Genomic DNA, 121896 nt, shown 5'->3' with positions numbered 1-121896 from the left:
CGTCCCAGAGGAAGAGTTCACAGCCGTGTTCCTGGCAAACTCAGCCCAAGGCAGGAGGTCAACCCAATTGTCCTGGTGATCGGAGACATAGCAACGAAGGAATTGCTCCAAGGCCTGATTGGATCGTTCTGCGGCCCCATTGGACTGAGGGTGGTAGGCCGAGGAGAAGGAGAGATGAATCCCCAACTGGGAGCAAAAGGCGCGCCAGAACCTGGACACAAACTGACTCCCCCGATCCGACACTATCTCCTTGGGCAAACCGTGCAACCGGAAGACCTCCCGGGCAAAAATCGTGGCCAACTCTTGTGCAGAGGGTAACTTCTTGAGAGGAACACAGTGGCACATTTTGGAAAACCGATCCACAATCATGAGAATGACCGTATGGCCTCGTGATGCAGGGAGGTCCACAATGAAATCCATCCCCAGGTGTGACCATGGGCGCTCCCCGGTGGCTATGGGTTGCAGCAGGCCCAACGGAAGGTGCCGAGGGGACTTACTTTGGGCACAAACAGAGCATGCCGCTACATATGCGGCGATGTCGGAACGTAGGGAAGGCCACCAGAACAGACGTGAAACAGCCCAGGACAGCTGATTCTTACCAGGATGCCCCGCGGTCTTGGAGTTATGGTAGGTTCGCAACAACCGAGTGCGCAACTCCTCAGGCACAAAACATCTGCCGTTGGGTGTCCCAGAGGGAGCACCAGACTGAGCCGCCAAAATCTGCTCACCAAGAGGAGAGGTCAGGCTGGTGCGAATGGCGGCCAGGATCTGATTCGGAGGTATGACCGAAGTCGGTATAGATTCCTCCCTGGACAGCTCGGAGTACTGCCGTGATAAGGCATCCGCCCTGATTTTCTTGGAACCAGGTAGGTAGGAGACCACGTAATTAAAACGTGACAAGAACAGAGCCCATCTGGCCTGACGTGGTGTCAATCTCTTGGCCTCAGAAAGGTAGGTCAGATTCTTGTGGTCCGTCAGGATGAGAACCGGAACCACCGAGCCCTCGAGCAAGTGCCTCCACTCTTTGAGAGCCTGCACTATGGCCAATAACTCCCTGTCACCAATCTGATAGTTGCACTCCGCGGGTGACAGTTTCCGGGAGTAAAACCCACAAGGAAGCAGCGGACCCTCTGGTGTCCTACGCTGAGACAGAAGGGCGCCTACTCCCGTCTCGGACGCGTCCACCTCGAGGACAAAGGGCAACCCAGGGTTGGGATGAGACAGAATCAGAGCTGACACAAAGGCGGATTTTAGGGCCTCAAAAGCCCGGATGGCCTCGAGCGGCCAGACCTGGGAATTACTGCCCTTCCTGGTCAGATCCGTGAGAGGCTTGGCCAGCATGGAGAAGTCCCTGATGAACTTCCGATAATAATTGGCGAAGCCCAAAAAGCGCTGCAGGGAACGAAGACCACTGGGCTGGGGCCACTGTAAGACAGCCGAGACCTTCTCAGGATCCATGGAGAACCCCTCAGCAGAAATGATGTAACCTAGGAAGGTTACCTGGGATCGGTGAAATTCGCATTTCTCAAGCTTACCGAACAGCTTGTTCTCTCGTAACCGTTGCAACACTCGTTTGACATCCAGAATGTGGGCCTCCATGGATTCAGAATATACCAAGATGTCATCCAAATAGACCACCACACACTGCTGCAACAGGTCACGGAAAACATCGTTGATGAATTCCTGAAAGACTGCGGGCGCATTGCACAACCCAAAGGGCATAACCAAGGATTCATAATGACCGGTCCTGGTGTTAAACGCGGTCTTCCACTCATCGCCCGCCTTGATCCTTACCAGGTTATATGCCGCCCTCAGGTCGAGTTTGGTAAAGACCGTGGCCCCTTTCAGGCGATCGAACAGCTCAGAAATCAAGGGTATCGGGTAAGCGTTCTTGATCGTGATGCGATTGAGACCCCTGTAATCGATGCAAGGCCTCAACTCACCGCCCTTCTTTTTCACAAAGAAAAATCCAGCCCCTGCCGGGGACGAGGATTTGCGAATGTGACCACGGGACAGCGCCTCCATCACGTACTCCTCCATGGCCTCATTCTCCGCAACCGACAGTGGATAGACCCTGCCGCGAGGAGGAACGGCACCAGGTTGTAACTCTATGGCACAATCATAGGGGCGGTGCGGAGGTAGGGCAACTGCGCGTACCTTATCGAATACATCCCGGTACTCCTCGTATTCAGGAGGCAACAGAGAGTCCGAGGAAGTACACAGCAACTTGACAGGCCCATGGATGCACTTAGCCCCACACTGTGGTGACCATGAGAGGATCTCGGCCGATCTCCAGTCGAAAGTCGGATTATGCTTCTGGAGCCAGGGGTACCCCAAGACCACCGAGTAGTGTGGAGACGAAATAACTTGGAAGCAGACCGACTCTCTGTGAGCGACACCAATGGCTATCCCCACTGGAAGGGTCTCATGAGTCACGTGTGACGGCTGGAGGGGTCTGCCGTCTATCGCCTCTAGAGCCAGCGGGGAACCTCGAGCCTGTAGAGGAATGGAATTGGCGGCAGCGAACTCACTATCAATGAAAAAACCACCAGCACCAGAGTCCACCAACGCCTGGGTCGTCACCGAGCCCCCGACCCAGGAGAGGACAACAGTGATCAGTGGTTTATCAACACGGGAAACCGGGGACGAGGAGACTCCACCCAAGATCTGCCCCCGACAGGATCTCAGGTGCGAGCGTTTCCCGGACGGTTCGGACATGCCAACCGAAAATGCCCACCGAGACCACAGTACATGCATCGGCCCTCGCGTCTCCGGAGTACCCTCTCCCCCTCGGACAGGCGAGCAAACCCCAGCTGCATGGGTTCACCCCCAGACAAGTCAACACCAGGAGGCGTGGGAGGAGAGGGAGGCACGGGTGGGACAGCAAAAGTAGGCGCCAAACTGTTAGGAGGCCTCCGCAGGCGCTCCTTAAAGGAAGGTCTCTCCCTGAGTCTGGTGTCAATCAAAATCAAGAAAGAAATAAGAGCCTCGAGCTCCACTGGTAGGTCCTTAGCTGCAACCTCATCTTTCAAGGCATCCGAGAGACCATGAGAGAAAGCAGCGACCAGAGCCTCATTATTCCAACCTACCTCTGCTGCCAGGGTACGAAACTCAATGGCGTATTCGGCTACGGATCGTGAACCCTGTCTGACGGACATAAGGAGCTTCGCAGCAGAGGCGGCGCGAGCCGGCACATCGAATACCTTCCGAAGAGAAGCAACAAAACCGGAAAACTCGGCAACCACCGGATTGTTGTTCTCCCATAAAGGGCTGGCCCAGGCCAAGGCCTTGTCCGAGAGCAGCGAGATCAAGAAGCCCACCTTTGATCTCTCAGTGGGAAAGGCATGTGGCAACAACTCGAAATAAATGCCCACTTGGTTAAGGAAACCTCGGCACTGAGTTGGCTCTCCCCCAAATCGTTGTGGAAGGGGGGCAGAACCGGACATACCCCGAAACACCGCAGGCGCAACATCAGGTGTCGGGGTAGACTCTGGCGCAACAACCGGAGCGGCAGTAGGAGCGGGCCCAGGAGCGACAACCGACCCATCGGCAACGGGAGCGACATGAGCCGTGCGTTCAAGCAGGGTTTGCAACGCCACGGCGAACTGACCCAACAGGGACTCCAGCTGATCAAGTCTGGCAACCAGCGTGGGTAGCGAGGATGGCTCTGTACCGTCAAAATTCATGGCTTGGTCCTAATGTTACGGAACCATGAACCAGACGTACAACAAGAGATAAGTGAAAATAAGAAGGCTTTATTGAAAATCAAGCTGTAAAGCAAAAGTCCAACGGATGGTGAAACCAGAGGTCAGGAACCAGAAGGGTAGTCAGACGAAGCCAGGATCAGGAACCAGAAGGGAAGTCAGACGAAGCCAGGATCAGGAACCAGCAGGGAAGTCAGACGAAGCCAGGATCAGGAACCAGCAGGGAAGTCAGACGAAGCCAGGATCAGGAACCAGCAGGGAAGTCAGACGAAGCCAGGATCAGAACCAGAAGCAGCAGCAGTCTTAGAAGCATGTGCACACAGGAGGACCAAGCAAGGAACTGAAGTCACAGACCTCCTATATATGTGAGCCAGGCATCCAGCTCCTCCCAGTGGGAAGGAGGAGCCGCAGGGTGGGAGGCTACAAGAGACCTAGAAACCAAGATGGCCGCCAGCACATGTCAAACGAAGGAGACAGGAGAGAGGTAAGACCATGACACCCAGGCTGTGCAGGCCAATACCCGGGCTGTGCAGGCCAATACGGCTGACATAACTTCCTGTCTGACAAGGATAGCCGTTGCCTTGGAGGGAAGGCCAGCAGGAGGACAGACACCAGGGGAGGCTGCTTCCTCCCCTGTACAGTCCCCCCGCCCTGAAAATACTCCCTCCCCTGCACAGTCCCCCCCCCTGAAAATACTCCCTCCCCTGCACAGTCGTCCCCCCCCTGAAAATACTCCCTCCCCTGCACAGACCCCCCCCCCCGTGAAGATCCCCCAGTCGGCCGTGGCCGTCCCCGTGGCCGTCCCCGTGCCCGTCCCCGTGACCGTGCCCATGCCCGTGGGCAGCCCAGAAGGAGCACTCGGCAACATCCCTAATTTGCAGGGGTACTTTTTTTTTTTTTTTTTACACTGTACTTATGATTTGGAATATGTGTGTGAATGATGTGTGAATGTGGGGGGATGGCATTCCTGAAAACATAAGGGTGTCACCCTCAGTTTTGGTGGAGTAGGGATCCCCAGGACCAGGGAGAAGTCATCCTAGGTTCATGAATGGTGTATGAATGCACAGTGACATAATTGGAGCCGTGGCGGGGCGTTACTGCTCCCAAGTACCAAAGGGGGGGGGGTACTTGGATCTAATCCAATTCAATGTGCATGTGATGTGTCTGTGCTAGGGACCACAGTGACGTGCATTCATGCATTCTCATTGTGAGATAATTAATGTGCGTTTTGTAAATAAAAATAAACATTCTCTTTGGCATATAAGTAATGTGCATTTATTTACCAAAATAAAGATTTAAACGTCACATAATCTCTGTGATTTGGTCTTGGCAAATCAAAAACAAAAATAGTATTAGGATGCATTTACTGGGCAAAGATGCCTTCAGACAGTTGTCTCCTGATTGCCTGGCCCTCAGCAGACCGGGTAGAGGGGTTTGGGGGGGGGGGGTTGCCTGGGTGGGGGGTTAGGTCAGGAGATATCTCCACATGCATGCCCCTTCTTAATGCAAAATTGTGCAGTATGCAACATGCACCAATAATTTTGCATACAAAGTCTGGGGAATACAATAGTGTACCCCCAGTCTTGTCCAGGCATCTGAATCGTGACTTTAGCATGCCAAAAGTCCGCTCTACTATAGCCCGGGTCTGGCTGTGCACCTCATTGTATTTTCGTTCTCCGGGTGTTTGGGGGTTCCTAAAGGGGGTCATCAGGTGGGGTCCCAATGCATATCCTGAGTCACCTGTAAGGGAAAAGACAGGAGGATATTAGTCATGCATGTGCCCCTTGTGATGTCTCCATCATGGGGGGGGCATACCTGACACCAATGTCACTCACCAATCAGCCAGCTGTCTCCATACACGTTCATCTCAAAGTCTCTGTAGATCTTGGTCTGCCTTAGTATGAAACTATCATGGCACGAGCCGGGAAACTTGGCACAAACGTGCCAGATGAGGCCATGTGCATCTACGATCATCTGGACATTGATCGAATGCCAGCCTTTCCTGTTTCTGAACAGGTGTTCAGTATCATGGGGGGGCTGGAGTGCCACATGGGTGCAGTCAATCGCCCCGATGATCTTAGGAAAGCCAGCAATATTGTAAAAGTCTGTCATTGCTTGCACACGCTGGTCCTGCTGGGTGGGCATGACAAACTGGTGGCTCATGCGCCGCAATATGGCAGGGACCACCTGATGTAGGCATTTACTCATGGTTGACTGCACCATGCCAGCCACACCTCCAGATGCTCGCTGGAATGAGCCACTCGCTAAAAAATGGAGGGTTGCCATAACTTTTTCAAGAGGTGTCAGGGCATGGGAACGTAGGGTTGGGGCGATTAGATCCTCATGAAGGAGTTGGGTGATCTCCAGGATGGCCTCCCTATCAAATCGGTAGTTGCCGATGACCTCATAAACTGGCATTTGCCAAATATCACGGCGTGGCCGATAAACACGCGCCTGTGCCCTCATCCTCCTCCTCTGTGCCCTCCTCCTCCTTTGTGCCTGTAAGGCAGCAAGTGCCGTCAAAATCATTGCTGGTCCTGGCATTTTTCAACAACAACCTTCACAACTAGAGCTGTAACTCCCTTCTGCAAACCCTTCCACAGCATGTGTAAAATTAGGGCTGGTTTTATAATGTGGAAATTTAGTCAGAAAAACTAACAGGTGCGCACAGGGCGGAAAATACGGCACACACACTTAATTCTGAGAATCGCCCTAACTCCCTCATTTGCATCTTTGCCTATCAAAAACAGCGGCGAGCCTAGCGTAATTTGCGCCCGGGAATGCGCAGGCGTAACTAATTTAAGTACGGCTGAAAATACGGAAATCTTTGCTTAAGTCGTTTTGACGATCGCGCGCAAATATACGCGCCGTGTAAAATTAGAAAAATGGAGTTAAGTCTGCGTATCTCTTTTGAGAATTTGGCCCGTGATTTCTGAATACAACAAACTCTTTGGTTTTTGAAATGTGCCATTAAAATGTATTAGCTCAATAAGTGCAAAAAAAATACCCATTGATCGTTTCAGGAATTCAAAGTGGTCCTATGGCCTCGTACACACGACCGTTTTCCTCGACAGAATCCATCAAGAAACTTGGTGGCAGAGCTTTTTTGCCGAGGAAAACGGTCGTGTGTATGTTTTTTCGTCGAGAAAACTGATGTGGAACTCGACGAGAAAAAAAGAGAACATGTTCTCTTTTTCCTCGTCGGGAGTCTCAATTTCCTCGTCGTGTTCCTCGTCGGGCTGGTTTTCGACGAGAAACACGTTTGTGTGTATGCTTAGAAACTCGCGCATGCTCAGAATAAAGTATGAGACGGGAGCGCACCTTCGGTAAAAGTAGCATTCGTAATGGAGATAGCACATTCGTCACGCAGCAAAAATTACTGCATCATTTAAATGCTGTGCATTTAACCACTTAACCCCCGGACCATATTGCTGGTCAAAGACCAGAGTACTTTTTGCGATTCGGCACTGCGTCGCTTTAACTGACAATTGCGCGGTCGTGCGACGTGGCTCTCAAACAAAATTGGCGTCCTTTTTTTCCCACAAATAGAGCGTTCTTTTGGTGGTATTTGATCACCTCTGCAGTTTTTAGTTTTTGCGCTATAAACAAAAATAGAGCGACAATTTTGAAAAAAAATAATATTTCTTACTTTTTGCTGTAATAAATATCCCCCAAAAATATATAAAAAAACTATTTTTTTCCTCAGTTTAGGCCGATACGTATTCTTCTACATATTTTTCATAAAAAAAAAATCGCAATAAGCGTTTATTGATTGGTTTGCGCAAAAGTTATAGCGTTTACAAAATAGGGGGTATTTTTATGGCATTTTTATTAATATTTTTTTTTTACTAGTAATGGCGGTGATCAGCGATTTTTACTGCAACATTATGGCGGACACTTCGGACACTTTTGACACATTTTTGGGACCATTGGCATTTTTATAGCGATCAGTGCTATAAAAATGCATTGGATTACTATAAAAATGCCACTGGCAGTGAAGGGGTTAACACTAGGGGGCAGGGAATGGGTTAAGTATGTCCCTTGTGTGTTCTTACTGTGGGGGGGGGGGGGGTGGCCTCACTAGGGGAAATCACTGATCTTCTGTTCATACATTGTATGAACAGAGGATTAGCATTTCCCCGCCTGACAGGACCGGGAGCTGTGTGTTTAAACACACAGCTCCCGATTCCCGCTCTGTAACGAGCGATCGTGTGTGCCCGGCGGCGATCGCGCAGGAGAGTCAACCTGCCGCCGTAGAATGACGGCAGCAGGTCGGCAAGTAGTTAAATCATCTTTAGAATGGTCCAAAGATGAACAATAATGATTTGTTTTTGCTGCTGATATTCACACAGAGTTCTGACTAACTTTTTGTAACATTTTTCATGCTGATCTCATGAATATTTTAGAATAATTTATATAGCCCGAAATTTATTTTTTTTCAAATACAGATCTTCATTTTTAATTATTAGTTAATTTCTAGTCATCTCCGTGAGTTATCTTTTAATTTTGTTGTGTCAAGGTACCACCATTGTAACATTATTGTTTGGTCTTATCTGATCTGTCCCTTTATAATTAGATCTTTTGTAGTTTTTTTTTAAAGTTAACCTGCCTACTCAAAAGCTAAATTGTTGGGTTGATTAAAAACACATAGGCAAGTATGAACTGTAAAAAAAAAATGACCATTTATTCGGGTAAAGAATATAAATAAAATAAATACAAGGCAGCACTGAAGAACCTGCTGCCATTTGTGCAACTCTGTGTGGACGCTACAATTGGGACATTGAGAGGCACATACAGGAGGGAGCCCAATCTGGTTGTGGTACTACAGCAGGCTGCCTTCTGTCAGATCACCTTGAAGCAAGGCCATCACTTCTTGGTCTTCCTGGTAGCCTTCCCTGCAGGCTTCCTTGTTGCCTTCTCTGCAGCCTTCTCTGCAGCCTTCCTCCTCTGCTTGGCTGGAGGCTGTGCCTCTGGAGGTGTACTCGTGCCAGGAGGAGGAGAAGAAGGTGGTGGAGGTGGAGGAGGAGGAGGTGGAGGAGAAGAAGGTGGAGGAGATGAAGGTGGAGGAGAAGAAGGTGGAGGAGAAGAAGGTGGAGGAGATGAAGGTGGAGGAGATGAAGGTGGAGGAGAAGAAGGTGGAGGAGAAGAAGGTGGAGGAGAAGAAGGTGGAGGAAATGAAGGTGGAGGAGGTTGAGAAGAAGAAGGTGGAGGAGGTTGAGAAGAAGAAGGTGGAGGAGGTTGAGAAGAAGCAGGTGGAAGAGGAGGTTGAGAGAAAGAAGGTGGAGGAGGAGGATGAGGTTCAGAATAAGCAGGTGGGGGAGGATGGCCATGGCTACAAATGACTGTGTCCTCAGTAAGTAGCCCTCTCACCCCCTTATTCAGCAAACTTATGAGTAGTGGCTCAAATATGAGGCGTTGGTCCTCGGTCATTTGGCCATTACGAGGGTGCCATAGCCCTCTTCAGGGGTGGTAAACTGCTGGAGGGTGGCCTGTGCCTCTCTAATTAGGGCCAGTGCTGCCTCGCTCACCCTCATGGCCCTTCTTGTAGGAAGGCGGATGGGAGGCACCTGGCACCTTGTGCTGCCACTTGGCCCTGTCACCTCCTCTGTGCCACTCACTCCTGCCAGGAGTGCGCAGGACCATGTTATGCGCAGTCCTGTATGTGCCTCTCAAGGTCCCAATTTTAGTCTCCAGCTGTTCAGCTGTTACATGGGGCATCTTTGTGTGCACAAATGGGAGCAGGCTATTCAGTGCTGCTGTCCTTAGTTCTTTATTCCTGTGGATGGGGTCTTTTGTCGCCCAAAGAACGGGCAGCTCCCTTAGTCTATCAATAAATTCACCCAGGAACTCCCTCTGATGAAATGGATTCAGGACAAAACCAAAGACAAATATACTAATGTCAATCACAGTCTATAAACTCTAGTAATCTTTATCCCCATATAGCCCTTAAATCTCTTTGCAGTATAGGCCACTGATGTCCCAAGTTCAAATCATACCTTCGTTCACACGTTCGTCGCTCTAACGTTTTCCTCTGCACACCGAACGTACGTACGACACATGTGTGTTAAGCTTTATATACACTACGCATGCGTGACACTCCTGGGCCCTATACCCACCCTAATTTAAGGAAGGTCAAAATTATGGATAAAGTGCAAAGAAGTCTGGATCATCATTTTGGGGTGAAACGATCGAAAGAGCAGCTCAGAAAGAGTCGGTCAGACCTCAAACTCAGGGAGCCGGAACAGTTAAGGAGCATTAAGAGAATGCTTGAAAAAAGTAAGTACTTCTCCTGTGTCCCTATTATTATTGTTTTTCTGAACTTGCATGTTGCTCCATGTTGATGCTTTTGCATATATGACCTTAGAAAATAACGGTCGTTTCAGACACATCCGTTCGTCCACTACATACAATGTTTTCTGAAGATACAGGGTTAACTAAATTCATATAGGCTTGATTATATTCCAGAAATATGTTTAAATAGGTGTCTAGCTGATGTGTTTGTAAATAGAATTCAAATCCAAATTACATCAGTCTAAAGGAGAGGGCACTCAACAGCTGTTTATACATCTGCACTCAAGAGCACTGGTGTGTGCCACCAGAACAACCTTTTTAGGATGACCTTTACAGGTGCTCCTGTGCATTTTTGGGGTGTCTACATGTGTGAAACGTGTCCCAAAAAGGTGAGTATTCAAGAATATTGTTTGCCAAAAAAACATGTCTTTTACTTGTAACTGCCCAAACAGACACTTGTACCCCACTTCCAAGCAATGTTTAATATTCCTAGTTTTGCCCTCAAATATGTGTGTGCTAAGTGTACTTTTTGTTTTATTCTCATAGGGGACAGAAGACTGGGAGGATACCACTCCTCAGAGCCAGGAAAACACAGACCTCGCCAGGACCCCTCACCTCAGCACTCACCTCGCAAGGAGCCGACACCTCACTGCCCACCTCGCAAGGAGCCCTCACCTCAGCACCCACCCAGACCTCAGGATGTGGAGGAATGAGAAGTGGTTGAAATTACTACAACAGGTCAGTATCTGTCACCACAGCTTCAGGTAATACGAGATGTAGGCCTGCAGATTTCCTAATACCCTTTTTTTTTTTTTTTTTTAGGGGATGATCATGCGGCAGAAGAAAGGCCTCGATCCTCCCATTCCAAGACCCAAAATCTACTCCTCCAAATAAAGGCGTGCAGTAGGGAGATGTATGTAATCAAACAAAAATGGCCTTTATTGAGAAAAGCTTGAAGGACATAATTGAGGACTTGGGGGGAAACTAAAAAAAAAAATTTTTTTGTTCCCAGTTTTACTCTAATTTTTTTTAACTTTTTCTAACAAGCCAAAATTTGAAGATGCACACAGTGGGTCAACATGTGCTATCTGCCGGGATATCTATGTCCGTGTTTTGTGGGTACAACTCAAGTAGGCGAAAGGAAGAAGGGGTTGCACCCACAAAACACGTCCATTGATCACCCATGATGGCAGATAGCACATGTTGACAATAGGGATCAGGAGGGAAATAACCATTTTTAACCCTAAAAAGACTGTGTGCATCTTCAAATTTTGGCTTGTCCAGGGGTGACAACACCCCATCTTACAATGGGCAGGTAGACAATTAAAAAATTATTATGAGTTATTGCCTAGACGTTTACATTGTTATATTTTGTGCTATGTAATATTGTTTTTATTTTTGTTAAAAAAAAAAAAAAAACTGTTTATGGCAAATAATAAAAACCTAATTTAAAAAATATATATACAGCGAAAAAAAAAAAAAAAAGGTCAGTGTAATTTTATTTGCAGAACTGGGCTGGATGTAGTGTTAGAAATTTTTTATAGGGTGAACCCCCGCTTTAAATACCCTAGAAATTATGATGTGTTTAGTTTTGGTGTTACCAGTGAAATGGTTGTTAGTTCAACACTTGTAGTGTCAAGAAAATACACTTGACACTACAAGTAGTACACTAGGAAATACTAGGAGACAGTAAAATAAACACAAGCGAGACATCAAAAATTTAATTTTAAACGTTTTTTTTAGGATTTGGCTCAAAATAATAAATTACAGATTGGCTGGCATAGGAATGGCCCCCCTACCCGTGAAATATTCAACGTACTTATCCCGGACAGCATGGGCACTTTGGGGGGGCAAGCCAGTACGGGCATGTTCTAGGCCCGGCAAGGCAATTGCACCTGAGGTAAGGCCGGCCTCGGGGACCCAACTGTGGCCATATAGGTAGGAGACTGTCTCCTTAGGAAATTATGGAGAATACAGCAACAAAAAATAATATAGTTCCATTTATATTCCGCCATATGCATTGAGGTTAAAAACAGGCGGAACCGGCTGGCCATTATCCCAAAGGTGTTCTCCACAACTCTTCGGGCTCTGGCCAGCCGGTAGTTGAACACCCTCCTTTCTGGGGTGAGGGTCCACTGGGGGAATGGCCTCATTAGATGCGGTCCCAGGCCAAAGGCTTCATCAGCCAGAAATACAATGGGGAGTCCTTCAACATTCTCTGCATCCGGTGGCAATGCAAGGTCATCACTCTGGAAAAGAAGCGCAAACTCTGTCTGCCTGAAGGCTCCCCCATCCAACATCCGGCCGTTCTTCCCCACATCCACATAGAGGAATTCATATTGTGCTGACACCACCGCCATCAGCACAATGCTATTATACCCCTTGTAATTGTAGAATTGGGAACCAGAACGGGGTGGTGACACGATGCGGACGTGCTTCCCGTCAATGGCTCCACCGCAGTTGGGGAAGTTCCACCGCGTAGCAAACTCCGATGCCACAGTCTGCCATTCCTGTGGCGTGGATGGAAGCTGTGGAATCAAACAAGAAAAACAAAATTTTTTACTTTTGCACATAACATTGCAAGCAGATTATATAAAAACATTATTGGCCAACATCATTCTAACATTTATTTTAAGGAGCATTTAAACACAAAAATATAATGCCCAATTATCACAATCCTCACCCCCTCTGATGAACCATTGTAAAATTTTTAGGGGGGGGCCTAGATGAGTTTGGGACCTCTAAAAAAAAAAAAAGGTGAAGCTATACTTTAACACACATTTATGGGGGGGGGGGGGGGCTAGATGAGTTTGGGACCTCTAAAAAAAAAGGTGAAGCTCTACTTTAAAACACATTTTAGGGGGGGGGCCTAAATGAGTTTGGGACCTCAAAAAAAAAAGGGTGAAGCTATACTGTGAAACACATTTTACAGGGGGGGGGGATAAAGCATTACAATGGATCTTACAAAATACATTGGGAAGTTACTAGGCTAGGTGTGTTTGGCCCAGAATAGCATGCTGGGGAGGTAAGTAAAGGAAAATATGCGTGTAGGCCAAAAAAGGGGCATTAAAAGCTTACAGCATGCATGGGGCAAAGGGGACATTCACAGCATATTACAATCAAGATAATTAGGGAAGGAGGAAATAAATACAATAAATTAGCATACATTAAATACATTAAATGTGATATTAAAGGAGAAAACGTACCCTCATATAGTCATCCTGCAGAACCTTTATTATAGCAGAACAGGTATCTAGGATTATGAGGCCCAGAGCCTGGGGGGAGATGCCCGTCGTGAACTTCAAGTCCTGCAGGCTTCTCCCAGTTGCCAGATAGCGTAACGTGGCAACTAGCCTCTGCTCAGCGATGATGGCTTCCCGCATAACGGTGTCCTGCCTGGTGATATATGGCGACACCAAAGACAAGAGGTGCTGGAAAACGGGGTCAGACATCCTAAGGAAATTCCTGTAATCATCAGGATTATTCTCCTGGATCTCCCGCAGCAGAGGCATATGAGAAAATTCGTTCCTACGGAGAAACCAATTCTTGGTCCATGAACGCCTCCTCACCCTGTTCATGGACTCATCTAGGTCTAAAACAAGAAGACCACAATACACACTGACTGCATAACACGAACTCGACGACGAGCAGGTGCCTGCAACATGGCTAGAAACGAACGACTAATCAGAACGAACGCACTAAACAGAAAGCACTGAAGAACAGCAAGTCCTATGAAGAACAACCTGAAAACCAGAAACGAGCGGACAGGAACGCACTGTAAAACAAATACGACCTGACCACACACCCTGAAAGACAAGATACGAACCCACAAGCACAAACTGAACCGCATAAAATGATCTGAAAGCACGAAGACTAAAAAGCGCGAATCGTCACTCACCAAACCTTTACTAACACGAGATTAGCAAAAGCAGCCCCAATGGAATCGAACTTCCCCTTTATAGTGCCATTGTACGTCACCGCGTTTGAGAACGACGAGATTTTGTCTTGACAGTGTGTACGCAAAGAAAGCTTGTCAAGATTCTCGAGAAGCCTGACAAGGAACTCGTCGAGGAAAACGATGTTTCATTTACGACAAGTTCCTCGGTCGTGTGTACGAGGCCTATGTCTTTTACAGAGTAAATGGCCAAATGTCAGGAGACAATGGGCGGTTAAAAAAATAAAATAATGGCCAACATTCGACCCGTGTGTATGTCAATCTGTCCAACAGAAGCTGGCTAGTTTGAGCTTCTGTTGGATGTGAATTCTGGAAAACCAGCATCCGATCGACTCCCGAACAGTGCTCTTAGCCAATGGCAGAGAGCATTGATCGGAATGTTGTGGTGGTGGGGCCATCCCCCTGTCAGAACACAACAGCTCAGCGGGGGAGGTCGCTGAACTAATCTTGCATAGTTAGTACAGTGGTTTTTTAAAAGGAGAGTAATTTTGCCCTCCAGTCTTAATCATGGGACAACACTCTCATGCCTCGTACACACGATCAGTTTTCCCGACAGGAATACTGCCATGTTTGTTTTTGGTCGGGAAAACCGGCCGTGTGTATGCTCCATAGCAGTTTTCCTGATGGGAAAACTGCGAACAAAAAAATGAGAACTTGTTCTCATTTTTCCCACTGCGATTCTCTGCGTTTTTTTGTTCAGATGTTTTCCCATGGGAAACACTGCAGTGGAGCATACAACCGGCCGCGTGTACACGGGGAAAATCAACCGAGCAGGTTCTCGGTCACCGATCGTGTGTACGAGGCATCAGTTATTACCTTTTGTATCACTTTCCCCACCCTTTTAGATTTTAATCTTTTATAGGCAGTGTCCGCTTAACCCTTGCTGTATTGTATTGTAACTGTACTGTCTACCTTTATATTGTAAAACGCTGTGCAAACTATTGGCGCTATATAAATCCTGTATTATAATATTCAGAATAAATATGATAATAATATTAATACGGAATGATTAACCTGTAGGTTATGGAGATTGGAAAGTAGGTGGGTCTGATTAGTTCGGCTAGAGAAAACTGGGCAGGGGTGGCACCAATCCACAAAAATAGTGGGTGTAAACACATCAATACATGGGTGACAAAGGCCGAGATGACTACCCCCTTTAGCTATGATACATGACTATGGGATCTAACGTGGTCTATGTTCCATTTCTGGCCACATGCTTGCTAGTTATTTATGGTTATGTTTGTGAATGGACTCTGCTACAGTTTGCATTTGTATTGTGCCTACATATATTCTAAAACTTGCCAATAAAAAATTATTGGAAAAATGGTGGGTGTTGTCAGTACAAAACAGGACTTGAGCTGGGAAAACACTGTTAGAATTTTTAACGAAAGGAAATGGACAATGGGTGACCTTGCTTAAAGAGGAGGGCTGCCCACCCCTGCAAAAATTAAAAGCAAACAGCTACACATACTGCATTCTGACTTTTAATAATAGGACACTTACCTGTCCTGGAGTCCAGCGATGTGGGCACCGCAGCTGATGTTTCCATAGAATGCCGCCGCCGCCATTAAGGGAAGCCAGTAGTGAAGCATTACGGCTTCATGCCGGGTCCCTACTAAGCATGCTTGGGGCACCGCTGCGCTCCCCTACTGGCCCAGCAGCAGAGGCAGTCGAGCTGTTGATGTAATTCTCTGTGGGCCCGGTCTCCCGGAAGTGGGGATAGGCTACCTGGCACTGGGAGGGGGGGAGATGAAATGAAGTTCCACTTTTGGGTGGGACTCCGCTTTAGGTTGCTTTGACACTGAGGCACTTTTCAGGCGTTATAGCGCTAAAAATAGTTCCTGCAAAGCGCCCTAAAAGAGCCTCTCCTTTCACTCTAGTGTGAAAGCCCGATGGCTTTCACATTGGAGCTGTGCGCTGGCAGAATGGTAAAAATAAGACCTGCTAGCCGCATCCTTGAGGCGATGTAGGAGCGGTGTACCGCTCCTAAAGCAGCCCAGCCCATTGAAATCAAAGGGCAGTGCCGCCGAACTGCTGGCAAAGTGGCGCTGCAGCGGGCGGTTTTAACCCTTTTTTGGCCACTACGGGGGTTAAAAGCGCCCTGCTAGCAGCCGAATAGTGCCTCAAAAACAACGGTAAAGTGCCGCTAAAAATAGCGGGGCTTTACCGCCGACGCCTCAGTGTGAAAGCGGCCTTAAGATTAATTGGCGTTAAACATTGATGTTGATTTACTAAAGGCGAACAATCTATTCACTTTGCAAGGAATTTTGCCCCGGAGTTTAGTGAATGCGGCGATGTTTCACTTTGCAACGAATACCCAATCACGTGCAGGGAAAATAAAAAAAACATGGCATTTTTGCTTGCACTTGATTGGATGATGGAAATCAGTAGCACTACACCTCATTCACTAAGCCCTAGCAAAAAGTCTCTTGCAAAGTGCAACTTCCCTTGCAAAGTTAACAGCCTATTAGCCTTTAGTAAATCAACTCCATTGCTTCAACGCGTCTGTCAGAGCCAGTGTAGGTAATAAACTACATAAGGAAATGACTGCATGACCATCTGGTCCAAGTTATCAGTGGACTCAGAGTGAATAGACAAACACGCCAGCATTTAATCACAGTGCATCATAACTGATAAGGTGAGGTAAAATTGTAGCATCAGTGTAAGGTGAGGTAAAATTGTAGCATCAGTGTAAGGTGAGGTAAAATTGTAGTATCATTGTAAGGTGAGGTAAAATTGTAGCATCAGTGTGCTCTTACATGGGCAGACCATTTGTGAAGTGCCATGTAGTACAGTGCCGACAGATCATAGTGACCTTTCCCCAAGAAACCTAACCCCCTACCACTTCTGTGTCTCTAAAAAGTGACATTCCTCTTTGTAAGTAGAGGACTTGTGTGTGCAAGCATCCAAAAGAGCCTGACCTAAATAACTGAAAGGAAGAAACCAGCTGTTATGGGCAACACACACAGCTCTTTCAGACATAAGGGCCATTGTGAAGTTTCACACCATCCATTTACCACAGACACAAGCCTTCTTTTACGAGAATACAAAGTGTAAAACTATATTGGTGAAAGACTGCTAAGGTTAAAGTACACAGTACATGATAAAGCATTAAATACCAACACCAGGCAGGATTCTTTTTTTTTTTTCCAGCCGTGAATAGATTGTGGACAGATAAGAGCCTCTGTAGGGGTATTTTTTTTTCCTACTGCTATTTTCCTATAATGGGGATTTAGCCTCACTTCCTTTTCTGTCAGTCAGTAAGTGAGCGTAATCTTCGCAAGCGGGACAAGGACAGCAATTAAAATGTCACTCAAAGCATAAAACAAGATTACCAGACCAATCTTGGTTCAAACAAAACAGCCCACAGGTTCTGGGGGCAAAACAGTTTCCCATAATTAGGGCTTATCCCTTTTCAAGCCTTTTTCTGACACTTCTTACTTACTAATTAAAATCAATAATTTTTGCTAGAAATTTACTTAGAACCCCCAAACATTATATATGTTTTTTTTAGAAGAGACCATAAAGAATAAAATGCCAATCGATACAATATTTTATGTCACACTTTATTTGCGTAGTAGTTATTTGAATGCATTTTTTTTGGAAGAAATTCACTTTCATGAATTAAAAATAAATAAATAGTAAGGTAAGCCTGATTTATTTGTATAATCTGAAAGATGATGTTATGCCGAGTAAATACATGTTATGCTTCAAAATTGCGCACGCTCGTAGGATGGCGACAAATTATGGTACTTAAAAATCTCCATAGGCGACTCTTTAAAAATGTCTACAGGCTACCAGCTTAGAGTCACAGAAAAGGTCTTGTGCTAGAATTATTGCTCTCACTCTAATGATCACGGCGATACCCCACACATGTTGTTTGAACACATTTACGCTTGTGTTTGCTTTAGCGCACGAGCACATAGGGATGGGGCGCTTTCTTTTTTTCTACATTGTCCTTTTAAAAAAAAAAAACTCAAATTTCTGATAATTGTTATTGCTGTCAACAGCGGTGACCCAAAATCCCTCCTTTGCACTTAAAAGCATTCAAATGCCTAATGACTAAGCGCTAACATTTGCGCGAAATGCGTCTACCTTTGTCCCCTGCTCCATCTGTCAACCACTTGTCATATGAAGCTTCAATAAAAAGATTTTTGGAAGTACATCCGTCCGGACTTATTTCTTCATGTTACACAGCATGTGAGCTGGGCTAGCACTTGACTAGTGTGTGTGGGGATTAATCAGAGACTCACTCACCTGGAGCGGCTTTTCTTGTTTCATTCAAATGCCAGGTTTGGCTGTTTTCAATGCTGTTGTTTTTAAAATATGGGCGCCTCCAATTCTTTCATAAACCGGAAGTGATGTCATGGCATCGAGACCTGATCAAAGTTGATTCTGGCTTTGTTCAGGTCTCCGGCCAGCCGGCGGACGTGCCGTCTGTTCACTCGGACCGGGACTCCCGGGAATACTGCACAATTTTCTTAGTTTGTTTTAAAGTAAATCTTGCCAAAGAGACACATGGGGGCTGCCATTTCGCTGCCATTTCTGAAGGCACTCGTTGTCTGGCTATATATATATATATGCTAGATTGTGTAGGTCCACTATATGAAGAATAATACATACATATATATTTTACATTATGCATAACCTGGTGTTTATCCATGTGTATTCTTACAGGCACCAATGCTGAAAGATTAATGGTATAAAGGGGAGATTATTGCACTCAAGTGAAGGTGGTCAATATTGCTGCTAATGACATCAATGCTGATGCTTATTTTACTCCAACAATACAAACTATACACTGTGACTCACTTAATAGGCTACACCTCTTGGTGTCTGGGGCACCACATTTTTATTTTTGATACCTTTAAGGCATCCGTCCTATTTTAGAATACTGGAAACTATGCAGGAGATAGCATCTCTGAGTTTTTGCAAGTTGGCTGGATTAATATGCAAAATGTTGTATCTGTATAAAGTTACAACATAACCTATAGCTCCTGCTGTCCGCTCTCCACCGGTTAATGCTGCTCTTGGCCCTAACAGGCTAAGCATCTTTAGTTATCTAAAAACATGCAGGGGGGGTTGGAAAATATTAACACACAATCCAGGCTACTGGTAGTATGTATGTTGATTGGTACTTGAATAATGTTCTATAACAGGTTATTCCTTTAGAGGCTGAAGAACGGAGACAGAGCATGCTTAGAAAAGACCAGTCGCTGGCAGCTTTGATGTAAATGGAAAGAAATATAACAGACATTTTTAAGAAAGGATAGAAGACAGTTATAAAGAGTATTCATGAAACAGAAATTCAGGTAAGAAATAAGAATGGGATCTCACATTATGGACCTTTCTCAATCAGATGAAGTATATGTTGTTTGATATATATACACATGCTGAAGCGCTACCTGGTTTATATTTATATATGTGCTTATTTATATTGACCTTTTGATACAATTTTTGGACTGGGTTTGAGGATAAACCTGTGTTTTAAGGTAGCAGCTATAGCCAGTAATGGTGGCATTTCATTAGATCTGGTGCAGTACTCCATGAGCGCTTGTTTTTGGTCTTGAGATTAGGCGGTATTTTCAGATTCAATTTTTATTTTAAGAAATAAGGAAGGATCCAATAGCATTCACATAGGGGATTTGTGTATTTTAATATGTCTGTGCACAAATCTGGGTTACAGCTATTCAGGATTACAGAATATAGGCAGCATGAGGGCAGACCGGTAGGCAAATAAGTATTTTTTTAACTTTAGGCCCCAATAAATCCACAGGGTTAATAGGGCATTGTCCAACATGATCCTATCATCGAACTGAAAGCCCAGCCAGATTGCTGGTTCATGTGACTTTACATGAAGCTAAATTGTGCAATTGAATTTTTGGGGTCTTGTCTGAATTCATCCCAGTGTATAGGTCTACAAGATAATATGGCCAATATCGTATCCTGTTTTGTGACAAAGCTCTCTACCAATAGGGGTCAGGGGTCATGCAGCCTCATAGGACAGTCCAGAGGAGATTGAAAAGCTTTAACCAGTTTAAATGGACACTGATAGAAGACAAGACTGCTATATACTGCTGAGAAAATATATTTAGCAGTTTACATATACTAAAACAATTGCATTTCCATGTTCTGTGTACTGTGGGAGACCAGATATATAGTGAATGCAGGGTCCTGGGTTTAGTAACACTTTAAGGTTCCTTTTCCATGGGTGCTTTGCCATGGTGCAGATTCCAGAGACAAGAATATGCTGCTGGAATTGACTGCTACAAGCAGACAGCTGTGGCTGCCAAACCTGTACACTGTAATGATGGGCTGTCGGTGGCTGCTACCGAGATTTGCATTCTGGCAAAACGCTTGTGCAAATGGTGCCTTGCAATAAAGGTATTGTTCCTCTGTGGGTCACACCGAGTGTGGCGTGGGGAAGCTGCAAAGAACATCTTTACTGAAAGTCAAGTCTTATTAGGGATCACTTAAAGGGGTTGTAAAGGTACCTTTGTTCCCTAAATAGCTTCCTTTACCTTAGTGCAGTCCTCCTTCACTTACCTCATCCTTTGATTTTGCTTTTAAATGTCCTTATTTCTTCTGAGAAATCCTCACTTCCTGTTCTTCTTTCTGTAACTCCACACAGTAATGCAAGGCTTTCTTCCTGGTGTGGAGTGTCGTGCTCGCCCCCTCCCTTGGACTACAGGAGAGTCAGGACGCTCTCTACGGTGCAGTTAAAGAGCTGTGTGTTAGTGGGCGTCCTGACTCTCCTGTAGTCCAAGGGAGGGGGCGAGCACGACACTCCACACGAGGAAGAAAGCCTTGCATTACTGTACATTTACAACCCTATTAAGGGACTAGTAAAGAAGAACTCTAGCTGTGCCTTGCACATTAGTATAGGTCCTCTGCAGGCACCTTCAAACTTGCACAGGTTCTTCTCCTGTACTGAAATAGATTTCTCCAATTTCACTGTAGAAGCAGCAAGTCAGACCAGGCCTGCCTCATTTCTTGACTGAAGAACGCTCAGCATCAACTATACCCTTCTCCATCCTTTCATTCAATCATGAAGGTGCACGTGGGCAATTTCCTAGGGTGGTCTGCATGCAAATGCCGTTCTCCTAGCAATTCTCAACCATGAATGCATTTTAATAATTGCATAAATCCTCCCAAGAGCCAGCCAAGTGTTAGCATTGGGATTGATTGCTTTTGAGAGAAATACTGAGGCAGGGTGCCAAGATGTTTTCAGAAAGCTATGTACAGCACCCTGCCAGCTCCTCCTACAAGCCGTGATCTTACACGGAAAAGATCCAGATCTTACATCACTGACTAAAATAATGTATGTAATGAAAACAAAGGCTTAATTAAAAAATCCAATCGCAGGTTGACGAGGGAGGAATCCAGAGGCCTTGTACACGACAGTTTTCCTCGACAGAATCCATCAAGAAACATGGTGGCAGAGCTTTTTGCCAAGGAAAACGGTCGTGTGTGTTTTTCATCGAGGAAACTGTCGAGGAACTCGACGAGAAAAAAGAGAACAAGTTCTCTTTTTCCTCGACGGGAGTCTCAATTTCCTCGTCGGGCTGGTTTTCGACAAGAAACACGTTCGTGTGTCTGCTATGAAACCCGCTCATGCTCAGAATAAAGTATGAGACGGGAGCGCACCTTCGGTAAAAGTAGCGTTTGTAATGGAGATAGCACATTTGTCACGCTGTAACGCTGTCTGAAAAGTGCAAATTGTCTCTTACCAAAATTTTACTTAACACGCAGTAACATGAGATTAGCAAAAGCAGCCCCAAGGGTTGTGCCAGTGGAATCGAACTTCCCCTGCCGTTGTAGGTGTTGTACGTCACCACGTTTGAGAACGAGGAGATTTGGTCTTGACAGTGTGTACACAAAGAAAGCTTGTCGAGTTGTTCCAAAAGCCTGACAAAGAACTCGTTGAGGACGTGTACGAGGCCGATAGGTAAAACATAAGTAGATTAAACGTCAGCTTTAAGTGTTAGGACGGGTCCCTACAGAGAGGCATAGCGATCTTTATGCCGCATGGAGCGGAAAATGGGGTTCAAGGTGCTAAAAGCCAACACGTGTGTGGGTATATGCAAAAAAAAAAAATTGAAATGGCTGTGTGTATGGCCAACATTAGTCCAGGTTCCCTACATGTTACCATAGAGAGAAGTAAAACTTTAAAAACTCAACATTCAAATTGGGTGCCGTAGGTCTGTAAAAAAAGAAGTTTATTCATATCAGGCAGGATGTTCCAAAATAAACAAGTCAAGGGTTGATTTCTCCCATATATTTTCAATAAATAAATTTAGTATCACAGATCAAGCACATACAGATTTTAGGGTTGATTAAAATAAAAAATAATTTATACAGTCTTCACAGCGCAGGGAAGAAAACCACTTTAACCAGCAGTTTTACCAACAGCTGCTACCTATACAATATTGTACAGGCACAAGTACCACAGGGTTAACACTGTAATGAGAATTTTCTGGCAAGTCCATGGAGGAAGCCAAGGTATGGGAAGGGATAATTCTATTAAAAGCAGCTCTTTTTTTTCCAGAATTTTAGTGGTCAATAGAACAACTCCACCGCCGTACTGGTTTATCCTCCTTCCTTCATGTGCAATCAGTCTTTGTGCAAATCTCTTCAGCCCTTCTGGCTCCAGCCTGTGTGCTAGCTCATCCCCAGGGGGTGAGGCTACTGCTCCCAGGATCTTCACCCCCGGGCCCGGTGTTCTTTGCCAGTGATGAGAAAGAACGCTGGGGAATGTCCAAAGTCTAATGCAAGTGTCCGTGTCATGCCAGCCGTACAGCCTTACATAAGACAACAGCTCTTGGCCTTCTCTTTCTTGAAGGTTGAAGAAATAATTTCAGAGCGGCTGGGTATGTTTAACAGTCTCTTAGATAAGCTCCGGACGGGGCTTTTGCGATTCGGAGGAGAGGGTTTGGATAGACACACTGAAGACGCTGAACGAAATATGCTGTGTACGCTTTTTTCTGACGTGAAGGCTGAACACTCAAGATAGCTCTCTGCTCCTAATTGCTTGGCTGCAGCACAACCCTGGAATTAAAAAGAAAAGCTAAAATTAGACTTTGGGATGGCATATATAGCTAGTCATGCATTTATTATCCAACCTATATGCATAGCAAGTATCATCCTGGCATTAAGAAGGCTTAACAGCTTTAATAAGTTTACATTAAAGAGAAAATGCTGATAAAAATATGTAAAAATTCTGCACAGTGCCAACATCATGACTATGGATATGCATTGTATTTATCAGTGCTCATTTCAGATTAGACAGCCTTGTATATAGCCTACTGGATATAATACAATAGAATAGAGGGAGTCAAAGGATGAGGCTACATAAATGATCTTCATGTGCAGTCTATACAGACAATGAACCATAAAAAAAAAATCCAACCAATCATGTGTGAGCTGGAATGTCAATTATAAGCAGATTGATCACCGTTTGATTTTTCAGGTTCAACTAGCAAGTAGCAACATTTTCTGTTTCTATCTAGACTTCCCTATACTTTCTATTCCAATGGAATTATCACTCTAAGTGCCGATTCACACCAGCGAGATAGGGGAACCAGCGTGATTCCAGTGCCGAATCGCATAGAACTTGCAGGCAGTTAACAGTGCCCTATGCGAACCACTGCAGATGTCAATAGAAAGTTATTGACACCCTCAGATCGGTTCACATATAGCAATGGGAACTGTGAATTTGGACAGGAATCAGATAGCAATGGGAACTGTGAATTTGGACAGGAATCAGATCACATGGGTCTGAACACCCATGCGATACGATTCTGGTGCGGATGGAAAAAAGTAGGGTTGTCCCGATACCACTTTTTTAGGACTGAGTACAAGTACCGATACTTTTTTTTATGTACATCCAGCCATGTCCCCCGTATATCCAGCCATGTCCCCCGTATAACCAGCCATGTCCCCCGTATAACCAGCCATGTCCCCCGTATAACCAGCCATGTCCCCCGTATAACCAGCCATGTCCCCCGTATAACCAGCCATGTCCCCCGTATAACCAGCCATGTCCCCCGTATAACCAGCCATGTCCCCCGTATAACCAGCCATGTCCCCCGTATAACCAGCCATGTCCCCTGTATAACCAGCCATGTCCCCTGTACCTACTGTTAATCACTGCGGCGCGGGGAACATTACAGTCAGTGTTCGTTTGAACAGCCGTTTCCCCCCCCGCGCATAGACACTCCCCCTTGCTCGCGATTGGACAGATCCGTCCAAGGGGAAGTGTCTATGCGTGGCGGGGAAAACAGCTATTCAAACGAAAGCTGTCTGTAATGTTCCCCGCGCTGCGGTGATTAACGTGGCAGCGGCGGCGGCGTTGGTTGCGGCGGCGGGGGGGGGGGGGGTAAGTATTCTATTTTAGTATCGGCGGTATTAGCGGGAGTACGAGTACTCCCGCTAATACTCGGTATCGGTCCCGATACCGATACTGGTATCGGGACAACCCGAGAAAAAAGGGTCCTGCGCGATTTTGGTCCGAATGCGATGCAAATTCAGCCATACAGTCTGTATGGCTGAATTTGCATCACACAGACATAGTATGTGATCTGCACAGCAATGCGAGCCACATGCGATGTCTGACATCGCACAAGTGTGAACTGGCACCAACAGTCACTCATTGTATGATATGTGTAATTGCCTTTTGCTACTGCTTTTCATTGCTGTTTGCAATAATGTACATGTGAAAATGCAGTTGCTCCAGTGCTTAGTAAATAAGGGGAGGTTTCACTTTGCAAAGAATATCCAATCACATGCACAAAAAACAAACAAAAAAAACAGCATTTTGCTTGCACATGATTGGCTGGTAGAAGTGAGCAGAGCTTCTCATTTACTAAGCTATGGAGCAACTGCACTTACAAAGTGCACAGTCTATTTGCCTTTAGTAAATCAGCCCCTTAGTCTGTAGCTGTTATGCATGGTGGTGTATCTTATAGCTTTAGACTAGACAAATTATCCCTATTTGCCATAGCCGTTTGCATGTGTACACAAAAGGGCATTTTAAAGTGAAGCTATGAATATAAAAACAGTCGGCAAGTATTGCATTCTTAAAAGTACACTAACCTGTTCATAAGCCACAGGTGCCTGTTTCTGGTTTGACAACTCCATGATTGTGCTAAGGTCAGTTCGTAGATCAGTTTTGCAGCCAATCAGAAGTATTCTAGTGCTGGGGCAGTAGTCCACAACTTCCGTTTTCCACTGCAAGTAAGGAAAAGACATAATTAGTTAATTAGTCCAGACAAATAAAGTAATACTGTAGCATTTATGTCAAATATTTTGGCCTCATTTTAGACTACACAATACATAATATTGTACTAGCAATATTAATTTGTATGGTTTCCTAGCAGTTACATTTACCGTTTCCAAGTATTAAGGGGGGCGGGGGGGCAGCTTAAGCATTGCAAGGGAGACATTGAGTTGAGCCTCGGAGCAGGTTTTTAAAGAGCACAGGTCACCCGCTTCTGCCAGAGGCAGAGCTGGCATCAGCAACATAGGCCTGGGCCCTGGGGATGGATCTGACCCAACTCTTGAATGTCTTTTTGCTACTGAACCAGTGATAGAACTAGAATGATGTATTTATAAGCATCACAATCCTGCAGAGAAACCAATCAGTTTCTGACCTAAGCTTGTTTACTTAAAGCGGGGGTTCACCCTTAGAGGGCACTTTTCCCCCTTAGATTCCTGCTCGTTATTACTAGGGGAATCGGCTATTTATTTTAAAATATGTGCAGTACTTACCCGTTTACGAGACGCATCCTCTCCGTCGCTTCCGGGTATGGGCTTCGGGAATGGGCGTTCCTTCTTGATTGACAGGTTTCCGAGAGGCTTCCGACGGTCGCATCCATCGCGTCACGATTTTCCGAAAGAAGCCGAACGTCGGTGCGCAGGCGCAGTATAGAGCCGCACCGACGTTCGGCTTCTTTCGGCTACGAGTGACGCGATGGATGCGACCGTCGGAAGCCTCTCGGAAGAATGTCAATCAAGAAGGAACGCCCGCTCCCGAAGACCCATACCCGGAAGCGACGGAAGAAGATGCAGCTCGAAAACGGGTAAGTACTGCACATATTTTAATATAAATAGCCGATTCCCCTAGACCGAACGAGCAGGAAGCTAAGGGGAGATTTTTTTTTTTTTTTTTTTTAAATGGGTGAACTCCCGCTTTAAGTTTTAGCAATAAAATCTGGAAGCCGATTGGTTTCTCTGCAAAATTGTGACTAATTTTGCCCTCTCTAGCTTTAGTAAGTAAACCCCAGTGACTGGAAATCTAAACAAACTGATATTTTCTGCTACAATTTGTCACTATATTGATACATTACATATGACACTGAAATACTGGCATAGCCTGAAACATTGTAAATAAAACCTGTCTCTCATCCTCTGCATGCAATTTAAGATTGTGGCAGAGGCAAGCTCTGGGGTTTGACACAATTGGCACCATCCAGCTAACATACACAAACATTTGGGTCTTGATTTAGCGAAGCTGGCTACACACTATACCACTTTTATACAATTGCCTTGTACAACTTTTCTTTACATTTACCAAAATCATATACTATGGACTTCAAACCTAAACACTTTCAAATTGTATGCAATCAGGCAGGCCCTTGCTCTTCATAAGCTGGATACACACTATACAATTTTCTGTAAAAAAAATTCCTTCAGATTGACCAAAACCATATAATATGAGGTCAAACCTTGAGGCCTCCTACACACGACCAGTTTCCTCGGCAGAATCCATCAAGAAACTTGGTGGGAGAGTTTTTTTGCCAAGGAAACTGGTCGTGTGTAAATCTTTTATCGAGGAAACTGTCGAGGAACTTGTCGAGCATGTTCTCTTTTTCCTCGATGGGAATGGAGAAAATTGGCTCGTTCGAGTTCCTCGACAAGCCTAACAAGAACTCGACGAGGAAAACAATGTGTTTCGCCCGCCGAGTTCCTCGGTCGTGTGTACGAGGCCTGAGAGTTTCCATTTGTATGCAATCAGGCAGGACCTTGCACTACATGGTTTTGGTAAATCTTAGACACCTTTATCACTGGGGCGATATTCAGGTGCTTTAGCGCTGGAAATAGCATCTGTTAAGCGACTGAAACCGGCCTCCCATTCATTCTAGTGTGACTTTTCACACTGGAGAGGTGTGTTTGCAAGGTGTTCGGAAAAGTCCTGCAAGTAGGGTCTCTGAGCGCTGTATTTCATACTCCCAAAACGCCCTGCCCATTGGAATGAATAGGCAGCGCTTCCAAAGCACCTGAAAAGTGCGTTTTTAACCCGCTAGTGTCGGAAAAGCGCCGCTAAAACGAGCAGCGCTTTAGTGACATCGTGGCCGCGTCTCAGACCCCATACACACTATTGAATTTTCTGCAGATTTTTATCTTTAGATTTACCAAACCATGTAGTGCAAGGGCCTGCCTGATTGCATACAAACTGAAAGTCTAAGGCCTCGTACACACGATAGGTTAACCAGAGGACAACGGTCTGATGGACCATTTTCATCGGTCAAAACCGATCGTGTATTTGCCCCATAGGTTATTTAACCATCGCTTAAAAAAAGCCAACTTGCTTTAAATTTAACCGATGGATTCCTAACCAATGGGAAAAAAAACGATCGTTAGTAGGCACCACAATCGGTTAAAAATCCACGCATGCTCAGAATCAAGTTGACGCATGCTTAGAAGCATTGAACTTCGTTTTTTTCAGCATGTCGTTGTGTTTTACGTCACCGCGTTCTGACACGATCGTTTTTTTAACCGATGGTGTGTAGGCGCGACGGACCATCAGTCAGCTTCATCGGTTAACTGATGAAAACGATCCATCGGTCCGTTCTCATCGGATGGACTGATCGTGTGTACGCGGCTTTAAGGTTTGACCTCATTTTATATGTTTTTGGAGAATCTGAAGACCAAAATCTGCAGAAAATCTAATAGTCTCAGTGTGAAATGGGTCTAAAGAAAATCAGACAACAAAAGTTGTATAATGTGTATCCAGTTCTTGAAGGGTATGTAAACCTCAAATTCAGACCTTTGTGTCCTCTGCACATTTATTGGTACAGTAAAACCTTGGATTGTGAGCATAATTCGTTCCAGAAACATGTTTGTAATTCAAAGCACTTGTATATCAAAGCATTTTTTTTACAGGGTATAAAAGAGAAAAGAGGCACCTCTAAGGCCTCGTACACACAGCCGAGTTTCTCTGCAAAAACCAGCAAGAAGCTTGCTGGGGGTTTTTTTTGCAGAGGAAACCGGTCGTGTGTACACTTTTCAACGAGGAAACCGCTGAGGATCTCGTCGGGCCAAAAAGAAAGCATGTCTTCTTTTCCCCCCGACGGCAATGGGAAAAGTTGGCTCGCCGAGATCCTCGGCAGCTTCACGTAGAATTTGACGAGCAAAACGTTGTGTTTTGCCCGTCGAGTTTCTCGGCCGTGTGTAAGAGGCCTCAGTGTAGCAATAAGTTGCTAGATGTTGTACCTTCATTAAATGTAACCATATTGCTACACTTAGAGGCTCCTCTCTTATTTTTTATACTCAGTTGTGACATGACGCTACTCTTTTATCACTACTGTATCTCAAAGTCTATTTAAAGCGGTAGTTCACCCTCTCGTACTTGATTTTACCATCGAGACAGGCATTGTAGCGCGAGCTACAGTATGCCTGTCCCGATTTTTTTAACCCCGTACTCACCTCGTAGTCGTCCATCGTAGATTTCGGCTCCCGCGGGGAATGGGCGTGCCTATGGAGAGGGAGGATGATTGACGGCCGGCCCTGGCACGTCACTCTCCCCGAAGACAGCCGGAGTAGGTCTCGGCTCTTCACGGCGCGTGCGCACAGGCTATGCGCACGCGTCGTGAAGACCAAGCCTATTTCGGCTATTTCCGGAGAAGCGTGACGCGCCAGAGCCGGCCGTCAATCATCCTCCGTCTCCAGAGGCACGCCCATTCCCCGGTATCTTCGATGGACGACTACAAGGTGAGTATGGGGGGAAAAAATTCGGGACAGGCATACTGTAGCTCGCGCTACAATGCCTGATTTAAAGGTAAAAGAAAAAAAAATATTTTTTTTCCCGTCGATAGGGTGAACCCCCGCTTTAACCATCCCAGTTCCTTTCATAATACTACAAGCCAGTTAGTGCTTATGCTTTGAAGATGGGCACAGCAGGATGAATTTAGTGGCTTATCGACAGAAAACAGGGCAGGGCTGATACCATTTAACCCACAATAGTAAATTCGTAGCTAAGTGCCTTTTTGGAAGATCAAAAAGGTATTTTTTTTATGAACTTACATGCATTACTTAAATGCATTGAAAAGGAGCAGTGAATGTTTTTTTTTTTTTTTTCCCGTTTATATTTTATTAAGAAAGCCAAAATCTTTTTTTTATAATGAATCATTTACACAGATTCCACTTGGGAGATAAGAATGAACTTACCTTCTTCAAAGCACTATCTAGGCTCTCTGGCCGGCTGACGTCAAAGCAGAGCAATACTGCATCAGAGTCGCTGTAGCAGAGGGGCCGGACATTGTCGTAATATGGGGAACCTGTGAACAGATAAAAAAGACAGAAGGTCAACATTGTCGTAATATGGAGAACAGATAAAAGACAGAAGGTCAACAGGTGTGAAGGTCAGACAGATGCAAGCTTGCTACTATTCACGCCGAACACAGCCGAACACAGTGGGGAGAGATTAGAGGCGGGCAATTTAAAGATAATTAACCCAACGTGTTTTCTGCTAACTTTTGGAAGTCTCTGTGTGGTCTGAATATACGGAAGAATTCCACCGTATCACTTCCTAATGACATTGAGCAATAGATCCCAATGAATATTCTCAATTCTTCATTCAATGATCTGACTATAGAGGTTACATGATATGGGCTACTCTGCTTAACTCTTCATTGTGATTTGATGCCTTTCCAAATAAAATTTAATAATCACAAAAAGTGACAATAAAAACGAACTTTTGTCGTTAAAATGTGATAAAAGTCATAATTAGCGCGGTGATCAAAACCCTGGCTTTAAGTACTTTCATTTGTACAACTGCCACAGTACTTATTTTAGAAGCAACCTCATGTATGACAGACTGAGCTCATTATAGCATTGTCACAGCTACAATAAAAGATTAACACCAGCTTCAGGGCAGGCATACCAGCTCATCAGGGATCACACTGTTAATCGCCTCTTGCAAACACTTTGCCTGTTAGCTTTTTTGTTACATAATATTAACATTATCAGGCTTAATAAGGTAGTGAAATCAGCAGTATGCACCCCATAGGAACCAAAGACATATCACGTATCAGGCGTCATAACTGCCGAATGGTTGCTACGGGTTACTCTAGTGCAGTGATATGCAATTAGCAGACCTCCAGCCGTTGCAGAACTACAAATCCCATGAGGCATAGCAAGACTCTGACAGCCACATGCATGACACCTAGAGGCATGATGGTACTTGTAGTTGTGCAACAGCTGGAGGTCCGCTAATTGCAGATCCCTGCTCTAGTGGTTCTTTGCCATTATTCGAGAAACATAGTTATGCAACATTGGTGCACCCTAGAAAACCAATCAATGAGTTTCATTTATTAAAATGTTTGAAAGATATTCTGTATAGCAGCCAATTAGCTTATTTCCTTTCATTTTAGCAATGAAGTCTGGGAGGGCAAATAGGATTTCTCTGGATAAGAGTTTTCCTTAAAATGTATGGCCGAAACAACTACACGATTAATCGACAACTAATCGATTATGAAATTAATCGATTACAATTTTCGTACTCGATTAATCGGCCAGTAACATAATGGGGCTAAAACAACTAAAATTAGCCCTTTATAGTACAAAAAAGAAAATTCGCTACTGTAAATTTTACTTTCACTGTCCCACAGTAAAAAACAATTAACCCCTTACAGTAGCGATTATTTGCTCTTTTTGTGCTTATTTTTGTTTTTTTTTAACCCCATTATGTTACTAAACATCTCAGGCCGGGGTCACAGCTCTGTTTTTTGCAGAAACACTACAGTTCATTTACAGGTTTTCCTATGGGACACGTTCACATCCATGATTTTTTTTTAGCTGCTGCGTATTTGGAAAGGGCAAGGAGTTTTTAACGCAAAACTGTGCCATTTTGTTTTTTTCGGTTCAATATACTTCAATGGAGAAGCTGCAGAAAAGCATGTACTGTGTTTTTGCGGCAATTTGTGTTTTGTAATCTCCCCAACAACAAATTGGTCCAAAAAAATATAAACAATTTTTTTACGGCTATTATCCGATTAATCGAAACAATAATCGGCCAACTAATCGATTATGAAAATAATCGTTAGTTGCAGCCCTATTAAAATGTAATAAATAGGTTCACAACTACTATATAAACATAATGCTGCTGGTCTATTGCCACCATTAGTGTGTAAACTAATAATCATTAGTTAAATGATTACTTAAAAAACATTGGCCCACCATTGGTTTTCGAAAAAGATTTGTTGCTAAATAGAAGTCCTATCCCTGTTATTGCAAAGCTACATAGAAGCAAAGTACTAAAGACTGTAAAGGCTAGGTTATGGTAAAGGCTGGATATGAACTGAAGTCCCCAGTGATCAGCTCAACTTCAGGGACAAGTTGGCCACTCAAGCCCTGAACATGTGTTCTAGCACTGCAGCAATCTTTCCCTGAGGATGCCATTATCTGCTCTGTCCTTATGTGGACAACTCTTCTCTGTGCTAAAAGAGGTTTGGGACAACACATCAATTTAATGACTGCTCCTAGGAAGAAGCAATCACGAGTGTTCAAGCAGAACCTACCACTGGACCGTCAACATGCACACATGCCCTTTGAGTATTAAGGAGCCCCAGTGCAAAAGTGGGTTATAGAACAGAATATATAAATATATATAAATATATATATATATATATATATATATATATATATATATATATATAAAATTAAATTTTTATTTTATTAATAAATATATATATATATATATATATATATATATATATATATATATATATATATATATATATGAAATTATATTTTTTATTTTATTAATATGTATATATATGTATATATATATATATATATATATATATATATATATATATATATATATATATATATATATATATATATATAACCCAGACAGTGATGCAGTTCTTGGGTACGACGCCCGGACAGCACCCCGCAGGGCAAAGGAGCTGCAAGCCGTAAGCTTTCTCCACTTCACCCTCCCCTTCAGATTTCAGCACAGAAGCTTCGTGCTTAGAATAGCAAATACCCCCTCCCTGACTAGAAGAACAGTTTCCATGGCAACAAGGCCAGACCAATCATGTTAGGGGACAGGAGGCTGCAGAATATCAAGACATTCAACATAAAAATATGTACCAAAAGAAGGTAACGAGTTAAAGGTGTATCTATTGTGCACCGCATTGTTCCGTTTTCGTCCAGATTTAAAAACACGGCTCCAAAAGTGCCAACACTAGTTGTATGCGGAACAAGATTGCTTAAAGGTCTAAGAGCCAAATCATATTGCATACCCCAAGAGCTATAAATATAATTCCTAAAAAAGCTACAAATATAATTCCTGAATCAATTTTAAGAAACACAAAAGGGCTATCAGCGATTTACATAAAATGACCACAAGATCACGTAAGGACTTTTGAATAGTTTTTACAAACAATGGATGGGTACTTTACTATCAAAATGATAGCCATATGAACAAATGGTAGTACATTTATCAATCAAGGGTCCAGGCTGGCTACCTGGCATGGGTGGTGCACTGCTCAAGGACTGGCTGATGCCTGCTGCATCCCTTCCCCTGGGGCTTTTTAGAAAACTGCGTAGCTGAATGTACAAGTCTGAGCCACACACTGGCTTGGAGACTTGCACCAACAATCTGCAGCATCTAGTAGACTGGCTATGCATAGCAAGCAGCCAGAGTGATCAATGGTAGCTAGCGCTGCATCTCTGTAAAGGGCGACAATTTATTCCAATACATACAGAAATCCTTCAGCCAGGTATAGCAAGTCTATAAGAAAGGAATTAACAATGTGCAGAGAGATGTAACCCACAGCAACGAATTAGAAAGCCTTTCTCATTGTCTGTTAAAGTGCAGATAACTCTGATCTGATTGGCTGCTATTGTTAATAAATATGATTGATGAACATTACAGTGTCAGATATAGGGTGGAGTTCCTGTCCTTTGTGACAAAAAGAGATTATATATATATATATATATATATATATATATATATATATATATATATATATATATATATATATATATATATATATATATATATATACACACACACACACACACACACACACACACACACACACACACACAAACTGTAAATCCAATTACAGGCTTACTTAGAAAAATGTTGCACAAATAGCAAAGCTAAGAGTGTAGTAAACCATTGTTCCAAGGCAGTTGCTTTTATAGTGTCAAGTCAAGACTGTTAAACAAGAACTCTGTTGCTATTCAGTAAGCTTTACAGTTAATACAGTCAGGAATTTAATGATCATTAACTGGGGTTAACCACTGGGGTTGATTTACTAAAACCGGAGAGTGCAAAATATAGTGCAGCTGCGCATGGTAGCCAATCAGCTTCTAACTTCAAGGGGTTGTAAAGGTTTATTTTTTAAATAACAAACATGTCATACTTACCTCCACTGTGCAGCTAGTTTTGCACAGAGTTTCCCGGATCCTGGTCTTCTGGGGTCCCTCTGCGGCTGTCTCGGCTCCTCCCCGCAATAGATGACCCCCTCTGGGAAGCGTTCTCCCAAGGGGGTTAGATAGCGGGCGCGCTCCCGTGATACAGTTGGCCCCGCCCCCTGGCACGCCACGTCATTGATTTGATTAACAGCAGTGGGAGCCAATGGCTGCGCTGCTATCAATCATCCATTGAACAGCCGAGAAGCCAGCGTGTTCACAACGCGGGACTTTCGAGGGCTCAGGTAAGTAAAAGGGGGGCCTGTAAGCATCAGATTTGTTTTCCCCTTAATGCACAGGATGCATTTTTCAGCTTGTTTAATTAAGCTTTGACAAAAAATCTGGAAGCCGATTGGTTTCTATGCAGAGCGGCACCAGAGATTGCACTCTCTAGTTGAAGCCTGGGCCGAGAAGCCAGCACATTCACGACACAGGACTTTCGAGGGCTCAGGTAAGTAAACGTGGGCTGGGGCCTGTAAGCATCCGATTTTTTATATTTTAAAAGAAAAAAGCAGTTTTAATAAATTAATGACTATTCCATTTATATTTAGGACAAGTGATAGAATACGACATGTGAATAAATTTTAGGAAGGCTTTACTGGTCTATGAATGGATTTGGCTGGAGGTCTTTTTTGGTTCCTTTAGTCCCGTCTCACCATAACATCTATAGTTATACTGTCTTGTTAGGTGCCAAGTCCTACTCCAAAAAAAAGCCATAGTTTCCAAACAATGGAGTGAATATGGGCAAATAGGCTGAATCCCTCTCTATGCAGTTTGGAACAAAATGGCCCCCTGCTCTATAGTATTAGGCTGGCCATACATTATACAATTTTCCTTTAGATTTACCAAACCATATAATATGAGGCCAAACCTAAACACTTTCAATGTGTATTCAATCAGGCAGACTCTTGCACTACACAGTTGAAGGTAAATCTAAAGGAAATTGAATAAGACAATTGTATAATGTATGGCTAGCCTTAGGCTGCACTATACACCAGTGGATCTGGATGTGTATCTGGCATGAGATGTAAAGGATTTGCACGGCCCCACCCACGGTCCTGAAATTAGAAATAATCCTCTTATTTTTGGGATGTATTAGAATGAGACATGTGAATAACTTCAGGTCTGAGCAATCATTAAAGTATTATGTTAAGAAGGGAGCTTCACTAAAGTTTGAACTCCAGGTAAATGGTCAAATGTAAGAGATAACCACACAGTATATGGAGGTTGTTTTACCTGCCAAATAACTTGTATTTCTGTCCATCCAGTTCTGAAATTACACAGCTATACTACACATACTTCAAATGCATGTGTTCTGGTTTGGCCAGACATATAAATCAAATACTGTGGCCTTATTACTGCTTAGGCATGGGCTATGTTATACTTACATGCTCTGTGCAATGGTTATGCACAAAGCAGCCCTGAACCTCCACTTCTGGGGTCACCCACCAGCGGTCTGGGCTCCTCCTCCCTTCCGAGTGCCCCCATAGCAAGCCACTTGCTATAGGGGGCATTCGTTTAGGCTTGAACCCAAGACGGCCAGTGTGCGTCTGTTAACACAAACGGTGCACACAGCTCTGCCCCCTCCTCGCAGGATTTGATTGACAGGAGTGGGAGCCAATGGCTCCCACTCATGTCTGAGCCTGTGAAATGAGAAAGAGAGCAGCGCTGACGTTCTAAGGCACAGCGCTGCATCGGGATCAGGCTCAGTTAAGTATTTAGAGTGTCTGGGAGGAAGCTGAACATGCAAGGTTTTTTACCTTAATGCAGAGAATACATTAAATGCTAAAGTTCACCTTTTCTTCTAAATTCCAGCTCCCTTATGTACCAACATAGTATTAATGTACAAATTTTGCAAAAACAAAACAGCTTTCCATTTATTCTACACATGCTTACCTCACCGACTTCAAAGCTGTTTAAAAACACTGCTCCATTACTTCTGCCTTACTTCCTGGTCAGACTTTAGGGCCAGTTCACACCAGACACAGTTCCGTACAGTTTTGTGTGCATTTTTTCTGCACTAAAATTGCATGCACAGCGTTTTCCCATGTATTCCAATGGCTCTAGTTCACACCATGCAGTCCCTTTCCAGTCAGTTTTTGGTGCAGAAACTGACTGCATGGTGTGAACTAAAGCCATTGGAATACATTGAAAACACTGTGCATGCATTTTGTGCAGAAAAAAAAGCACACGGAACTGCGTCTGGTGTGAACTGGCCCTTAGGTCATGACACAGGAAGGAGTTGGCCAGCTGAAGGTAGATGATGCAGGATGTGTGCTAAGGAGATCAGCGGGTCAACTCCTTCCTGTGTCATGACCTAAAGTCTGTCCGGGAAGTAATCGAGCAGTGATTTTAAACAGCTATGAAGTCAGTGAGGTAGATGTGTGTAGAATAAATGGAAAGCAGTTGCAAAATAAGTACATTAAAGGGGTTTTCCACCCATTTTTTAAGTTTATTAAAAGTCAGCAGCTACAAAAAGTGTAGCTGCTGGCTTTTAATAAACAGACACTTACCTGCTCCACGGCTCCAGCGACGCGCCGGCCGGGGCTCCGCTCCTCGCCCCCCTTCGCCGGCCGGCGTCTTCATTTCTAGTGTGGGCACCTGGCAGAGACAGCTTTCGGCTTCACGGCCGGGCACCCACTGCGCATGCGTGAGCGGCACTGCGCATGCGCGAGCGGCGCTGTCCGATTGGACAGGCGCTCGCCTACAGGGAGGGGCTGTGAAAAGGCGATTAAGCTAATCGCCTTTCCAGCCCCTCGGCGGAAGGAGGAGGTGGGACAGGAAGTCCCCTTCTCCTGAAGCCCCCACTCCCCCCCCCCCAAAAAAATTACATGCCAAATGTGGCATGTAAGGGGGCGAGGAGTGGGTTAAGAGGAAATTCCATTTTTTGGTGGAACTCCTCTTTAATACTATATTGATACATAGGGGAGCTGGAATTTAGGGGAAAAAAAAGTGAACTTAGCCTTTAAGGTATAAACCTTTACAAATCCCTTTAAATTGCATAAGGCAAAAAGGTAAAACACCAGGATTTGTATTTTTTTTATTAAAAAAAAAAAAGTAGTTATATTTATTTCTAGCTAAATGAATTTTAAAAATGAGTCACATTGCTAAAAAATAAAGCTCATTATTCTTGTGATAGCGTTTAGAGAGTTCATTTTTTTTAGCTTTCTCATAGAAAAAAAGGAATTTTTAAAGTGGAAAAACATGAAGTCATTAGACATCTACCAGTGAGCCATAAAACAGGATGCGGGACTAAAGAGTAATTAGATTGGTGTTTTTAAAAGCAGCTTTGAGAAAGGAATGAGAGATTTACACTGCTAATTAATGGTTGTAACAACAAGTCCCTTTTAAGAGTGGAAATGTGTTTTAGGTGTTGACCACCAAAGTCTCATCTCACTTCTCCCTTAGGGCAGTTTCAGGCCTGAAAGACCAGCTAAGCAGCACCCAGCAGGAAACACAATAAACCTTTGATTACAACTTTTCTTCTGTTATTAAAACAATTGAAAGAGGAATGTTAAAAAGCTTTCAGTTTATCCCCAACCTACAATTGTCTAACAGCATTTTCCCACCCCTCGGTCTCTAACTGTGCTGGAAGCTTTGCATATGAACAGCACATATAACAGGAATAGAATACTTATGCAAGATTGCAAACATGTCTGGGCCAAACCCTCCTTACAAAAGGAAACAGTAACTGTTTTAAAAGGACTATTTAAAGCCAATTAGAGGCCTTCTATCAGTCAAGCCTCAATATTAAGCAGCATTTTTTTATATCTTACATTGTGTATGCGTAGCGAGTTCATCCTATTGTCTTACATGATCAGCAATTTGGGACCGAGATGCTTCAAATGGATTCATCAGCTGGGCTCGGTGAGTGCAGAAAGGCAAATTGTTTAATCGCAGATGTCTTCCCTTAATAGAACTCCTTCAATAATTTAATTAGTGTTTTGGGTGAAATGGTCATTAACGCTAAATGTATTAATTTACACCCTTTTAACATGAGATATATTAGTGCTATTCTATAAAGTCAAAGTGTGAACGGGCTAGGAGAATTACATTACTGTATTAGCATACCTGACGATCAATTAAGGGGCTACAGACTAATGAATGATACATTCCCAGGAATGGCTGAACAGCACTGGGCTATGGCCCCGTACACACGTCCGAGAAACTCGACGAGCAAAACACATCGTTTTGCTCGTCGAATTCCCCATGGACTAACGAGGAAATAGAGAACATGATCTCTATTTGGCTCGACGAGTTCCTCATCGGTTTCCTCTGCGAAAAGTGTACACACGACCGGTTTCCTCTGCAGAATACGGCTCCCATCTAGTTTCTGGCTGAATTCTGCCAAGAAACTCGGTCGTGTGTACGGGGCCTATGAATAGATTCGGTGCAGAACTAGGTATTTACCTACAAGTTTTCAAAAGATGTAGTTTAATGAGGACTGCGTGGTCTGTATAAAAAAAAAGTGGTCTGGGAGGACAAGCACATAAAATAGACCTAGCCTAGTCCATTTTATGTCAATTGTCAAACCTAAGTGGAGTCTAGTCTATGCTATATTCCAATACTTTACCATAAAAAAAAAAAAAAAGCAGTACACACCATTATTTTGGAGCAGGGGTCTCCAAACAGCAGCCCAAGGGCCATATTTGGCCCTTTGCTAGCCTTTATCTGGCCCTTGGGGCACTATTTCTCCCACTGACACCAACAAGGGGGCACTATTTCTTCTACTGATACCAATGATGGGATACTATTCCTCCCACTGATATGAGGCACTATTCCTCCCACTGATACAAGGCACTATTCCTCCCACTGATACAAGGCACTATTCCTCCCACTGATACAAGGCACTATTCCTCCCACTGATACGAGGCACTATTCCTCCCACTGATACGAGGCACTATTCCTCCCACTGATACGAGGCACTATTCCTCCCACTGATACGAGGCACTATTCCTCCCACTGATACGAGGCACTATTCCTCCCACTGATATGAAGCACTATTCCTCCCACTGACACCAACAAGGGGGCACTATTTCTTCTAACGATACCAACGATGGGATACTATTCCTCCTACTGATAGGGGCACTACTCTTCCTCCTACTGACCACCAACCCCAAGGCCATATTTATTCTCACTGATACTGGGCCATAGACATTTTCTGCCCCCCACTGGCCACAATCCGGCCCTCCTAAAGTCTGAAGGACAATAAACTGTCCCCCCAAGGCCCAAGGCTCACAGCCATTGACTGCAAGCGCTGTTTGGATGCCGGTCAGCTGCCGTTTTGCCAGCATGCCCGTTCAGACAGCCAGGCAGGCTTCTGTAAACACTGGCCGAATGTTGGCCGGTTTCTGTTGCAATGGTCGATATTCGGCCCATGTGTACAGGCTCAGGCCTACTTCAGGTTGCTAGAACAGGTGTATCCAAGCGACTAACTCCTGTGTAATGCCTTGTGAGCCTCATGAACACAGCCTGGAAAGTCTCTGCAAACCTCCATGTAATCAATGCAATAAAAAAGGAAGACAGGCTGATGCCATGGAAGTCGGCTAAAACATTGTTTTATTACAGCACAGTCAAAAAATGTTGCGCTTTGGGCATCAGGCCTTAATCATAGCCATGTTTAATGCCCGATGACGGTGCGGTTAGATGGCCTTTTAAAAGTTGTAACTTACTTAGGTTATAAATATTAATACCGCATTTACCCGAAAATAAGCCTGGGTCTTATATCAATTTTGGCAGTAAAAGACACAGTAGGGCTTATTTTTGGGGTAGGTCTTACCATGTAATGTGTCGTCTTCTCTCCCCCTGCCTGACAGGAATCCCCCGTGTGAACCGAGTTAAAATGCTTGTAAAATCCAATAATCCTCTCTATTACAGTAGTATATAATGTACAATGTATGTGTTTCTGTAATATAATTGTGCCAAATACCTTTGCTATAGTGCCGCTCTGCACTTCTGTGACCCGCCGGAGCTTTCTTCCCCGCAATTATATTACAGAAACACACACATTGTACATTATATTCTTCTGTAATAGAGTGGATATTAGAATTTTACAAGATTTTTTAACTAGGGCTTATTTTTGGGGTAGGGCTTATATCCCAGCCCTGCTGAAAAACAACTCTAGGTCGTATTTTCGGGGGGAAACACGGTAGCAAAAGGCATTTGTGCCAGGTAAGAGTTCTATTTTATAGACAGTCAAAGCATTCCAATATAATTCCTACCATTAGGACTTGGCCAGAGATGCCAGGAAGCCAGCCTAGGCCTGCCACTGTTCTTAATTATCAAGCAGAGACCCTTAAAGGGTCACTAAAGGAATTTTTTTTTTTAGCTGAAATGACTGTTTACAGGGTATAGAGACATAATAGTTAACTGATTCCTTTTAAAAATGATTAAAAATGGATAAAAAAACAATCATATAATGTTCCTGCAGTGTAGTTTCGTTTTTGCTGTTGTTTGCTGGTTCTCTGATGTACAGAGAGCCACTAGAGGGCAGTCAGCCAATAGAGAGCAGTGATACTTTGTCTAAAACTCCTCAGCACCAATCCAGTTTCGTTTTACACACAGTAATCACACCTCCTTGATTAGTGACCACCGTGAGAAATCTCCCAGTACTGTGGTTATCAGGAAACAGGCAACCAGGAAGTGTCCAAAACAGACAGGATTTACAGCAACATGAAAGCAAAAACGAACAATGAGGACATGAAACCAGGACTGCAGGACTGTAAAGGAAGCTATTTAGCTAAAAAAAAAAATTCCTTTAGTGACCCTTTAAAATAAATGTCTTAAGCTGCAACACAGTGACAATGAACATAATTCACGTGACTGTATGAATCTGCCGATAGCCGTGAATTAATTTTCAGCATTTTAGACCAACTTATGAGTCAGATGTAGTTTCAAAGTCTTTGGACCCATATAATTGAATTTTTTTTAAGAACACCTATTGTGTTTTTCCACCCAGAATGCAGCACAAAAGAAATTCTCCGACAGCCCTCCCCTTGAATGAGCAAATGGTTATTATTTAGACAGGATCACTTAAATGGCAATTTACAAGAGAAGGTTGTATTTAGTTGTAAAGTCAGCAATTTTATTGAAGTTTATCACAAGACGTCTTATTGATCCTTCCAAAATCCATACCTGATGTGTCCCAAAGGCTGAGCTCCACACGGTGTTCTTCTGTCTCCAGGCTAGCTGTGTAGTTTTCAAATACTGTAGGTACATAGGTCTAGAAACAAGAGACATACATATATAGCTTAGGACAACACTGCAGCCAACAGATGCTTTAATGCAACATTACATTGCTAGGACATTATTATAGCCAACACAAGCACAGGGGGAAGGGGGGGGGGGCTGACACCTACGCAACACACAGTGGAACTGCGGGCAACACGGCTCACTGACACCACTGCAGCCAACGCAAGCACACGTGTCTCGATGGCACCACTGCAACATACAGATATCGATACGCAAGGCAAATGCACCACACAATAAGACAATCCAGACAGGCAAGACAAAGGAGAAAAATCAGAGTCAGACTAAGGAAAGAAGAGCCCAGTCTTAGTACAGACAACAATATCATACACCATGCTATACTGCTGAACTATAATCGTGTCCCACCTAGAATATTCTGCCTTGATTGTATCCTGAGACTATCTACAGATCTCTGCAAACATTCCCAAGGAAGGGTGAACAATGCAACAAGGCTATAAACCACTAGAATGCAGTACAATGAAAATAAATAAATAAAAACCACTCTCTCTCTCTAAAAAAAAAAAAAAAAAAAAAAAAAAAGACAGAACAAGCCTAAAAATGTAGAAAAATTCTAAACTGGAAATTACAGGGCTACACCTAACAATAATACAAACAACCATGTATTTACTTTCACACCTTTTCTGTAAATATTTACTATATTGTAGTTTAACAATGAACAAAAAAATAATAAATACAGTGAACAGTCTTAATACTAAGGGAGAGAGATTATATATATATATATATATATATATATATATATATATATATATATATATATATATATATATATATATATATATATAATATGCCTTAGTATTAAAAATATTAAAGCTATATATAATATTTTTAACCAGTTTCAGACTACAGCCTGATACATTCTATGTACCTATTGTTGGCCATGTGACACTTCTTTGTGCACTTGGTCATGCTGGGATAAAAATCAATTCCTTTATATATAATAAATGCGGAGCGAGCACTAATGCTTCCTTTGCAGTGCCCAGGGTTAATGGTGTTTAATGTGCTGAGTACAGAACGTAGCCAGTGCCATGGCAGATGCCAGTCTAGGGTATTAGAGGTGTTCCAGGTTGGATCTGTAATAGATCACAAATTTCTTAGAATTATGCTGGGCAGGAAGGTGAGAATTAGACACTGAAACACCCCAAAAGATCGCCAATATCTTGGGATTGTACTGGGCAAGGAGGGGGGGATCAGGCACTGCAATAGATCAATATCCAAGGATCGTGTTATGAAGGGGTACCAGACACTGATACACCCAAGTAGATCACTAATATCCAGGGACCAGTCTGGGCAGGAGTATCAGACACTAATACAATACAATAGATCACCAATATCCTGGGATCAGGCTAGGGGGTCAGTGGTTTCCCCAGGGGGGACAGACAATGATACACCCCAAGAGATCACTAATATCCTGGGATCCCAGACACTGATATATGACAATCGATCACTAATATCTGGGATCCCAGTGTCCCCAGACACTGACACACCCCAAGAGATCACTAATATCCTGGGATCCCAGTGTCCCCAGACACTGATATATGACAATCGATCACTAATATCCTGGGATCCCAGTGTCCCCAGATGCTGATATATGACAATTGATCACTAATATCCTGGGATCGAAGTGTCCCCAGACACTGATATGACAATCGATCACTAATGATCCCAGTGTCCCCAGGTACATAACAATAGATCATTAATATCCCGACATGCCAGTGGAATCAGACACTAATACACCCCAATAGATCATTAAAATCTAGGGATCAGTAGTGTCCCCAGTGGGATCAGACACTGATATATGACAATCGATCACTAATGACCCCAGTGTTCCCAGGTACATAACAATAGATCATTAATATCCCGACATGCCAGTGGGATCAGACACTAATACACCCCAATAGATCATTAATATCCCGACATGCCAGTGGAATCAGACACTAATACACCCCAATAGATCATTAATATCCCGACATGCCAGTGGAATCAGACACTAATACACCCCAATAGATCATTAATATCCCGACATGCCAGTGGGATCAGACACTAATACACCCCAATAGATCATTAATATCCCGACATGCCAGTGGAATCAGACACTAATACACCCCAATAGATCATTAATATCCCGACATGCCAGTGGGATCAGACACTAATACACCCCAATAGATCATTAATATCCCGACATGCCAGTGGGATCAGACACTAATACACCCCAATAGATCATTAATATCCCGACATGCCAGTGGGATCAGACACTAATACACCCCAATAGATCATTAATATCCCGACATGCCAGTGGGATCAGACACTAATACACCCCAATAGATCATTAATATCCCGACATGCCAGTGGGATCAGACACTAATACACCCCAATAGATCATTAATATCCTGAGATGCCAGTGGGATCAGACACTAATACACCCCAATAGATCATTAATATCCCGACATGCCAGTGGGATCAGACACTAATACACCCCAATAGATCATTAATATCCCGACATGCCAGTGGGATCAGACACTAATACACCCCAATAGATCATTAATATCCCGACATGCCAGTGGGATCAGACACTAATACACCCCAATAGATCATTAATATCCCGACATGCCAGTGGGATCAGACACTAATACACCCCAATAGATCATTAATATCCTGAGATGCCAGTGGGATCAGACACTAATACACCCCAATAGATCATTAATATCCCGACATGCCAGTGGGATCAGACATTAATACACACCAATAGATCATTAAAATCTAGGGATCAATAGTGTCCCCAGTGGGATCAGACACTGATATCTGACAATCGATGACGAATGACCCCAGTGTCCCCAGACCCGGATATCTGACAATCGATGACTAATGACCCCAGTGTCCCTAGACCCGGATATCTGACAATCGATGATCCCAGTGTCCCCAGACCCGGATATATGACAATCGATGACTAATGACCCCAGTGTCCCCAGACCCGGATACACCCCAACCTCCTGGGAAGGAGTCACAGGCCAGTGCACAGGAATGTGGCCATACAAAGGCCATGCGGCGTGTCACTCACCTCGGGGTAACAATCCTTGGCCAGAACTTGTAACATCGCCGTCTTCCCACAGTGCACATCCCCCACCAGGACGAGCTTACACCGGACCACAGAGGGCTGAGGGCTCCTTCTCTCCTTCATAGTGATGGGATAAGATGTCCGTACACTGAGTGATTACACTGAGATCTCTTCTATTCTCCGCACACAAGACACTCCAATCACTCACAGCAACGACTACAACACAGCCGACAGTCTTCCTTCTATATAGCGCGCGCAGAGCCAATCACACAGCGGGAACTCAGTGGCTCCGGGCCAATAAGCTGCTGTTCCAGTGACACGCCCCGCCCCTTTTTCCCATGCCTGGAAGAGTGATAGGCTGCGGGGCAGAGTCCCTGGGAAAGCCATGTGTGTGTGTGTGTGTGTGTGTGTGTGTGTGTGTGTGTGTGATGTGCATTGTCATGGAATGTCTGCAGAGGTGGCAATCCCCCCTGTCCTCTGTGATCACCGAACTTTATTTACATGGCTGCTAAATGTGTTTATGAATGGAGGATACAGATAAGGCAATCAGCACAAGGACAGAGGTAGATTTTGTAATCAGCACAAGGAGACATCTAAACTAAAAGATTACACAAAGATATGGCATCTGGGCAAAAGTCAGTTCATTCCTACAAAGGCTGGAATATACACATCACTGCAGGTTATTATATTGCAGTTTAGATGTGTGATGGCTTCTACGCGTTCATTTTCTGTTTTTTAGGCTTTCATTTTTTTATCCAGCCAGCAAGTCTGTTGTTTTTCAAAAGAACAAGCTGTCCAGCATAATGTATCAGTTACAGAGATGAGACAAACCATTTACCACTGACAGGGGTGCTTACTATAACCACTTAAGCCCCGGACCAAAATGCAGGTAAAAGACCAGGCCCCTTTTTGCGATTCGGCGCTTTAACTGACAATTGCGCGGTCATGCGACGTGGCTCCCAAACAAAATTGGCGTCCTTTTTTTCCCCACAAATAGAGCTTTCTTTTGGTGGTATTTGATGACCTCTGCGGTTTTTATTTTTTGCGCTATAAACAAAAATAGAGCGACAATTTTCAAAAAAATGCAATATTTTTTACTTTTTGCTATAATAAATATCCCCCAAAAATATATAAAAAAACATTTTTTTTCCTCAGTTTAGGCCGATACGTATTCTTCTACCTATTTTTGGTATAAAAAAAAATCGCAATAAGCGTTTATCGGTTGGTTTGCGCAAAATTTATAGCGTTTACAAAATAGGGCAGGGATATGCAATTAGCGGACCTCCAGCTGTTCCAAAACTACAAATCCCATCATGCCTCTGCCTTTGGGTGTCATGCTTGTTGCTGTCAGAGTCTTGCTATGCCTCATGGGACTTGTAGTTCTGCAACAGCTAATTGCTTATCCCTGAAATAGGGGATAGTTTTATTGCATTTTTTTTTTTACTACTAATGGCGGCGATCAGCGATTTTTTTCGTGTCTGCGACATTATGGCGGACACTTCGGACAATTTTGACACATTTTTGGGACCATTGTCATTTTCACAGCAAAAAATGCATTTAAAATGCATTGTTTATTGTGAAAATGGCAATTGCAGTTTGGGAGTTAACCACAGGGGGCGCTGATGGGGTTATGTGTGACCTGAAGTGTGTTTACAACTGTAGGGGGGTGTGGCTGTAGGTGTGACGTCATCGATTGTGTCCCCCTATAAAAGGATCACACGATCGATGCAATGCCATAGTGAAGCACGGGAAGCTGTGTTTAAACACGGGTCTCCCCGTTCTTCAGCTCCGGGGACCGATCGCGGGACTCCAGCGGCGATCGGGTCCGTAAGTCCCGGTCCCGGAGCTTTGGACCGGTTCGCGGGCGCACGCCGCGACCCACGGCTGGGTACTAGTACAGGACGTACCTGTACGTGGATGTGCCCAGCCGTGCCATTCTGCCGATGTATATGTGCAGGAGGCGGTCCTTAAGTGGATAATCAGCTTTTAGGAAAACCTTTATCCCAAAAGTGTTTGCTGTAACTGATTATAACGTTTTAGGCCCCTTTCACACTTGTACGACCTGAAAGTCGCGTGATTTTTACGCAATTTGGACACTTGAAGCAGAGGCTGTGTAATCTTGAGGTCTATAGTCACATCAAAGTCAGAACCAAAGTAGTGCAGGGACTACTTTGGAATCGCACAGATATGAACAATACCCATTGGAAACCATGGCGTATGACTTGTCATGCATCTTTGCAGTCCCAAGTCGCAGGACAAGTTGCCCAAGTGTGAAAGGAGCCTTAGCTGGAGCTGTTCGGCTTCAGTTTGTTAGTGTATCTGAGACCCCCATACACACTATACAACTTTTGTTGTCTGATTTCCTCTAGATTTACCAAAACGAGAGCTGCCTGATTGCAAACAAATGAAGGTTTGACCTCATATTTTATGGTTTTGGTAAATCTGAAGGAAAAAATCTACAGAAGATTGGATAGTGTGTATCCAGCTTTCGGCCAGCCATACACGGTTCAAGATTCGAACCATTAATGGGCAGGCTGAATGTACCAATTTGATCGATTGATACAACCAGTCTACCGGATTCGCTTCCGATTATTACAAGTGGCTGCTATAGTCACTAGCGATAATCACTAAGGCTGCATTCACATCTAGGCGTTTTCACGCCAGGCGCCCGACGCTCGTGCCGCTGGAGGGGAGATTTCACATTGGTGTCTATGGAGATGGTTCACATCTCACGCCGAACGCCGAAACGCCGTACGCCGAAACGCCGTACGCCTGCCGCCTGAAAACAAGTCCCGGACCCTTTTTTTCAGGTGGCTTTCGGCATTCGGCATAGACAACAATGTGTTGCTAAAAAAAAAAAAGTTTAAAACGACCCGTTTTGTCGCGGCAAATCGCGGCACAATACGCCGCAATTTGTCGCAGCAAAATACGCCGCGTTGTAGTGTGAAGGCAGCCTAAGGCCCCTTTCTCACTGGAGCGTTTTTCAGGCGCTTTGGTGTTAAAAAAAGCATCTGAAAAGCCTCATCTGCAATCCCAATGTGAAAGCCCGGGTGCTTTCAGAGCCCTTTCACACTGCCAGCGCCCCAAAAAAAGCTGGTAAAGCTCAGCTTAGACCCCTTTCACACTGAGGCGTTTTTCAGGCTCTTTGGCTTTAAAAAAAGAGCCTCAATGGGAAGGGGCGCTTTATGAGCGGTGTTTTCAACGCTCCTAAAGCGCTGCAAAGAAGCTGCTTACAGGACTTTTTTTGACGCCCTGCCAGCGCAGCGCCTCAGTGTGAAAGCACTCAGGCTTTCACATTGGGATTGCAGATGAGGCTTCTTTCAGGCGTTTTACAGGCGCTTTTTTTTAACCTCTTTCACACTGGGGCGTTTTTACAGGCACTTTAGTGAGAAAGAACTCTGGCTTTCACTTGGGATTGCAGATGCAGCTTCTTTCAGGCGCTTTACAGGCGCTTTTTTAACGCTAAAGTGCCTGAAAAATGCCCCAGTGTGAAAGGGGTCTAACTGCTCTCGGCGGGACAGTTTCCTCTGCCCGGGAGAACACAATGGCTCAGCAGGAGGGATTCCCCTGTCAGCACTGATGCCACATCTAATGATTGCTAAACTGCAAAATAAGACTTTTGGAGGCCATACATATTATTACACAAGACCAGGGCCGGCCTTTGGTGTGTGCGAGCTGTGCGGCCGCACATGGCGCCATGGGCAAAAGGGGCGCCGTGCGGCCATCACAGCTTGCAGAATGTGAGTAGCAGTCAGTTACTCACATGATCATCACAGGAGTCCGACTCCTGTGAATCACAGCAGTAGGCACTGCCAGGTCCCTCTGCCCTGGGACAGGGTGAAGAGCAATGCATCGGCTGCGGCACCTGAAAAAAATGGCTGCTGCCGGCCCCGACAGGCACACTGCGCATGAGCCGCCGCTGCTCGGGAAAGCCCGAAAACGCTCGGCTATTCTCAGGCAGAGGGCGCATGCGCAGTGGCGTCTAAGCGCCGGGCGGCGCCATTTTTAAATGCAAAGCCGCACCGTCCACCGAAAGGTAAGTCACACTGAGCCCCTGGCCCTGCATGCATCTACTTTTTCAGATAAAAAGAAAAAATATTTACTTTTTATAGCCAGCCTACACACAGAAGGGGAGGAGGATATAAGGGACTTAAAATAATAAAAAATAAAAAAAGAAGTAAAATACAATTATTATTTGTTATAAATATTTTTTTCCTCTTTGTGTATGTTTAGGTGACCAGGGTGCGAGGAGGGGGCGCCACAGGATTAGCTTGCACAGGGCGCCTGAACACCTAAGGCCGGCCCTGCACAAGACGCTACAATTACAATACAAGAAAATAGAGGGGGTTAAGAGGGTTAAGAGGGCCCTGCTCATAAGAGCTTACAATCTAAGATATATATATATATATATATATATATATAAAACAATCTGATCTGTTCATTGCAGAATCAGAAAATAAAATAAATCCAATCTATGAGCCATATATAGACAAATACTGTGTCATTGATTGATTGTGGACAAAAGCAAACGATTTTTATCAAAATTGGAATGAAAATCGTTAGATAGACGATTAATATGATCATTAAATCGACAGAAAACTGTATTTTTTTATCAAATCATTTTTATTTTATTTTATTTCCAATTTACAACAAAAACTCAAAACGCACAGAACATTCCCACCAAACAACAACAACAATAAAAGCAACAATCAGCGCACAAATAATACAGTTAAACTAAAAATATTGCAAGCTGAACACAAAAAAGGGTAATCACGACCTCAAATGTAGCAAATGAAAAAAATATGTAAGTGCAGCGCAATGAAAGTCCATATAAAAACAACAACAACAACAACCTAAAAGAGAGATAAAAAAAAAGGAAAGGTAATTTCCCCTCCTACCTTGATTACTACTAGAAACCTTTTATCACATCAAACTCGAGTATGTATTCTTAAAGCAAAGTTCCACCCAAAAATGGAACTTCTGCTTTTCGGAATCCCCCCCCCCCACCCCTTCTGGTGTCGCATTTGGCACCTTTCAGGGGGGAGGAGGGAGCAGATATCTGTGTAATCCAGGTATTTGCTCCCACTTCCAGGCATTAGGTCGCCGCGGCGACCTACGCCATGTCCGGCGCCTACTTTGTCCCCCCCCCGCTGTCTTCTGGGAGACGCACAGATAACAGAAGACATCAGGGTCCAGTGGGAATGCGCAGTGCGACTTGTGCATGCACAGTAGGGAACCCGGAAGTTAAGCCGAAGATAATGGCGCCTCCACCCGAGAGAAGAGGGGCAAATCGGCTTCGGGTGCCGACATCGCAGGCGCCCTAGACAGGTAAGTGTCCTACTATAAAAAGTCAGCAGCTGCAGTATTTGTAGCTGCTGACTTAACTTTTTTTTTTTTTCGCGGAACTCCGCTTTAATTGAAAAGTATCTTCTATTGCTCTCAGACTCCACCAAATCTCCAAACTCCATGTTTTTGTTGCTGTGATCTGACGTCCTGTTAGAGGGTGGTTTATTTTATTTTATTTCAGGAACTTATAGAGCGCCATCAATTTTACGCAGAGCTTTACGTATATTATACATGCATACATGTTCATTCTCCCTTGTATGTAGGAATGTAGCCACCCTTTCTTGCTCCCTCCCGAGATGGACTGTGAACTACAGACTATGGGATTTGTAGTGTGCATAGAGCAGAGCACAAGACCACAACTAACATACACTGCTCATCAGGGATGGACTGGCCATAGGGACTACAGGGAGTTTCCCGGTGGGCCGATGGCTCAGTGGGCCGTTTTTTAAAACAGAGATGCTGCTTGGAGGACTTTTTCTAACGCCCTGGCAGCACCCCAGTGTGAAAGCACTCAGGCTTTCACACTGGGACTGCAGCAGAAGTGTTTTTCAGTCGCTTTACATGCGCTATTTTTAGCCCAAAAGTGCCTAAAAAACGCCTCAGTGTAAAAAGGAGTCCTACACTCACCCCCTCTCTTTTACACTCACTCTCTTTTTCTTACACTCACCCCCCTCTCTCACCCACCCCCTCTCACCCCCTTTCCCTCAACCCTCCCTCTCTCTCTCTCATTCCCCTCTCTCTCACCCTCTCATGATATACAATAATGGATGTAGGGGCCTTTTGGGGCCTTATCCAGGGGGGGGGGGGGGGTGGGGGCAGCATTTTATTGAATTAAAGTGGGCCGGTCTGGATGAAGTCCAGGGCCAAATTTTTGTTCCAGTCCAGCCCTGCTGCTCATTCCAAACAAATGAAAATGAGGGGGGAAAGGAGGATGTTACAAGGAAGCAGAAAAGCAAACAAGAAATCATTTCATGAAAAATGACAGAGTCATTAAGCAGTTGATGGGTTTGAATACTTTTTTGAAAATAAGGGTATTGTATAGTATCACTTTAAAGGGTCACTAAAGGCAGAAATATTTTTTTTTTTTAAATAACAAACATGTAATACTTACCTCCACTGTGCAGCTTGTTTTGCACAGAGTGTCCCCTAACCCTGTCTTCTGGGGTCCCTCGGCGGCTGTCTCGGCTCCTCCTCGCAAAAGCTTTCCACCTTCATGTGAGCGAGGTCGCATGGTGGAAAGCTTTTGCAAACGCGCTCCCGTGATACAGCGGCGGGCATAGCTGCCGACTGTATCACTCGGCCCCGCCCCCCGGCGCGCCGCGTCATCCGCTGTGATTGACAGCAGCGCCAGCCAATGGCAGCGCTGCTATAAATCCGTCCAGCCTAGCCAATCAACGGCCAGGCTGGGAACCGAAGACCATCACATGGACGCGCGCGGGACTTTCGTAGGATGCATTAAGGTGAAAAAACATTTACCTTTACAACCCCTTTAAGTGTATGGTGCATTAAACAGGCTTTTCTTTTCCAAACCCAATTATTTAACGATTGTTAATTTTATTAATTAATTTTTTTTTCTTTTTTTAAGACACATTTGAGAATTGTGTTTAGTAAACACAAGCAGCATTTAACAGGGTTTTTTTTAGCAATATTTTGTCTTAATATATATATATATATATATATATATATATATATAACATGTTTGTGAATTCCATAAAATATGTATTTGTACATAGAAATATATTTTCTAAACAACAAAAGAGAAATAAGAATGATAGCGGAAATGCCCTTTTTTTTATACCAAAAATGAAGTACTGGTGTATATGTACATCACTATATAGATACCCTTTTTTAGATTACAGAATATCACATAGAAGTACACTCCATAAGATTGGAATTGGTTGATAATCTGCTATTCAAAATGTGTTTTTAATCAATTTCAAGTATAGAGTCAGATCACATCAAGCTATTTTATTTAGTGCATTGGTGTCTGATCAATCTTCCGATCGTATTTTTTTTCCCAGACAATAAATTAACGGACAATACAATTATACTGTATACAAAATCGTTCCACGTATAGCCACCATTAAAGTATATTTCCATCTTTATTTTACGTTGAGACATACACCAGTAGAATCCCATTCAAAATGTTTGTTTTTTATACATTGGTTTGTTGTTTTATGGCCTAATGCCCACTGAACGTTTTTGAAGCTGCTGCTAAGAGCATCTGGTATTTTATTTTTCCCACCTCTAAACTCCTCTGCATGTTATCATATGTGTTTATGCACACATAGGGGTTTATTTACTAAAGGGAAAAAGACTGTGCACTTTGCAAAGTGTAGTTTCCTTCTGCAAGTGCACTTGCTCCAGAGCTTAGTAAATGAGGTAAGGCTTAATATTGCAAAGAGTACCCACACACATGCAAGAAAAATAAAAAGAAACAGCATTCTGCTCATTTACTACTAAGCTCTGAAGCAACTACACTTGTAGCCCCATGTATACTACTGCTGCTAAATGGACGTTCAGAGGCAGTTGGACACTTTTTTCAACTGCCCCTAAACTCATTCAATATTATCTTATGTGTACATGTACACAGGTTCTTTTACTGTGATTTTTAGGCAGTTGCATTTATAGGCCTTTTTTTAAGGCAAAAAAATGAGTTCAGACGCCAAATGCTTTCTAAATGCGGCTAAAAGCGGTAACCCGCATTTTGCAGCATTTCGTTTATAGGCGTTTTTCGTTTTTGCCCATTTAAAGAATAAAAATGTAATTTTTTTTAAATGCCTCTAAACGCAAACGTGGCAAACGCTACTAAACGCGGCATGTAAACGCAGCAAAACCTGTCGATCCATGTTGGATTTCTTACTTCATTTTTAGTTAATAAAATGCAATGCACTAAACTCAAACTATAAATGAAATATCAATGTTACGTAAATGGCTAAAGCCTTTAAATGAATACTGAAGATTTGGCTACCTACTTAGTTCTGCTGCTTCTGCATGAGGATTCCCATGACTTGGCGTGGTATCCCACAGGCTTATACAGGTATACATAACTAGCCAAAGTTCATAAACTGATTTTTTACAAAACAACTGTTTTGATCTTTTTTTGTTTTGTTTTTTGCACCTCAGTGCTGCAGATCTCCTCCAGCGTTCCTTAAAGTGGTTGTAAAGCCTTTAGTTTCTTTTAAATAACAAACATATCATACTTACCTCTACTGTGCAGCTCGTTTTGCACAGAGTGGCCCCCGATCCTCGACTTCTCGGGTCCCCCATCGTGTCTCGCGGCTCCTCCCTGCATCAAATAACCCCCTAGGAGAAGCGCTCTCCCGGGGGGTTACCTTTGCGGGCACACTCCCGAGTCCCGCATTGGCGTCCATAGACAAGAATGACGGACTTGGCCCCGCCCCCCGGGGCCTGCGTTATTGAATTTAATTGACAGCAGCAGGAGCCAATGGCTGCTAGCAATCTATCCAATCAAGAGCCAGGACCCCGTGGAGAGAGGGACAGTGTGTCCCAGCTGAGAGAAATTCGGGGCTCAGGTAAGTAAAATGGGGGTTCTAGGGGAAAGGGAGTCTCCGCTCCAGGTGGATGTTTAGCAGACAATTGGAGGAACCTCCCAGGAGTCCAAGGTGCTGGCAATGCACTAGGCAAACATGGAAAACATGGAAATCGATGGACAGCCGCACTCCGGATAAACTTGAGAAATTTGTCTTAATTGATAAAAGTAAGACATGTACATCCAAAGATACAGTCACATAAGGGGACAGCCGACGCATTTCGCACACAGTTAGTGCTTAGTCATGGCTGGGGCCGGTGACTGCCAGGTGTTTTTACACCTTAATGCATAGGATGCATTGAGGTGAAAAAACACGAGGGTTTACAAACCCTTTAACTACTTCATGTTTGCATATGTTCACTCCAGCATTGGCTGCGCATTATTGTTCTGGGTGGGCTTCCTGATGATGGCGAAAGTGGTGGACCGTGCCAGAAAAATGTGTGTTGGCCCGTACTCTCCAACAGGCATGCATGTGATTAGGTGACAACAGAGGAGCACATATAGGAGACAGTTGTCACCCAACAACACAAAGGGCCAGATTCACGTAGATGAGCGGTGGCGTAACGTATCGTAGATACGTTACACCGCCGCAATTTTTCATCGCAAGTGCCTAATTCACCAAGCACTTGCGATGAAAACCTATGCCGGCGGCCTCCGGCGCAAGGCGGGCCAATTCAAATGGGCGTGTGCCATTTAAATTAGGCACGCTCCCGCGCCGGACCTACCGCGCATGCTCCGTTTCCGAACTCCCGCCGTGCTTTGCGCGAAGTGACGTCATTTCTTCAAACGGCGACGTGCGTAGCGTAATTCTGTATTACCGGACGGCTTACGCAAACAACGTTATTTTTTAAATTTCGACGCGGGAACGACGGCTATACTTTATACAGCAATACGATTGCTGTGTAAAGTTAAGGCACCAAAAAAAACGACTAACTTTGCGACGGGAAACTAGACTAGCGGCGACGTAGCGAATGCGAAAAACCGTTGTGGATCGCCGTAACTCCTAATTTGCATACCCGACGCTGGTTTACGATGCGAACTCCCCCCAGTGGCGGCCGTGGTATTGCATCTTAAGATCCGACAGTGTAAAACAATTACACCTGTTGGATCTTATGGCTATCTATGCGTAACTGATTCTATGAATCAGTCGCATAGATAGAACAACAGATACGACGGCGTATCAGGAGATACGCCGTCGTATCTGCTCTGTGAATCTGGCCCATAGTGCCTAAACAAGGACCTTCATGGTAGGGTTGCCAGGCAATCTAATAATATAAGCTGCATAAATAAAAAAATGGAAGACAACTTTAAAAATGACATTACCATATTAAAACATCTATACAATTATACGAATTGGGGACTTTAAGGACTGGTCATTATGTGCAGATGAACATGCACACAATTGCTATTCAGAATTAAGTCTTGTATATATTGCACTGTTTTTTCAGGACTGAACAAGCAGGATAATTGGTTCAGAATTCTACACAGTGATATTTTAGACTCTTCTAGACCTGTTTTGGGCATGTCCATCACATTGAATTGCATTGGAGAAGCTGATTACCATGCATTCAATGGTTTTGTTGGGGACAGCCTGGTACTTTAGCTCTAAAGGTTTCTAACTACAGGACTAGTAAATGCATTATTGTTACCATTTATTCACAAGGGCGGTTACAATATAATTACATTATTACATTACAATAAACGATCATAGTTTATAAAGTATTTTATTATTACCATAACATAAGCCAATTGAACTATGAAAAGCTGCTTTGCTTTATAGAAGACAAATGAAACATTAACATTTTGCTCATGTGAGAAATCCTGCTTTATGTAGATGGACACTTTGGAATTGCAAAATAGTTGCTGCAAACAATGAACTCCTCTGTAGTTGTACGGGAGCTTTGGTGCTTTTTTGTTTTAGGGGAATGGGTGGAGTAGTTTGTATACAGACTATAAAGAAAAAGATATCCTTTATTTAAAAAAAAAAATATTTACTTTACTAAATAAACACAAAAATACTTAAAAAGAATACTTTCAATGAATAATAAAATAACAATAATAATGATTAAATAATATTTTCATGATGATGATTGCTATTCATATTATTATTTTAATCATATAAAATAACTTATTAATACATTAAAAAATGTACCGAAGAAAATCAGCAGTTTCGAAAAATCATTCGTATTTCCCCCATGATGAAAAGCAGCACGTATGCCACACGGTTGGAATTTCTGACAACAAATGTTAGATGGGAGCTTGTTGTCGGAAATTCCGACCGTCAGAGGCGTTGCTAGGGGGGTGCGGGGGGTGCGGTCTGCACCTGGGTGACACCCGCTAGAGGGGTGACACCATCCCGTTTTTTTTTTTTTTTTTTAGCTGACATGCCCAGCACTTGGCATTACAGATATATCACCTTTAAGTTTTAAGCGTACAAGAAAGTGTTCCAGTCAGCAATCATTGAACACTTGTGTGTCGACCGTGTGTAGGCTCCATCGGACACTTGCTGTCCGACAACAAAAATTTGAGAGCTGGTTCTCAAATTTTCCGACAACAAAATCCGTTCTCGGAAATTCCGATCGTGTGTGGACAATTCCGACGCACAAAATTCCACGCATGCTCTGAATCAAGTATGAGACGGAAGCGATCGATCTGGTAAAACTAGCGTTCGTAATGGAGATAGCACATTCGTCACGCTGTAACGGACTGAAAAGCACAAGGCTGAAAAGCGCGAATCGTCTCGCACCAAACTTCTACTAACACGACTGGTATTGAACTTCCCTTTAATAGTGCCGTCGTACGTCTTGTACGTCACCGCGTTCTTGGCGTTCGTAATTTCCGACAATATTTGTGCGATTGTGTGTATGCAAGACAAGTTTGAGCCAACATCCATCGTAAAAAAATCCACGGTTTTGTTGTCAGAATTTCCGATCGTCTGTACGCGGCAAAACAGATATTGGTGCACAATACAGTACACTGTGCAATAACCATTTTGTGTATGAACAAACATTGGTTTTGTATTTGCATCGCTATGTATTGGGTAGGCATGTGCAAAAGGAAAAAATTTGTTTCGTTTTAATTCGTTATTTAATTAATTTCGTTAAGTTAGATTCGTTACATGTGTTAAATTCGTTTTCGGAATTCGTTCGCTTTCGACCGAATTTAGAAAAATCCGGTCGGATTCAAAAATATTTCGACCGGATTCGTTAATATTTCAATCGGATTCGAAAACAAATTCTATTCGAATCGAATTCGAAAACAATTCGATTCGAATACAAATTTGAATGAAAATTGAAAGCAAATTTGAATCAAAATCTAAAAAATATAAATCGATTTCTAAAAAAGAATACGATAAAATAGAATATAAAATAATAAAACAATAGAATGAAAATCAAAGAATAGTAAAGAACCGAATGGAATTTAATAGAATGTAATCAAATATAATAGAATATGACCTGGCTTCTTCTATCTATCTTCCATTTTCTGAAATTCGAATTTCATATAGAATGAACTCAAATTCGAATAGAAAAATATTAGAAGAGTAGAATAATAAAATATATATTCGAATATATATACGAATTTGTTTTCAAATCTAATTGCTTTCGAATTCGATTTGAATAGAATTTGTTTTCGAATTCGAGTCGAATAGAATTTGTTTTCGAATTCGATCGAATTTCGTCCGCGGGTTTTCGATTTGAAAACGTTCGTTCGGATTCGGTTAATTCGTTAATATTACAATTCGGGAATTCGTATGCATACGAATGTCCGAATAATGAAAAATTTGTCCGAATTTCGATTCGGAACGAAACGAAATGCACATGCCTAGTATTGCGCAGGTTGGAATTTTTAAGTCGAACCTTCATTGACTCTTTTCCATCATACACAGACTTTATACAAGATTGTCTGGGAATCTGATCATTTGTTTCTGAAGGATCAAAATTCTGTAAATACGTTAATGCTGGCCATACACTGCTTGAAAATCTCATCTGATTCCTGCTGGGTTGGCCAAAATTCAAGCCCTGCTAGCAACACTTTAACATAAGTTGATTACGTAATCAATTTTTGTCTCGTTGGAAAACTGTCAGACAAACAGCGTTTTGGGAGCGCACTCCCTTCCTCAGAGCTAGGCTACCGGTAGTATAGCTCTGAGGAAGGGGGCGCGCCCTCAAAACGTGATACTGTATACCCCGTGAGGGTATATGGCACATGGTTCACACTATGGGGGTTAATTTACTAAAGGCAAATAGACTGTGCACTTTGCAAAGTGCAATTGCACTCTGCAAGTGTAGTTTCTCCAGAGCTTGTAAATGGGGTAATTGTTAACTTTGCAAAGAAAAATCACATGCAAGGAAAATTAAAAAAAATGCATTTTTACTTGCATTTGATTGGATGATGGAAGTCAGCAGAGCTTCTGCTCATTTAGTAAGCTCTGGAGCAACTGCACCTGCAGAGTGCAACTGCACTTTGCCTTTAGTAAATCAACCCCTGTTTGTTTTTATGGCTTATTTGGGTTGCTGTTTGTGAGTACCCACTTTTTAGGAATTTATTATTTATTAAATGTCATTGGTAATGCACTAAGTGTGCGCGCCTTCCATTTTTTGTCCTTTTTAGTATCTATCGGATGGATCACCCTATCTGAGGAAGGCAGCATCCACCCAGTCCTGGGATACTGATGTCCCTATTGCCCTTCACTTTAGAAAACAACTTAACGCTGGAAGTGACTGTCTTTCTTTAGGCTTAAAGGGGTTGTAAAGTCAGACGTTTTTTTTTTTTTATCTTAATGCATTCTATGCATCCTTCTGTGTGTAGAAGCCTTCTTCAGCCCCCCTAATACTTACCTGAGCCCCATCTCTGTCCAGCGCTGTTACACGAGACACTCGGCTGGCCGGGACTGCCCTCCTCATTGGCTGAGACAGCAGCGCAGCGCCATTGGCTCCCACTGCTGTCAATCAAAGTCGGCCAGCCAATTAGGAGAGAAAGGGGGCAGTCGGGCCACAGCTCCATGTCTGAATGGACACAGGGAGCTGTGACTCAACTTGGGTGACCCCATAGCAAGCTACTTGCTGTGGGGGCACTCAACAGGAGGGAGGGGCCAGGAGCACAAAGAGGCACCCGGGAAGAGGAGAAACCAGGCTGTTCTATGCAAAACCCCTGCAAGGGGCAGGTAAGTATAACATGTTTGTTATTTTTAGGGAAAGAAAAACAAGACTTTACAATGCGTGAATGACCAGCTTAGGGCTATCAAACGATTGTTAGTGAGCAAAGTCTCCAGTTTTGGATGGAGTGAGAAATGTCCCTATTGCAGAGATTTCCCCTCGCTGCCCTATCTAAAGACTGAAGCCTCGTACACACGACTGAGAAACTCGATGGGCGAAACACATCGTTTTCCTCGTCGAGTTCCTTGTTAGGCTGTCGAGGAACTCGACAAGCCAATTTTCTCCATTCCCGTCAAGGAAATAGAGAACATGCTCTCTTTTTGGCTCGTCAAGTTTCTTGACAGTTTCCTCGATGAAAATGTACACACGACCGGTTTCCTCGGCAAAAAAATATCTCCCAGCAAGTTTCTTGCTGGTTTTTGAAACTCGTGTGTACGAGAAACTCGTGTGTACGAGGCCTAACTAGGAAGTAAGAGAAAATCTTCCATAGTGAGTGGAAACACCACTTCTTACAAACAGCTGTACCCACTGGAAGACATCTCTACTCCTGTTCCAGTAAAATCTTATATCGTACCCCAGGTTCTGTCCCAGTGATGGTTGTCATCAGGATAAAAGTGAATTGCCTAAATGTTGATACCAACAGCAATAAAAATAAATCTAATCTTTCCACACTCCACTCAAAACCAGTAAAAAAGGCATGGGTAGAGGCCAAAACTTTTTTTGTTCTAGATTTATTATATACATTTGCCTTCCCAGAATTCATAGATTTTTTTAATTAAATTGTTTAATTTATATATTATATTTTGATTACGGTATATATTGACTAATGCAGTGTTGAAAAATAAAGGTCATTCAGAACTCATCCATATGGACGTAAATACAGACGTATTGGCGTACAGCATAAAATATGCCTGTATATGAGGAGCGACCAGGCCATTTTTGCGATACGCCACTGCGTTACTTTAACTGACAATTGTGCGGTCGTGCAATGCTGTACCTTAAAGCAGTTCTCCACCCTGAAGTGGAGTCCCGCTGATCGGAACCCGCCCCCCCTCCGGTGTCACATTTGACACCTTTCAGGGGGGAGGGGGGTGCAGATACCTGTCTAAAGACAGGTATTTGCACCCACTTCCGGCCACACGCTACGGGCGAAAGACGGGTTTTTCTGACTTCCCGTCTGTCGCCCGTTGTGTGCTGGGAACACTCGGCTCCCAGCACACAGCGTGTGAGCCAATCGGCGGGCGCAGCGCGACTCGCGCATGCGCCGTAGGGAACCGGGCAGTGAAGCCGCAGCGCTTCACTTCCTGGTTCCCTCAGCGTGGATGGAGGGGGGAGCAGCAGGGTGACGAGCGATCGCTCGTGCTCTGCTGCGATCAGCGCTGGACTCCAGGACAGGTAAGTGTCCTAATATTAAAAGTCAGCAGCTGCAGTATTTGTAGCTGCTGGCTTTTAATATTTTTTCCCCATGGCACATCCGCTTTAACAAAATTTGTGTCCTTTGTCCCACAAATAGAGCTTTCTTTTGGTGGTATTTGATCACCTCTGCGGTTTTTATTTCTTGTGCTATAAACAGAAAAAGACTGACAATTCTGCTATAAAACATATCCAATAAAAAGTTGAGAAAAATAGAATTTCTTCATCAATTTAGGCCAATGTGTATTCTGCTACATATTTCTGGTAAAATAAAATCCCAATAAGCGTATATTGATTGGTTTGCGCAAAAGTTATAGCATCTACAAACTATGGGATATTTCTATTCATTTTTTTTTTTCGCGATCAGCGACTCATAGCAGGACTGCAATATTGCAGCAGACAGTTGGGACACTATCTAACACTTTTGGGGATCAGTGACACTAGTATAGTGATCAGTGCTTAAAAATATGCACTGTCACTGGCAGGAAAGGGGTTAACATCAGGGGCGATCAAAGGGTTAAATGTGTGCCTGATCAGTGCGTTTCTACTGTGGGGGGTGCTTGTATTAGGAGAAGGCATGGATCGGTGCCCCTGCTTAGCAGAGACACAGGTAGCTAGATTCAGAAAGATTTACGCTGGCGTAACTCTGAATCTGCGCGGTCGTAAGTTTAAGTGTATCCTCAAACTGAGATACACTTAAACCTAGCTAAGATACGACAGCCTGCGCCGTCGTATCTTAGGGTGCAATATTTAGGCTGGCCGCTAGGTGGCGCTTCCGTTGAGTTCGGCATAGAATATGTAAATGACTAAATACGCCCTCTGAAGACGTGAGCCAATCACGAAACGCGTCAGGGCGTGACTACACGACAAGCTTTCTTGCACCGAGGCTGGTATTTACCCGGGACTTACAAAACAGGGGATAGAGATTTGTGAACATCCTCCCTGTGTGAGCTGATACCTAGTTTTGAGTGACAAGCCTTTTATGATTTTAAAGCGTGTAAGCATATGTGGGCAGCAGGGGTTTATTATTAACAATAAAAGGGTTTTACACTATCCAGTCTCCCTTTTTCTCCCTGCATGACCGTTGTGCTGCACCAATGTTCCAAGGAAACACCTCTTTACAACTGCAGAGAGATAAATTGTAGCAAGAGTGATTCCACACCAGGATCCCATCACAGCTGACATCCATCCAGAGTTTTGAGGAAACAAGCAGAGATCCAGGATTCATTATGCTGTCTTTCACCTAATATGTGGTGAGTACATTACCTATAGGGGGAGGATATCAGTGTGAAGCACACAGTCCTGTAGTGCTTGGAGAAGTTTTTATCTACAATTTCTGCTTTGGCAGCAATATGTGAATGGACACTTCATCACACATACAGTTTGGTTCTTTGACTGAGCTGTTTATATAAAGAGACTGATAGGAGCCGCCAAACAAATGTTTTGACCCTGAGAGCTTTTTTATCATCTCATTTAAGGTTATGAGATTCGTTTGAACTCATAAGTCACGCCAGTGACTTGAAAGCGCTGTTAATGTTTTATTAAGTTTTTTCCTCTGATAACACATATTTTTTAGTTTTGACTAAATACGCCTATTCACGAACGTACGTGCGCCCGTCGCAGTAAAGGTACGCCGTTTACGTAAGGCGTTTTCAGGCGTAAAGTTATTGCATCAAATATTGGACTAGTCAATGTTAAGTATGGCCGCGTTCCCGCGTTGAAATTTGAAAATGTTATGTTGTTTGCGTAAGTCGTCCGTGAATAGGGCTGGACGTAATTTACGTTCACGTCGAAACCAATACGTCCTTGCGGCGTACTTTGGAGCAATGCACACTGCGCATGCGCCGTTCGTAAAAAAACGTCAATCACGTCGGGTCACCCCCCATTAACATAAAACACGCCCCCTCATCCTAATTTGAATTAGGCGCGCTTACGCCGGCTCCATTTACGCTATGCCGCCGTAAGTTAGGAGGCAAGTACTTTGTGAATACAGTACTTGCCTCTCTGACTTAAGGCGGCGTAGCGTAAATACGATACGCCGCTCTAAAGTTGCGGCGCTCTCTCTGAATCCAGCTAAGGATCTATGTCTTCTGTAGTGACAGAACGGCGATCTGCCTTGTTTACATAGGCAGACCGCCTTTCTGCCTGTATACTGAAGTATCAGTGGGTACCAGCAAACATTGAGTCCGTCGTACCTGCCAATCAGCTCCCGCTGTGTCTAATCAGCGGACCGCGTCGGTGCACACGCGCGCATGTGCCAGCCCCGGATGTGCAGGATCACGTACTAGGCACGTGATTCTGCACAGATGAGCCGCTTTGCTGCTGTATATATGCAGTATAGGCGTGCGCAGGGGGTGTGCCAAGTGTGCCAACAGGGCTCTTAAAAATAACTTGTAAAAAATAAAATAATAAAAAACTACTGACAAGTCCACTGCTCTACTGACACCCTCCTCTCCCCTACTAACACCATCCATGTTTTAATACATTTGGGGTGCACCCCCTAATGTGATAGGCTGCGCACACCTATGATATACAGCATACGGTCGGCAAGTTGTAATTTCCCAAACAACACAATCCTAGGGACAAGATTACCCAACAGATGAGGTTCCTAGGTTCTGCAAATACAGACGTATTTTATGTTGTATGCCCATACACCTGTATTTGTGTCTGTGTGCATGAGCTAAACATGTCTAATCTGGAATTGTAAAGTATCTTACGTATGTGTGCAAAGGGAAAACACAAGAGATAGTCCGACCTTTCAGGTTTTCTCCACTATGAATGCTCTGTCATGTCCCTCCTCTTACTTACTAAATGAGTCAGTAAAGTTATGTAAGAAATGCCTTCAGTAAATGTATCAGTGCTGTAGATATTTATTTATGATCAGTGAATGCTGAAAAAATGATACTTCCCGTAACAAATTTTATGCCTATGCTATTTCTAATCACATGGAAAGAATTTTGCAGCTACACATCCAGTTTCCTCTCCGCATGCCACGTTTCAGTTGCCTTGGGCGTTCTGGCACTTGATATTCTACCTTCAGTTTAGTGAATCGTTCGAGTTTTTGACCTTTGTTATTGTCCTTTACACATTTACAAAGGTTATTTCATGTTAAAGTGATTGTAAACGATCACCTTGTAAAACAACCCATTCAATTTGAAATAGAAATAGAAAGGCAAAACATTTGGAAATAAAAAAAACATTATAAAATCTTTTTTTCCTTTATTTTTTATTTTTTATATAAATGATCAGCTGCATAAGAGCTGGGGGAGGAAAAGCAGCAGCACACTGAGCTTGCCAGTGAATGGCTGTGCAGCTGGGGCGTGTCAGGACAAGTCTGATCATTGGAGGAGAGCGTAGTGTGTTCCCAGCATAGCTAGAGAACTGACCACAGTTTGCTCCCCTGGTTAGTGTGGTCAGTTTTTTTACAAATCAATCCTTGAATTCCAAGCAAAAGACCTGTGCCTAAACTTAAAGCGGGGGTTCATCCAAATTTTTTTTTTTAATATTACACACATTAGAGCTAGCATAGTAAGGGCATTTACTTTCGGCGTTTTTTTTTTTTTTCTCTGTACATACCTTTATATTCTGTTTTTGTCCAGGGCTTCCGACAGCAGGACTGGGCTTCCCAATCTTTCCGTTGGATGATTGACGGCTTGTGAAACAGGTGACCTGTCGCACAACCCGCGTCACCAGATGTCGGGAAATAGCCGAGCTGCAAGTCGGCACTATACGGCGCCTGCGCAGTCAGCTCTACAGGCGCCGTATAGTGGTGACTCGCAGCTCGGCTATTTCCGAAAATCTGGTGACGCGCGTTGTGCGACAGGTCACCTGTTTCACAAGCCGTCAATCATCGAACCGAAGGATAGGAACGCCCAGTCCCGCAGTCATCAGAACCCTGAGGCAGGGATAGGAACGCCCAGTCCCGGAGTCATCAGAACCTTGAGGCAGGGATAGGAACGCCCAGTCCCGGAGTCATCAGAACCCTGAGGCAGGGATAGGAACGCCCAGTCCCGGAGTCATCAGAACCTTGAGGCAGGGATAGGAACGCCCAGTCCCGGAGTCATCAGAACCCTGAGGCAGGGATAGGAACGCCCAGTCCCGGAGTCATCAGAACCCTGAGGCAGGGATAGGAACGCCCAGTCCCGGAGTCATCAGAATCCTGAGGCAGGGATAGGAACGCCCAGTCCCGGAGTCATCAGAACCCTGAGGCAGGGATAGGAACGCCCAGTCCCGGAGTCATCAGAACCCTGAGGCAGGGATAGGAACGCCCAGTCCCGGAGTCATCAGAACCCTGAGGCAGGGATAGGAACGCCCAGTCCCGGAGTCATCAGAACCCTGAGGCAGGGATAGGAACGCCCAGTCCCGGAGTCATCAGAACCCTGAGGCAGGGATAGGAACGCCCAGTCCCGGAGTCATCAGAACGCGGAAGCCCTGCACCAAATCAGAATATAAAGGTAAGTACGGAGAAAAAAAAAAAAACTGCCGAAAGTATATGCCCTTACTATGCTGGCTCTAATGTTAAAAAATAGTTTTTAGGGTGAACCTCCACTTTAAAGAAGTAATCTGAGAGAATGACATCATCAGTCTGCTGCAGGGTGGATAAAGTATTTCTTCAGCCTCCCCTCCTCAGTTATCACTCAGACTGGGCACTGTAACTGCTGCAGCTCATACAATGAAAGAGAACAGCAAGGGGCTGAGCTGAGTGAGGCAATATATGTGCACAGAACCCAGAACATAATAACTATTGCATACACCCAGGCATTTACATCATTTTGTAACCTTTGGGCCAGTGCCTAGTCCAGGTAATAGATGACATGATAACTAAACAAAGACAATTTCAGAGTGAAAAGATATATAAATAGAAGTATAGAATGCCATCAGTGGTGCAGTACCTTTTATTTAGCAGTTTTATTAACCTGACAAGATCACATCACTCATGGGAAAACCTATATATCAAATGCTTTTCCTGACCTCTTAAAGCATATGTAAACCTAGGAAAAAAAAAAACCTGCAAGACAAAGGCATAATGTGCTAGTATGCATCGCATACTAGCACATTATGAAATGCTCACCTCAGAACGAAGCCCTCGCAGCGGCATCCGATCATTTTCTTCCAGGATCGTGCACTGTGAGTGGCCGGAGCCTCAATGACGACTTCAGGTTCCGACAAGAAGCTCTGAAGTTCTGGCACGATAAGCCAGACCTTCAAAGTGCATGCGCCGCCGATGTCAGCAGCTGCATGCAGGGTGAATATATCCTGAACCGTGCAGGTTGAGGAGGTATTAATTTTACTTGCTGTATGGGTATAAATCACAAAGTGGGGTTTACAACCACTTTAAACCTTGTACACTCTACTAATATCAGCTCACCAAGGGCTAGAAATGGCTCTGAGTCTTGTGGGTCATCTGTACCAGTGATATATGTTTTAAAGAATTACCGCAGCCAAAAAAAGCAAGATAAAAATAAATAGCCCATTAAGAGATAAAATAATAAAATCAGCATTTGTTACAATATTAACAATATACCTTCAATACAGAATTTTTTCCCTGCAGTACTTTTTCAGCCACTAAATACCCTCAGACGGCCAGCATTATTCAATCCACAGCCTCTGATCCCAAGTCACCCTGGACCCACTATATCCTTTGACTAGACAGTGAAAAGGAGTGGCGGCTGGTGCTCAAAATGTTAGGGGGGGCGCTAACTAACTGAAAAATTCTGATCACTGTGCCCGAACAAATGCAGCCACTGTGCCATCAAACGCAGCCACTGTGTCCATCAACTGCAGCCACTGTGCCCATCAATTGCAGCCACTGTGCCATCAAATGCAGCCACTGTGCCCATCAATTGCAGCCACTGTGCCCATCAATTGCAGCCACTGTGCCATCAAATGCAGCAACTGAGCCCATCAATTGCAGCCACTGTGCCCATCAAATGCAGCCACTGTGCCCATCGATAGCAGCCACTATGCCCACCAAACGCAGCCACTGTGCCCATCAATAGCAGCCACTATGCCCACCAAACGCAGTCATTGTGCCATCAAATGCTGCCACTATGCCCATAATTTGCAGCCACTGTGCCCATCAAATGCTGCCACTGTGCCCCATCAAATGCTGCCACTGTGCCCATCAAATGCTGCCACTGTGCCCATCAAATGCCACCACTGTGCAAATTAAATGCTGCCACTGTGCCCATCAAAAGTTACCACTGTGACCCCCCCTGTGCCCGCTCACCATCTGCCCGGCACTTACCCTATCACGGTGGGGCAGCTGGTGATGGCAGGGAGCTGTGTCCTCCATGCTTTTTCTCCCCATTCCTCTTGGTAAACACAAGGACTTGTTCATATATCTATTGTCTCCCACCCTTAAAAAATTAATGTAGATAGGTCTAGACAATACATAACATGGGACCATCCCCACACCTGCTGTACTCTCTATTCTCCTAGACCAGGGGTCTCCAAACTGCGGCCCGAGGGCCAGATGTCGCCCTTTGCTAGCCTTTATCCGGCCCTTGGGGCAGTATTCCTCCCACTTACACCAACAATGGGGCAACATTTCTTCCATCGATACCAATGATGGGATACTATTTCTCCTACTAATAGGGGCACTACTCCTCCTATTACTGACCACCAACCCTGAGGCCATATTTATTTTTACTGATGTCGGGCCCGGGACATTTCCTGCTCCCCGCTGGCCACAATCCGGGCCTCCTAAAGTCTGAAGGACAATAAACTGGCCCTTTGTTTGAAAACTATGGAGACCCCTGTCCTAGACTATAGGGACCCAACCTCTTTTCTATGCTGGGTCTTTTGTGTGCCGTTATCCCAATATGTTTATTTTCTTTACCATTCTGTAACATTCATGGGACTGTAGACGTCAGGCTAAACAACCTGCAAACCTTTACTAAACAAAAACGTGGTCATGCAACACTGTAACTAAATGAATTACATTTCCCCCCCACAAATAGAGCTTTCTTTTGGTGGTATTTGATCACCTCTGTGGTTTTTATTTCTTGCATTATAAACAAAACAAGTTTGAAAACTTTTTGCTACAATAAACATCCCAGTTTTTTTTTAAAACACATTTTTTCCTCAGTTTAGGCCGAAACGTATTCTTCTACACATTTTTGGTAAAAAATAAATTGCAAGAAGCGTATATTGATTGGTTTACCCAAAAGTTATAGCGTCTACAAAATAGGGGATAGATTTATGGCATTTTTATTATTATAGTGGGACCTTGAATTGCGAGTAACGCGGTTAACAAGTGTTGCGCAATACAAGCACTGCATTTAAAAAAATCCTAACTCGTTTTGCGAGTGTTGTCTCACAAAACGTGCAAGATTCAGGCCAAAGTGGTGTGCAGTACCGAGTTTGGCCTAAGGTGGGGGGGCGCCGGAGCCGAGCGGTGCCGAACGGCGCTGATCGGCTGCGATCGGCACTGTTCGGTAATGCTCTGAAAGACACAGAAATACTCAGTTCCCGAGCCTTTCCAAGGTTTGCCGAGGTCAGCGAGGTGTCCTCTGGCCTTTCCAAAAGTTTCCAGGGGTTTTCGGTGCCCCCCACCTCTGGCCGCATGCGGTATTGCATGCCATTGAAGTCAATGCGGAACTAATTATTTTCGTTTCCATTGACTTCAATGGGGAAACTCGCTTTGATATGCGAGTACTTTGGATTACGAGCATTCTCCTGGAACGGATTATGGTCGTAATCCGAGGTTCCACTGTATTATTTTTTTACTAGTAATGGCGGCGATCTGTAATTTTTATTGTGACTGTGATACTGTGGCATTCACATTTATACAGCGATCAGTGCTATAAAAAAATGCACTGATTACTGTATAAATTTCACTGGCAGGGAAGGGGTTAACACTAGGGTGTGATCATGGGGTTAATTGTGTTACCTAGGGAGTGATTCTAACTGTAGGGGGAGGGGACTCACAAGGGGAGGAGACCAATCAGTGTTCCTCTGTACTGGGAACATCGGTCTCCTCTCACCTGACAGGACATGCCCCCTAGAGTGGCAGGAAGCCAAGGATGTCATATAACGCCCGCCCAGAACGAGAGCCACACCGCCCAGCCGTCATTTGACGGTGGGCAGGCGGCAAGTGGTTAAACATATTCTCACATATCCCCTTTGCTTGCTTGACCAAAGGGACCCTACCACATAAACCGGCGGGAGCTGGATTTGAGAGGGAAGCTCTTCTCGAAAGACTCCTCTCTGGCGACTGGCAAAAAATCCAGTCAGGGGGTTCTATAAATAGCCCCCCAAGTACCTTCCAGAAGGTTCTAAGTTCACCTGACCCTAGCTAGCCAATCCCCATTTTACCTTCTCACCTTCTGGTAGCTTCTCTGTCATGTAACCCTAGTTCACCAATAGAATAAGCCCCATTATAAATTCTTTAATATTCATGCAATAGCCGAGGCCACGGCCCCATGAGGGAAGGGGGGGGGGCTAAATAGGCTGCCCCCCTTTTACCCCACATTTTATGTATTGATGTGTATATGATTGTATTTTGTAGTTGTAAAAAAAAAGTCTTATGGCAAAAAATATGTATTTTATTATTGAACTTGTAAAAAATAAACCATTGACATCTTATAGAGAAAAGAAAAGCAGGTGAAATATAATGAAAGACATGTGCATGATTCTGTTTTGCATATCAGGAAGACAAGCTGACAGCTAATGTCTTCCTGGCTTCAGGGCAGCGTTTGAATTTATGTGAACACTCATAATTGGTTTGAATTTTTCCTAGTGTTACTTCCGTCAGGTTTTCTGGAAAATTCTGGGCGGAGGAGAATTTCACGACAATGGAAATTAAAGGGTTATTTAAAAATAGCTCATCTCTGAATTTCCCTTCTTTGTTATTGCATGGGTAAATACTGCCAGCATATTCCTTGTCAGCGTTCCAGGAATGATTATACACAGAAGCCTGTTTTACCTCTGAATCATGCGTCTGTCGAAGAAGAAAACAGCATGGGACTTTGTATAGCCAGTAATAAGTGCAATGTGTATTACCCCATTCTTATAAAAACCCAAAAGAGGTTGGAGTTATACAAAGGGTTAACATAGACAGTCACAAATAGATAGCGTATGGGTTAATGCTAGCCACACATAATCCAGTGTTATAGCTTTCTTATGATTTCATGGTAAGATCGTTTAAAACATGAGAAAAAGTATATCTAAAGACCTTGTCCAATTATAGGCAGGGGGCAGGGCAGGGTAGTGACCTGTCTGTGTGACTTAACCAAAGTCGCCTGGCTGGTTGGGCAACGTGGTAGGGCTTTGTATTGTAAAATGCTTTTGTAAATTTTAGAACAGGATAGGCAGAAAAACAAATTATTTGGCTGGCCAGTGACACAGCCCACATATACTGTATGGGGCCGATCCACAAAGATCTGCCCCGGCGCATCGTATCCGAGATACGCTACGCCGCCGTACCTTACCTGGCTTTAAATCGAATCCATAAAGAATTTGCGCCGTAAGTTACGGCGGCGTAGTGTATCTCAAGCGGCGTAATGGCGCGGAATTCAAATCGGCGATTAGGGGTCGTGTTTCATTTAAATGAAGCGCGTCCCTGCGCCGAATGAACTGCGCATGCGCCGTCCCTAAATTTCCCGCAGTGCATTGTGCTAAATGACGTCACGGACGACAAAAAAACCCAAAAAAATCGAAATAAACGCGGGAACGACAGCCATACTTAACATGGCAGGTCTAACTATACGCCACAAAATACCAGCTTTAACTATACACCGAAAAAAGACGACTAGAGATGACGTAAAGGAATGCGCCGGCCGCTCGTACGTTCGTGGATCGTCGGAAATAGCTAATTTGCATACTCGACGCGGATTACGACGGGAATGCCACCCAGCAGACGCCAAATTATTGCATCTTAGATCCCAAAAGGCGCACGAGGACGTATACCTGTCGGATCCAACCCAGATGCCGTCGTATCTTGGTTTGAGGATTCAAACTAAAGATATGACGCGGGTAATTTGAAAGTACGCCGGCGTATCAGTAGATACGCCGGCGTACTCTGTCTGTGGATCTGCCCCTATGTGTTTAACCACTTCCCATCCCAGCCATAGTAATATGATGGGCACAAGTTGGCTCTGCCATACCGGGCGGCCATCATATGACGTCCTCGGCTTCCCAGCTGCTAGAGGGAGCATGCGCGCCGCGCGTCACTCGGGAGCCGATGCACGTGCCTGGGGGTCATGATGTCCGCCAGGCACCCACAATTGCCGGTCACAGAGCAGGGACGTGCACACAGATCCACGTCCTGTCAGGGGAGAGGAGACCGATTGTGTGTTCCTTATAAATAGGAACACCGATCGGTCACCTTCCCCAGTCAATCCCCTCTCCACACAGTTAGAATCACTCCCTAGATAACACATTTAACCCCTTGATCGCCCCCTAGTGTTAACCCCTTCCCTGCCAGTGACATTTATACAGTAATCGGTGCATTTTTATAGCACTGATCGCTGTATAATTGTCAATGGTCCCAAAAATGTGTCAAAAGTGTCCGATCTGTCTGCCGCAATATCACAGTCCCGATAAAAAATCGCCGCCATTACTAGTAAAAAAAATAATAATAATAAAAATCTATCACCTATTTTGTAGATGTGATTTTTATTACCAAAAATATGTAGAAGAATACATATCGGCCTAAACTGAGGAAGACATTTTTTTTTTTTATTGGGATATTTATTATAGCGAAAAGTTAAAAATATTGTGTTTTTTTCAAAATGTTTTTTTTTTTTTTTTTTTTTATGGCGCAAAAAAATAAAACCGTCCAGATGATCAAATACCACCAAAAGAAAGCTCTATTTGTGGGAAATTTCATATGGGTACAGTGTTGCATGACCGCGCAATTGTCATTCAAAATGTTACAGCGCTGAAAGCTGGAAATTGGCCTGGGCAGGAAGGGGGTGAAAATGCCCTGTATTGAAGTGGTTAAAGTGGTTGTAAACTCTCTCTAAACAAAGGCATAATGAGCTAGTATGCATCGCATATTAGCTCATTATAAAATACTACCTTAGATCGAAGCTGTTGCAGCGGCCTCCGTACACCGCTGTGACCGGCGACATGTCTTCCGGAGTTGTTTCTAGGTTCGTGGACTCCGGCTCTGTGATTGGACGGAGTTGTGATGACGCATTCGTGCGGGAGCCATCATTCATGGCACAGCTACTGAAGAAATGGCACAAGCGAGCCATTTCTTCAGTGCGCATGTGTTGATGACGTCGGCGCATACGGATACAATGAATATCTCCTAAACCTACATTTAAGCCTTATTATAGGCTTACCTGTAGGTAAAAGTAGTAGTGCAGGGTTTAAAACCACTTTAATCTGTGTATTAAGCTGTTAAGCTGGATAGTTAAAAAAACGTTTTTGGGGGAGGAGGAGTAGGGAAAGGAAATAGTTAAACCAATTACATTTAATTTTTTGCTGTCTGTTTAGCACTGGGGAGATTTCTGTTCACTTCCTGTCTGAGAGGCGCAACAGGAAGTTAGAAGAAATCTCCCAAATTGAAGGGAATTCCCCTCTTAGAAAGCTGTCCCTGGAACACGTCCCCATTGAAAGATTTCCCCTCACTTCTAGTTCTGTTCGACCTCATGCAAAGATAACAATAAAGATATATTGTTTTTAAGGTAATATACTTTATTTTCAAAAACCGTACTCAAGCGGGTGGCTTAACGGACAAATTACTGAACTTTGAAGTTATAACTTCCAATCAGTAATTTCACAATAAATAGATAAATAGTACATTGTTATGATATAACATATAGCATAATAATAAATGATTTAGCGTGATTAAAAAGTACCTTTTCAGCAGCAGCAGATTCTCCCTCTTAACTGTGTGAGAAAAACATGGGATTGTGGGTAAACCTTATACCCATAAACCCATGTTTTTTCCTTGTAGTTAAGAGGGCTGGGCTGGAAGGGAGCATTTGCCTTTTAGCACATGCCCCCTTCTATGACACTGCAGATGCCTCCACTGCAGCATTTCTATTAGACAGCTTGGACCAATAGTGCTTTACCATTGCTTTACCTGAACGCAATGGACAGCTTGGAGCCTTGGACCAATGGTGCTTTACCGTTGGTCCAAGGCTCCATGCTGTCCATTGCGTTCAGTGCCTCTGACAAGAAGTTACAGGCACTGTGAGCTTATCCTCTTTGCCTGCTGCAAACAGAGTGTGCCAGCTTGTATTTAACCCCTTGCCGACCACTGCACAACGATATACATTGGCACAATGGCAGCGGTGGTAAATAAGCATACCTGTATGTCTCCTTTAATTTGCCTGCTAACGGGCGAACGTGCGCCGCATACTCTGTGACCGTGCCCGCGGGCCCCCGCAAACTCTATGGGGCAGATCCAGAAAGAATTGCATGGGCGCAGCGTATATGAGATATGCTACGCCGCTGTAACTTACGTGTTGTAGCTTGAAATCCACAAAGAATTTGCGCCGTAAGTTACGGCGGTGTAGTGTATCTCTTAATTCAAATCGGTGAGTAGGGGGCGTGTTTCATTTAAATGAAGCACGTCCCCGCGCCGAATGAACTGCGCATGCGCTGTCCCTAAATTTCCCGCCGTGCATTGCGCTAAATTACGTCGCAAGGACGTCATTTTTTAAACTTAGACGTGAATTACGTCCATCCCGATTCACGGACGACTTACGCAAAAAAAAAAAAAAAAAAAAATTTCGATGCGGGAACAACGGCCATACTTAACATGGCAAATCTAACTATACGCCGCAATAAAGCAGCTTTAACTATACGCCGGAAAAAGCCGACTAGAGACGACGTAAGAGAATGCGACGGCCGCGCGTACGTTCGTGGATCGTCAGAAATAGCTAATTTGCATACCCGACGCGGAAAATGACGCAAACTCCACCCAGCGGATGCCGAAGTATTGCTTCTACGATCCGAAGGCGTACGAAGCCGTACGCCTGTCGGACCGAACCCAGATGCCGTCGTATCTTGGTTTGAGGATTCAAACTAAAGATACGACGTGGAAAATTTGAAAGTACGCCGGCGTATCAGTAGATACGCCGGCGTACTCTCTCTGTGGATCTGGCCCTATGTTCGTGACACAGGTAACCAATGCATTTCCCTGTTCTGCCTAGTGACATGACAGGGATCTACTGCTCTGTCATGTCAGTGGTAGCCCATCCCCCCACAGTTAGAATCACTCCCTAGGACACACTTAACCCCTTGATCGCCCCCTAGCATTTAACCCCTTCCCTGCCAGTGTCATTTACACAGTAACAGTGCATTTTTATAGCACTGCTCGATGTATAAATGACAATGCTCCCAAAATAGTGTCAAAAGTGTCTGATGTGTCGGCCATAATGTCGCAGTCACGATAAAAATCGCAGATCACTGCCATTACTAGTAAAAAAAAAATTATAATAAAAATTTCATAAATCTATCCCCTATTTTGACGATATAACTTTTGCGCAAACCAATCTATATACGCTTATTGCAATTGTTTACCAAAAATATGTAGAAAAATACATTTTGGCCTAAACTTTTTTTATATATTTTTGGGGGATATTTATTATTTTTTCAAAATTGTCACTCTTTTTTTGTTTATAGCGCAAAAAAAAAGAAATCGCAGAGGTGATCAAAAACCACCAAAAGAAAGCTCTATTTGTACGAAAAAAAGGACGTCAATTTTGTTTAGGTGCAACGTCGCGACGCAGTGCCGTATCGCAAAAAGTGCTCTGGTCAGGAAGGGGATAAATCCTTCCGGGGCTGAAGTGGTTAAACTGGTCGCACTGTATGTAGCTTCTGACAGGCTGTGCAAGGAGCCCCGTATTTACAGAACCATAGGTGCTAGAAGCCCCAAATTGTGACCAGTGGTGGGGTAGGACTTTGGCTACCTAACTACCCCCCCCCCATTTCTGACCCCAGGTTGCCGAGCTATGACTCTCGAAGCTCGATCATTTTTTATTAGATTTTTATGTTCATGGCAGGTAAGGGTCTGCCTCACCTTCCTCCCCTGACTGCAAGTCCCTGCTACATATACTGTATCTGCTGACTCTAAATATTAGGACACTTACCTGTCCAGGAATCCAGCGGTGTCTTCACCGAGTTGATTTTTCAATCGGCTCTTGGGTGCTGCCGCTGCAATTTCTTGTAAGGGAAACTGGCAGTGAAGCCTTGCGGCTTCACAGCCAGTTCCCTACTGCGCATGTGTAAAGTGCATACCTCCCAACTTTTCAACTTCAGAATGAGGGACAAATGAGCATACCTCCCAACGAACTTGTTGAGCGGGAGGGGGAATTCCGTGGATCGGAGTTGTTGAGCGGGGGGGGGGGGGGGGGTCTGCGAATCACGGGACGGCGGGACTCTAGCACTGATCGCGGGATTTACCGCGAATCGCGGGACAGTCCCACCAAATCCGGGATGGTTGGGAGGTATGAAAGTGTGCTGCACTTTCTAATTGGCCCGGCCACAAGCACTGCCAAGGAGGACAGCGCATACAGAGGACGACACACCACAGGGAGAGGATTGAAAGATGAGTATCCATGACGCTTTGTATTGAAAGACTGTGGAAGGCCCTGTTTGGCCTATCCTGTGAGACCTCTCTGTCTAACCCCTATGTCTGCAACCTGTCTCTGTTGGGGACCTCCGTGGGGCACTTTGGTTGAGCTGGGGGGCCGCACTAAAACCTCCAACCACGCTATCTGTTCAAGCAGTGACCATTCTGTCTCTGCTTGAACATTTGTACGATTGAATACTGCACCATATATCCCATTTGACAAGTTATTGAACATATTTTCTCCTGCATAAATACCCCTGATGAAGGACTTGAACCTGAAACGCGTCAAGTACCAAAGATTGTTCTCGGAGAGTATAACAAATACGTGTACAACATGTAATTTCTGAAATGTTTGAAATGATCTTGTCTTTTGCTCTGTTTTTTTTTTTTTTTAGATCTTCACATGTGTGATTGATCAAATTTTACATGTTTAAATATTCTGTTTTATACAACTTCTGATGGTGTTGTTGCCGTTCAAAGTCCCACTTTAGGGGGAATTATTTTCCTTTTTTATTGGCCTGGTGGCAAGGGAAGGAAGAGGTTTGTGGCAAACAAGCGGAGCATCCCATTTTGGGTGGAGCTACACTTTTAAATAGGGTTGTCCCGATACCACTTTTTTAGGACCGAGTACGAGTACCGATACTTTTTTTCAAGTACTCGCCGATACCGAATACCGATACTTTTTTTTAAATGTGTCCCCAAATGCAGCCATGTCCCCCCACAAATGCAACCATGTCCCCCCATGTATGCAGCCCTGTCCCCCCCATATCCAGCCATGTCCCCCCCATATCCAGCCATGTCCCCCCATATCCAGCCATGTCCCCCCCATATCCAGCCATGTCCCCCCCATATGCAGCCATGTCCCCCCCATATCCAGCCATGTCCCCCCCATATCCAGCCATGCCCCCTCCATATCCAGCCATGCCCCCCCCATATCCAGCCATGTCCCCCCATATGCAGCCATGTCCCCCCCCATATCCAGCCATGTCCCCCCATATGCAGCCATGTCTCACCCCATATCCAGCCATGTCTCCCCCCATATCCAGCTATGTCCCCCCCCATATCCAGCCATGTCCCCCATATGCAGCCATGTTTACCCCCATATCCAGCCGTGTCTCCCCCCCATATCCAGCCATGTCCCCCCATATGCAGCCATGTCTCCCCCCATATCCAGCCATGTCCCCCCCCATGCAGCCATGTCCCCCCATATGCAGCCATGTCTCCCCCCATATCCAGCCATGTCCCCCATTTGCAGCCATGTCTCCCCCCCCATATCCAGCCATGTCTCCCCCCATATCCAGCCATGTCCCCCATTTGCAGCCATGTCTCCCCCCCCATATCCAGCCATGTCTCCCATATGCAGCCATGTCCCCCTTACCTGCATCCCGCCGCATCCCCGCTGCCGCCGACTGGTTAATACGCGCGGGGAATATCACAGCTTTCATTTGAATAGCTGTAATGATTCGCCCTGCGCTGCATATAGACACTCCCCCTTGCACGGGATTGGACAGTTCACCCGAGCAAGGGGGAGTGTCTATACGCGGCGCGAATCATTACAGCTATTCAAATTAATGCTGTAATGTTCCCCGCCCGTATTAACCAAGTGGCGGCGGCAGCGGGGATGCGGCGGGATGCGGCGTATCGGCGGGATGCTGCAGCGGCGGGGGGGGGGAGTATTCTGTTTCGGTATCGGGGGTATTTGCGGGAGTACGAGTACTCCCGCAAATACTCGGAATCAGTCCCGATACCGATACTAGTATAGGTATCGGGACAACCCTACTTTTAACTTCTATCTATGTTATCCTATGTGTCCATGCACACATGGACATCAGCAGGGGAGCTTATAGGTTATTTTCTGAACGCCCTAAAATTGCGCTCAAGAGCGGTAATTCTGACCATATAGAAACGCTAAATGCTGTTAAACTCTGGGCACACTTAGCACTTCAGCGTTTATTTATTTAAATGGACAGAATAAATTAAAGTTTAGGCCAATGAAATAAATAAACTCCCAAACTCCAAACTCTGCTAAATTCACCTAAACTGTTTCAAAAAATGCAGCTTAGGTGAGTTTATAACACTGATTATCTCCTGTCAGGATAAAGAGCATTTATAAGAAACAAGTGTGCATGAGTTTCAACCAGATTCTAGTTTCCTCTCTCTTTCTTTTTGGAGGAAAATGGTAAGCAGTATAAATTGGGGGTTGAATCTCTCTAATAGGGGCACGGACAGCAATAGAAACTTGACAAAGAGTCTAAAGCTGGCCATACATGGCTCAGTTTTTATGTTCAGTCAGGTGGCTGAATGAAAAAAAATAAGCCCAATTTCCGCATCCACACATTCAAGGTGGATACAGGCCCGGATTTCCCACAAGGCCACTGAGGCCAGGCCTTGGGGCGGCAGGGCGCCAAGGGGCGGCAGTGGCATGGAGTCCCCCGACGCCCCGAACATACAGTTAAGGGTGGTAAGTTATGGGGGAATTCTAGGACTCCTGTTTTGGAGGTGACAGGGTCAATAAAGAGAACATGTCACCTCCAATTGCTATCACACAAGTTTTCTCCTGTGTGATAGCAAAAAAAGTTAAGTGAAAAAAAATTGATAAAAAATAAATAAATAATAAGAAATAATAATTAAATTAATAAAATAAAAATGTAAAGAATAAGAAAAATAATAAGGAAAATAATAAGAAAATTATACAAAAATTAAAAAAAAGTAAGCGACAAGCTACAAAAAAAAATGTGATAAAAAAGTAAAAAAAAAAAAAAATATATAACTAACCGCGCCGCCCATTCTCCGTTGATTTGGGGGGGGGGATTCGGTTGGCGGGGAGGGGATGCATTTTTTAAATGTATGTCCTTTCATCCTGCGTTTTTATAATATAAATCTGGTCACTTACTATTTTACAATCCGCCGCCGATCTGCATAAATATTCAAAAAAGATAGTTTATAAAACTATATCTACACCGTTGTCATTTTTCTTGTGGGCATTGTGAAGCCTACAGGCTCTTACTTCCTGGAAGCCTTGGGGCGGCAGGGAGAGCAAATCCGGCCCTGGGTGGATAGGGAAATGAATACACTGATCAGTACTGCAGTCCATTGGATGATGGCTGATCCAGTCCAGTGGAAATGTTCCAACAAGCCTGTTCATGAAAAGTCCATCAGTATATCAACTTCTCAGGAACGGCCATACGTGGATCATAATTCGTCCGGTTAGCACAGGCTTTAGCAAATACATATCTAATGATCATGTGAATGATTTTGAACTTTCTGATCTTACCACAGCTACATTGTTTGTTGGCATGCAGCTTATTGATTGCTTTAATTTGTAGTGGTTACAGCCAGGCCCTTGAAAGCTTTCTGCCCCCTATGTTAACATTGATAGGTATCCTTTAAACAAGCATATACAGCTTATCTCTGCAGTAACAACAGAGCAGAAAATGTCCTTGCCTGGTGCCCCCAGCTTATCTGTTGTACACATACCCCCACTGACATGGTAAACCTGTCAAATGGAAGGTATCAGAACCTGCTCATTTTAGAACAGCCACCGATATAAGACAGTGTTCGCCAGAATTGTAAATTTATTTTTGTAAGGATAATCATAAAAATGGCAATGATTTTCTCCCTGAAATAAATGATATACTGATTGAGATATATATATACACACACACACATATATACATATATATATATATACATACAGGGCTTTTTTTCACATAAGATAGGTACAGGAACTCAATCACAACCCCCCCAAAACCCCCACACACACACCCTCCAAACCGCATCAAATTGTGGGTGTGGACAAATTTCACTAACAGTGGGAGGATCTTAAAAGGGCAGGATGCGGGGAGATCATCACATGGGGGTGTGGGCATCTGCACTGTACCCTGGGCACCTGCATCTCCCTTGCAGCCATCTTGCACTCAGTGGGAGCCATTGGGAGACAATTTGTCACTTGTAAACAAAAGCCGGACTTCTGTGTTTACAAGCGATAGAGGAACAGGAAGCAGAGGGCCTGAGCCAGAGGTGGTGGAACTGAGTTCCAACAAGTTACAGCTGAATAAAAAGCCCTATATATATATATATATATATATATATATATATATATATATATATTTATAAAAAAAACACAAATTTTATGGTGCTGAAAAATATTAAACAAACCATGCATCTCGAAAGTACTCACAGTGCTTCACCTTTTCCAATTTTGTTATGTTACATACAGCCTTATTCCTAAATGGACTAAATTCATTATGTTCCTCAAAATTCTACAAACAATACCCAATAATGACAACGTGAAAGAAGTTTGTTTGAAATATTTGCAACTTTATTAAAAATAAAAAAAACACATGTACATAAGTATTCACAGCCTTTGCCATGACACTCAAAATTTAGCTCAGGTGCACCTTTTTTTCCACTGATCATCCTTGAGATGTTTCTACAACTTGATTGGAGTCCACCTGTGGTGAATTCAGTTGATTGGACATGATTTGGAAAAGCACACGCTCGTCTATATTAGGTCCCACAATTAACAGTGCATGTCAGAGCACAAACCAAGCCATGAAGTCCAAGGAATTGTCTGTAGACCTCTGAGACGGGATTGTGTCGAGGCACAAATCTGGGGAAGGGTACAGAAAAATGGGCATAGTGGCCTCCATCATCCGTAAATGGAAGAAGTTTGGAACCACTAGGACTCTTCCTAGAGTGGGCCAGTGATCCAGGGAGAAGGCCAAAGGAGGTGACCAGGGTAAGTGACCAAGAACCCAATAGTCACTCTGACAGAGCTCCAGCATTTTCCTGTGGGGAGAGGAGAAACTTCCAGAAGCACAACCATCTCTGGAAGCACTCAACCAATCAAGCCTGACATTCTTGATGACAACCTGCTCCAAAGTGCTCTGGACTGTGGCGAAGGTTCTTCTTCTAACAGGACAACGACTCTAAGCACACAGCCAACATAACAAAGGAGTGTCTATGGGACAACTGTGTGAATGTCCTTGAGTGGCCCAGCCAGAGCCCAGACTTGAACCCAATTGAACATCTCTGGAGAGATCTAAAAATGGCTGTGCACCCACCAATGCTTCCCATCCAACCTGATGGAGCTTGAAAGGTCCTGCAATAAAGAATGGGAGAAACTTCCCAAAAACAGGTGTGCCAAGCTTGTAGCATCATACTCAAAAAGACTTCAGGCTGTAATTGGTGCTAAAGGTGCTTCAACAAAGTATTGAGCAAAGGCTGTCAATACTTATGTACATGGGAGTTTTTTCATTTTTTATTTATTAATAAATTTGCAAAGATTTCAAACACACTTCTTTCACGTTGTCATTTTGGGGTATTGCTTGTAGAATTTTGAAGGAATAAATAAATTTAATCCATTTTGGAATAAGGCTGTAACACAAAATGTGGAAAAAGTGAATACTTTCCCAGATGCACTGAATGCTTCCAATGTCCAGAAATACATTTGTGTTGTGAGTTAATAAATAATCTGTTAATTATTTAAAGACAGAAAACCAAACATGTGAAAAGATCATTTATCAGATGAAAAAAAAACAGCTAAAAACTCTTGTTCAACAGATCACTTGCTCTGGTGAAAGTCACGATTTCCGAAATTTTACAACATATGTGTTTTCCTCCAAATTGGTTGCCTGGCACATCTAGCACAATGTGTTGGTGCCTGATTGTGGTGGACATAAGTACACTATGGGGTTGATTTACTAAAACTGTAGAGTGCAACATCTGGTGCAGCTCTGCATAGAAACCAATCAGCTTCTAAAATAAAGTAATTGTAAAATCTTGTTTTTTTTCCCTCTAAAAATAACAAACATGTGATACTTACCTGCCCTGTGCAGTGGTTTTGCACAGAGCAGCCTGGATCCTCCTCTTCTCAGGTCCCTCTTCTGTGCTCCTGGCCCCTCCCTCCTGCCGAGCGCCCTCACAGCAAGCAGCTTGCTGTAGGGGCACCCGACCCGAGTTACAGTTCCCTGTGTCCATTCAGACACAGAGCCCCAATTCAGCCCTGTCCCCTCTCTCCTGATTGGCTAACTGACTTTGATTGACAGCAGTGGGAGCCAATGGCGCCGCTGCTGTGTCTCAGCCAATCAGCAGGAGAGTCTTGGACGGCCGAGGAACACGTGGACATCGCTGGACAGAGATGGGGCTCAGGTAAGTATTAAAGGGGCTGCTGCACACAGAAGGCTTTTTATCTTAAAGGGGTTGTAAAGGTAATTTTTTTATTTTCTAAATAGGTTCCTTTAAGCTAGTGCATTGTTGGTTCACTTACCTTTTCCTTTGATTTCTCTTCTAAATGTTTTTTTTTCTTTGTCTGAATTTCTCACTTCCTGTTTCTTCTCAGTAAGCTTGCCCCCATCAACTGAGCGGTGGAAAGTCAGCCAGAACACCTTACTGAGGAGGAACAGGAAGTGAGAAATTCAGACAAATAAAACAAAGAAAAAAAAACATTTAGAAGGGAAATCGAAGGAAAAGGTAAGTGAACCAACAATGCACTAGCTTAAAGGAACCTATTTAGAAAATAAGAAACAAACCTTTACAACCCCTTTAACCACTTAAGGACCGGACCAATATGCTGGCTAAAGACCCAAGGGGTTTTTACAGTTCGGGACTGCGTCGCTTTAACAGACAATTGCGCGGTCGTGCGACGTGACTCCCAAACAAAATTGGCGTCCTTTTTTCCCCACAAATAGAGCTTTCTTTTGGTGGTATTTGATCACCTCTGCGGTTTTTATTTTTTGCGCTATAAACAAAAATAGAGCGACAATTTTAAAAAAAATGCAATATTTTTTACTTTTTGCTGTAATAAATATCCCCCAAAAACATATATAAAAAAAAAAAATTTCCTCAGTTTAGGCCGATACGTATTCTTCTACCTATTTTTGGTAAAAAAAATCGCAATAATAATTTATCGGTTGGTTTGCGCAAAATTTATAGCGTTTACAAAATAGGGGATAGTTTTTTTTTTTTTTTTTTACAAGTAATGGCGGCGATCAGCGATTTTTTTCGTGACTGCGACATTATGGTGGACACTTCGGACAATTTTGACACATTTTTGGGACCATTGTCATTTTCACAGCAAAAAATGCATTTAAATTGCATTCTTTATTGTGAAAATGACAGTTGCAGTTTGGGAGTTAAACACAGGGGGCGCTGTAACATTTAGGGATCACCTAGTGTGTGTTTACTAGTGTAGGGGGGTGTGGCTGTAGGACTGACACCATCGATCGAGTCTTCCCTATATAAGGGATCACTCGATCGATGCGCCGCCACAGTGAAGCACGAGGAAGCCGTGTTTACACATGGCTCTCCCCGTTCTTCAGCTCCGGGGAGCAATCGCGACAGAGCGGCTAAAAACAAATAGCCGCGCCGTCGTCCCCGAGCGGACCCGACCTCCGCATGTACCGGGGGGGGGGGGTCCCGATCGGACCCCCCACCCACGTCTAGCAGAGGACGTACAGGTACGTGGATGTGCCTGTCCGTGCCATTCTGCTGACGTAAATGTACATGAGGAGGTCGGGAACTGGTTAATGTATAGAATGCATTAAGATAAAAATCCATCTGACTTTACAATCCCTTTAAGCTTTGACAAACAAAAAAACGGGAAGCTGATTGGTTTCTATGCTGAGCTGCACCATATTTTGCACTCTCCAGTTTTAGTAGATCAACCCCGGTGTTGCTTTTACCTTGAGAAAGGGGCCTCGCAAGATCCAGAATTTTTGGAGCTTTTTTTGCACTGCGGATGCAGCACAAGATTAATGTTAATTATTAGCACTTTTCATATACACTTTAGGCATGAGGATCATGTCTGGTCTATGGTCACTTTAAAGGAGTTGAAAATGAAAAAATGTTTTCACCTTAATGCAATCTATGCATTAAGGTGAAAAAACATCTGGTGTTGCCGCCCCCGTTTTACTTACCTGACCCGTCGAAAGTCCAGCGCAGTCCCGAGATCTTCTTCGCCGCTCAGCCTGGCCGCTGATTGGCTAGAGCGGATGGATTGAGAGCAGCGCAGCCATTAGCTGGCGCTGCTCTCAATCACATCCAGTGACGCGTCGCGCCAAGGGGCGGGGCGGAGTGATACATTGAGCTGCTATGACCGCTCGCTGTATCAAATTATTGACCACCATGCGAGCTCTCGCATGACTGTGGTGAGTAATTGCAGGGAGGACCAGAGACAGCTGCCAAGGGACCCCAGAAGACGTGGATCGGGGCCACTCTGTGCAAAACGAACTGCACAGTGGAGGTAAGTATGACATGTTTGTTATTTTAAAGTAAAAAAAAAATTCCTTTACAACCGCTTTAAGGCCTGCCATAGATGGCAAGATCTCATGGACAATATTGATTCCAAAAGATATGCGCATGCTGAAGATTCTTTGCACTCAGGGCGCTTAGTACCGCAGTTTATGGGTGGCCTTGGTGGAAATATAGCACATAACTTGAATGTGTTTTTGATTGGTCAGCCTTGATCATTTTAGTGTTTTTTAACAGCAGTTGTTTGATGTTGATTCTATGAGAGGTGACTTATGCTGTTCAAATGGTTAATTTGGTAGGATTTAAGTGTCCCCCAACTGCAGATTCCCACAAATGTCCAAAGGTGTTAGAAAGGGGATGGTGTTCTCATAGAGCACCTGTCCCCCTACAGAGACTTGTCTGGCCTGCTCATTATCTATCCTATCAGGCTGTTGACACAGGCTGTTTATACCTCTCTATCTCTGCTGGACTCAATACCCCCTCTTGCTTTTGTAAATAATATATTGAGCTCTGTGCTTCCAATGCCTGCCAATGCAAGGTCTAGAGAGTTGGAGATATATGATAAGATAATGATGGGGTCTGAAATAATCTACAGAAAGGTGCAATATTAGCACTTGCAGGCCTTTGCCATAACTACAATCATAGTAGAACGTAAATTAAACAATTATTTATCTGTAAAAACTCCAAGGTCACCTTGACTGCCCTTAGGTGGGCGTATAAGTGCTACATTTTTGGGGAAGTTTTTCATCTATTTTTATGCCTGATAACAATTGATTGATTATATTTAGTAAGATTCTGTATTTTTTTGGAAATCTTGGAATTTTGATATCATTTGGCACATTCACAAAAATTTATGGGGAGTGTAATTTTATTGGCAGAAGTGAAAATTGGCACAATCTTTCTTATAAAACATAATTTATCATTATAAAACATTATTTAATTACAATACTGTGTCATAGTTCTGGAGACCTCACTTACAAAAAGATATTGATAAGACAGAATGGGCCAGATCCACGTAGATCGGCACTGGCGCAGCGTATCTAAGATATGCTACGCCGCCGTAACTTACTTGGCTTTGTTTCAAACCCACAACGAATTTGCGCCGTAAGTTACGGCGGCGTAGTGTATCTCTGGCGGCGGAATTCAAATCGGCGATTAGGGAGCGTGATTCATTTAAATGAAGCGCGTCCCCGCGCTGAATGAACTGCTCATGCTCCGTTTCTAAATTTCCCGCCGTGCATTGCGCGAAATGACGTCGCAAGGACGTAATTTTTTAAACTTAGACGTGACTTACGTCCATCCCGATTCACGGACGACTTACGCAAAAAAAAGAAAAAAATTCAAATTTCGACGCGGGAACGATGGCTATACTTAACATGGCAAATCTGAGGCCCCGTACACACGACCGAGTTTCTCAGCAGAATACAGCCAGAAACTCGGTCGGAGCTGGATTCTGCCGAGAAACTCGGTCGTGTGTACACTTTTCAGCGAGGAAGCCGACGAGGTACTCGTCGGGCCGAAAAGAGAACATGTTCTCTTTTTCCTCGTTGTTCAATGAGGAAAGTCGGCCCGCCGAGCTCCTCGGCAGCTTCCACACTGAACTCGCCGAGGAACTCGATGTGTTTGGCACGTCGAGTTCCTCGGACGTGTGTACGGGGCCTTAACTATACGCCGCAAAAAAAGCAGCTTTAACTATACGCCGGAAAAAGCCGACTAGAGACGACGTAAGAGAATGCGACGGCCGCGCGTACGTTCATGGATCGTCGGAAATAGCTAATTTGCATACCCGACGCGGAAAATGACGCGAACTCCACCCAGCGGACGCCGAAGTATTGCATCTACGATCCGAAGGCGTACGAAGCCGTACGCCTGTCGGATCAAACCCAGATACCGTTGTATCTTGATTTAAGGATTCAAACTGAAGATACGATGCGGGAAATTTGAAAGTACGCCGGCGTATCAGTAGATACGCCAGCGTACTCTCACTGTGGATCTGGCCCATAGAGTCCAGATATGGGCAATAAACATGTGAAAGGGACTTCACATGTACAAAGAGCTTAATATGTACAGTCTAGAGTAGGGGTCTGCAAACTTTCTTGTCCAAACTTAGGACTTTAGGGGGGCTGGATCCTGGCCATTGGCAGCAGAGAAGGTCCCAACATCAGCGGGGGAAAAACAATACCCCACCTTTGGTGTCAGTGGGAGGAATTTTGCCCCATCATTGGTGTTTTTGGGCCCTATTGTTGGTATTATCGAGAGGAATTGTGCTCCGTCATTGGGTCCAATTGTTGGTATCATTGGGAGCAATTGTGCCCCAACTTTGATGTCATTGGGAGGCATTATGCTCCTACACTGGTCTCAGTGGAGCAAATTTTGCCCCATTGTTAGTATTAAGAGACATAACAGTGCCCCAATGGCCCCATAAAAGTAAGCAAAGGGACGCATCTGGTCCCCGGGCCAAAGTTTGGAGGCCACTGGTCTGGAGGAAGGAAAATAAAGGTTAGATATGACTGAAATAATCTTTAAATACATTAAGGGTGTCAATAAGGTTCAGGAGCAGAGTATTTTTAATATGTAGCCAAGTTCAAGAACACAGGGACATGACTTCAAACTAACAGAAGGGAAGTTCATAGACTTCCAGCAGTGGTAGCAAATCAGTCAAAATTAAGCAGGCCATACATGGTTCGAATCCTGCTGAACATGCCGTGTAATTGATTAATCAACTTGGCTACAACCAGCATGCCAGGTGTTACCTGTGATTATACCTAGCAGCTGCTATAGCAGCTAGTAATAATCTCTGTCTTCTCCAGATGGGGACGGCTGCCCCTGTCCCCCCGCCGAAGGAGACAATGGCTCGGCAGGAGGGATTCCTGAATCAACACTGTCTGTGTTCATGGGGGAATCGAGCGAAACTATTTCCTGCAACCTGTGGTTGCTGGAAATAAATTTGCTCTGTGTATGGCTGACCTAAAGTCCTGTACACATAGGCCAAATGTCAGGAGACATTGGCCAGTTCAATAAAAACCGGCCAACATTCTGCCTGTGTGTATCGCACCCTGTCCAACAGAAACTGGCCGTTTAAAAAACCAGCAGCCGGTCGACTCCCGATCAGCACTCTCAGCCAATGGTGGAGAGCGCTGATTGGAGTGTTCTGGCAGGGGGGCCGTTCCCCTGTCAGAGCACAACCGCTCGGCGGGGAAGATCACTGAACAGGCATACCCCATTTCTAAGTACACAATGGGGTTTATTTACTATCGCTGGAGAGTGAAAAATCAGGCTCACTTCTGCAGAGAAACCAATGAGCTTCTAACCCCAGCTCGTTCAATTAAGCCTGGTAATAAAACATGGAAGCTCATTGATTTTTATGCAGAAGTGAGCCTAATTTTGCACTCCCCAGCCATAGTAAATTAACCCCTATGCCTGTACTAACTTCTGATAGTACAGCGGATCCAACTGGGGCTGACTGTTTTTTTCATTTAACACGCTGGGTTGAATGAAAAAAAACTCATGGGCCCGGATTCACATACATCGGCGCATATTTATGCTGCCGTAGCGTATCTCTTTTACGCTACGCCGGCGCAACGCACAGAGGCAAGCACTGGATTCACAAAGCACTTGCTCCCACTCGCTCTTAAAGATACGCTGGGTTTCCTCGGTGTAAGCCAGTGTAGGTGGAAGTGGGCGTGAGCCATGCTAATGAGGCGTGACCCCATGCAAATGATGGGCCAAGCGCCATAGAAGTACTTAAAATGAACGGCGCATGCGCCATCCTGTGGCCGCACCCAGTGCGCATGCTCAGAATGTTGTTGAAACAACTGCCTAAGATACGTCGAATCACTGCCTACGACGTGAACGTAACCTACGCCTAGTCATATTCACGTAAAACGTAAACGACTAAAGATACGACGGCTTGTGTCCCCTGAGTTGCGCTTCCTATATGGGAAATAACTTTACGCCGGACGTACGACTTACGCAAACCGCGTATATTATGCACCGGGCGCAACTACGTTTGTGAATCAGGGTATCTCCCTCATTTGCATATGTGCATAGAAAATCTATGGGAGCGGCAAATGCGCCCGGCGTAAATATGCGCCTACGATACGACGGCGTAGGCAAGTTACGTCGGTCGTAGGAAGCCTATTTTCAGGCGTATCTAGTTTTGGTGGGCACGGCACACAGATACGACGGCGCATATTTACACTTGCGCTGCGTATTTCGAGATACGTCGGCGTAAGTGCTTTGTGAATCCATGCCTATGTGTGTACCCGGCCTAAGGCTTGGTACACACGGGTTGAACATCGGGCGGTATCAGCCAGATCAACAGAAACTCATCGACAATCAGTCATTGTGTACAGCATTTTTCTTCTTTTTTTGACTAATGATCATTTATTAGCATAACCTTTTTGTATAGTTGTTTTGGGTTGCTATCATAATCGTTAGTGCTGGCTGCTTTTTTTGTTGCACCTAAGCGCAGAATCTCGTTTCTTTTTATCAGTGTGTACAGCACCCTGTGTGATAGAATACGGTCTAATTGTCGAAGGGATAAAAATGTTTTTTTTGTTTTTTTTTTTATAAAAGAAACAGAGCAGACCGCTTGGTCTTTTTTTCTGCTGTCACTTTTCTATATTACTATGTTTCTATTTATAGGAAAGATCATTCACAGGTTTAAAAAATGTTGTATGTCTATGGGTAGGTCTCCATGGACAATAAAGGCATAAAAAGAGCTCAGCCATTGATTTGTGTTCTGCTCAGAATGGTCTCCCAGTGGGGATCCTGCTTGGGGCATGGCCCAAGGGATGGGTGTAGGGGGCCTTCATGACAAGCAACCAAAATGCCTGCCTGAGACACTTATTTCTCACATTTCGTCCATGAGATAAAAAAATTATACTTTTTAGAATTTTTTTGGGGTATGACTACCAAATGTTAAAAATATAAGATAGAGAAAAAACTTTTCAATGCATATTTTGTATTTTATTCTTACCAAAGAATTTTGGTTCAACAATAACAATGTAAATCAACAATTCAGAACAGAAAAAGATTGAATGATAACAACATGCCTTTGAACATAAATAATCAAATATTAATAGCTAACTGTTATAAGACTACAAATGTTAAAGGAACAGTTAGGCACCATAATGACTTAATCAAAATTAAGTTATTATGGTGTCAGGAGGTTCCTGAGCGCTGTGTTACCTTATGGAATTAAACCGCTCTTGAACACGGAAACGTAGCATGCGTCAAGGTCAGGAGTCAGGAGGGCCAGGATTCATCTTTCCTCCCTTAAAGTTACAGCCGGCCTGCTCCCAGCCACAAAACAGGACCCTGCACTGCAAGTAGGGCTCCAATCCCTGTGACAGAGGGTGCCGCTGTGGTCAGGCTAAAAAGGGAGGTATGGAGGGATTGGGCGCCAAAATTCAAATAAATTCAAATAAAATCCAGGGACAAAACCGGGGACAGACTTGGTCCAGGGACAGTGTCCTCAGTCCGGGGACTGTCCCCAGAAACCTGGGATGTCTGGTCACCCTAATTTAAGGGGGCACTAGACTTATCACCAATATAAAGGGATACTTCTCCCACTAACCACAGATCAAAAAGAGCATGTCTCCCACTGACCACCAATTTAAGGGGCCCATATTTATTGTCTGTATTTATTCTCGGCCTTTATTATTATGCATTTAATTTCATGATTATTAGTGAAAATAATTTGTATTATGGAGTATGGGGTGTTTGAAAAATTATTCACCTGGTTCTCAAATACACTGGATATATTTATAAATGTTTTAACACACAAGTTTCACACACAAAAGCCAGGACTCCAATTAGAAAAATGTGTGAATCTTAAATGAAATTTGTGAAAAAAAATCATTAAAACAATGTTTTAAGTCTAACATACTCTTATATTTTTTTCTATATCTATAATTTACTGATCCTGCTAATTTACCAGCTGCGTATGTAAAAATATTTAGGGGCAGTTCCCTAAGAATTATTTCAAGGCGCAAAAATGTAAAATAATAATAATAAAATAAAATGAGAAAGGTTGTTCTACAGTTTTTAATATGTTCAAACTTACAAGAAGTAATACAATTCACACCGATTACTTACATTAGAACTATAGGCAATTTTTTTAATTTTGGATAGAGCAAGGGAGGGTAATAACCCCTGAGGCCCCGTACACACGTCCGAGAAACTCGACGGGTAAAACACATCGTTTTGCTCGTCGAGTTCCTTGTGAAGCCGCCGAGGATCTCGGCGAGCCAACTTTTCCCCATTGACTAACAAGGAAGTAGAGAACATGTTCTCTTTTTGGCCTGACGAGTTCCTCGTCGGTTTCCTCGGCGAAAAGTGTACACACGACCGGTTTTCTCGGCAGAATACGGCTCCCATCGAGTTTCTGGCTGAATTCTGCCGAGAAACTCGGTCGTGTGTACGGGGCCTGACAGATTTTTTTTCACCATCTGTGTCCCATTGCAGAGATTTCCCTTCACTTCCTGTGTCATAGCCAAACAGAAAGGGAGAGGAAATCCCTGCAAATTGATGGAATTCATTGGGGACCCCCAGGTCACCAGAACTAGTGTCCTCATTGGAACATTTTCCCTCTATAATGTTTCTGGTAACAACCCAAAATTTGGGATTTTCTTTTACTTTAAAGCGGTGGTTCCCCCTTAAAAACAACTTTTTCTTATTCCACTGCCCCCCCACATTCCATCACGATTAAGGCTCTAATTATTTTTTTCATGCTGTACATACCTTAGTACAGCATATTCACCCGTGCATCCGGTTTGCGAGTCCCGCGGGAGTGGGCGTTCCTCACATGCTGTTGATTGACGTTTTGCCCAAAAACGAGCTCACCCCCCGTCGCGTAAGCCGCGTCACGATTGTCGAAAGGAGCCGAACGGCGATGCGCATGCGCAGTATAGCGCCGACTCGCCGTTCGGCTCCTTTCGCCAACCGTGACGCGGCTTACGCGACGGGGGGAGCTCGTTTTTGGGCAAAACATCAATCAACAGCATGTGAGGAACGCCCACTCCCGCGGGACTCGCAACCCGGATGCACGGGTGAATATGCTGTACTAAGGTATGTACAGCATGAAAAAAATAATAAGAGCCTTAATCGTGATGGAATGTGGGGGGGGCAGTGGAATAAGAAAAAGTTGTTTTTAAGGGGGAACCACCGCTTTAAGTTTCAATGATAATGGTAAACAGGACAAAATAGAGAGGATGAACCCCCCTAATGGGGTCACAGCCAGCAATAAAAACTGACAAGCATTCTAATGCCACGTACACACGATCGGACATTCCGACTTCAAAACCGTGGATTTTTTTCCGACAGGATTGTTCACTCAAACTTGTCTTGCATACACACGGTCACACAAATGTTGTCAGAAATTCCGAACGTCAAGAGCGGTCACGTACAACACTACGACGAGCTGAGAAAAATTAAGTTCAATGATTCCGAGTATGCGTCAAATTGATTCCGAGCATGCGTAGGATTTTTGTGCGTCGGAATTGGCTACAGACGATCGGAATTTCCGACAAGAACTTTTGTTGTCGGAAAAATTAAAAACCAGCTCTCAAACATTTGTTGTTGGAGATTCCGACCGCAAGTGTCCATTGGAGCATACACACGGTCGGATTTTCCGACAACAAGCTCACATCGAACATTTGTTGAAAACTCCAACCGTGTGCGGCATTATACTTAAAGCGGGAGTTCACCCGAATTTTTTTTTTTAACATTAGATTGATGCTCATTTTGTCAAGGGGAATCGGGTAGTTTTTTTAAAATCGAAGCAGTACTTACCGTTTTAGAGAGCGATCTTCTCCGCCGCTTCCGGGTATGGTCTTCGGGACTGGGCGTTCCTATTTGGTTGACAGGCTTCCGACAGGCTTCCGACGGTCGCATCCATCGCGTCACGAGTAGCCGAAAGAAGCCGAACGTCGGTGCGGCTCTATATGGCGCCTGCGCACCGACGTTCGGCTACTTTCGGAAAATCGTGACGCGATGTATGCGACCGTCGGAAGCCTGTCAATTAAATAGGAACGCCCAGTCCCGCAGCCCATACCCGGAAGCGGCGGAGAAGATCGCTCTCTAAAACGGTAAGTACTGCTGCGATTTAAAAAAAAAATACCCGATTCCCCTAGACAAAATGAGCCTCAATCTAATGTTAAAAATTAAGTTTTCGGGTGAACCTCCACTTTAACTTCTGCACTCTATTCAAAACTAAAAAAAATGCCTTTAGGTATACTTGAAGGACCTCATTTAGAGGCTATAAAAGATTATAACCCTTCCATTTATTCTCCATAAACATGTTTAGTGACCAAATGTGGAAAACATATGTAGAAGCCAGCAGAGTCTGTTAGTGGGGACATGTCTGGACTTACATCACATGAACTCAGACCAGCCATAGAGTGCATCTAGGGCCATAACATGGGCCCCTTTCATGTAAGTCATAAATACAAATGTTCTTGTAAAGTACTAAGAAAGGCAATACAAGACTCCAAGCAGCTGTGGATGAAAGCACTCATTACGGGACAATACATCTAAATTAACATTATCTTACAAAACGAAGGTTATTATAATACACACTGAAAAAGTTTTAGGCCTGTAAACAACGGAAACTTTAAAAAGCTGATGTCTAAAACATTGTACTCTTACAATAAAGCTTTTTAGCCAACAGGTGAATTTACAGACTTCATTTTACATTTACAAGGCCAGTCTTAAAGTGTTTGTGGTTGTAAATTCAGAAGGTTTTTTATCTTACTGCATTCTAAAACACTTGTAATCTGCCTAAAAAGAAGCTCATGTACGTTTTGCTTCAGGCGACAGAACGCTCAGATGTGAACAAGGGCCATTTATCTATTGATACGCCGGCGTAATTTTTAAATTCCAGCATTGTATCTTTGTTTTGTATCTACAAAACAAGATACAACGGCATCTCGGAGGGATCCGACAATCGACGTCTTAGTACACCCTCGGATCTTAAGGTGCAATATTTTGGCGGCCGCTAGGTGGCGTTACCGTCAAATTCCGCGTCGGGTATGCAAATTAGCTATTTACGGCGATCCACGAACGTACGTCCGGCCGGCGCATTTTTTTACGTCGTTTTCGTTCGGCTTTTTCCAGCGTATAGTTAAAGCTACTGTTATAAGGCATACTCAATGTTAAGTATGGCCGTTCTTCCCACGTAGAAATTTGAAATTTTTACGTCGTTTGCAGAAGTCGTTCGCGAATAGGGATTTGCATAGAATGACGTCACTGTCGGAAGCATTGGCTTTTTCCGGGTTAATTTCGAGCATGCGCACTGGGATACCCCCACGGACGGCGCATGCGCAGGTAAAAAAAAAACGTTGTTTACGTCGGGTCACAACGTATTTACATAAGACACACCCCCATTACATCCATTTGAATTCCGCGCCCTTACGCCGCCAAAGATACACTACGCCGCCGTAACTTACGGCGCGAATTCGTTGAGGATTCGAAAAAAAAAATAAGTTGCGGCGGCGTAGTGTATCTTAGAAACGTTGCGCCCGGCGGATTCTTACGCGCAGGTACGTGGATCTGCCCCATGGGATTTTGCTTTTTGGGCGTTTTGGAACTTTTGAGATGAGCGTTTTACGATCTGAAAACGCTAAAGTGTGAATGCAGCCTAAATGACGTTGAATTGTTTTTATTTTTTAGATCATTTTGAAATACTTTAAAAAAATTATTATAATATTTTTTAAGCTTCCTGAAGCATGATTAAAGATTTTCAAATATATTGTGATGGACATTGGCTAAGATGATACATCTATTTAAGGGATCATGTAAAGCTATAACAGTGGGATGTTGTACACAATCGGATGAGTAAGTGCACAATATCATTGCTTCCACATTCTTCTCTATGCGTTGTGCATCATGCTTTACAGATTATTTCAACAGGATACATTCACTGCCACAATTGTTAACAATGTTATACTTTGCTGCCTGGTTTTTGATACTTTTTTGAAAAGTGTCAATATTTTGTGTGGCCACCATTATTTTCCAGCACTGCCTTAACCCTCTTGGGCATGGAGTTTACCAGAGCTTCACAGGTTGCCACTGGAGTCCTCTTCCACTCTTTCATGATGACATCACAGAGCTGGTGGATGTTAGACACCTTGCGCTCCTTCACCTTCCGTTTGAGGATCCCCAGCAGATGCTCAATAGGGTTTAGGTCTAGAGACATGCTTGGCCAGTCCATCACTTTTACCCTCAGCTTCTTTAGTAAGGCAGTGGTCATCTTCGAGGTGTGTTTGGGGTCATGTTGGAATACTGCCTTGCAGTCCAGTCTCCAAAGAGAGGGGATCATGCTCGGCTTCAGTATGTCACAGTTCATGTTGGCATTCATGGTTCCCTCAATGAGCTCCCCAGTGCCGGCAGCAATCTTGCTGCCCCAGACCATGACACTTCCACTACCATGCTTGACTGTAGGCAAGACACACTTGCCTTTTTACTCCTCACCTGGTTCCCGCCACATACGCTTATTACTATCTGAGCCAAATAAGTTTATCTTGGTCTCATCAGACCCCAGGACATGGTTCCAGTAATCCATGTCCCCATCCTGCTTCTCTTCAGCAAACTGTCTGCATGCTTTTTCGTGCATCATCTTTAGAAGAGGCTTCCTTCTGGGACGACAACCATGCAGACCAATTTGATGCAGTGTGCGGCATATGGTCTGAGCACTGACAGGCTGACCCCCCACCCCTTCAACCTCTGCAGCAATGCTGGCAGCACTCGTATGTCTTTTTCCCAAAGACAACCTTTGGATATGACACTGAGCACGTGCACTCAACCTCTTTGGTGGACCATGACGTGGCCTGTTCTGAGTGGAACGTGTCCTGTTAAACCGCTGTATGGTCTTGGCCACCTTGCTGCAGCTCAGTTTCAGGGTCTTGGAAATCTTCTTATAGCCTAGGTAGGCCATCTGTATGTAGAGCAAAAATATTTTTTTCAGATCCTCAGAGAGTTCTTTGCCATGAGGTGCCATGTTGAACTTCCAGTGACCAGTATGAGAGAGTGAGAGCGATAACACCAAATTTAACACACCTGCTCCCCATTCACACATGAGACCTTGTAACACTAACGAGTCACAAGACACCGGGGAGGAAAAATGGCTAATTGGGCCCAATTTGGACATTTTCACTTAGGGGTGTACTCACTTTTGTTGCCAGCGGTCTAGACATTAATGGCTGTGTGTTGTGTTATTTTGAGGGGACAGCAAATTTACACTGTTATACAAGCTGTATACTCACTACTTTACATTGTAGCAAAGTGTCATTTCTTCAGTGTTGTCACATGAAAAGATATAATAAAATATTAACAAAAATGTGAGGGGTGTACTCACTTTTGTGAGATACTGTATAATAAAATATATACAGCTATAAAAGGATACAGTGGAAGAAAGAGCTCTTCCAGCTTTTGCTTACAATACAGAAGGATAAGGTGTTGAAACAAGCTGGACTAAAGATTTAGGAGATCCTGCCATAGATGGGCATTTGTCTCTTCCAGAACAGGTGGCGAGACTTCTGCTTCCTCTTAGACCCTTTGAACCCTGTGCTCTAAAGCTGCCCATAGATGATAGGGAATAAAAGCTGGTTTTGTAAGCCCATTCTTTATTGCAATTACATGATTTCAATTGCTTGTACCGGTCAAAGGCAATTCAATGTATAGAGCCAGACTTATTAGGATTACAGGTTTTTACTTGGATTCAATTAAAAATATATTTTTCTACTTGGATCAAATTCTTATTTCAAATATATTCATCATTTACATGCTTAATTATTTACATTTTAATTTAGATGTTATAGCCGCTTAATAGCTATCTTTAACCACTTCCTTACTGGGCACTTAAACCCCCTTCCTGCCCAGAGGACTTTTTGCGATTCGGCATTGCGTCGCTTTAACTGACAATTGCGCGGTCGTGCGACGTGGCTTCCAAACAAAATTGACGTCCTTTTTTTCCCACAAATAGAGCTTTCTTTTGGTTGTATTTGATCACCTCTGTGGTTTTTATTTTTTGCGCTATAAACAAAAATAGAGTGACAATTTTGAAAAAAAAATATATTTTTTACTTGTTGCTATAATAAATAGCTCAATTTTCTTTTTACATTTTTTTTTATCCTCAGTCTAGGCCGATACGTATTCTACATATTTTTAGTAAAAAAAAACAAAAAAACGCAATAAGCGACTGGTTTGCGCAAAAGTTATAGCGCCTACAAAATAAGGGACAGAATTATTTTTTTTAATTATTTTTTTTTTACTAGTAATGGCGGCGATTTTTATTGCGACTGCGACATTATGGCGGACACATCGGACACTTTTGACACATTTTTGGCACCATTCACATTTATACTGCGATCAGTGCTATAAATATGCACTAATTACTGTATAAATGTGACTGGCAGGGAAGGGGTTAACACTAGGGGGTGAGGAAGGGGTTACATGTATTCCCTATATAGTGTTCTAACTGTGGGGGAAGTGACCGATCTGTGTCCCTATGTACAAGAGACACAGATCGGTCTCCTCTCTCCCTGACAGCACCGCTGTCTGTGAGAGCCGGCAATGAGAAATGATCTCATATGTAAACATATGAGATCATCTCTCATTGGCCGCACAGATCGCCTAGCAAACGGCCACTTCGATTGGCCGTTCACGGCGATCTGTAATTGGCTGTGTCCAAGGGACACGGCCAACACAGCAGTTCCCCGCTGCGCGCTCGGGAGCGCGCGCGGGGAACGTGGAAAAGGGCGGCCGTAAAAACACGGCGCCCCAGAGAAGTAGAACCACCCTGCGGCCGTATATAGTCGTACGGCCGTCGGGAAGTGGTTAAAGAGGAAGTAAACCCTCTCATAAAAAAAAAAAAAGAATTACTTACCTGAGAACAAAGACCCCGCAGCGGTCCTCGGACACCTCCCCCGTCGCCGCCATGATACCCAGAGTGACTCGGAGTGGTAACAAGTGCTCCTGATATAGAATCCTCCTCTTTGAGGAGACCCTAATGGCACCCCGCTAGCAGCCGAAATGTACCGCAAATCTGCCCCTAGCGACAGCGGTAAAAATAGTGGCGGCTCAGTGTTAACTGGGGGATTAAAGGGCTCCAGCTGTGCTGTCAGCAGGCTACTTCCGACAATTAAGGAACTTATGCTGCCTATTATCCACCTGTCAAATATTTATTTGCCTAGGACAGCTACCCTTTTAACAATACAGTACACAGTGGAATGATGATGTGCAAGGTGTCACAACCTATAGCAACCAGATTTCAATGTGTATTGAGGCTGACTGCTTCCTATAGGTTTCTGAATTCCTCACAGCATTCATGCCAGATTGGTAAATATTGCTTGTGTAAAGAGTCCATGGGGTTGAAGGTCCAGACACAATAAATTCTTATTTATCTCATGTTTGCGCACATTACATCATGGGGCATCCCACTTTTCCTTCCATCCCTTCCATGCGTTTTTCCATTGAGAAAACTTTTACAGATACAGATGTTTCTCAATGTAGAATTCCTGAAATTAGTGATATTATTGAATATTTAGTAAAATAAGCATACTGTTTATATTGTATATAAATGGTGGGTAAAAATAAGATACGATGACTCCATGTTATTAATTGGCTATTTAGGATCATGTTTTGTAGATTTCTGTTATAAACTGGGGTATCTGCTTGCATTATGTACAAGGGCTCTGTAGATTTTCATTTTGTATTGTTCCACTGTAAATACAGAAGCTGAAGCATGCGGTACTATTTCTTCATCGTCTACGCTATTGTGTTATTTAAGAGCTGAAAATCGTGTACATTCGTCATAGCCTCTAAAAATTCCTGGACTACTAAAATCTTCCATTACACAAAGGATTCATGCTGCTGATGGGAATAGGTATCACTAGTAACCAAAACCCTTTGCAGGCAGGAGCTGCAATACATTTGAGGTTTTGCCAAACTGCTTTTGTGTTACACAATTGCTGCTATACATTTGTAAGAACTTGCTGGCCCGGATTCACGTAGGAGAGCGCATCTTTGTGCGGGCGTAACGTATCCTATTTACGTTACGCCTCCGCAACTTTGACAGGCAAGTGCAGTATTCTCAAAGCAAAGTTGCGGCGGCGTAGCGTAAATAGGCCGGCGTAAGCCCGCCTAATTCAAATGTGGAAGAAGTGGGCGTGTATTATGTAAATGTATTGTGACCCCACGTAAATGACGCTTTCTCCGAACGGCGCATGCGCTGTCCTTGAAAGTATCCCAGTGCGCATGCTCCAAATTAACCCGCAAAAAGCCAATGCTTTCGACGTGAACGTAAATTACGCACAGCCCTATTCGCGAACGACTTACGCAAACAACGTAATTGACGGAAAATTTGGCCCGACGTCCATACTTAACATTGGTATGCCTCATCTACGCTTCATAGAGCAGGTTTAACTTCACGCCGGAAAAAGCCTTATGTAAACGGCGTATCTGTACTGCGACAGCCGGGCGTACATTCATGAATAGGCGTATCTAGCTGATTTGCATATTTCTAGGCGTAAATCAGCGTATACGCCCCTAGCGGCCAGCGTAAATATGCAGTTAAGATACGACGGTGTAGGAGACTTACGCTGGTCGTATCTTATACAAATTCTGGCGTATCTGATTCTTTGAATCAGGCGCCAAGATATGACGCCTCGCACTCAGAGATACGACGGCGTATCTGGAGATACGCCGTCGTATCTCCTACGTGAATCTGGGCCGCTGTACTTATTACACCTGTGAGAGTCAAATAGGACAAACATGAAAGTTCAACATTCAAAGTGCATTCCATGACCAACTCATGTTTTATAAAGTGTATGAGATTGAGGTCATCAGCTAAAGTATTCCTAAAGCCATTTTTTTTTTCATTTTGGATAGCGTAGGAAGGGTTAATACTGCTGTAATTTTTTTGGATTTAGATCTGGTGACTGTGGAGGCCATTGGAGTACAGCGATCTCATTGTCATGTTCAAGAAACCAGTGGTGACAAGATTTATGTTGTGACATGTTACATTATCCTGGGGAAGGAGCCATCAGAAGATGGGTACACTGTAGTCATAAAGGGATGCACATGGTCAGCAAGAATACTCAGGTAGGCTGAGGCATTTACACAATGCTCAGTTGGTACTAATGGGCCCAAAGTGTATCCCCCACACCATTACAGAACCAGCCTGAACTGTTGATACAAGGCAGGATTAGGGTTGCCACCTGTCAGGGATTCACCCGGGCAGTTCTGGTTTGGAATCATGCGTCCAGGTTTCGTATTGCCTGAGACCCAGACACATTATTTAGACAGGACTATGGCTTCCAGATACATCTGGATGAAAGGTGCTGACTGCCAAGGGGTGAGTGAGCTCACCATCCATCCCTGTCTGTGACTGACGTCTCCCCCCTTCTCTCTCCTGCCTCTCAGTGAGTGCACTAAGGTAATTCAGGGTTCAAAGAGCACCCCTTACATCAGAGTTCCCCTTTACACCAGAGGCAACAGTGTTCCCCCTTACATCAGAGTCCCCTCTGTACATTAGAGTTCTCAGTGTTCCCCCTTAAATCAGGGTTCCCAGAGTTCTCCCTTACATCAAAGTCTGCAGATTCCCCCCTTAGGCTGGGTTCACACTGCTGCAAATTCTTTTGCGAATTTGAGCCGTTGCGATCTCTCAAATTCGCAAGTCATTAAAATAACATTGTTTTCCATTAGTGCCGTTCACATCAGTGTGGTGCGAATCTAAGTTGCGGAAAAAAGGGTCCTGTGCGAGTTTGATCTGTGTGCGATGCGAATTCAGCTCTATAGGCAGCGAAATCGCTGTAAAATAGCGCGATTTCGAGTTTGAAGCTGTGTGAACCTAGCCTCACAGTTAAAGTGAACTCTGCAAGTTCAGATGTAAAAGGGGAACTCTGTGGACTCTGGTGTAAAGGGGGACTCGTGTTATTAACTTCATATGATTAGAAATGTTATTTAATAGCAAAATATATGTATAGTTTATACTATAAAAGATAATTGCTGTATCCCGCTAAAAAGTGTTCGGGTTTGACTTGAAGAAAAGGTGGCAACCCTGGGCAGGATGGATCAATGCTTTCATGTTGTTTATGCCTAATTCTGACCCTACCATCTGAATGCCGCAGCTAAAATCGAGACTCATCAGACCCAACACTAACCTCTCTATCCCTGTAAAGAAAAAATGAGTATACATACATTTTTGGAAGCTGATCTCACCCGCTCTGACCTGATCTCCAGCGCCGGAAGCTCTGCAGAGGACACAGAAGACAACGGCTGTGAAATGAATGGGAAGTGACGTCACCCATTGAGTTACTATGAAGCTTCCGTTGTCCTCCATCTCCTCTGCACTCACCTCCACAGAGAAGCCATGGCTGACAGCTCAGCATGGGATCCGGTTCAGATCGGCTTCCAAAAACTAATATACGTGTTTTTTTCTTTAAAGGGATAAAGAGGTTAGTGTTAGATCCCTGGTGTCTATAGATGCAGGGATTTTATATTTTGCATGGACTTCCACTTTAAAGGGTAACTTTCTTAAAGTCTTTAGGAAGAAAAATTATATAATGCTGGGGTTACCTTTGGGCTGGACAATGTGAATTTTTATCCAAGTATGTGCAAGCAAAAATGTGGTTATTCTTTCTTTTTTCTTGCTATAAAACAATGATTCACTGACCTCTCTACCTGCCTGTACTGTAAAGTAATTCATTTTCAAAGACCACAGTAGAGCCTGTGAAATTGGGTTTCAGACAGTTTCTAACAGCTTATGGCACCTGGTGTTGGTTTACATTAGAAGGCTGCCAAGGCCCTGCTGCCAGGGAAAACAAGCTGTGAGGAGCTGTGATTTCACTGTCTCTGTTGATGTTTTTCTCCATAGTGTCCACAGCTGGATAGGTTAGCTTGCTCATTTAGTGGCAAGTACAACATTTTGCAATTCCTATCACTTTGTGTGTCCCAGTGGCGATATCCCTTCCTGTCCTCTTAGGACTAACAGTAACCCTTCCCCAAACTATCTAAAACGAAAAAAAAAGTTTTGAATTTAGATATAATTCAATGATCTCAATACAGTAAACTGAAATCGGATTGTTTGCTGCCCGTTGCACATCAGGATTGTTCTTTGCCATACTAGAGCGCATGAACATGTACATATTGTTTTTACACCAGCAAGATCCTGCATAAAAAAGTTGTCCATAGGATAAGGTGACCAGATTTTTTAAATGAAATCCGGGGACATATTTTTTCTTTACTAGTAATGGCAACAATCAGGGACTCTCTGCCCGTCGCCGCCCGCCTCTCAAGTCTTACTTTCCGGGCCCCGGCTACTACTGGATGGGGAGCGGAGGAAGATCACTCCGCCAGGGAAGGCAAGGAGATAGGCAAGTGGCTGGCCAGGATTTGAGCCAAGGCAGAAGAACATGCGAGTGGAGCTGAATGTGCATGCGCCCGAAACTAAAGAAATATTGCCTCCGCTCCGACCAGCACATGATCATCAGAAGGGGGCACAGATAATGGGAAAAATACAACCCCACCTATGCTAGTAGGCACGGCGGTGTAATTCTATTTTTTTATTATTTTAATTCTGCACTGACTGTCTTTGAAATTGCCCCTGTCCCCTATTAAATCCAATCTGGGGACAAAACCAGGGAGAGTGTCCTCAATCAGGGGACTGTCCCCTGAAACTGGGGGTGTCTGGTCACCTTACCATAGGATGTGTGCAAGTAACACATGTGCTGCATTTACATGTGTGTGTGTAAGCAGCTTGCTATGGGGGCACCCAAGCTGAGCCACAGCTCCCTGTGTCCATTCAGACACAAAGCCGTGGCCCGCCCCTGTCCCCTTTCTCTTCTCATTGGCTGCCTGACTTTAATTGACAGCAGCGGGAGCCAATGGGACCACTCTGCTGTCTCAGCCAATGAGGGGGGGGAGTCCCAGGAAGCCGAGACACTCCTGCAACACTGCTGGATCTAGATGGAGCTCAGGTAAGTACGAAGGGGGCTGATGCACACAGAAGGCTTATTATCTTAATGCATAGAATGCATTAGGATAAAAAAAAACTTCTGACTTTACAAGGCTCAATGTTTTTTACCTTCGTGCATTCTATGCAAGAAGGTAAAAAACCTTCTGTGTGCAGCAGCCTCCTCTCAGTCCCCCTAATACTTACCTGAGCCCCAGCTCAATCCAGCGATGTGCACAAGAGCCTCGGCTCTCAAGGGACTCTCACTCCTCATTGGGTGAGGCAGTAGCAGAAGCCATTGGCTCCTGCTGCTGTCAATCACACTGAGCCAATGAGGAGAGAGAGGGGGCAGGGCTGAGCTGCTGCTCTGTGTGTAAATGGACATGCGGAGCAGCAACTCGGAAGCGTGGAAGCAAGCTGCTTGCTGTGGGGGCACTTGGCAGTAGGGAGGGGTCAGGAGCACTGGCGAGGGACCCAAGAACAGGAGGACCTGGGCTGCTCTGTGCAAAACAATTGCACAGAGCAGGTGAGTATACAGTAGGTGTTTGTGATATTGTGTTTTTAGCACGACAGCGTCGCGCTGATACTCGGCGACATGGTGCCGAGATCTCGCCGACATCTCGCACTCATTGGAATAGTGACAGCACATCCCAGCAAGCGCGTCATAGAAGCGACGGGAGATCCGACTTGGATTCCCGCCAATTCTACACGTGTGCGGCGTTTGTTATGAATCCTGAGGGGGAAGTCCCCGCCGGATTTTAAATAAAAATCCGGCATGGGTCCCCCCCTCAGGAGCATACCGGGCCCTTAGGTCTGTTATGGGTTGTAAGGAGAGCCCCCCTACGCCGAAAAAAACGGCGTAGGGGGTCCCCCTACAATCCATACCAGACCCGTATCCAAAGCACGCTACCCGGCCGGCCAGGAAGGGAGTGGGGACGAGCGAGCGCCCCCCCCTCCTGAGCCGTACCAGGCTGCATGCCCTCAACATGGGGGGTTGGGTGCTCTGGGGCAGGGGGCGCACTGCGGCCCCCCCACCTCAGAGCACCCTGTCCCCATGTTGATGAGGACAGGGCCCCTTCCCGACAACCCTGGCCGTTGGTTGTCGGGGTATGCGGGCGGGAGGCTTATCGGAATCTGGGAGCCCCCTTTAATAAGGGGGCCCCCAGATACCGGCCCCCCACCCTAAGTGAATGAGTATGGGGTACATCGTACCCCTACCCATTCACCTGCAAGAAAAGTGGTAAAAACACAAATAAACCACACAGGGTATTAAAATATTTTATTAGTCTGCTCCGGAGGCCGCCCCCTGTCTTCTTTATTAGCTCTTTTACCAGGGGGAGCTTCTTCTTTGACGTCTTCGGGTGGGTGGGGGCCGCCGTCTGGTTCTCTTCCACCGCCGGGGGGGGGTGGCTTTTAAAAAAGCCCCCACCCCCCCGGCGGGTTTCCTCCGGCGTCTTCGGCGGGGCTCTTCTTCTTCCGCTATCCCGACGGGTCTTCTCCGCTATCCGGGGGGTCTCCTTCTATGTTCGCCGCTCTCCGCTGTTGACTCGTCGCACCCCGGTTCTTCGTCTCGCAGTCCGGTCCCTTCTTCCGTGCTGTACGTCTTCTTCCGTGCTGTGAGTTCTTCTTCCGTGCTGTGACGTCATGTTCTTCACTTCTCTTCTTCTCCCGATGTTGACACGCCGGCTCTTCTCGCTGAAATGACGGATGCGCGCCTTGCATCGGACCTATATAGGCCTCACAGTCCCATCATGCTCTGTACCTACCCATGTGATACCTACCCACGTGGTAGGTATCACATGGGTAGGTACAGAGCATGATGGGACTGTGAGGCCTATATAGGTCCGATGCAAGGCGCGCATCCGTCATTTCAGCGAGAAGGACCGGCGTGTCAACATCGGGAGAAGAAGAGAAGTGAAGAACATGACGTCACAGCACGGAAGAAGAACTCACAGCACGGAAGAAGACGTACAGCACGGAAGAAGGGACCGGACAGCGAGACGAAGAACCGGGGTGCGACAAGTCAACAGCGGAGAGCGGCGAACATAGAAGGAGACCCCCCGGATAGCGGAGAAGACCCGTCGGGATAGCGGAAGAAGAAGAGCCCCGCCGAAGACGCCGGAGGAAACCCGCCGGGGGGGTGGGGGCTTTTTTAAAAGCCACCCCCCCCGGCGGTGGAAGAGAACCAGACGGCGGCCCCCACCCACCCGAAGACGTCAAAGAAGAAGCTCCCCCTGGTAAAAGAGCTAATAAAGAAGACAGGGGGCGGCCTCCGGAGCAGACTAATAAAATATTTTAATACCCTGTGTGGTTTATTTGTGTTTTTACCACTTTTCTTGCAGGTGAATGGGTAGGGGTACGATGTACCCCATACTCATTCACTTAGGGTGGGGGGCCGGTATCTGGGGGCCCCCTTATTAAAGGGGGCTCCCAGATTCCGATAAGCCTCCCGCCCGCATACCCCGACAACCAACGGCCAGGGTTGTCGGGAAGGGGCCCTGTCCTCATCAACATGGGGACAGGGTGCTCTGAGGTGGGGGGGCCGCAGTGCGCCCCCCTGCCCCAGAGCACCCAACCCCCCCATGTTGAGGGCATGCAGCCTGGTACGGCTCAGGAGGGGGGGGGGGGCGCTCGCTCGTCCCCACTCCCTTCCAGGCTGGCCGGGTAGCGTGCTTTGGATACGGGTCTGGTATGGATTGTAGGGGGACCCCCTACGCCGTTTTTTTCGGCGTAGGGGGGCTCTCCTTACAACCCATAACAGACCTAAGGGCCCGGTATGCTCCTGAGGGGGGGACCCATGCCGGATTTTTATTTAAAATCCGGCGGGGACTTCCCCCTCAGGATTCATAACAAACGCCGCACACGTGTAGAATTGGCGGGAATCCAAGTCGGATCTCCCGTCGCTTCTATGACGGCTCTGTCTCCATCGCGGCAAGCCAGCTCGGCGCTGGCTCCCGCGATGGGGCTCGTAGGTGCTCAATCTCGCCGAGAAAGAGAGCGAGATTGACACAAAATCGGGTTCACCTACTGTAACATGTTTTTGTTTTTTTAAATGGGAGCCTTTAATATCACTTCATATAACACAAGCAGACAGCCTTTACATTTGTTCAATATATTAAAGCGGATGTGCCATGGGAACAAAATATTAAAAGTCAGCAGCTACAAATACTGCAGCTGCTGACTTTTAATATTAGGACACTTACCTGTCCTGGAGTCCAGCGCCGATCGCAGCAGAGCACGAGCGATCGCTCGTCACTCTGCTGCTCCCCCCGCCATCCACGCTGAGGGAACCAGGAAGTGAAGCGCTGCGGCTTCACTGCCCGGTTCCCTACGGCGCATGCGCGAGTCGCGCTGCGCCCGCCGATTGGCTCACACGCTGTGTGCTGGGAGCCGAGTGTTCCCAGCACACAACGGGCGACAGACGGGATGTGACGGAATGCCCGTCTTTCGCCCGTATCGTGTGGCCGGAAGTGGGTGCAAATACCTGTCTTTAGACAGGTGTCTGCACCCCCCTCCCCCCTGAAAGGTGTCAAATGTGACACCGGAGGGGGGGAGGGTTCCGATCAGCGGGACTCCACTTTAGGGTGGAGGACCGCTTTAATGGATCTTATGGTAGTAACACAATAAGTTTTGACTACATCTATGGCTTTTGCAACCAGATTATCTGTAAAATGATTATTAATCTATAATTTCTCATCTGTCCTGTTAATAATAGCCCTTATCCGTATAGTGTTTGTCTCAAGCATATGTAGGACAATAGTGAAAGCTAATGACACGTTCATATATGCATAGTGATGGAATTGTCTATGTAAATAAGCAATTACTAACAGTATAGGCAGCTAGGGAAAATCCACAATGAGCACACATCCAGCCTGGCACTGGTAGCACAAAGTGCCTGTGGCATCATGGGATCTTCTGAGAAACATACACAGGAAAAACTGGGAGTTCTCAGCTCTGTCTTGGCAGAGAGCCCCGTTAAGTGGGATACTTTTCCTGCAAATGTGTCACTAGTGTTCTCAACATTTGCTGAAGGTTATCGCACTGTTCTGAACTGTGATCCATGATAAAAACAAGTTTTAATAACTGCACATTCAGTTTTGCTTCAATGTAGAATAAAAAGCAGTGTAGAGTCTTATTATGTGCACTAAAAAATACACAGAAATAAAAACTAAGCTCAATTCTAGGCAGATATAATTTACACAAATGATTACATCTCCGTAACAATTAATATATCACTGAATGTATTTTTAAATTCAACCAGCGAATTTGACCTGGAATCAAACTCTTGCAGTTTCTGTATAGCGGAACTGGAGTGTGAGAAGAAGAAGCAGTACCAGGGACCAATCAGCTCCTCCTAAAGCTGAGCTCCACCCTAAAGTGGAACGTCCGCTCATTGGATCCCCCCCCCGGTGGCACCTTTCGGGGGGAGGGGGGACAGGATGGTATCCTTTCCCACTTCCAGGAGTCTGGCCGCGGCCGTGACACAGCAGTGACGTCACCACGGGGCTCCCCCTTCCTCTTCCCCTGGCCGCCGGTCTAATAGGAGAGAGGAGGGGGGCCTCGCGCATGCGCAGTAGGGTTCCCAGTGTGAAGCCAAAAGGCTACACTGCCGAGTTCCCTTACCCGCAATGGCGGCGGCAGCATCCGACTGCCGATAAAAACATCAGCTGGGGTGCCGACATCGAGGGACAGCAAGACAGGTAAGTGTCCATTTATATAAAGTTAGCAGCTGCAGTATGTGTAGCTGCTGGCTTTTAATTTTTTTCTCCGGACCTCTGCTTTAAGAATGTGAATGTAAATAGTTAATGCGCTATCCCGTAAAAAGAAAGAAAAAAGGAAGAGCTGCTACACAAGAATATGACAAAATTCAAAACGTGGTACAGGTGAGTGTATAGCGCTAAGTATAAATATAAGTGGTGCACAAGGTCACTAAAAATATACAACAAATAAAGTGGAATGATAATAATAAGTCCACCGATGAAACAAATGGTGAATGTGTCCGTCACAAATGGATGAAGCATATCACAATAGGGTGTCATGAAGCTGTATGAAACATCCCTTGGCCAGTGCCTTCAAACAAATGGTGTAAATGGGTACTCTTACCGGAACTGTTGGACCCGTTTATAAACCGGGTCGATCGAGCATGTATAATCCAAACAACAGATGGATCGAATAGTTAAAGGAATCCAGAGGACTTCTGGGTAAACCTGGATGAACACTGGGTGACGATGACCATAAACAGAACCAGAAAACCGGATACTTCACACCTGGCGATCGGTCTGATGTTAGAATCCCAGTTGTGTAGATGGATCACTCAGCCAAATAGATTGACTGGAAATCCAGAATCACTTGATGGTTTCAGTAAGCAGTCTCCGTTGGGGGTGGGGAAAACCAAATAAAGAAACCCAAAAAAAATTCCCATCCAAAGATCATGGAAAGAAAAGAAAAAAATGGGGCCTCCAATATTGCAGGTCAAAACTGAGTGGGTTTTAATTAATAAAAACCGACATACATAGAATAAAAAGTGATCACAGTTCAAATAAAAAGCAACATGGGGAGTGGGGTTCCTGGTCCGATGCGTTTCGTCCGATATAGACGTCTACTGGGGCATCTTAAGAAGCATGCTGTTAGGAAGAGAAATCCGAGAGACGAGCTCATCGCTGTGCGACTTTTCTTTTTACTGTCCAGTCACAGGTTGGGGTGGGCACAGGACAACCTGGGCTTATAAAGAGGTAAAATGATACTGCCCATCAGGCTGAGGACATGTAGAAGCAGAAAATAATGTACTGCAGGGTCAATCTCTGTGTTGAAAATGAATAGAAGATGAATATAAAATGTTATCTTTTTATAAGCTATCCATTTTTTATCTTGTTGTTTTTGGCTGCATTAGCACTAAACCAAGCAAAAATGCACTAGCACTCATTTCAGCTAGTCAGCACAAAAATATCTAATGAAATATTTTGGTTAGATTTTTTTGCATACATGTTCAAACTATTTATTAGGCCTTCTTGTGCTGACTAGCTCAATGAAGTTCTGGGGAATTTCTGTATTGCTCAGTGTACCGCCCTGCTTAAAGGCACCTTTTAGTGGTTTGTGGAGTAGCTGCCAATTAAAGCTTAAAGTCTATGTCAGCTCAATTAAAATCCTAAGAAATCTTTAACATGTTCATTTCAAAAATAATTTTTAAAGATAACTTCTTTCTGACCATGTTTTTGCTACTCCTGTTTAGGGTGCAGCAATAACCATGGTCTGCATTCACAATCCGCCATCTTTAAATCACTGTTCATCACTGTGCTGCTTCTCTCTTCACTGTCCAATCAAAGGCTGGAACAGCTCCAGGGTGACCTCAGCTCAGAGGAAAGGAGTTGAATGATACTTGCCATCAGATGCTAAAGTAGGGATGACAGGGATTATGGCTCACCACTGTGCTGTTTTTCCATTCACTGTCTAGTTACAGGTCGGAGGGGGGTATTCAAAGGAATTGGGTTAATTGATGATGGCTTTCAAATCGAGAACAGCTCGTGGCAATAAAACATAATCCAGCCAAATTCTCTAAATATTGCAGCATAAGCCAGTTTTGCTATTTAAACTTTTAATGGACTATACATTTTTGGCTTGTTTTTTTTGGCTGGATTTCTGCTTTAGCGTTAAGGGGAGATTATGTGTTATTGGTCAATGATTGAACATCGGCGCAAGTCTCTAGTGTAAATATCTCCTAAACCATGTAGGTTTAGGAGATTTTTCTTGCACCTACAGGTAAGCCAAATCTAGGGTTACCTGTAGGTAAAAGCGGTCTGTAAGGGTTTACAACCACTTTAATTACCTTTTTTACTTAGGGTCAGCCGAGTAGGAGACATTTGCTGATTAAAAAAACGGCCCGTGTGTATGTTGGTCTGTCGGATATGCATGTTGGAAATCCAGCAGCTGACTCACTCCCAAACAGCGCTCTCAGCATAGGTGTGCGCAGCCTATTACATTAGGGTGTGTACCCCAACGCTCAAACACACATGCGTATACATATAGGGCAGTAGGGCAATGGACAATGTCAGCAGAACAGTTGATGGTGTCAGTGGGCAGGGACTGCAGTCAGTAGTTTATTTTTATTTAATTTTATTATTACTTTTTAAAAAAAAAATGATTTTATTAATTTTTTTACAGTAATTTTTTTATTCTTTTCTTTTACAATTGGGGGGCTTTGGTGAGATATTAGGGGCCTAAACAGACCCCTGATATCTCACTTTTGAGACATAGAAAGGGGCTGAGGACAGATATTCCCAAGTCCCTTTCTCTGCAGCCAAGCAGCAGGGGGAATCTGTGCAGCACAGGGTGATTAGGGTGTGCCTGGGCACACCTGGCACACCCTGTGCGCACGCCTATGGCTCTCAGCCAATGGCTGAAAGCACTGAACGGAGTGTTCTGGTGGCGGGTGCCATCCCCTTTTCAGAACACAATAGCTCAGCGGGGAAGATCGCTGTACTAATGGTGGTTAGTACAGCAGCGCCGACCGGAGCTGTCAGTGTTTTTTCGTGTGTACCAGGCTTCAAATTGTACTGGAAGGTAGTGGGTACCAATTTTTTTTAAAAGACTGCCAGTGTATCCAATTAATTATTTTTTCGAATTTACAAAAATGTTTAGCTGCGATGTAATGAAAATTGAGGAGAAAAGAAAAAATGCGCGTACATGAAAGAAGGGTGGAAAGTGCAGAGGCCACTGTTCCAATATTTGAGTCCTTGATTTCTCAGACCTTTGGCTGCAGTTTATATTTGAACATGTCTTTAAACCTACATTGTCACTCTTAGGCGGGGAAAAAGCAACCGTTTGGGATGTGTAAAAATTCCAGTCAATAAAATCATGACTATCGTAATATTTCCTTGTGATTTATTAAAAGAACATCCATGCTTTTAAGTTCATTGATTTTGGAGAACCATAGATTCACAGAGGATGGTGCAACTGGCTTCCTGGGAATTTATATGCATGCACTTTCTACTTTTATTAAGTGTAAGGATTATTTGTATATTTTTCTGGGTATTGGGCTCAGGTAGAGAAGGTAGGCAGTAGGACATACATAGTACCCAGTATCTACAACAGATTAGAGAATTGTGGAAGTATATTTTATGGACGCTATCATTTGGATCTGGATTTTGTACCCGGTGTCTGGGAGAATTCCTGGAGTTTGCCAGAAACTGATTTGTGTTTTAAAGTGGTTGTAAACCCTTACAATCCACTTTTGACTACAGGTAAGCCTATAATAAGGTTTACCTGTAGCCATGGGCATCCGCTCCATAGGGCAAGGGGGGGGCGTTTGACCCCCCTGGGATCGTAAAACAGTGTTGACAAGTTCAACAATGACACACCGCCTCCCGCACATCGGTGGGCCAGGGCCGCCGATTGTCACTGCCATGATCATTCATGTCTGCAGTCTGTCACTGTCAGTGTGTTTTACAATACATTTACTCCGCTCCTGCGGCCTGCCCCTGTTTGCCGGCGCCAGGCTCCAGCCAATATGATCATTGCGCTGCCACTGCTGAGCTGCTCCCCTTAGTTTGCAGCCCTGCCCGGTCATCTGCCAAGCTGGTTCCTGGTATAGATATGGTTCCGTGTAAAGTGCGCAGGCGCAATCCGAGTCGATGGAAATCTCAGAGCGGGAACAGCTGTAAATGCGCTCGCTCCCGATGCCTTATAATACATGCCGCCGATGCTTGGTAATACACGCCGCCGCTCTATACAGCAAGGGGGCAGGAAGGGGCGGATGTGATATTGAAAATGTTTTTTTTTTTTATTGGTTATACACGCCTCTATACAGCAAGGGGGCAGGAAGGGGCGGATGTGATATTGAACTTTTTTGGTTCACTTCCTGGTTCCCTCACTGAGGATGGCGGGGTGCAGCAGAGTGACGAGCGATCGCTCGTCCTCTGCTGCGGACGGCGCTGGACTCCAGGACAGGTAAGTGTCCTAATATTAAAAGTCAGCAGCTGCAGTATTTGTAGCTGCTGGCTTTTATTATTTTTTTTTCATGGCACATCGGCTTTAAGTTCAGAGTTTATCATTTTATAATTCTTGTCAAATTTGTTTATTATTTTTTAACTATAACAAAGATTGACAAATTGAGTACATACAAGAATGGTGGTACAATATTCAAATAGCAATAACGTTAAAGGAGTTGTAAAGGAAAAAAAAAATTTGGCTAAAATTAATGTCTGCAAGGTAGACAGACAGAATAGTGTAATGATTCTGTTAAAAAACGAGTAAATACCTATTAAATTCCTTCACCTATATCACCTCCGGCATTCTAGTTTCTGTTCTCTCATTCACTTCCTGGTTTGCGGCGCTCGTTCATGTAAGAACTACATTTCCCAGTATGCATTGCGGCACACCCAGTAATTCACACCTCCTTGAAGTCTCTAACACATAGAGAGCTTCCTGCCGCACAGATGTAGTTCACAGGAGGGGGCGAGCACGTCACTGAACACCTCAGTAAAGCCTCCCTTCATTGTGGTGAGTTACAATCAGACAATCAGGAAGTGAACAGAACAGAGAAGAAATAGAGCAACTTCTGAGCAAAAACAAACAATGAGGACGTGAAAAGAGGAATGTCTGCAGGTAAAGGATGCTTATTATGAAAAAAATGTTTTTCCTTTACAACCCCTTTAAACATATCGATTTACGAACAGGATGAGTACATGACAAAAATGTAACGAGTAGAGCAACAAATAAACCAATAAAGTATTACATCAAAAGCATTAGAAAATTCCATCAGAAGAAAAAAGTAAGCTAGTGACTATTGGTTCATTTTGCAAGAGCAGTAGTAAGGAGATCAATCTAATATGTATATATTAAAAAAGGAAAAGATAATGTGTATATAAGTACCACACAATATTAAAAGAAAGGTAGAAAACAAAAAATAGTAGATAGAGAGAAGAGGGTAGAAAAAAGGGGGGAAGGAAATGGGGGGGTTTACAAGTGGTGATGCAATCCCAAATCAATAGAAATTATAGTTAAGACAAATAGAGTAAAATTACCAAGGCAATAATAGTGTGTCCTCAAGGTCTGGAGGTGAACAATGCTTAAAGGGGAGTTCCACCCACAATTTCACTTTTTAAATATAAATACCCCTGTAATACACAAGCTTAATGTAGTCTAGTAAAGTTAGTCTGTAAACGAAGGTCCGTTTTGTTAGGTTGTTAGAGTATTTAGTTAGTTTATAATCTAGAAATAGACCGTGGCCATCTTAAGTGTGGGCATCATGAAGCCAGACTGTATGACTTCCTGGATTTCAGCCTTGCAGATCTCGCACATGCTCAGTGCTGCACAAGCGATGTAATAGGTTTCAGTCAGGTTTCCATAGCAACGGGAGTGTCAGAGGAAGTTGCCGCCCCTTCTCTATGCAAATAGGCTATTTGCAAGGACTACTGGGATACATGATGCCTATCCCAGAAACCCTTGCGAATAGCCTTGTGACTTAATAGCCTAGGCTAATAAGGAGGAGGAAGTAATGAAGGACTACAAAATAAAGGTATTTACAAGCAACAAAATAAATAAAAATTGTCCATTCTGAACACTATGAGATTAGGGCATGCAGCACAGACAAACATAAAAAAATGGGTGGAACTCCACTTTAACCCAAGGAAGCCAGAATTTCTCAAATTGACCAAATCAATTTATTTTGATTGCTTCCATTTTAGCACGAATAAGAGCTTTATTAGTTCTGTGTCTGGTTTCAGCTAGAATTAAATATTTTGTTTTCAATGCCTTAGCAATGGAGTTTATCATTTCATTTATACCCTCGCCCAAATCAATCTGATTAAGTCTCTAAAATATGCTCTGCTGGGATGCAAGGTGGAAGAAGCCTCGAAAAATCGGAGACGACTCCTCACTTTCATATTTCTATCCACTAAAATCACCATAGCCAGAAATTAAAAGTTGGCTACTATAACGTTTGACCTGCTCAAGCACAAGCTTTCCTGGCTTATGATAAATGAACATTTTATCTGCAATCCTAAATGATAAAATGAAAGCGTTGGGAATAATCTGGGGTCCATGGATCAGATAACTGACAAATGATCCATTGACTATACCTGATTAGAATGCCTCCTGGTGGGCCTGGGCCAGAGTGCGGAGTCCTTTCCACCCTTCCCTCCTCTTTTCTACATTTTATTCTACTCATTCTTGGCCTTTTTTCTTATTTCCTCTTCTTTCTCTTTCTTTTATTTGTGTTTTTGACAAACTCATGATGCATATGTAGCACCCTGGCCTTTAGTCAGGGTTGCTAGTAAATTTAGTTTGCCAGGCAGTAGTTGCCCTGGTTAATTGTTAGTAGATCCACTCATTCCTCTCTAGTTCTGCACTTGCTGCACCTTCTCTCTTCTGTCACTAGGTGGTGTTATGCTGGTGACATTAAATGGACAAGGGCTTAGCAAGGTCAAGTTATGAATGGATGGGGTGTCTCAGCCAATTGGTGGGGGTCTCTTTAGCCCCTTGGCCTGCTGGGAGAGCCTATTTATTTGTGTGGACTAGAGTCAGGTGATATGGGTTCTGTGCCACCTGGATGTCTGTCTGGGTGGACGTGCGTTATGCTGCTAGGCCGGAAACCTAAGACCTAAGGCCTATCCCAGGGACATCAGTCTGGTAGGCCGTCTAAAGGCCTATCCAGAAGCAGGAGGAAGATACTGAGTTATGGAAGTTAATGGGGATCTAGTAGCGATTCGGTCTGAGAGTCTAGTGAGAGACTGGGAGCTTGGTGAGTGAAGTAAACTTCCTCTGCTGACATTTACCTATAGGGAAGCCTATAATAAGGTCTACCTTTAGATAGTGTAAATATTTCCTAAACGTGTACCGTTTAGGAGATATTTACATTATATGCAGCCAGTGACATCACTGCCGCATGCGCTCTGAAGAGATGGCCACCGGTACCGTTCCTTCCTGAGCACTGTGCCCTAAACAGCGGATCCCGCGGAGTGACGTCATTGCGGTTCCGACTACTTACAGAGCCGGAGTCCGTGAACCCGGTAGGGTTGCCACATCATCTCTTTAATCCAGGACACATATGAATTACACAGGTTCTGAGGCTGATTTAATGCATATAAGGCACCAAGTGAGTTTAATTACCACCTTGATCAGCCACAGAACCTGTGTAATTAATGTGTGTCTTGGATTAAAGGGATGATGTGGCAACCCTAGAACCCGGATGTAACTCTGGGAAAGAAGTCAGCGGTCTCAGCGGTGTGCGATGTACACTAGCTCATTATGACTTATTTTGAGTTTACAACCTCTTAAAGCTTTGACAATAAAACCTGGAAGATGATTTGTTTTGGTGCAGAGCTGCACCAGATTTTGCACACTCCAGTTTTAGTAAATCAACCCCAGATTACAGTACAGTAAAACCTTGGTTTGAGAGTAACTTGGTTTGGGAGCATTTTGCAAGACAAGCAACATTTTTAATACATTTTGAATTGATATACAAGCGTTGTCTTGATATACAAGTAGCGTCATGTCACAACTGAGTATAAAAGAGAAGAGTGTCACCTCTAAGTGTAGCAATATGGTTACATTTAATGAAGGTACAACATTTAGCAACTCACATAGTTGATGATTAAAAGAGGCACATCTAAGTATGCCAGCATCTGGGGTAAAGCTGTCCACATAGACCATCTTCCTCACTGCCATCTACAATTATCCTTTACACTCTATGCTTCACGAGCGGTTCAAGCCTTGTTTTGAGATCGCTCTACTGCAGGGTAGTCTTCACAGTCACGATTTCAGACTGACAGCGGTGAGAGCCGGCGGTGAGAAGGACGGTCTATATGGACAACTTTACCCCAGATGCCTGCATACTTAGATATGCCTATTTTAATCATCAATCCATGTGAGTTACTAAATGTTGTACCTTCAATAAATGTAACCATATTGCTACACTTAGAGACGCCTCTCTTCTCTTTTATACTCTGTAGCTCCTGCTGGATTTTGCTTCTAATCCCCTTGCGGTGGCTTCCATTTCTGGATTGACATTTTATGGTTACACAACCAATCACACTGCTATAATCTTTTTATCTGGACTATAAACTGAAGGACCTATGAATAAATGGTTGTGGAACAAATCATTTGAGTTTTCATTATTTCTTATGGGGTAATTTGCTTTGATATACAAGTGCTTTGGATTACAAGCATGTTTCCAGAACGAATAATGCTCGCAATACAAGGTTTTACTGTATTATAGAATAGCACCGGACACAACTGCATAATTGAGTATTATTTATAACTGTCTGGTGTTAATCTTTAGGCTAAACAATGAAAAGGACAACATATTTTGCTGTATATAGCACAATTTGTCTCACTACTTCCATGGAATTTGGCAGGGTGTTGAGGTTTGTTTACTGGAATTGGAGCATACTTTAAGTAGAAGGAACATTTTCATTCCACAAATTGATAATACTTCTCTTAAGGGAAGGAAATACTTTCTTTCCAGGAAAAGACTTCGCTGAGGGACAATTACTCAAACCCCTATGGTTTTTCTATTCTTCCTGATTGGATCAACTCAAGTGATTGCCGGGAGTTAGGGAAGAATGTGACATTAAGGGGACAAAGGTTACTTAGATCCTTTCCTACAATTTATTAAGAACTCCATATAGCACGTTGCAGGGTTTTTATTATATTTACAACCACCTTGCAAATTAAGCAGCTTAATAATTGCTACAGACACACTGGCTCATAAGCAATATACTGTCCATGGCCATTTTATAGTCGGCTTTTCTCAAAGGAGCCAGGTGCCAAATTGTTGGCCAAGCAGCGCTTGTGTCCAGTCAGGTACAGGCACTGTTTGGGTATTCGACAGCAGCAGGAGCAGTGGCTGTCAGAATACAGTAGCCAGCAGAGGACATTTGTCTATCTGCACTATTTAGTGTGGATGGAGGAATCTGTGGGTCGAATGATAAAAACTGTGTATGGCCAGTTTTTACATTAATCGGGTCTTAACCTCCCTGGCGGTATGATTATTTCAGAAAAAAGGTGCTGAAAGCGGTACCATTATTTGCAAGGAAATTTGGCGTTTTATACTGTAGGCCTGTAATTCTTAGGAATAACTCACTTAAATCTGACCAAACAAGAGTCTAGTAGGCATCCGGGTATGACATTTTTTTAAAAACAAAATTATAAATTATAATATAATAAATAATTATAAATAATTATAACAAATAATAATATAATTAAAATAAAAATTATTCAATAATGTAATCAACTCAAAATCACTGAAATTTGCTCAGTTGCAGAATTGTCGCTGTCATTACTTTTATTTTTTTATGACGAATTTCCCCACAAATCGCTATCGCACAATTCTGCAAGTGATTATAATTTATTATCGCTGTTTTCTAGCTGCTCTAAAACCATTTTTGACATAAAGGGACACTTTTGGTTGCTATGGACAATCTACAGTTTGCAGGCAGAAAGAACAGTTTTTATTATATAAAAGTACATGTAGGGCACTGGGCAGACCACTAGGGACAAGGGGGGTGTGTATTTTTTACATACAGTACTGTAATCTATAAGATTACAGTATACTGTATGTATTGTGTTTGTTTACCTTTTTGAATTTGGCGCCGTTCTCCGTCCCCGTGCGTCGTAACGTCGCAGGGAACGGAGATCGGCGGCACACAGAGGCACTGTGTGAATCGAGCGAGGTCCCGCTCGCTCACACAGCGTGCTGGCATCGCTGGATCCAGGGAGGCGAGCCCGAGTCTGACTCGGGGTTACCGATCGTAGCCAAAAAATCTCACCCCGAGTCAGACTCTGGAACACCGCTCAGAAGGTTAAATGGTTGATCTATACTTTTGGTAACGGAACTGTTGAGTGAGACCTTTTTCCACCAATATGCTGCTGTAAGGCCTCGTACACGCGACCGAGAATCTCGTCGTAAATGGAACGTCGTTTTCCTCGACGAGGTTCTTGGCAGGCTTGTCGAGAATCTTGTCAGGTTTTCTTTGCATACTCAAACGCGGTGACGTACAACACGTACAACGGCACTATAAAGGGGAAGTTTGATTCCACTGGCACAACCCTTGGGGCTGCTTTTGCTAATCTCATGTTACTGCGTGTTAAGTAAAAGTCTGGTAAGAAACAATTTGCGCTTTTCAGTCTGTTACAGCGTGACGAATGTGCTATCTCCATTACGAACGCTACTTTTACCGAAGGTGCGCTCCCGTCTCATACTTAATTCTGAGCATGCGCGAATTTCTAAGCATACACACAAACGTGTTTCTCGTCGCAAACCAGCCCGACGAGAAACACGACGAGGAAATTGAGACTCCCGACGAGAAAAAAGAGAACATGTTCTCTTTTTTCTCGTCGAGATCTACGACAGTTTTCTCGATGAAAAACATACACACGATAGTTTTCCTCGGCAAAAATGCTCTGCCAGCATTTTTCTTGATGGATTTTGTCGAGGAAAATGGTCGTGTGTATGAGTCCAACCATACACAAAAAAAAATTCTTTCCTGCCACTGTGGGTTGCAGGGGCGGGGGAAACAATCCCTGTCGGGAGAACATAGTGGGCTAGATTCAGATAGAGATACAACGGCGTATCTCCTGATACGCCGTCGTATCTCTGAGTTCCGTCGGTCGGATCTATGCGACTGATTCATAGAATCAGGTTCCGCATAGATCTCCCTAAGATCCGACAGGTGTAAGTGACTTACACCGTCGGATCTTAGGGCCAAATCCACAGCCAGCGGCGGAAATTACGTTTTTCTAAACTTATGTCATTTAAGTTACGGCGCCCTAAGTTGGTGTCGTTAGTGCCGTATCCACAGCGCATTTGCGCACAAAATAGCGCTTACGTAACTTAAATTCCGAGGCGTAAGGCGGGGTTATTGCAAGTGGGAAGGAAGTGGGCGTGCTTCATTGTAATAAGCCGTGACCCCATGCAAATGAAGGGCCGGCCGTACTGCGCATGCGCGCACGAATCTGCTGCTCACTGGGCATGTGCAGAACTTTGCTCGGCGCAATCAGTGAGATAGGTAAAAGGCCAAGCATACTTAGTTTGAGGATCGCCCTGTGTGTAAATAGCCCCAGTCAAACACACTTCCCTTGCAAAAGTATTTCCCTGTGTTCCCTTCCTAGAGCAAGTTGCTTCTGCTCTGAACGTTTGTCAGTGTTTGTTGGTGAGTTGTGTGTGATAGAGAAGTTTTGGAGGAGTATTAGATAGTAGTTGTTGTTTGTTTCTGATAAGTGTATTTTTTGTTTGATTGTTTCTGCTAAGTGTTTTTTTTTTTTCTGCTTGGATTTTGTGTTTGTTTTTTGTGTGTTTGTTTTTGACTTTGTAGTAGCTGTCTGCTTGTGTGTTTTGATTTTTGTTTGTTTGTTGTGTGTGTATTTTTGTTTGTTTGTCCTGTGAGTTTTCTTGTTGCTGAGTGGTGTCTGTGATGGCACCCAAGCGCAGGAAGCTTAATTTTACACATGTGGAGAAGCAAATCCTTGCTAGGTCCATTGTCCTATATGGGCGATATTTACATGGGTCTGAGAGCCGGAACACCTCCCCGGCCCAAAGGAAGAAGATATACCAAAAAATTACAGATCAGATAAATGCGGTGGGGGGGGGACGAGGACCCCTGCTGGCATCCAGAAAAAGATTAATGATCTGAGGAGCGTGGTCCGCAATAAGGTGGCAAAGCTCACTTCCCATAGGAGGGGCACTGGAGGAGGGGGACCATGCCCCATCCGGCTGACTGAGGAGGAATGGGCAGTGGCCCGGTGTTTCCAGCCAGAGCAGGTGGTGGGCCTGCGTGGCTTTGACTCTGATGTTCCTGTGAGGCCAGGTAAGTTTTTTGTTTTTCTATCTGGTGATTAGCATGTGTGGGTGGGGGAAGGGAAGATGTGCCAAGTGTGTGGATCCTCAAACCTGTGATTGTTTGGTGTCCTCCACAGATGACCAGGAGATTGCTGGCCCATCAGGCCAGGAGGATGCTGGGCCATCAGGCCAGGCTGCTGCACCACCCCAAGGACAGGAGGCTGCTGAGGAGTCCCCAGGGGAGGGGAGTGGCCAAACCTCCCCTCATGAGGAGGATGAGGGGGAGGAGGATGAGGGGGTGGAAGAAGAAGATCTGCAGCTTGGCAGGGAAATCCTTCTGGCCTCTGATCTAATGACATTTGAGGATACCCTTGAGGCTACCCCAGAGCCTACCCCAGAGGCTGGCAGCAGTCAGGCCACCATCAGGGGTAGCCCCTCCCACTCCTCCTCCAACAGGCTGCAAACCACAAGGGTCACTCTCTCCCCTCCTCCTGAGCCACAAGCCTCAGGGGCAGGCAGGATGGCGACCCAGGAGACCAGGGGGTGTTTGAGCATCTGCCGGCCAGTCTGCAGAAGGACAATGCCCGGCAGACCCGCACTCTGGGTGAGATTAAAAAACCTCTTACCAAGATGGAGCACAGCCTGGGTGCAATGAGGGAGTCACTCGGTGATGTGGCCACAAACTCTTTGGGGGTCATCACATTTGTTTGTTTGTGGGACCTGAAGACCGCCACAACAGGCGTGGCCCAGGAGGTGACTGCCCTGACCCAGGCTGTGCAGGACAATACCTGGGCTGTGCAGGACAATAACAGGGCTGGCCAGGCCAATACGGCTGCCATCACTGGCTGTCTGAACAGGATAGCAGTGGCCTTGGAGGGCAGGCCAGCAGGAGGACATACACCAGGGGAGGCTCCTTCTTCCCCTGCTCACCCCCCCAGGAGGATCCTCCTTCCCCTGCTCACTCACCCCCCCATGAAGATACTCCCTCCCCTGCTAACACCCCCCCCCCCGTGAAGATCCTCCAGTTGGCCGTGGCCGTGGCCGTGCCGTGCCCTTGGGCAGCCCAGACGGAGCACTCGCCGCCGGAATTAATTTCCAGGGGTACTTTTGATTTTTTTTTTTTAATTTTTTTTTTTTTATGATTTTGTTTATTATACTGTACTTATGATTTGGTTTATGTGTGTGAATGATGTGTGAATGTGGGGGGGGGGTGGCATTCCTGATAAAATAAGGGTGTCACCCTCAGTTTTGGTGGAGAAGGGATCCCCAGGACCTGGGAGAAGTGATCCCAGGTTCCTGAATGGTGTATGAATGCACAGTGACATAATTGGAGCCGTGGCGTGGCGTTACTGCTCCCAAGTACCAAAGGGGGGGGGGGGGGGGTACTTGGATCTAATCCAATTCGATGTGCATGTGATGTGTCTGTGCTAGGGACCACAGTGGTGTGCATTCATGCATTCTCATTGTGACATAATTAATGTGTGTTTACTATGAAAAAAAACATTCTCATTGTGACATTATTCATGTGCGTTTACTGTGAAAAGGAACATTCTCATTGTGACATTATTCATGTGCGTTTACGGTGAAAAAATGCCTTCTGCGAGGCGTCTCCTGGCTGCTGCGCCCTCAGCAGAGTGGGTTAGGGGGGAATTGCCTGGGTCGGGGGTCAGGTCAGCACGTATGTCAATCTCCAGTCCCCTTCTCATGGCAAAGTTGTGCAGAATACAATGTAAAAGATGTATATATAGATATAGATTGTAAACTCTAACGAGCAGGGCCCTCTGATCCCTCCTGTAGTGAATTGTATTGTGACTGTACTTTCTTCCCTGATGTTGTAAAGCGCTGCGCAAACTTTTGGCGCTATATAAATCCTGAATATAATAATAATAATATATTTTATCTGCTCCGCAGTATTTCTGAATATTTCTGAACACTTTTCGATATTTCTGAATGTTACTGAATATTTCTGAATATTCCTGATGGGTTCAAAATATTTTTGTTCATTTATGAACAATTTTTCAAATATCTGTGTATATTTTGGGAAAATTACATGTGGTTGTTTAGATGATGATTGATCTTTATTTCTGTTGTTGGTTTTTACTCGTTAAACTAAAAACGCAAGTGGTTAAAGCACAGAGCCAGATCATGCACAAGGCAACCTAGGAAGAGACCTAGGACTCAGAGGATGTCCAGCAGGCCCAGCTACAATCTTTATTGTAGCTCTGCAGTAAACCAGAGGGATAGTACAAATAGGGAAAGCTGTGCAGCTGCCTGTCACGTCACAAGGGAGGATGACCTTTTAAGCAGCTGGGGAGGGGGCCAGAGCTACTATCCTGCCTAGGGTGCCATATTGCCTTAATATGTCTCTGTTTGTAAATGTGTGAAATGTGTTAAAGTAGTATTAAACCCAAAAGCAAACATTTATTATATTTCATCTTTTTTAGGCTTTCTTTGCTGCATTTTCATCTGGTGATCCATCGATAAGTCTGCTGTTTTTCAAAAGAACAAGATGTCTTGTAAATGTAGCAGTTAGAGTGTTGAGACAAACCATTTACCACTGGCAGGGGTGCATACAGTGGGCAGCTTTTATTTATTCATGTAAAACCTTTACCTCAAATGGAAAAACTTGTGCTGTTAGTGTATCTAAATCTGCTAGTCCATCTAACACTTCCCTACCCCGAGAATGACAATGCTGCTGTCCAAAGGCAGGGCCGGATTAACAATGGGGCTGATGGAGCTGCAGCTCCAGGCCCCTTTCTCAAGATAGGCCCATTTGCCAAAAAAAAAAAAAAAAAAAAAAAAAAAAAAAATTTTTTTTTTTTTTAAGATTTTTTTTTTTTTTAAGATCGAATTTGGGGGGTTGTAGCTCGATGACCAGAGGTCACAGAAACCCTACATTTGGGGGTAGGCATGGGAAGACCTACCCCACAACTGGTTAAAATATGGGACGGCTATCATTTATGGTTCCGGAGATACGGGCCTGCTTGCACAGCCTGTCAGAAGCTACATTCAGAGCGGCCAATATAAATACAAGCTGACACACTACAGCAGACTGATAGGATCACATGGCTTATAATAATTATTTGTATATTACTCATGGTAATTAACCCCTTGCCACCCAGGCCAATTCTGACACTTCTCTACTACATGTAAAAATCATCATTTGTTTTTTGATAGAAAATTACTCTATGGTGGTCTTTGCACTTTTTATGTTGCACGGTACAGAGCTGCACGATTCTGGCTAAAATGAGAATTGCAATTTTTTTGCTTAGAAGATAGATCACGATTCTCTCACGATTGTTGCGGCGTAACATCATCTTTCACATTAAAACAAAACCAAAAAAAATGGGCTAACTTCACTGTTTTGTTTTTATGGTTTTTATTATTCATTGAAGTGGGAAAATGCAGTGTGACATAACATATTGCAGCAATAGCCATTGTATTCCCTAGAGTCTCTGCTAAAATATATATAATGTTTGGCAGTTCCAAGTAATTTTCTAGCAAATAATATTGCTTTCTAACTTAAGAAACAAGTGTTGGACTTTAAGTGGTTAAATTTAGTTACAATGTTAGTTAGTTACAATGTTTCATTTTGTTTACAAACTTTGCAGACTGCCCAGATTTGTTCTTTACACACAGAAGTGTATCCCTTTGATCTAAGAAGGAAGTGTCGGTTACAATGTTTCCTGTTAAAAACTTGGCAGACTCTCCAGATATTTTCTTTACACACAGAAGTGTATCCCTTTGATCTAAGAAGGAAGTGTCAGTTACAATGTTTCCTGTTAAAAACTTGGCAGACTGCCCAGATATTTTCTTTTGATAGCTGAAAGTCTCTCCATTTGTTATATGAAAGAATCAGCAAACTCTGCATTGGAGATCGTCAGGGGGGTTGAATCGAGATCACGATTTTTTTAACGATTAATTGTGCAGCTCTAGCACGGTATTTGCGCAGCAATTTTTCAAACATGTTTTTTTGGAAAAAAATGTTTCATTCATTAAAAAAACAGTTAGTTAAGTTAGCACAATTTTTTTTGGTATCCTAAGCGATGCTTTACATTTTTTTAGGTTACATGTTTAGAGTTACAGAGGAGGTCTAGTACTAGAATTATTGTTCTCGCTCTAACGATCGTGGTGTATGTAACCTGTGTGTATCTGGCTCTGATACTACCAGTGCCTACCCAGCCACTGACTAGTATCTCTCCCCAGCCTGTCCCCACACACCCTCTCACCTGTCCCCACACACCCTCTCACCTGTCCCCACACACCCTCTCACCTGTCCCCACACACCCTCTCACCTGCTGACCTGTGGATGGGGGAATCACTCCTGCAGTGTTATTGTGTTCTGCCAGTGCGTACAATGATCAGTGTTGCTAACTTTAGCTGGCAGCACTGATTGTTTTAAGAAAAAAAAAAACAGGCTGGTTGTACTCAAGTTGATTAATAGATTGACTTGTGTAAAACCAGCTAGCCCATACATAGATTGACTATTGCTGGTCTCTGCATATTTGGCGTAATTTCAATCCATGTATGACCCGCTTAACCACTACTCAGTCCCTAAATATCCTTCCACTCCTGTACATAGTGCTCACTGTCATACTCTCCACACTCCTCTCCTGTACATAGTGCCCACTGTCATACCCTACACACTCCTCTCCTATACATAGCGCCCACTGTCATACCCTTCACACTCCTCTCCTGTACATAGTGCCTGCTGTCATACACTTCTCTCCTGTACTTAGTGCCCACTGTCGCACCCTCCACACTCCTCTCCTGTACATACTGCTCACTGTCATACCCTCCACACTCCTCTCCTATACATAGTGCCCACTGTCATACCCTCCACACTCCTCTCCTATACATAGAGCCCACTATCATACCGTCTACATTCCTCTCCTGTACATACTGCCCACTGTCATACCCTCCACACT

At 44.2% G+C, this 121896-nt stretch overlaps 1 protein-coding gene across 1 annotated transcript; it reads right to left on the bottom strand.

The window, feature by feature from the left end:
- Window positions 1-22143: 22143 nt before the first annotated feature.
- RND1 (Rho family GTPase 1) lies at window positions 22144-44219 on the bottom strand. Its single transcript, XM_040341188.1, has 5 exons — window positions 43985-44219; window positions 40795-40882; window positions 29398-29507; window positions 25045-25179; window positions 22144-22998 (listed from the first exon to the last, which is right to left on the bottom strand). Exons 1-5 carry the CDS (start codon window positions 44102-44104, stop codon window positions 22753-22755), a joined length of 699 nt encoding a protein of 232 aa, XP_040197122.1. The 5' UTR covers window positions 44105-44219; the 3' UTR covers window positions 22144-22752.
- Window positions 44220-121896: the final 77677 nt, after the last annotated feature.

This window comes from Rana temporaria, chromosome 2 (assembly GCF_905171775.1).
Source record: "Rana temporaria chromosome 2, aRanTem1.1, whole genome shotgun sequence".
NCBI lineage: Eukaryota > Metazoa > Chordata > Amphibia > Anura > Ranidae > Rana > Rana temporaria.
The sequence above is the reverse complement of the archived record's forward strand: the minus strand, read 5'-3'. Positions and strand labels throughout refer to the sequence as shown.

Bases quoted from the DNA above. Each gene is read 5' to 3' on its own strand.
- RND1 (XM_040341188.1), bottom strand. From the start codon at position 44,104: ATGAAGGAGAGAAGGAGCCCTCAGCCCTCTGTGGTCCGGTGTAAGCTC. The intron at 40,883-43,984 runs GTGAGTGACACG...TCTTGTTTCTAG, and splicing joins CCAAGGATTGTTACCCCGAG to ACCTATGTACCTACAGTATT. The intron at 22,999-25,044 runs GTTAGTGTACTT...TTTTAATTCCAG, and splicing joins CACCTGTGGCTTATGAACAG to GGTTGTGCTGCAGCCAAGCA.